The sequence below is a fragment of the Cololabis saira genome, chromosome 22 (assembly GCF_033807715.1).
Source record: "Cololabis saira isolate AMF1-May2022 chromosome 22, fColSai1.1, whole genome shotgun sequence".
Lineage (NCBI taxonomy): Eukaryota > Metazoa > Chordata > Actinopteri > Beloniformes > Belonidae > Cololabis > Cololabis saira.
In genome coordinates this window covers 27,172,705-27,313,618 of record NC_084608.1, presented here as the reverse complement: position 1 = coordinate 27,313,618, position 140,914 = coordinate 27,172,705, and the positions used below count along the sequence as shown (strand labels likewise).

The window sequence follows — 140,914 nt, the reverse complement described above, 5'->3', positions numbered from 1 at the left end:
TTTCAATTGAATTGAGCTGAATATGCTGCAGTCGGCTCAACTGGCTCCATCCTTTCCCAGAGACTGTTTCCAATAGTGTGCACTTCAGAGGATGGCGGTAGTGAGGGCACTCGCAAGCCCCGGCCATGGAGATGCAGGGGTCATTTTTCATTTTATAAAATTTTCTTCAAAAATGGAAAGCTTATAGCGTTTTCTTTCCTTTAGCTTTTAGTGCGCTCCCCTGTTCAGGCCAGAAGGCCAACGTTATCAGCTGATATAAGTTGTTTGGAACTACACAAACACAAAAGAAATGTTTATGTTTAAACTGTTTTCTAGTTTTCTGTTGTCTAGAGGACGTGTAACACGTACAGCCCTGGTTCACGTACATCTGCTAGTTTCCAGTCATCATCTCAGATTTGTTGCTGCTGGTGTCGACTTGTTTGCAGAACCAGGTAATTTCACCAGGCATCTCACCTCTTCTTAATTTGGGGCAAATTGCCATCGCCGACTCTGCCGCCGTGATTTTCACAGCCATTGTTGTCAAAATAGCACCATTAGCAGTTAGCGGGTTGAAATGGAAGATCAATAAGGTCAGAATTAGCCATTATCTTAGCCTTCTCCTCAGTGAAGGCCCAGAGGGTGGGGGGTGGGTGGGTCTGCTGTGCGCTGCTAATATTACAACTCAAAACTTTTCTTGTGGTGCCTTTTTACACTTCAGTTCATTTTTACTGGCATCCGTTGACTTCATTATACTGGCATCTCACTGACTGGTAATGGGTTTTACAGGATCTCTCTGACATATAACTTCGTCAACAAATCCTCCAAATTAAAGAGGAACAACATGTCCGTACCTTTTTAATGAGGCACAGACTTTTTTGGGGGGAGATTTAGCACTCTTATCCGAAGGATTACCATTGCAAATTGTGGCCGAGCGTTAGGGAGGGGTAGGAATTTGATTGCTGCGTGGCACTGTTTTGGGCAGAGCTTGCCAAGATCGAGCCACCGAAACAAATTAGTAATGAATTTAAGAGAAAGGGTGTATGTGGGATAAAGCAAGAACATAGTTAAGCCTGGCAGTCGCTGTCACTCAGGTGAGGAGACCTCTGTTTCTGGGTTGTAGTACAGCATCCTGTCCTGTTAGGGGTCGAACATTTTGTGGACCCATCTGTCCAGGTTTCCTTCTTCCTTTAGTAACATCCCTTTTATTTGAAATTAAACAAATCTTGCTCCATAATGCTCGCTAAAAGCCTGATTTATTTTCAATTTCTGTTCAGGACAAACTTGATATTCACAAATGTCAAAAACATTCATTTTTATCTGCTGTAACTGTAGTTCTGATTATTTCTTTCCATATAACAAGTAATTGTTTTCCTTTTTCTTTTTCAAACTGATAACCGTGAATTCAGACACAGAAGGGACGGTGGACGTTTGCGCAGGCTCTTGGGAACACGTATCTGCTTACCTTTCACAAGCATCTCAGCCCAATGTTTGGCTCTCTCCCTCTATCTTTCTTTGCAGAATCCCTTCAGATCGAGAAACTAAATTCATTGCACGTTTTTTTGCAGATGTCATGTCTTTTTAAGAATACCAGGGCCATAAGATTCAAGTGATAATTTTTTTACCAATTGTCACACCTTGCTGCCTCACTTTTGTCTTTTTTTTTTCTTTCTTTCAATCCCAATTTAATCATAACACTTTGCTGCTACCAACCTCTGACTGCTGTTTGACTTAAACGCAGGACTTTAAATCCCCTTATTTCACATTCAGAAACAAGCCAAACTCACCAAACCCAGAAATCACGCTGGCTGATCTTTTGACGGCACTTTCTGGATAAAAACACAGACTTCAAATTGGAATTGCAACTCAAGTATCCGTATTTCTATCATAGCAGTTTATTCCTGTTAAAGTTTGTTGCCGTGATTCTTGGAACAGAGTTGCATTAAGTGGATGAAAAATACACGAGGCGGCTCATCCACTCTCTGGAAGTATAATGAGATGGGTGTAAGAGTAATCGAAAACAAAAGCAGTTGTCATAAATTTGAAAGCTTTTAATAAATTCCCAGCATAAAACACAAGTACTTGAGCAGTAAGACAAATCTATTGTTGCTGTTCCTGTAACCCTTTTCTGTATATTAGATATTAAGTGTAATCTCATTTCCCCCTTCCCCAATGCAGCTCTCCTTCGGGCCCCCTGTTTCAGAAACGTAAAGGGCTAAAATATTCCCCTAAGAAAAGGGACATTCTTATATCTGTGATCAGAGGTGTCAAGTAACAAAGTACAAATACTTTAGTAGTAATTATTTTTCAGACGACTTTTTACTTTTACTCCTTACATTTTCATGCAATTATCTGTACTTTTTACTCCTTACATTTTAAAAACAGCCTTGTTACTCTATTTCATTTCGGCCTTTAAAAAAAAAACTGTGAATTTGGTTGTGGTTGTTTCAGATGTTCTTGTCCAGTTTTGTTCTTACATCCGTTCCCTCAGATTCCTGCAACTAAACTTGGATGTACATTCCAATAAAGGTTAGAATAAATGATAACATGCCTCTGAAGTTTGACTTTTTGCACCATTACAATACTTATAGGCAACTAGTCATCATATCTCCTGCTCTCTGAAACACATGTTAATGCTCAATAGTACACATATATGGTTCTTTAATATATTTGCATTATACTAAGATACATTCCTTTTCAATGGCTTTTGTCCTTAAGGGCTTTTTTCCCCCTTACATTACTTTTACTTTTATACTTTAAGTAGTTTTGAAACCAGTACTTTTATATTTTTACTTGAGTAAAAAACTTGAGTTGATACTTCAACTTCTACAGGAGTATTTTTAAACTCTAGTATCTATACTTCTACCTGAGTAATGAATGTGAATACTTTTGGCACCTCTGTCTGTGATGTCACCATCAAAAAAACCTGTGACCTTGCCCTGCTGCGTTTACCTCACCCTCACCAGTAGAGAGGGGAGATCCACGTCTCTGGTCTTGAGTGGAGCTCTGCTTTCTCTGCAGTTTGCAGTCAGATCTTCTTTTTTCCACCTCACCAACAGCGATCCGGGACACTCTTGACATCTTCAAGTGAACATGCATAATGTGAGGAAGAGAGGTTGCAGGAGGGAGATACCCGGGATCCACCCCGATGGTTGTTTTCACACCTATCAGTCTCGGGGTTGTTGCTACATTCATCTGGTTCGGGTCTGCTTTCACTTGGCGCTTTGTCAACCAAGCAAACCTTTTCCTCCCCAGCTTTGGTGCCACGGCATCAAGAATGACTAGAGAATAGGAGACAGACATCAACCAGGACACCTCGCTCAACCATTGGTTGATGCAGGAAAACTTCAGTTTGCGTTGAAGCACCGAGACGTAAGTTGTTAGGGGGAGAAGAGTTTGGTTCTTATATCTGCGTAGGAATTGAGTGGTGCATCCACACCGTCCCAAACAAACCGGAGTTTCTGTGTAACTTAACCTGCCTGTCCAATAAACAGAAGATTGCATTCCTTGGGGCTGAAAATATGGATCTAGAGCCCTATACAATATTTTTATGTGACTTAATTCTAGAGATATGGAGTTTTTTGTGCAAAAAATTACCTTGAAAATTAAATTTGACCTTCAACATGACCTTGAAATAGGAAATTTATCTCAGAATTGAATTCATGGCACCAAAAAAGTAGAGAAAGTGACAATATACAACAATCTAGACCTAAGAGAAACTGAGATATGACCTTTGGACTTTTCGGCGGGAGCAATTTTGAACTTTCTTTTGAATTTCCCAATTTGTTTGCGGTGGTTTTTGAAAAAACCTTTTGTCCATCCCTAACACCATGCCAAATATCAAAAACTTGTCACCAAGTGCACAATCTTTATGATTTTTGACATATTCCCTCCCAGCTAACTGTGCTCTTGTTAAAGTGGACCAAACAGCTCTGGCGTGGATGCACCTTGCGTCTCCCGGTCAAGCTGTCGTCTCTGCTCATGCGTCTCTGCTCATCCTGCAGGATCGAGAGCACTCTAGTTTAAAGTCCAGCTTTCATAATTACTGTATTTTCCGGACTATAAGTCGCACCAGCCATAAAATGCATAATAATGACAAAACATATATAGGTCAAACTGGCGTATAATTAGCATTTTTGGGGGAAATTTATTTTATAAAATCCAACACCAAGAACAGACATGTCATCTTGAAAGGCAATTTAAAATTAAAATAGAATAGAGGCAACAGCAGGCTGAATAATTATACGGTATGCTTACGTTACATGACACAACTGAGACGTGCCTGGTATGTTAACATAACATATTAAGAGTTATTCAGATAACTATAGCATAAATAACATGCTAAGAAGTTTACCAAACCATCCGCGTCACTCCAAATAACTAAAATCCAATGAAATCTTCATCCTCCGTGTCACTTTTAAACAACTCCGCTAACTCCGGAGGTAGAAGATGCGGCACTTCCTCTTCTATCATCGTCAGTTGCAGTTCGCCCTCTTGCAGTTTAGTGTGAAAATAACGTGAAATGATATACCGGTAATAATTTCACACATAAGGCGCACCCCCGGCCAAACTATGAAAACAAAATGCGACTTATACTCTGGAAAATACGGTAATAACATTAAACAGAAGAAAAAAGGACGCATGTCTAAAACAGTTGTGCTTTAAACCGCGTATCCTGTTCCGGCCTCATATGCAGACTTGGGAGGAGGCAGGCAATATCCTGGACACGTCTCCTTCCCTGGAATGATTGAGACGGACAGACAGACAAACATTTCCACTCACACCTCCACTCAAAATCTATATCTGCTCTGTTGTAGCAAACTGGAGCACCAGGAGAACGTGCAAACTGCACACAGAGGACCCATCTGACCGTCCACTTCAGACCCACACGCCGTTATTGCTTTTAAAGCTTCTCCTGCCTCCCTGATCGTGTTTCTGTCTTCATATTTTGTACACAGGGCGCTGCTCGCAGTCAGAACCCTCCCGCTGTGAGATGACAAAAATAACTTCTAAAAGCTTATATAGGCGTCGAATACAAATCATCCACCTCCGAGGCGTCGCTACGTCAGGGTGTGTGCATGCCAGAACATCGCTCCCATGCCAGGGCCGAGGGCGGCGTTGCTGTCGAGCATCTGACTGGACACCTGCCAGTGCCACCACTTACCTTGTTTCTTAAACTCTGCAGCATTTGTGAGGACGCCACGTCCTCCTGTCCTCTGGCAGGCTCAGCATCACAAATGTCTCACATTTGCTGGAGGATTTATTTTTTTCTTGTGACCCAATCATATTCTTTATCATATCAGATCATTTCTTTCATGTGAATTTACCATATCCTCTGCTCTCACAGTGAATAGCTCAGTTCAGCTGCAGTTTACGGTTAAATGAGATTCACTGTTCTCTACAAATGCTTAAGATCACGTCTGAATGGTGACAACTGGTTGGTACAGTTGGCTTTTTGGAGTTTATCTGCTAAAAGAAGTTCAAGGTCTGGTGGTTAGTGGATTAATCAGCAGAGCAGCCTCCCGGCTGCTCCTGTTGGAGGTAATGGCTGCAGCTGCTCCACTGATGCCGGCATTTCTGGCCAGGAAAACGTTGCGCTGACTCACCATTATTGTATTCTGCTCTTGTTAGTCTTTGAGCTCCCGAACATTGAACACTATTGAAAGTTTTCCAAACTCTTTTATCCTCCCTTTCAGTTGTATCCTTTGAATGTGAGTAGGTAGATGCTGAATACTCCAGGGAACTTTTATTCAGAAACCGAACAACAGAAATGTCAGTGTATTGGCTCTGGGCGTCACGTCCAAACAAAAATCAAAACTTTGAATCATTTTCTCTGTTTTGCCAACCTTGTGGATAAACTTTCACACCTGGGCACAGTTACACCGAGATCACAGGAATGTTCTGGCTTCGGCTGGGCTTTTCTTTTCAGCGATTTCTGCTGTTTTTCATAGCTGTGAGCAGCGGCAACGGAGAGAAACCGCTGAGAGGAGGAGAGGCTGCTGTATTGTGGGATGTATGTGTTGAGCCACGGACGACCCGCGGAGCATTTTATCTGGCTTCGCAACCTGGCCGGATGGCGTTCTCTTGGCATGCCATCCTTGTGACTGGCCACTTGGCAGTTCGCCCGGGGATATTTGGCTTGCTGTGCATAGCAGAATCGCCCCATCCCCCTAATTCCCATCTTTACTCCTCTCTCTCTCATTGGCCGCCGGCCTAAATGCAACTGCAGTGCTTTGTGTGGCCTGGCGGGTCTCTTAATACTGGCTTCATGACCGTGGCTGGTGGGGAGACACTGCCATGATACCTACAGACGCCTGCACAATTCTACAGCATAGACAGCCACCCGCTGCAAGGTGGCTTGTTGCAAATGCACGAGGCCCCATAAGCAGTGACTTATCGAGGCATCGGTGTAATTCAATTGTAGTGATGGCCTTGGGTGGTGCAGAATCAGGGGACATACAACAGCTTATTATCCACCTCTCTCACTGTCTATCAAACTGATAGCTCACTCCTGGTAGCATCTCATTGACATTGTGTTGAATGTCCTATGTCTGCCCTGCTTAATTGAACATAGAATTACCCAATTTGGACACGCTTAACAGAGTGGAGCTTAACGAACGCAGAAAATGGAAGATGAGATCAGGGCTGACCTCTGCTACACACCCTACACAACAGCCAGACGCGGCTGACAGAGATTACCTAAAGGGGGTGGAATGAACATTTTGTAATCTGTCAAATGCTGGCACTGCAAAACGCTCCAACTAGATGGCCATCTCTAATAATGTATTGTACTTCAGAGAGTCATTTTTTTTATATTATTTGTTTTTTCATAACTGTCTTTTGTTATGGAATGCTCCGAAGGATTGAATCAGAGCCCGGGCCTTTTTTATTTAGTTTAATTGTTTTATTTGGTTCAAGCGTTGGAGGACTGATCACATAAAAACTGGCCCATCTTTCATGAAAGTGTGAGCAAGTATGACACCATGACAAATCAGAAACGCTCTGTGCAGATGGTCCTGTTCATCGGCATGAACTGAAAATAAAAACGTCACGACATTGTCGTGAACACGGAGCGGTGCAGCCCCCGTAACAGACCTAATGAGAAGGGCTCAGCAGTCGCTGCAGTTATTGTCAATACGGCGCGCTGCAGCGCTTCATCATTATTTGGTAACGGGGCCATTGTGCGTTTGATCAATGCCAGTAATGAAACCCGGAGCCGTGCGCTTACCTGCATTGAAAAACCGTGTAAATATGTATAGATATACATAACACCTCGCAAAATAAAAAGCAACAAAAAACGTCACATCTTAAGTATCCGCTTCCCGCTTTCCTGCCAGCAGGTAGATAAGATAATGAACACTACCCTGCAGACTTTCCAGGAGCTGCTATAAGTAGCTGCAACCAAATGATGGATGCCGTGATTTACATAAAAACTGTAATGAAGCGAAGAAAAAAACAAGTCTATTTTTCCTAAATAATCTCTGCCTCTGAGCACATCTGTAGCTTCCACATGAACCTGCTCAATCTGGTCTCTTTCCTTGAAAACAAAGAATAATTGGAGCCATGGTGATGCAACGTATATTATAATTCTGCTAGCCTTACCGATTAAATTCAGGAAGATTCTCTCAAGTGAAATGGATCTGGTGCCCCTCCCGTTCCAGTTGGACCGGTACAAAATGCACCAGACCAGTTGTGGCGGATGTAAAAGCTTGATGTGATTACACACACAGACGGGTCCACCGGGACGTATTCACACCCACCACAATGGCAGCAGAAGTGTTAATAAGATTTAGAAAACTGTATTGATCCCGGGAGAAATTGCTTAATAACAACTTGGATCAGCAGGTTTTCTCCACGGTCATCCACCAGCGTTGTTACTCCACTTTAGAAACACCAGTCTGGTTGCAGCTCTGCCTGAGTCTCGCGTCTCTGATTGGTTGTGTAACTATCCAAAGGCCTCCAGAGGCAGAATCTCCCACATGAGCTGGTTCTGCCATCTCCAAATCAAAGCTGAAAGGAAACCTAAACTTGTTATAGGATATAAGACCATAATTCCCCACTGAAGCAGGCAGTTAGTTGAGTTATTTTATATATTGTTTAGTTTCCGTGTCCAGTTTAATGCACCTTTATGTTGTTTGTAATTTCTTATGCATCGTGACTAACTCAATAAGCTTAGCTTTCATCATTCAGTGTGTGATGTTTTCCATCTTTCAAGTTGGGCCTAGATCAGTGATGTCTGTATATATATTTTTTGCTCCCTTTATTGAATGCGTTTTTTGAACTCCCATGTGGATAACCCGATAGCAAGCACAGCAGCGTCTTAATTCCTGCACTGTGAATTTTTCTAAAGTGCTATGTGGATGAAGTGACATTCATCTTTGAAGCTGTTTGGGTGTGGGAATGTGTGTCGCAGCGGATCTCTGCTGGTTGCCCTCGACATTTTCAAAGATCTCTGCTGCCCTCTGTTGACCGCTGGGAATCCCCACCTGCCAGAAACGCCAGCCGACTGTTGACCCTTCATAGTCGCTATACTCCCATATAGAGGCCGGCTGGAAGTGACATCAGACAGTTGTCAGTCTTCAAAATCAAGAAGCAGAAACAGTTTGAGAATAGCTTTGGTCCAACACCAAATACAGTCAAGAACTCCCTCCCCAGTGAAGAGGGGAAGGAAAGTATCCACATGGGAAGAGGGTGGAAATAAATCAGTTTGAAGAAACAAAAAAAGCTCCTCCAAAGTAGCTTTGTGTTGGACTCCAGAAGGGAAAAGGAAGAGATGGACTCCCAGGACCACCTGGAAAAGAGAAAAGAAAACCCAATGTGTTGTCGAAAAAAGAAAAAGATGGAGAGAAATGCGGAAAAATAAATGTGTTGTAAACTCAAATTAGAGCGAATTCTGTATCTGGAATGAATGTATTCTTGAGTCTATAAGGTAACAATAATAGAATAATAAGATGACCTTGTTTGAATTGTAAAATGGGTTTGGCTAAATACAATCCAAAGACTAAAATGCTCAGGCTTTTAGTCGACTGAAACTTGACACGACTAAAAGGAGGATGAACGTGACTAAAACTAATAAAAACTAAAATGATAGCTTGACCCAAAGACTACACTAAAACTAAAATTGAAACACTACTCACGTGGCGACCTCTGCAGAACACATATGGAACCAAAGCAGGACCAAAATGCCTTGTATCGATGATTTTGGAAAAAATAGAGCTCAGACTTTCATTTCTGTGAAGGTTAACTCTAAACTATCACAAGGTTTGCTGTTTACTCTGTATAATTTATGCACACACACTATCAATGTTTTGTGATTACACATTTGCCTATTTAAATGCAATAAAATGTGTTTCTCTCCACTGTAGCCGCTGACCTACTTTAAAACACTAATATTTAGTGAGGGAAAGACATTCTCTCCCTTCCAACAAAAGAATCACTAGCACAAAAACTATTCCCTGGCTTTGAACTCTGCAGGAACAGACAAGACAGACCGAATTGATTATGGGTAATTTACAGAAAATGCCCTGTAAGAGACATGAGAGACTTTTTTTGCCCTTGACAGCAGGGGCCTTTTTTTTCCAAATATTGAGTGCCATACATAAAACTGAAAAAATTAAAACTTGATTCTACCTCTGAGCTAACTGGCCTCGTATACCTTTATAACTATTATTAGTAGTAATATAACAATTCTGAGTACCTTCTTCATTTCTGCAAATAAACTTTTATCATTTCATTTCAGCTTGGTTATCCTGCCATGTTCATTTAATTATGTAAAAAAAGGACATTTGGTGGTCTTTAATTATCGAAAAACCTTTTTTTTCTTGTTTGAGCATACAGGACTGTCTCAGAAAATTAGAATATTGTGATAAAGTTCTTTATTTTCTGTAATGCAATTTAAAAAAACAAAAATGTCATACATTCTGGATTAATTACAAATCAACTGAAATATTGCAAGCCTTTTATTATTTTAATATTGCTGATTATGGCTTACAGTTTAAGATTAAGATTCCCAGAATATTCAAATTTTTTGAGATAGGATATTTGAGTTTTCTTAAGCTATAAGCCATGATCAGCAATATTAAAATAATAAAAGGCTTGCAATATTTCAGTTGATTTGTAATGAATCCAGAATGTATGACATTTTTTGTTTTTGTAATTGCATTACAGAAAATCACAATATTCTAATTTTCTGAGACAGTCCTGTAATATTGATATTTGGGGGAGAAATGTCTCAGTGGAAGTACTGCAAAATTTAATTGTTATACATGTTATCATCCAGAAGATGGAGCCAAATACCAACAAAAAAATCTCCTTTCGTTCATTTTAATTGGCTTTTGTTAATTGTGCAGCAGCCTGCTGGTGTAATGACCCAAGCAGGTACTTCTTTTGTGATAAAGAAAAATAAAAGTGAAGGGAAATATTCCCTTTTTTTAAGTGCTTGTCTGCATCATCATCAGTCACCAAACTGTCGATGTAAATACTCGTCGCCAGGCTTCAATATGAACAGGTCTGACATGAAACCTGGCAGAGAAGCGCGTCGTGTGCAGCGATAAATGGGGCTTCTAGGATTTCATACGACTGCCATAAGAACAAAAACAGCCTTCTCTGTTTGTGAACGGCAATCAGAACTCCCCTAAGAAAGTAATCAAGATGGGTTTGAAATGCACAGCAATTTGTTTGGTCATTAGGAGTCCCATTCAGAATTGCTTTTGCTTGTAATTACAACCGCGTTGGCAGTCGACAATCACTGATGAATTCCACCGTGGTCAGAAGTAATTTTCTTTTCCTGAGGGACAAAAGCTGCCTCGTGTTCTTTAATGTGCAGCCCGCATCTGTAACTACGAGCCATTAGAAGTCATTCTAAGACTTGAATAGCCATCGCTACGGATCACTGCCCGTGCTCCGTAAACGGCTCATAATGTGCAGAACACGCGTCTGTAGGTGGACGAAGCGAGGAAGAAGTTACCACATCTATAAACGTCCCTCACATTCATCCAAGCTGGACCGTGCAGGGCCACAAAGTGCAACCCTGGAGGCATCTGTGCCCTGCAGGCCCTCCCAAGAATGGTGATTTGTAATAACATATTTCATTTTATGATACATTTGTAAAGTCTGCCACATGGGTATTTTAAATTTTAAAAGGTCAGGAAAAACTTTACTCTTCCCTTCCCGAGGTAGCCAAAGCTCCACGGGTGACCAGATGGACACGTTACGTAATCTGAGCATGTTAAAAATAATCACCTTTTGCTTACATTTGAGCCTCGTTCAGTTGTTATACAACGGAAACGAAACCGTGTGTCCTGCGTATTCGGCTCGTGACATATTTGAGAAAATGTTTTGCAAGAAAGGACCATTATAAAACAGCAGGCATAAAAAAAAAAAAGCCTCAGGCAGTCGGCGACTGCTGTCACATCTCGTCTGCATACCGATATTTCACCTGCATTATTGATTGCAGTACTTTGCGTCTTTTAGTCTTTTCAGGCCACAATAGACAGATAAAAGAGATCATGCATTATGAAACATGACGCAAGGCTTGTTTTTTGTGAGCCTTGCAGGGGACAGGAAAACATCTTGAACATTTAAATCTTGGAGTTTTTTGCATCCGGAGCGAGTCTGCTAATGTAAAAGAGTCGTAGATGGAGCCATTTCAAGACCTGATCTGTCAATACAATGTATTCACCGACACTGAATAGCTCTATAGTAGAGCAACACGGTAAAATAAAGCAGTCCAAAAAGTACTCCATTACAAAATAGTTTTAAATAATGCATCGTGGGTTCCATTAAGCTGTGCTGGAGCCGTCTTGAGCGTCCGCTTCGGTCCGTGACTGATGAACATGTTCCTTACACCGCGTTGCTACGTCTTCTGTGGGTTTTCTCTCCTCCCTTGCTTCACCTCTTCCACTCTACCCTGACAGTCTCAGGCTTCCTCTGCAGCCCTGCATGCACCCATGTGACATCTATTTTACAATTTGCTCCGCTACATTGGGGGAGAGTTGTGTCCGATGTGGATTCTGAGGCACATTAAGCTCCACTTGTGAAACTTTCCCAGTCCTAGCTATTCCTTTGGGTTTTCCTCATGTACAGGCTTCAGTCCACTTAAAAGCAGGGTACAGTATGTGACGGGTAATGAAGGCTCTGATGAGAAGGGAACAGAAGAGCTGGCCTTTGTGTCTTGCGCCAAAGCAATATGACCGAGACTGCCAACGTGGTCTGTAATGTTGCTTTCGTTGTCGAAAATTATGGCTAAATATCGTCGTCAACGAACCTTCATCACCTGAGGAAAACGAGACGCAACGAAAATAACGGTCATGTGATGATAACGATAAATAAATATATAAGGCAACATCGTAGACGAATAAAAACTAGACTATAATGTAGATTACAAAATAAAAGCTCTGCTAAAATGTGTCTTCATTTTCGTTGACCAAAACAAGACGAAAATGTATAACAAAGATCTTTAATGTCCATGTTTTCAGTAGTTTCCTCTGGTTTAGTTCTGCTGCTGGTGACGTTACGTCCTCAATCTACGACGGAGTATTAGGGCCAAACAAAAAAACAAAAACAAAAAATACGAGAATAAAGTCATAATGTAATGAGAATAAAGTCGTAAAATTATGAGAATAAAGTCATAATATTACGAGAATAAAGTCGTAATATTACGAGAATAAAGTTGTAATATATTATAAATATAACTTCACAAGATGCTCAATATTCTTCATTTTAACACAGGGAGAAGACTGCTCTTCCTGTTAGAGTTCTCATAAATAACCACTTTATTCATTAAGACTTTATTCTCGGAATGTCACAACTTTATTCTCGGAATTTTACGACTTTATTCTCGGAATTGTACGACTTTATTCTCGTAATATTACGACTTTATTCTCATAATATTAAGACTTTATTCTATTACGACTTTATTCTCACAACATTACGACTTTATTCTCGTAATTTTACGACTTTATTCTCGTAATTTTACGACTTTATTCTCATAATATTACGACTTTATTCTATTACGACTTTATTCTCACAACATTACGACTTTATTCTCGTAATTTTACGACTTTATTCTCATTATATTATGACTTTATTCTCGTAATTTCCAATTTTTTTTTGTCTTAGTTTGGTCCTAATACTCCGTCGTATCAATCCCAGTCTGCCCGCGGGGAATCAGATCCAGAAGATGCAGCTGCAGGTTAGAGGCTGATGCCGTTAACGCAGAGCTCTAGGTTCACGTCAACTAAAAACAAAGTTACATAGAGAAACGCGGGGATCTGCTCTGGGGCTGGAGAAGAAGAAGAAGAACCATCTTTGGATACACTTTCCTACATAGACGTGGAAAAGAAAACCCAATGTGTCGTGGAAAAGAAAAGATGGGGAGAAATGTGGAAAAATAAATATGTTGTAAACTCAAATTAGAGTCTTCTGTATCTGGAATGAAGGATTGAGTCTATAAGGTAACAATAATATAATAATAAGATAACCTTGTTTGAATTGTAAAATGGGTTTGGCTAAATACAATCTTTTACTAGAACTAGACTAAAATGGTCCTGGACAATTCTGACTAAAATGCTCAGACTTTTAGTCGACTGAAACTTGACAAGACTAAAAGGAGAATGAACGTGACTAAAACTAATAAAAAGTAAAATGATAGCTTGACCCAAAGACTAGACTAAAACTAAAATTGAAACAGGCTGATAAAAACAACACTACTCACGTGGCGACCTCTGCAGAACACATACGGAGCCAAAGCAGGACCAAAATGCCTCGTATCAATGATTTTGGAAATAATAAAGCTCAGACTTTAATTTATGTGAAGGTTAACTCTAAACTATCGCAAGGTTTACCGTTTACTCTGTATAATTTATGCACACAACCACAATCAATGTTTTGTGATTACACATTTGGCTATTTAAATGTATTTAAATGTTTCTCTCCACTGTAGCCGCTGACCTACTTTAAAACACTAATATTTAGTGAGGGAAAGACATTCTCTCCCTTCCAACAAATAGAATCACTAGCACAAAAAACCATTCCCACTCGGTAGGGCTGGGCGATATATCGAGATTTTAATATATATCGAGATATTTTCAAACGCGATATGCTACGAGACAATATCGTTTATATCGATTTAAAAAAAAAATATATATATATATATATTTATTTTTTATTTTTTTATTTTTTTATTTATGATTTTGATATAGCTTATTTTGTGACAAATTGACTTGAATGTTTTATTTGAGATTTGCACAAATGTTTTGTTATTTGCACAACTGTCAACCTCAGTGGAAAAGTCTGCCTGTTACTGTCTACATTGTATTAATTGCACAGTGTATTTTAATTTAATTGTTATGCAGGAAAGGGATATTTGTTTTATTTTATTCAAAAAGCATTTTTTATTCTATATATGCAGGCAGTTTATTTTTATTTCATTTGTTTTATACATTTTGATATTGTGGAGACCTCTGTTAATAAAGGAACCTGTGTGACATTTGGCACGAGGCTTTGTATTAAAACTGACTGTTTTTTTAAGGGTTTGCCTCAGAACAAAATGAAGCTAACAGAGATGCTATGCTATAATGCTTTGGGGGAAACCCCAATTATGGCACAGAAAAAATATCGATATATATCGAGTATCGCCATTTAGCTAGAAAATATCGAGATATGACTTTTGGTCCATATCGCCCAGCCATACCACTCGGTCAACCATATCAGGAATCAGCGTCAGAAGACTGGTATATTCCACAACACAGGACCCTCTTCCTCTGCTCTCATACCTCTTATTCCTGTGACGACACATCCGACCAACATCCGACCAGTCGGATTGAGTAGAAAGTTTAAAATGTCGTGATTTAGACCGCAGCAAACCAACTGAGGTGTGAAATCACCCATAGTCCTCTGAGAAGTTTAACTTGAGTTGGATTCTGATATGATCCCAATCACAAGAACTTGTCAGGTAACATATTCACCATTTATGACCACAATTTTGGACCAATCAGTGCTTTAAACTGGTAATTCCAGATTGGTTTAAGGGGAGACGGTAGTTAACGATAACGGCCCTCATCAACCACCTTGCTCTGCATCTCTTGGAGCACTTTGCTGATCGCAGATGATTCCTCCAATCGTATACTGAGCTGTTTTTGTTTTTTTGTTGGGTTTTTTTTGTGCCTGTCCTTTCCAAATGGCTTGTGCGGAGGGCTTCCCAGGTGGCTCTGTGCAACAAACCATCTGGTGTGTCAGGTTACTGAGTAATATCAACAGAGCTCCTGACAGCCTGTCAGCTTTGGCGTATAACCCCAAGCCCTAGCTGCTGTCACGCAACCACGACATGTCAGTCACAGACAAATTAAAAAAAAATGTTTGTTTTGCTGTAGTGGTCTCGTTTCCTTACCATCGGGAGCCGTGTATTATTGTATTATTCCTTGTGACATGAAGAGGCCGCATGTATGTTTCCCATAGGTGCTAAATGTGCTGTCATATGGGGTGGAGGGAAATGTTCTGTCTGCCTCCGAATCCACTAAACCCTGAGGAGAACAGATGTCCTCTTCCCATGTCCTGGTTTCAGTTCAGGTCACCCCGGTTAAATTAGTCGCAACTTAGGAAACATTTTTATATGGACAATTAATGAAGTAATGGAGTAAAGCCACTGCATTTTCCTGCAGTACAGAAGTATATATAGTATGTGAAAGACTGATGTTTCAGTGCTAGAATTCCAGCCGTGGCTAAAATGGTTGTCTTTTATTCGAAGGATTAGCACAAAGTGACCCTCATTTATGAGGGTTTGAGCTAAAGCATTTCACATATATGAAGAAAATGGTTCTGGAGTCCAAATTAGCACGTAAGGGCAACTCATGTAATACTTGTGGCTGCCATGTGGTGGCAGCAGGTGTCCACGATGCTGTCAAGCGCTGCCCTCTCCTCTATGATGAGAAAAAGATGGCTTATGTCACCCGGGGTCTCGTCATGAGCCTGAACCAGTGCCAGTGATGTCAGATGTTACAGCGTTCAAGCCAGCACCGTCTCATCCTCAGTGTGACATTGATTAAAAACCACTTAGCTCTCTGAAAGTAAAACTACTACCCACATGTGCCACTATAGTGCAAATACAATATCAATACAGTACAAAGGTTGGACTGATGAACAAAGCAGACCTCTTAGAACAACTCCGACAAAAGTCAAAGTATCCTTGGAGAAGACGTCAAAAGACAAGTGCTTCATATTGTGTGTGAACTATCTACATATAAATAAGACCTCTGTGTGAACGTCAATGAAACACGTTTTGTATAAAGTGATTTACCATAACATTACACCAGTTTTAGAATCGCTGCATCCCGTGTGATTCAGTATCGATTTTAAGGTTCTCTTATTAGTTTTTAAATCTCTTAACGGTCTTAGGCCTTCTTATCTGTCTGATCTGCTTTTACCCTGTAAACCCTGGCGGACCCTGAGCTCCTCCGGCAACGGCCTTTTAATCATTCCCAAAGTCAGAACTTATAACCCACGGTGAGGCATCATTTCACTACTACAGTCCACGTCTGTTATTAAGCTATTATTAAGTTTTATGTTTTATGTAAAGCACTTTGCTTTGCATTTTTTATTTTGTATGAAAAGCGCTTCACAGATAAAGTTTGATTTGATAAAATCAGCCCTTGAAACCCTAAATTGCAGTTTTGTGGTTGAACATTTTATCATGGTCTTTGTATTGGACTTGTTTTCTGTCATTTTGAGAGTTATTTTATTATTATATTCTTCTTAGGTCAAGGAAAAAGCTTAGACTGTTTAAAATAGATGCATGAATCAACTATGATACCTCCAATCAGCAGTTTGGTCAACCTCACCTGGGTCCAGTTTGATTTATATAACACTTTAACATATTGCAGAAAACCCTCTCCTGAGGATATATACATACATAATTTTATTTCCAAGAAAAAGTAGATTTGTTAATAAATAATTTGTCCATGTCTTCTATATCTGTTCATTCAGTCGTATCAGCGTGTGTGATCCGGTGTTTGTGCCTGGACTCCTGTTCAGGGCCCTGACTGTGGCTGGTAGGTCTGACTCTCCAGTTGAATGTTTTTATTCTTTACAGAATACATTTTGAGATTATTCAACTCATTTGTGCTTGTTTCATATTTGTGTTTTATCTATTTTTGTTTATATGTTTTCTTTAGAATTCTGTATTTCTTTCATGTAATTCCCCATGTTATAATCATTTCTACTATTAAATGAGTAACATTCTTTTTATTGCACATTTTAATGTTATCACATGCTGTTGATAAAAAGTTTGCGGTTTAGTCATTTTTTTCACGCATGTTTTTCCGTAATGGTAAGATCCCGTCAGTGAGAATGTATGGCTTCGGTTGATAAACTGATTGATAGTTAGTATGACTTATTCGATTTTTTGTGCCCTGATTCAACGAGGAAGACTGTTAATATTAACATCATCATTTTTATTCCAGATTAATTAATTATTATTATTAATTTTTATTCTATTATGGAAGTGGTGCCCCGAGACAATTATTAATTATTAATCATTTTAAGGATTATTAATCATTTAAACCCATAAATGTGTGTTGACGCTCCGTATGACTTTTCAATCACAGGTTAGTCTAAAGATATTTTTATCATACTTTGCTCTCATTGGAGGCACAATTCATAAAAATGACAACATGTTTTATGAAAGAAGTCATGACTCTTAACAATTAAGGCCAAAAAGTCAATTTCAAAAACATTAGCTGAAGTTGCAAGTCATTTCCTCGTAAATTTCTATGCAAAACATTTTTATGCTTGCTGTTATGACTGGACACTAAAAACTTCAGCAATTTGATTTATAGTTTGGCTTTTACACTGGATACATTAGCTTCCACAGGTGTAACTAATCACCACTTAAGTCTATAAAATGTAATTTATAGAGTTGACATTCATTTTGCAAAGTGAGTGCAAGTTTCTCTTTAAGGATGATGGATTTTTGTTTTGTTTTGTTTTGTTAAGTGAAAGAAAAAGTTGAATTAATTGTGCTTTAGTAATAGTTATTTCTTAAAGTAAGCCCTCAACACCTCATTTATACTACTCTGTTATGAGATTGAATCTTGTAATGATGCAGTTATGCTGTGAAAATACTGCAACCTGCAATGGTTTACAGTAATGAGAAGGAAAACATCGCCAGATCCCTGTAAATGCTCCCACGGACTCCAACCTGAATGACTTTTCTGAACAAAACAACAGTTGAAGCTGAAACTGAATTGTTGTCCCAAGGCAGTTACTCACTTATCCATTTTTTCACATTTATTTTACAGATAATTATAAAAAGAACCTTGAGAATGGGTCTTGACACGCTGTAAGTTTTGGAGTTTACTTGAAGTAAAGAGTTTCCCCACCTTTTCTTCGTTGCTTTGTTTGAACCAAGCCACTTTTTCTGTTTGTGCTTCCCACACCTGGAATTCAATACCAAACACAATACGTGAACTCCCGAATCTGTCCTCTTTTACCAAACATCTTAAAGCTTGGCTATTGGAAGAACAACACTGTTGCCACAACCGTGCCTAAAACATGTATATTTGTTTAATGTCAGCTAATTGTTGGGGTACCATCTGCAACTTCTACTGAGTACATACATAAACATCACTGCTCTATTATCATTACTACAACTCCCTCTTCCTCCATTAATATTTTCGCTATTTTTTATATCTTCATTGACTTTTTAAGTATTAGGGCTATGTGCAAGGCAAGACGCACTTTATATTCCTAAAATGGGTACTCTCAGTACCATAAAACTGTCATTGCTGGTATTTTTTAAATTTTTTTTAATTAATGTAATATGTACTGAGTATTGTGCATTTAAAATAGCACTTTATATTTACTGTGCAATCGGGCAATCTGCAATATAATTACGCACCTTTAACACTTCAGCACTCTGCACTTTAGTCAGCCCTTTGATACCTAATTTTAGCATTTAATATTACTGAAATTCGTATGGTCCCCTGACCCTTGGCCTGTATGTTTCATGATCCACTATACTTTTCATTGTTTTTGCTTTTCTTTTCCTTTTCTGTCCTATTGTGTTTTTAAGGACACGCTTTCTCTCTTGTAATTGCTCATCCTGCCTACTGGCCATGGAAGCTAACTGTTCTACTTGTCGTTACTGTTGTTTTATTGATTTTATTATTTTATTTTGTTGACATTAACCTGCCGAAGGGACTAAAGATGAAAATTAGCCGTTGGCTATAATCTTGCATATTTACATGTATATGTTCATTAATATGTATTGTCCCTGTTATAAATAAAATAAACTCAAACTCAAACTCAACCGGAAACTGGTTAGGTTCATATTTTTGTGTGATTAGTTGGAGTTGTGGAGTGCGAGTGAACAAAACAAACAAGATCTTTATGAGGAGGTGGTCTTGGGCCGCAAGTAAACAATTAATTGGCAGCAGGATCTGACCAGACTGCCATACTGTGTACGTGCTCAAACAGAAAAGAACTAAAGGGCTTCTTCATTTTACATCAGCGTTACAGCCATCAGAGCTACACATGATTAGTTTGGAATGGTAAGTAAAAATATCATGAGGATATAAAGAGATATTTTGTCTCAAGTACTTTGATTGGTTGAATATCTGGAAGCTTTCCATGATGGGTGGGGGTGCCTTATGAATGTGTACAGTTCTTGTTCTTGTCAGGTCAGGGACAGAACACAGAGCATCAAATCAAACTACAATAAACAAATTGTTGAGAGGGTATTTATGCTTTCAACAAAGACAAGTCCAGAAATTCAGCCCAACATCTCTGAGCCAGAACATGTTCCTTGTGTTTTCAGCGGTAAATACACATTTCTTCCAAGACTTTATGGAGACAGAAGCAAAACAGTACAAAGCAAAACCTGAATGTTTCTTCCTTGCTTCCAAAAACCTCTGGCTTTCAAACTGAACAGTATTCATAACTGGAAGTTGTCCTTTTCATGAATCCGCACAGTCCCGACCAATTAATTTAATCCCTGTTTGATGTCACAATTAGCTGAAGTCCCAAATACAGTATTGCACTGCAGAGTTACGAAACATGGATACACGTGTTAATCAAAATAAGACCTCGTACATCTCTTTTTGCGCATACAAAGATGTCTTAGGTAGGAAGTCATCATTGCAACCCTTCGGATGTCCAGAACACACAAAAGCATGCCATGTCCACTTTCATAACTTTGTAATTTTGCATGCTCGGTAGTAGCTTCGGTGTTCCTACTGAGAAGACGGCATTCGTCTTCTTGTCAAAGAGAAATGCAGCTTAGTTTGGGAATTTTGCATTTATGCAGGAATAGTTCTGACTGGTATTGTCCCCAGATAATTAACATAACCCAGAGCAAGCACCAAGGCTGTTGTTATCCAATTTAACTTGTGTAGTAATGTTTCTGTCCCAGATATATACATCAGCCCCCAGCCGGACCTTTCTCCTTTCATTACCGTCATACCGCGACAAAAACATTCAGCCAATAAGAAGTCCACATTCTTGACTTGACTTATTACTACAAATGTTTAATAGACTAAAATGAGTTCTTGTGGTCTAAGTTAGCATATCATAATCAGCCAACATGTTAATGCTAGCAAGACTCAAAAACATAAACCTTTCAACACAAAAGCACGGAATTAACTGGAAATAAGGCTGTTTCTGTTTTGTTATTTTATTAGGAAAATAAGTATAAAAATATAAATATAAAACAATATGACTCAGCATTCAAACGGCATGAAACCAGTGTATGACAGTTTCCTACAACATACACTTTCGTCACATGTTACACCTACATGATGAAATGAATTCACAGTTTGACAAATAAACTGCACCAACCATTCACATGGACATTGCTTGTCAAACAGAGATAGCAAATTGTATATAGGATATTTAAAAACATTTTGTACATTTACAGTATTTAATAGAGTTGGTCGCAAAAGCCGCCTGACTCCTTCCCCTCCCCCCCAACCGATCCCGTACCACTGAACATCGATAGTATACAGTACTACTATCTCTCAGGTCAATTACAAAACACATTGTCCACACCAGTATTCACAAGAAAATCCTAAAATTTAAAGGCATCTTTACTGATTATGACCAAAGACAGCAAAACTTTGAGATTTCTATCGTATCTCCATTCGTGAGAAAATTCAGCTCAGTTCAAGTCTCGTTTCCACTCCAGCGCATGGACTGCGGAAAGTTTGTCTGAGTGCGTTTGTTTGTGCATTTGCACGCGCACGTCTACGTGAATCGAACAGACGGTCAGTTAACTAGCGAGCTAGCTAGCAAACTAGACAAACATTTAAATTGATAGATAAGCAGACGGTCGACTAGCTGGCTAACTAGCTAACGAGACAGACAGCTGTCCAGCTAGCTAGCTAGATAAACTGACATTAAACATGAGTTTAGAAAAAAAGAGAGAGAGAGACTGATGGCTTTGTTTTAAGTCTCTCTGTCGGGGCTCCTTCCTATGTACATCTCAGCCAGCTTTTTGAACTGCGGCCCCCAGTTGCCGAGGTAATCGTAGTCCTGGTCCCCCTCCGTGGCACCGGACTCCAGTGAACTCAGGGACTCGGCCAGAGAGCCGCTGCCCTCGTACGCGTACGTGGCCAGGGAGTCATAGGGGGGCGCTGTGGGGTCTGCGTCGTTCTCCTGAAGCCTCCCGTTTATGAAGTCTCTCACATCTGTGTTATCCTTTATGGGGGATGTCCTCCGAAAGGGAAACAGCATTTCGGGTATGATGTCCCTGCGTAGCTTGTTAGCATCCATCACCTCTGGGTTGCGCAGTGTGCCGATATCAAAGGCCTGAGTGTCCTCCTCTCCTCCCCCTTCATCGTTGTAGCTGACAACGTTGTCTCTGACATCCTCTTTGGAGATGATCAGAGGCTCCTTCTTCCTCTGTCTCCTCAGGGCAGCAAACAGCACCACGATCACTGCACAAAAACAGTAGGAAAAGAGAAGCATAAGATGTATGCCTCCAAACATGTGTCACGCATTAAGGAGGGGGAGCAGAGGCTCAGAGGGGAGACACATTTGCTGCCAGTGACAAATCTGTAAATCTGCCTCGGGCGTTCACCTGCTATTACTAAAGATTCTGCGAAAAAGCTTTTCCTTCATTTCTTTTCCTCCTGAATGGCAATTTTACTTTTCAACATTCAGAGTGGTTGGGTGATCCCTTTTTATACTCAACAAACGCCCTCATATCTCATCTCAGGGGTAAAAGACAATCAGAGATTGCAGAGTGAACATGTGCTCAGAATGGTGCTGCGAGGAGGCAAGTTTTTAAATAAAGTCATAGTTCTTTAGAAAAGTGGCATAACCTGTTATTTAACTCCTCCGTCTTCCTCTCACGCAGCACTGCAGTTTTCTACTTGCCTCACCACCCGGGGGTTGATTGCTCCGCCTTCCGCGGGGGTTGGACGGGGCTGTAAATGGCTATTTAAAAGTGGTCTTTCTGAATATTTGCGACTGACCACTGCATGGTGTTAGACAGCGGAGAACCCTACAGCGAGGACGAGCAGAAATGGCGGGCCGTTACGGCTCAGCGCCTGCCCATCGGAGTCAAACAGAGGTGAATGAGAAAGTCTGTCAGGGGGGTTCAAGTGCAAAAAGCATCAGATAAAGAGCAGATGTCATGATATTTTGCTCAACAGGAGATCGAGTTTAACCTTCACTGCACTTGATATGCTGGTGGAGGTCTACCGACTACCAGACGCGGAATTACAGACAGTATTTATGCCACGTACACACCGCTTTTGAATTCACCATATTTTGAAAGGCAGAAATGCTTTTATCAGATATATGCAAGGAAACTGAGATCCTGTTGCAGGAGAAAGCCATTACTCCTTGGTATGCTCCTGATCATTAGCCCACACAGTTCTGTCTGTTGCAGCGTAAAATAAGAGGCACTGTAGAAAGAAAGGCTGAGGTGTAACATCTGTGTGTTGAAACGATACATGCAGTCCACTCTCCGAGTCGTCCATGCGCTTTTATCACGTTACCGTGGCGTATTTGCTAATCAATGGGGTCTTGCATGACTGTCATTGATTGAGTTGGACAAAATCACACGTATCTACGTGCATTTACCAGGATTCATCTAATCACAATACTTGTGCATTTAATTAATTTTATCCCACAGAAAAGGATCCTTGATGCTTGATGAACATTTTCATTGTTACGAGCGTCTGACGGTTGACTTTCTAAACCTGGTGCTAGCAGTTATGTGGAGTTGTGATGAGATATATCGTTTAGAGTCGGAGGAGGATTTATGTGGAAAACTCAGTAGATTTATTTAGTCTTTTTTTGTTATCTGTAACGATGCCATGGTCAGTTATGAAAATAAACCAACAATAATCAGCCATATACTTAAATTGTTAGTGAAATGAAATGGCTAGCCAGCGCCACACCTCATCTCGTCTCAGTAAAGACTTTTTCTGTCTCTCTCTCTTCCTTTTTTAAACCCATGTTTGAGTGCTTCCCCGATAAGTCTATCAAATAGTGATGAAAAGAAAGCAGCTTCCCTCCAAAGTCTGAGGGCATGTGCAGGGCGAGGCGTGTGCCGTGCTGCAAATGCCGTCCGTTAGGCTGCAAAATTCATCTGAAGCTGGCTCTAAAGTCAGTTCGACTCTCTGGCGATTTCCAAGGCTTTCAAATGAGTAATGGTCAAGTGATGGGCAATCCTTCACTTGTGATTTCAGTCGACACTCGTAGGCCGCTCAGTCTCGTAGAAGCAGCTGTCTTTTCAAGACTGCTGACATTTTTAAGGCGGCCGTTTTGGGCTCGCTACCGCTGCACATAACATTGCCTGACACTTTATCTTTTCCGTGCCTATAAATAGTTTGTCAACTTTGCAGCATTTATTGCCATAATGTAAAGTTGGCATCAAAAGTTCTTATTTATTTCATCACTTGCCATACTTTTGAGCCACTTTGTGCTGGACTTCACCGTCTCCCAAAACCCCAGAAACTGATCTGGCATCATGCTTAAAGTTCAAACTTATTCAAAGTAAAAAAAAAAATGTAATCCAGTCTTAAATGTTTTTGTAATAATAAAAAATGCTGGATACGCCAATCTTATTCTTTTTGTAGGAGCCATAGTTGGCACAAGTAAAATTAAAGTATTGTTTTATGGCTTAAAGAATCTATATGGAAATATGAGAGGTAAAAATAAAATCAAAGAAACATCCCGAGATCTGAAGATCTGGAACTGGCCTCGTCTGACTGTCTTGTGGTTGTTTTAAATCGCATTGCAACCCAGTCACAAAGCACCTCCCACCATTCAAAATGTAATCAGGGAGTTTATATTCTGTTATGAGTCATCTGTCAAATAGCAATATATTTAATTTTGAAAGGCCCTGTTTAGATCTGTCTTTGGTATCCGATAAGTGACATCGCAATCAATCGGTCGGTGAGCAGCTTTCAGCTTAATCAGCCGTGGCTGCTGTGCAGCGATCAGTCTCACTTATTTCTGAGTCAAACGTACAGATGAGCTTCAGGGTTGGTCCACATGCACGGGGAAAAACTATAACATCATATCCAGACATAACAGAACATGTCATCAGCGTACAAGTTCTTCAACGCGTGTAAAAGTGACACAAAGCTCACAATTTCCATTGCTAGTCTCGTAGAAGTAAAGTTGACTGCAATTTCTTTCAAGATACCAATTCCACACTTCCATTTCAATAACTCAAGTTAAAAGCATTGTTTTAGCCCAAAGAAAAACCCTGTCCACCCGTAACAAGGTGTTCAACCTTTTAAAGGAGCAATGTGTAAGATTATATCCCCCAAAAAGCCTCAGCCCCTCCAGTCTTGTAATATCAGTATCTGCCATGTGTGGCGGTAGCGAGCAACAGCGGCCTCAGTATAACATGGTGACGCGAAGACGCCCCAGGAAGAGAACTTTGCCACCACCACAACCACCCGGTCCAGGGAAAAAGCCTCGTTCAGAAGTGAAAAATAAAGCAGATCATCAAAACACGGCTGATTGATTCCTGCATCTGTTTGTGATGAAATGGACCATGACATAGGGGACCACATTCTTCCTGCGTTTGTTGTTGCCTTAATAGTTGTTACCAGCCAAAGCAGAATATCTTTTCATTAACAGTTTTTCTTTTAACTCGTGATGTGTTTTTTATCCATGCCTTTTATTTATGGACTTTTAATAACATTTCCTTTTCCATGTCCCTCCATGCTGGCCCTCATCAGCATGCACTTTTGAAAGTGAGTCATTGCAGTCCATGTTATTGACTTTTGTGCTATCAATCGGCTGTGGCATGAAGCATTTGGAAGAAAAGTTCTGCTTAGAGTTGGCAGCGGGTTGTAAGTGCAATCATTACCGTCATAGCAATAAAGGCAGTCGATGTAGATGGGACAGATATGGAAGGATGTGCACCACTGGTGTTCCCGTTTGCAAAGGCTCTCTGTTTCTGCTCATTTCAAAGGACTGGCCACTTGCTGGATCAATCCTTGAACACATATTCTCTGATCAGAGTAAAAGCTGATTTTTTTTTTTGTATACATTTAAACATTTTAGAACAAAGCTGGATTCATCCTTAATATGAAAGCAGTTGCAAAAGTAAGCGTTTCTAGCTTTTCCTCATTTACCCACGTTAGGCACAGTGGCACTTCCATGGCCACCAGCTGATCTTCCGCAGGATTTACTATTGAACAGAGTTCCAGAGTATGTCACTAAAAGCCTTTAATGGTCATCATGCTCGATCTGTGCGAGCCTGAATGCCGACGGAGACAAATTAAAGGGAAAAACGGAGCACTCAGCTTCTTCATTCAAGGAAAACGATAGATCTTTTTCAGTTTGCAGACATAGTTTGGGTGCACTTGTTTCCCTTACAGCTAAGAATCGCTGTCCTGAAAAATCATCTTTATTGCATGATAAAATATTTGCATCCTCTAGGGACAAGTCTCTTCCAGGACAACAGAAAGTTGTCAGGATACAAAAACACTGTTCTGGCAGAAGATGGTGGCATGTTACCCACAAAAGATGCTTTTGTTTGTTTTTTTTTCCTTCAATTTTTCAGGCCCTGATGTCCAGAAGAGTGTTAGAGCCACTAAAGAAAAAAAGTCAAACTTTGAGAAAAAAGTTAGAATAAAAAATCTTTTGTTTTCTTTAGTGGCCCTAATACTCCTCCGTACTGACGGGTGGCAGGGCCTGCAGCTTATAGACAAGTGCCGCTTATATATGTACAAAATCTGCTTTCTTTTTAAATTTAGTGGGTGTGGCTCATATTCAGGTACACTAAATAGTCCAGAAAGGTAACCGGCAACCAAAATAGCCATTAGCTGCACTCTTCAGACCTTAAACATCTCCCCGTCTTCAAGGTCATGGAAGGGTAAGGACTTCCTTCAGACTGGAACATGTAACTTTAGTCACATGTCCAAGCCTTAACCTTTAGTCTCAGTTTTTTATTCCATAACCCTTTGTAGGCCTGTCAATAAAATACTTGAATTGTTAAAAGGTTTATTGGCGAACATTAAAGGACCTTTTTAACTGGTTTACTTTTGTAATTTTTTAAATGTCATTGTACGTAACAGGACTATTTTCTTTGCCCTGTAAGAAGTTTATGGTCATCAGATATAATCATAATAGACATATACGATGCAATAATATACATTTGTGTTATCCAACAAAATCTGATACTTGCGTAACAATGATGGTTGGTAACTTTCTTCACCTTTTTTGTGATTTGCATAAGTTTAAAAGATTTGCAAGGCTTCTTAAAAGCAGGAAACCACCAAGCGTCATTTAAATGTGCAGAACTCATAATTTCACCAAAAATACCTGATGAGTGAACACCTAGAGACAAATTACAGGTTATTAAAAGTTCCTCCCAGACTTGGATGTTCTGTATTTTCACTGAAGTCTTAAGTACTAGGCAAATTAATTTGTAGATGTGCAGAAATAAGTCTCTGGTTTCTGCTGTCGGGGGTTTCAGGGCTCTCTACTGCACCCAGACAGTAGCAAAAAAAGCTCAGTTCACTCAAAAGCTGGCGGCGTGACACCGGCCCACAGGGCCGTGCGGGCGTTTGTGTTTGTACGTGGAAATGTGACAGCTGTGGAACAATCAGAAAGGAGCATTTTACTTCTGTGATTTACTGCTTTGTTTTCAAGGTGGCTGCTCGCCCTCCTCATCGTTCCTGCAGGTAGCTCAGCCGTGGTGTTCGGCATTGTGTTGTCTCCCCCGCTGATTGGGAGGAAAAAGTAACAACTTTATGGTGACATATTTTATATTATATGAGAGACTAGGATGGAAAAGCAAAAATAAAAGGCTCAGCTGTTTAACGCTTCAACTACCCCCTTGAAAGAATAAATAGTCTTTAAAGAAGATTCTCCTGAAGGTCCTATTCTCTGGGAGGAAAAAAAAAAAACCTTGTCATCAAAACACACATTAAGAGTAAATATAAACCCCATAAACTTCAACTGCATTTAGGATGTTCTTTTCTATGGCTGGCATTAGGAATGGGCGATATTTTACCATTCACGATATACCGTCCAAAAAATTCCTCACGATAAGAATTTGTCATCTCGCGGTAAAAATGATAAATTCCCGTTGATGACGATTGATGAGGAAGGAAGGAAGAGGAAAGAAGGAAGGAAGAAAAGGGGAGAAGGGAGAAAACAAGGAAAGGAGGAAGGAAGGGAGAAAAGAGGAAGGGAAGAGGGAAGGAGAGAGCAGGAGGAAGGAAGGAAGGAAGGAAGGAAGGAAGGAAGGAAGGAAGGAAGGAAGGAAGGAAGGAAGGAAGGAAGGAAGGAAGGAAGGAAGGAAGGAAGGAAGGAAGGAAGGAAGGAAGGAAGGAAGGAAGGAAGGAAGGAAGGAAGGAAGGAAGGAAGGAAGGAAGGAAGGAAGGAAGGAAGGAAGGAAGGCAAGAGGAAGGAAGGAAGGAGAGCAAGAGGAAAGAAGGAAGGAAGAAAACAAGGAAAGGAAGAGGGAAGGAGAGAGCAGGAGGAAAGAAGGTAGGTAGGAAGGAAGGAAGGAAGGAAATGAGCCAGAAAGAAAGAAAGAAAGAAAGAAAGAAAGAAAGAAAGAAAGAAAGAAAGAAAGAAAGAAAGAAAGAAAGAAAGAAAGAAAGAAAGAAAGAAAGAAAGAAAGAAAGAAAGAAAGAAAGAAAGAAAGAAAGAAAGAAAGAAAGAAAGAAAGAAAGAAAGAAAGAAAGAAAGAAAGAAAGAAAGAAAGAAAGAAAGAAAGAAAGAAAGAAAGAAAGAAAGAAAGAAAGAAAGAAAGAAAGAAAGAAAGAAAGAAAGAAAGATAAATTCCCGTTGATGACGATTCTGAGAGCGAGATAGATTTATAGTTGAAAAGGTGGAGTTGAATTGGTATTTTTTAATCGTTATCGGGATAAATGCCGGAAATTATCGTGATACATTTTTTAGTCCATACCGCCCATCCCTAGCTGGCATAGACAGCAGGGTTCAAACATTTGCGGTGCAGATTTGCTGGTACTCTCCGGCACTCACTGAGGAGGATGATGACACAGAGCAGGATGGCCACCAGGGCTCCAGTGGTGAGGCCGTCTGAGAAGGGCAGGACCTCGGGGCTGCATGACTGCATGTTTCCACGGCTGTCGCAGGCGCACACGCGTACGATCAGCGTACTGGTGCTGCTCTGGATGGGGTAGTCGTTGTCAGAGATCACCACGGGCAGGAAGTACACGCTCATCTCGCGCCGGCTGAATCCGCCCCTCCTCGTCAGGATGTTGGCCGTGTTATCTGCAGGAAAATGAAGATTAGCAAAGTTTTTCAATCATGAGTAGGCTTGATTTTTATGTGGAAAATACATTTTAATTTCTTTTCCTCTCTACTCAGACACATGGCCTCAAAAATCCCATAAATAATGTTTTTCATCTTCGTCAGTGTTTTTCTCTTCTAAAAATGACAACAGTCATTGATTGTTATGTTCATCGTGGTAGAGGTGCTGAAGGAACTAAAGGCTCCGGTCAGGAGAAGCGAAGACAACGCTGACTACGTTTACATGCAGTCAAAATTCGGGTTAAGGTGAATATTCCGGTTACTGAAACATTTGAAATAATCTGTTTCCATGCGTGAGCAAACAGGGTTATCCCTGTATACTTGGTAATTAATCATTTGGGATATCTGGATCAAACCAGCGACGCGCGGAGAACGTCATGATGCAATTCCCGTCATTTCCGCTTCTTCTTCCTGTATCCAAATTCAAAACAACAACAATAACAGCAGCACGGCGGATAATTGGACTCGCTGGTACCGTTTTGTTTCTTGGCCCTGTAGTTCACCTTTTTCAGCATCTTCCAGTGGTGCTTGATCTGGTCTGGTGTTCGTACAAATCCTGCTTCGCGCAACTTTTTGTTCGCCTTTTTGTAAATCTTGCTATCCTGGTACTTTCTACCGTCTACAAAAGCCAAAATGTTCATATCTTTCGTCAGGGGGCGCTCTTGGCGTAACAGCTCAATGAACAGACACACGGGATGTAGAGAGAGGCCGAACAGCTGACTGAACCACAGTGTTTACAGTCTGGTGTAACGGTAAAATATAATAAAGAAACTTCTCGTAATGTACAGCGTTGTACAGTGATATAAACATCGTATATAAATATAGTCAGATAAAAATCACATTACCGTTCCCGCTGTATGTTTAAACCATGGACGTAAACACTGTGATTCAGTCAGCTGCTCGGTCTCGGCCGAGAGCGCCCCCTGCAGGTTTGGAGCACTTCCAGTTGTAATGACTGGTTATGAAGCGTTTTTCTTTTGAAGATGGTTTCTTGTTTTATATCGTTTTGTGCTTTGCATCGTTTCTCTATTTGCAGCGCGTTTGATGATGCTGCATTTGTCTTTGTTTTTTGCAGCACGTTTTTTCATTTGCACCACGTTCCTCTTTCTGTACCTCGTTTTGAGTTTGTGAATTTGAATCGTTTCTGTAATTGAAGCCGTTTTCCTTAACTGAGACGCATTTGGCCGTTGCAGTGCGTTTGGCCCTTGTCGGCCACCGTAGATTTGTCTCCTCCTGGTCTTGCGTTTATCCATGTTTATAAGAACTTCCTGGACTCAAAAGACCAAGATTTCTTGCGAAAAGAACATGCGCAGAAAACAAATTCCTGTTCCTTTTGATGGGGATATCCCTTTAGGCGTTTACATGACCAAATATTTGGGTTATAAAAGGAGTAACCCAGGGGTTTTTAAAAACCGGAATATGAGCAAATTCCGGTTATTCAAAGGGGTTATTGGTGTTTACATGGCCGTGCGCAACCTGGTTATTGCTAATATTCCGGTTAGAAAAGGGTTATTGACTGCATGGAAACGTAGTGAATGTGACCAGCCTAGATACTAATGAAGCTTTGCTGAGAGCTTGGAGGAATGTTATAATGCCTTCTATGCCATGGGCCTGCTGGTTTTACAAGCACTTTTCAAATCACTCCAGTATGGTTTGTGCTAGCGAGAAAACTCAAACAATTTCTCAAAGCAGAGAGGATGAGCTTTACAGGGATATTTGGTGTATTATAGTACCACAAAGCATTCCCTTTTGAACGCTGTCTATTTCCAGACAGCATTCACAAGGGAAAGCTGTCTGGAAACAGACAAAAAAATGGGCTCCTCCTAGATTTTACCACCACTGCGCCACAAGCTGAGGTTATTCTGTTAAGGAGAGCAAATGCACTCATTCAAAGAATGATTTCTGACTCTGCCACAGCCAACATGACAAAATACACACTGTGGTGGACAAGGCTTAAATGGCCATATTGTGGCTGGACCTGTAAGTAATGTATTATGACTGGCTCTCTGTGTGTTACTGCAGCAGTTTCATGTACCAATCAAGTTTTCCACTCTGTAATTTATTGTGCGTCTTTTTTGTTGATTGTTTGACATCGCACCAACATGCATTTGGACTGAATCAGTGACATTGTTCTCCCGCAGCGGCCTGGAGTGAGGTGTGTTTACTGACTGCAGTGTTTTCTGTGTTGGTTGCAGTGATGCTGTGCAGGCGATAGCGTGCCCTGCAAGTTTTAGTTGGTGACGTATGGTTCAAAGGTTTTTAAAGTATATTCAGTTCAGCTAATGCATGCTAAAGCATATCACATTACATTTAGTGGACGCTTTCATTCAAACTTCCTACCAACATGGTGCAGTAAATTATTATGTAAAGAGGCTTCAAAAGCATTCTCCAAGAAACCTGTGGGTGGTTTGTCCAATTCTTTGACTACTGTCCATGGGTTTGATCAACATAAAAGATAAAAGATATTGACGTACAGTAAAAGCAGGTTTAACTTGTTAAATTAACTTAATATCATGTCTCTTCTTTAAAGAGAGGTTTGCTTTTTTTTCCCCAGAAATGGCAGACTTTAGTTTTCTTGTTGTTCCTTTGTCCTTTTCTTTTTTGGATTTTTTTTTTTATGTAGCCTGACGTTGTAATCGCTCAAACAGACCCGTTTCTGCACCTCAGCAAAACTACCACTGGATTTCTTGTTTATCAAAGCAGGATGATCAGCACCACTTTGTTCTGTGTCTAAAATGCAACGCAATCCATTGTATGTGGATGACTGCCAAAAGGCTTGCATCCACAGTGGCTGCAATACACAGCAAAAAGAAAAGTATTCACCAGCCAAACCGAAGTAATCAAGAAAGAAAAGCAGCATAACAGTCAATGTTACCTCCTCTATTTTTCCATTGTACTAAAAAACCTCGTAGCCTCTACAGCAATACCTATTCACTACGCTACATTTCTCTGTACAGTACTGATTGTAGTGAGGTTACTACTTGGCAGAGTCAGGCATTATGTAATAACTCGAACAGGATTGTTCAAATGCCAATATTCCAACCAACAAAGATGGTTGCAGAATTGCTTTTTCCTCAGAACCTCCATCAGTCATTCACCGGCGTTTCTACTTTCTACTCTACCCTGCATGTGAATGTGTTGATACAGATCTGGCTGTCACGATGCCTTCTCTGACTGGTTGTTTTCCTGTCCAATGCTGTCAAAATGCAAACCTTCTGCATCTGTTGATATCGCCTCCTGGACAAACTGAATCCAGAGGAACCGGACACCTTCTTTACATCAAATGGTAAATGATTTAGCATGGCTAGCCAGGCTAAAAGTCGTCTTCTTTTATTTAACTGCACACCCACCAAAGGGTCTCATTTGTAAATATTTGACCTGACATACATTCAGAAGAGCCGAACATACGGTAGGTATCGGAGGGTTAGAAAGGAGCTTACCTTCTCTGTCCACAATAGTGAAATTTGGGTTGGTGGCACTTATACTAAACATAAACTTGTGTCCAACAAGGGGTTCATCCGTGTCGACAGCACTTATCGTCTGAATCAGCTGCAAAGAACACAAGAAATGATCAAGACTAGGCATTCAATAGACGTTTTCATTGATCTTTATGTTCTTTCACGAGACATATATTGCACCTGGCCAGCTTTGACGTTCTCGCAGACGAATGTGTCGTAGGACATGGCGAACTCCGGGGCGTTGTCATTCACATCCAACACTTTGATGAACACGGGCACGCGAGTTTTCTGGCGAGGGTTGTCTACAAGCAAATAAATGCAGAATTAAAATTGTGAAGGGAAATTATGCATTTCAGTAAATATCTGTTATTGTCATTGGTTTTATTTCAATATCAAAGACAACAGTTTGAAAGCTCTTTAAGCCTGGATTACTTATTTCATTTGCCACCACAGAGATGTTGTGCCATTTCGACATTTCTCTGTCCAGCGCTTTCAGTGTCGTGATGGTGCCGTTGACAGAATCGATGTTAAACAGCCTCTCTAGATCTGTGTGTCTATCGATGGAATATCTGCAAGAACACAAGCCGTCATTAATACCAATACATTTATTTGGCACACTACCAGCTGCCAGCATAGACAACATTAGGTGTTTTGTTTGTGTTTAAAGGAGCTGTATGTAAGAGCAATAATAAAACGAATCATAAAATGACCCCGATATGTCAACAGACATTTAAAAATCATGTTCATTTCAAATACTTATGTCACTGACAACAGCACTCAAGCCAGGATATTCCAGTTTAAAAAGAGGAGTTGCAGCCCTCAACTGATGTTTATGTTGTCATTTTTTGTTTTGGCCTGAAGCTCCACCCTCCACCTATCTCCCAATCACCAAGTCAGTATTGTTTCTGAAGCTCCACCCTCCACCTATCTCCCAATCACCAAGTCAGTATTGTTTCTGAAGCTCCACCCTCCACCTATCTCCCAATCACCAAGTCAGTATTGTTTCTGAAGCTCCACCCTCCACCTATCTCCCAATCACCAAGTCAGTATTGTTTCTGAAGCTCCACCCTCCACCTATCTCCCAATCACCAAGTCAGTATTGTTTCGGCATCCGGGTTGCCAGCTCGGCTCTAATTATCGCAGCCATGGCAGCCTACGTTCCTGCTGCATTCTGCAGCTTACCTGGCAACCTCTGGTCGGGGGGAGGAGGGGGAGGGTACACGCCTTATTTTGAAAGTGACTGCAGTACCAGTTTTGGCCATTTCTTATAGATGGCTCCTTTAACAGTCTTGGAAATATATGCTTACAGGAAACATTTTATGCCTTTTTTCATTTTTCAAAATGACACATTTCCCCCTGGTCTTAATCCTGAAGGCCTATTGTTGGGTTTTTTCCTTTAAATTGTGGTTAGCTAATTTAAAATGAGTATATATCTGGAGGTACAAGGGGTATTTGAAGAAATTTGGTATCAAAATAAAGGTCATGCAGGTGAGACATTTTTAAATATCGTATACATATTACCAGGCCAAAAGTATCTGTATGACAAAATACTGCACTTTTAGAGTATACGTTTATAGATTCTTATAGCTATAAAAAGTCATTATTTAACATCTCACCATTTAGTTTTTTGTTTTTTTTTTGCTGTTTTTTTCATTGTTTTTCTTTGTATCTATAGGTGTGTTTTGATGCACTGTTTTGGGTTTGTATCAGATGACCTTCACATTATGTTCATGTCGTTTAAGGCCGTATCACAGGAATGACTCAGCAGATTTCAGTAATTGGCATGTCTATGGAATCGACTGGGAACCAATAGAATCGATGGGCCGTTATTTAATAACTTAAAGGAGCATGGGGCTCCTTTTAAGAAATGAGACTCTATAGCGCCACCCTTCACCACGACGGCCGTCGGGGGTACTGCAGCCAACAGCGAAGCCGGCACGGGAGAACGGGGAGAACGCGCATGCAGCGTCATGTGACGTCACATCCGCAGCCCAGCACGGGAAATTACGGCACAATTGCAGCACATTTTGCAGCACACAGCCTGTTCAAGGCAACGGAGAGATACGCTAGAGGGCTCATTCTTTTTGGTTTGGAACGCTTCATCTGACATTATTACTAGAAAACTTATATGTATATGGATTTTTTTCATAAATCCTGCCTCATGCTCCTTTAAGGTGTTATCCTCCAGTCACATATTTAGGTCAAAATACCACGGACATAAAGTACAGCTGGTTTTAGGGGCAGGGGCCCACCACCCTTCCCCTGTGGGCTGTGCCTCTTTTGTTTCTTCTTTGCACAACTGACTTCTAAGGGAAAGTATGTTTGTATGATGTAAAGTTGGGTGAGAGAGACGTGGAAGCTGCTTTCCTCCCCGCTGAGCTGGGTCTATGATGTCACAACACCCTGCAAACATATTTTTAGATTTAGCTGGCTCCAAAACAGGTGACATGGTTGTGTTATCTCAGAGCTTTGGGAGTTATTAGTCACTCCAGCAACGTAAATAAAGGATTTCATGCCTGGAGGAAGTGGAAAGAAAAACACAGGATTTTAACTGTTTGCCGATATACTAATAAGCTAAAAAAAGACTTTTTGCTCAGTGCATTTACAACATAAAATATATTTTAACCTCTAACCATTGACAAAAGATGACAGATCTTCTCTTGAGTCCGCTCATTTTTCATCGTCACTGAAATTTGAATATGCAACACAATACGCTGCGTATCACGGGCCGAGTGTGGCACATCTCAGTGTCAGGGACGGACAGGCGCCATATGTGTGCAACGGCGTCTCTGAGCCGTGTGAATCGATATGGCAAATTAGACTCTTTGACTTTGTGCTGAGCCACAGGGGGCTTACATAATTCTGGGAAATAAACAGTGTCTGTATGCACTTCACAGAGCTGCCGCCATCTTCCGCTGGGAAATCACTTTGGAGGGACCCATGAATAATATTCTTCCCTTGTCTCTTGCACACGTGGCTGGCTGATGGCTTAGATTACACTTTTGTACATGATGGCACCTTTCCATTAAAGAAAGAAAAACCCACAGTGGTCTCTCAAATAACTTGTAACCTAAAAAGGTAATACATAATATTTTTGCGGAAAATTCACTTATGAAAGTACGACATTGCTATGGAGCTATGGTATAACAGGATAATTAAATACTAATAATCCTAATAATTATTATGATTATATTGATCATAATGAAACTGGCTTGGAAAAAAATGATGTTAAGGTAATGGCTACCATTTCTCTACCATGTACTCAGGTATTCTGGTCCACTGTTCCAGTTGTCTGAAGTCTCAAGGTTTTCTTTCTCCAGACTGAATGTTTTAGCTATTTCCTCAGATATTCAGTCGAATTTAACATCTAGCTCCATGATGATGGTCTTCTAGCCTTCACCTTTCACATTGTCCAGAATGTTGTCTCCTCAGACAACTCTCTCCTCCAGTTTCTCTAGTTCATGTTCAGCGTGGCGAACACCAACATAATACCAAACAGCACAGCCACTATTTTCTGCTCTTTAAATAGACAGACTGATGATGATTGGAGACACCTGTGATGATAATTACGTTTAACACGTCACTTTGGTCAAATTATTTTTGTATCTTTTATTGGGGTACCAAGTATTTCTTCAGGCTAAATTCATGAGTTTATCAGTCATTAGTCAGTGTTCAGCAAAAAAGAAAAAAGAGTACCAACAAATTGGTCTCTTTGTTATTTGTACATTTATTGTATGATTTTTTTTTTTTGTAACTAAAGTGCTGAGTTTTAAAATGGTCAAATTGTTAGAATAAAGAGGGACACCCACTTTGTTCTTGAAGAAGTACATTTATTGTGTGATTTTTTTATTTTTTTTTGCAACTAAAGCAGTGAGTTTTAAAATTGTCAAATTGTTACAATAAAGAGGATTACCCTTTTTTTTTTGGTAACTAAAGCGGTGAGTTTTAAAATGGTCAAATTGTTAGAATAAAGGAGGACACCCACTTTGTACATTGGTTTTAATTTTTTCGTCAAATTCACGAGTTGTTCTTTTTTGTTATTCTCTTGGACCACAATTTTAAAGAGACGACTGATGTTCGTTAGTCAATGTTCAGCAAAGAAAAAAAGAGTACCAACAAATTGGTCTCTTATTTGTACATTTATTGTATGATTTTTTTATTTTTTGTAACTAAAGCAGTCAGAATAAAGAGGGACACACACTTTGTTCTTGAAGAACTTGTGACCTACTTGACTGGCTTGGAGTCGGCGTCGGGATCCCTGGCCGAAACCACTCCGACAAAGCTGCCAGCGGCCGTGTCTTCATGCACCTCGATTATATAAGGGTTCCAGGTGAAAATGGGGGGCTCATCCACATCCTCTACCGTCACCTTGACCGTGGCGTGGTCCTTGAACTGAATACCGTGGATGAACCTTGCGTCCAGGTAGGTGTTTTTCACCTCCACTTTGAACTCGTAGTCCCTCTTACTCTCAAAATCCAGTGCCTAGAGATGAAAGAGCATCAGAGGGAAAGCTGAGGAAGACTTTTCTATAAAAACAGTAGGCCTGCAGTGTTTTGATAGCCAATTCATTGGTTTTAATTTCTTTGTCTGCCCTTATCTTGGTCATTCTAAAAATTCAAAGTTACAAATCCAAGTCATGAATGGTGGAAGATCTTAGGAGGACCCTGCAAAGCGATCCTGGCGAAAGACTTTTCTATTATTCATTTTACAGGCTTATGCTATCTGATTTTACACAGCAGTTCAAAAATAAAGTCTGTGATATCTTTCTCGCATGAAAAAAAAGAAATGTTTTCAGGGGGAATTTTCTTATCTGAAACCATGCTTTTCTGTATTTCTCAGAGTTAAATGTTCTGTGCTGCAGTTGGGAGGGAGAGATTTTTATACATCAAGATCAAATACGGATCAAAAGAGGGCAATAGTTTGATTTAAATTGGAACATGTAATAAGCTTAGCCTTGATTTCAACCTTAAACCGAGTGCCAACTTGAAACCTGAAATACACCACATGAGGTCAAATGATGAAACAACTTCTTAAAGTCGGTAAAGGAACCGAAGGAGAACCTTGAGATTTTGACATTTATTCCAAGTATTACTGAAAATGCTTTTTTTGTTTAAAGGATCTTGTTAAAAAGCTCTTGAGTCTTGCTGCATATAACTTGAAACCTATCACTCACCATCAGTCGACTTGTAGATACTTTAATGCAGGAATTTGGCTGGTACTTAGTGCTGGTTATAGATGACAAAGTATTCTACATAAAAGGGAATGCGGTAAAGCATTTCAAAGGCTAAAAGAAAAATGGTATAACATGTAAGAAGAGCGAACCTTTTTAATTATGACAATTCCCTCCTGGGTAGTTTGGTCAGTGACGATGTTGAAAGTGTCGTGACCCCCGACGACACTGTACTGCATCTCAGCGTTACGGCCCACGTCAGGATCGTCAGCCTTAATCCGTCCGATGGCACCGCCGATCTCTGTGGACTCCACAGCAGCCATGCGGAAGGAATCTAAACATGACATTGATTGGGGGGGAAATTTATTCCAGACATGTCTGACATTGGGCTTGATATACTAAGTGAATGTCAGAGATTTGTCTTTAGAAGAGTGAAGAGAAGAGTGTTTTTGTTGAAGGCCTATTGTAAACGTGTACACGTCTGTTGAGAGATGGTCTCTTACGGGTAGCGAAGCGTGGTGGACTGTCATTGACATCGGAGAGGGTGATGTTGATTGTTGTGGTCCCCGAAAGCCCTCCCATCTGTCCAGCCATGTCTTTAGCCTGGATCACAACCTGGTAGTTTTCTTTAACTTCTCTATCCATGCCAGGTAGGGCGGTTTTAATGGTGCCTGGAAGGAAAAAACAACCTTTTTCACCAGTTTTACTGGCTTAAGAAAAGCTTTATGTGCATTTTATTTCTTGTCTCAGTGAAAATGAGAGAAGATTAGGATCAATTCTGTCTCCATGCCCAACCATGTCTCCAAGAAAATGACATTTATATGCTTCAAATTGAGTTTGCCAGTTGTGTTTTGAAGGGAAATCTAATTGTTGATCGGATTAAATTCCATAGCAATGTCGCTCTGCTATCAGTAGTGCTAGATTTTGGCCCTACATGCAAGACGTAGTACTTCCTCAGTCCTGCATGTGGTGAGTTTTAAGAAATATTCAAGTCAAGTTTGGGGCAATAAACTCATGTTTTAGGATGCATTTGACCTTTTTGGGTATGTAAGATATTTTGTGCAGAAGACGAGATATCCGAGGTGGACATGTCTTTCTGGACTCATCTGAATTGTTACTATATGTCCTCTTAAGCTCAAATAGGGTTGTATGAGGTGTTGTATTTTATTCTAAATGAACACAGTGTATTCAAGTTTCACAAAAACTTTATTTCATGACTCCATCAGGTGGACATTGTTTCGATTCATCAAAAATGTACTGCTATAGACTAAAGTGACTATATCACCCTAAAAATGGTGACATAGCCGGTATAGTGGAAAGGTATATTGTATATGGACACCGTTCATTTTAAAATATTTCAACAGTGTAGAGAGGAAAGAGTGATCAGCCTCTGCTTCTTCCAAACCGTTCTGTTTTTGTTGCCATAATATCTTGGAAGAAATGTGAATTTGGTCGTGAGAACACAACAAACATGATCTTCTCAAGTAATCTCTCTTGTAATGGTTCCAAATTACATACTTCAGATCCAATTTTGGCCAAAATACTGCATGTTCTGGGTTCACTGTTTTTAAACGTTGCATTTCTCCTTTTCAACATCATTGAAGAATAGTCTCATAAAACAGTTTGCGGTTGGCTTTTTTTTTAACCTTGAAGTGAAATGAGAGGGTTCTCGCCTGGTTAAAGATTAAAGCCTAACAAACACATGTAATCAGCGGGAAAGCTTAGAGAAGAAATTAGAATTGATCACACAGTCTATTGGTAAGAAAGCCAATCAGCCCAGTACCAGTAATGTCAGAGCGATCCAGTTGTAGACAGTCTGAGGCTAAATGATGGGAGTAATAGCTTTGAAATGGCTTGTTGTTTCAGGCTTAAATGAGTCACAGACAAAATAAGTGAGCCTTAAGTGTCTTCTCATCAGTAAAAAATACTATTTATAAGTGCTGTGCAGGCATCAAACCCTCCTTGAACAGACAGCACCCTCTCTTAAGCTTAAAAATGTATGATATATATATATATAGATTTCTTCTTTCACCCAAATAAAAAACAAAAAAATTGGATTGTGTCTCATGGATGTTTTCCATTTTGGGCGGTGAGGATAAAACACACAGAGAATCAGATAAATTCCTCTTCTGCGGGGAACATGAGATGTGTTTGGATGACTCAGAACCCAACTCCTGCTGAGTTTGGCTCACCGTTCTCAGAATCCACGGAGAAATAAGGTTGTCCCTGTAGAATGCTATACACAAGCTTGGCACTGTTCCCGTATGTTTGATCATCGGCGTCGGAGGCAGTTACCGTGATGACAGACGTACCTGCAAAAAAGAGAAACCATGAAAAGTCACATTTAATTGACTGTGATCCAGAGTCCAAGTCGGGATGAAGAAAGTGAGTCAACATATTTTCGTTTACTTCCAATTTACATGGGTAGGCTGAGAGCCTGAGAGCCGTTTTCATCCATGCAATTGCTCACTCCGGCAGCTTTTAATAGCAGCAGTGCTCTTATGTTACTCATGTTTTTAACCGTTAGCCAGTCAGTAATCTCTAACTTTCATGTCAAACCTAAGGCTTCTGAAGAAAATCAAATTTACTGGCAGTAAATTCAAGCTCCTGCTGCATGAGACTACAGAATGAAACAAAATTATACACTTGCAGAACAAGGTTCAATCTTTCCTTTGGTCATTTATTACTGGACTGTTACTGTTGAAGCAACACCACCGGACATGTGGACACGTGGGGACATGTGCCACTGGAGATACTTTGCTAATGAGCAGGGATGGTTTGGCACATCTTGTAACACCACGTTACCCCACTAGAGTTGCACTTTGTAGTATCTTACATTTTTTTGTCATATGCTGCCCCCCTTGTGGTCAGAAGCAATATTGCTAGTAAGGGGCTACATTCGATTCATCCATTACATCAATGAATCGATTTATTTTTCTATTGTCAAATTGGTTTGATTCAGCGCACGAATCGGCACAGATTACTTTTGTAAAACTGTATTTGACCCAGTCTTTGTACGTTTTGACCGTATAGAAACGTAATTCTTGTCATTGTAAGAATGAGATGTGTACCTGCTGTACTCTACTGCCCTTACTTTTTAACAACTTGTGGTTTTTATTATTTTACCTCTTTTCTTATCATTTTATTTCATTTTATTTGTTATTTATTGTTTAATTGTGTCTTGCCGCTTTTAATGTTGATGTAAAGCACTTTGAAATACCTTGTGTTGAATTGTGCTATACAAATAAACTTGCCTTGCCTACAATGATCTGTGCTCGACAAATTGGCCTTCCGGACGACATACATCAAACTAATATCGTTTTAAATCAATTGCTTCTATCAATACTGAGAAATAACGCATTGCATTTGAGCATGTCAGACTTTATATTGATGTGCGTCCTTACAGCACTTTTAATGCTAAAGGCGTTTAATGTTGAAAAATCAGAACATAGCATTATGGTCCAGTGTGTGGAAACACTTTGGATTTTGCAAGGACAGAGATATCCTACATACAGTAAGTAGCCCACTGTATGTAAACTATGTGAAGCTTAAGTTAAGTCGCACGGCAACACCATGACTCTTTCCAACCACCTACCAGGGCGCCATGGGATTTCACCGGCTAACACAGACAGTCCGGGCAACTCTTGCAGCAAGGTGCAAGCTCTACGGAAGCCCCGGGCATCGCCAGCATGTTTACTCAGAAACTAGGTCAAAACTCAGCTTGGGCGAAAAACATCACTCAGTATTGTAATATTATTGCGTTGGAAAAACAAAAGTAGAAGTTTTAGAAGTTTTATTATTTTTTCTACCTAAAGTGTTGGTTGCACTCAAATAAAAAGTCGATCAATTTCCCTCTAATTGTTGTTTACTTGTTTGTTTATAACCATAATTATAGGCTACCTGATTCTCACAATAGGAATCTAGAAAGCTTCCCCTGCACTGTCCAATATCCAGGTATATATTTCTGTCCCACTGGTTTAGTTTTTGGCAAAAAAGTTACTCAATCGATTTCAAGTCACTGAATCCGATTCAGTGAATCGTTTTGAATCGTATCGTTCTACATGAACCAAAATCATCCTTGAATTGTATCGGCAACCACAAATCATGATACGAATTGAATCGTTGTTAAAATGAATCGTTACGACCATATTTGACACCGGCAAGGAAATGAACAAAGTCTCCACTGACCGATGTGCTTTACTGTCCAACTTTGCTACAAAAATAATTAACTAACAGCCTGGTTCAAAAAATGGTTTTGTCCTCCACAGTCGGATAATAGATAATCGTAGTCGATGATAACTTTATGGGGGATGAATTATTGTGTACTTTATCCGGTAAATGTAAACTTAGCAGAAAAAGTAAGTCATTTATGTTTGGTAGATTATTTATTTGCTGTAACAATGTTTCTTGCCAATAAATCTTATACCGTTGGAAAGCCTGTTTATTTCTCTTTTTAAATGGTGCCAAATCTGTCAGGAACATGCATTTGTGCGATGAGCAGCAGAGCCGAGTGTGTGGGTTGCACCCGTGAAAAATTTGCCAAATCTCTTCTGCCAATGCCAAACAACTTTGACTGTTGTTTGGTGTTTTGTTGATTGAAGTTTGAAGAAGCAAAAACCTATTGGCAATTCAACAATGTATCTATTTAAGAAGCAGGAGCCTTAGTGGTGTGGAGGAACCATACACAGCCACAACAGCTTGGCACCTCCTCCTCATGCTGGTCACCAGCCTGGTCTCACACTGCTGTGGGATGGCATCCCATTCTTCAACCAGGATTTCTCACAAGTCAGCCAACGTGGTTGTGTTGGTCACTCTGGCACAGACAACACGCCCAAGCTGATCCACAAGTGTTCAGTGGGTTGAGGTCAGGACTGCTGGCAGTCCCGCCATCCTCTCCACTCCCAAATTCTGGAGGTAGTCCCTGATAAACCCTGCTCTATGGGGGCGAGCGCTGCCATCTTGTAGGGTAGAGTTTGGTCCCAGACTGTGGAGATATGGGATTTCCACTGATTGAGGAATCCCGTCTCCATATCTCTCTACATAACGTTCCTCCACATGTTCAGGTTCCAGTACCTGTGTTTGCAGACACCAGCGTAAACGGGTCTGACAGTGAAAGGCAGTCATGGCATGATTCCTGGCAATCTCTTTGAAACATTTGGCAAATTTCTCATGGGGACAACCTACTTTCTTTACTCTGCTGCTCATCAAGCAAATGCATGTTTCTTATGAATGTGGCACCATTTATAAGGGAAATAAACAGGCTTTCCAACAGTAGAAGATTTACTGCCAAAAAGTATTGTTACAACACAGAAATATTCTACTAAGCAAAAATGACCTTACTGTTTGTGCTAGTAACCAACCCAGCCTCACGGCCAAGCAGCTAACCATCCTAAGCCTGCAGTTGGTCAGCCAAGTGAGCGAGCAGCTGTCTATGACTTATACATAGTGACTTTAATATTCATGCTACCTTTAATTCTGCCCTAGCAACTTCAACAAAGGTTACATTTGAAACTAAAATTTTTAATTATATACTTTTAGTCTCTGATTAAAAAAAACTTTAAGATGTTCAACATTGTAGTGTTTGACATTGTAGTGTCAGACAAAACCACCACCTTTCTCATTAAGGCCTTTCAGCCAGCAGGTGTATTTTTTATTTCTTTCTATTGAGGGAGAATGAAATAGCTTCACCTTTCCCCAGACACCTTATGCAGTACATAAGATCTGATAAACATTGAAGTTTACAGAGGCTTCAGTTAAAGATCTAAAGTCACTTTCGTATGAAGTACTGCTTTATCCGCTCAGACGTTTCAATAACTCCACATTTCAAATACTGTCCTTGGCATTCAGGAGACCTCTGTTGTGTCCTGTTAGGGGTTCGACTGTCCCCGTGCATACTAATGAACCTTTGAACATCTGTCCCACTTAGTCCCGGCATCGATAGCATAAAGAGGGGGCTGCTGATTTTTCACGGCTGGCTGGCTTGATAAAGCAATGTGTTCAGCTTGAACATGTGAGGCAGTTTATTAGTCCAGAAATGAGAGGCGATGACCCTGACCCACCTCTTCACGGAGCCCATGAAGCTGAGGAATCTAAGGACACCGCTTTATGAATTCCAAATTGAGTATTGTTATTTTGTCTTAGAGGCAATTGGGTTTTGATTTACCCTTGATTGCTCCTGTGTATTAATTTGCGGTTGTGTAATTGAGGATTGATTTCAACTTGCATGCATTATTTTCATAAGCTTTGTTTATATTCATGCCAACCCATTTATTCACATTACTTGAATGGGATGGAGTGCAATGAAGCAAATACTTAATTGGCAAGACTGTGACAATCTGAACTTTCAATAATTCCACTGCCTATTAAAAACGGCAAATGGCATTACATGTTATGAATGCCCAATGAGCCTGACCAAACAAATAACAAACACAAAATAGAAAATGACTGAATGCAATTGTCGCATTGGGTCGGTCGGCGACGCCGGTAGAGTGGCTCGTATTTTCCATATTCTAAATGTGAAAACCATCTGCCATGTTGTTTAATATCAAATTACACCAACTAATACATGAACGATTTTCTGTATAGATATATGTGCTATTCATTCGCTCAAATTATTTTTCAGTCAAGTTATTGGATGGAATGATGATGACCACAGAAAATAATTGCTCATGCATAATTTTCTAGTGGACTAAATGTGGTGCTTGGAGTCTGATCGGGATGGGTATTTGTGTTTTGCAAATCATGCAATGAGGTTTTAAAAAAATGTAAACATTTCACACCTCTACTTTGCTAAAAAACACAAAGTGGCACACAATTTTAGGGTAGAAATAAAAGTACACATTTTTAGATATGAAACAATTCCACAACACACAAAAATGAAAAAGAAGAAATAATACAATGCTACAAAACGATTTGGTTTAATTGTATTTTCATATTTAGGTTTTTGTGTTATTACTAATGTCAAACAGGTTTTCTTTTAGGGATTTGAGTCTTTTCGGATCAGTCACTACTTCCCAGTGCTCTCTGAGAAAATTAATTCGATGAACTTTCCCCCCCGAACCCGGTGTTGACTGGTTGGATCAGTGCTGCCATCACTTCCTGTGTTTACGGTTTATTGAGCCAAAATCTCTATGACGACCTATTTTTATTATCATAATTATTTTTTTAACAGTTAAAAAGCACCATTCTTTTTTTTTAATCATGTCTCGGGTTGACCCACATATGTGGGTGATACAGTAACTGGATCTGCAAGGATTCAACCAACTGATTTGTGGATTCACATTAGACCTTGTTTTGTTTTTGTTGTGGATCCATTTCATGACTCCTCAATAAACCATATGCTAAAACCAGCACTTTCTTGCTTGAGATCAATAAAAAATGTTACTGATGGAATAACAACTATTACTCACCAACTTCAGACATTTCAGGAACACTGGCAAAGTAGATTTCCTTGGAAAACTTGGGGGCATTATCATTGATGTCATGGATTTTTATGTTGAATTCCGTGTCGGGCTCCAGGTCTTCGTTGGTGTTCCTGTCCACAACTTTGGCGTGCAGGGTGTACATGTTCTTTTCCTCTCGGTCCAGCCTCTTGGTGGCGTGGATGTCACCGGACTTCTCATCAATCAGAAACAGGCTCCCTGCCCCGTCTCCGGTCAGGACGTATTTCACACTGCCATCGCCTTTGTCCATGTTGGAGTGTAGCTGAAAATTAGAGAGACTCGTCAGACGTGGGGAAATCAAATGTGGAGGCAGATCTGTGCAGATCCTGCTGTATTTTATTGGGTTTCTGCCATGCACTGACAAGAAAACAAACAACTCCAGCTCTCAGTCAAACAGTAATTCAGTGTAACCAATGGCAATGCTACACAGGAATTTGTAATACAATTATGTTGGAAAAAATCAAATTATCCAGAATGTTTACAGGTAGAAATTGCCCTTGAACAGAGAAAAATGTTTGTTTTCCTTCTGCTAATGTCAAATCAGTGTTTTTGCACTGAAGAATTATTGGCTCCCCAATTGTAACTTTGTGTCAAATATGCCCATTTACTTTCTTTTTGAGTATTTTTTGCTTCTTGTAATGGATTCAGAGCTATTAAGTTGACTATTATTAGAAACAGTTTTGATAATTCCTCTTTCCCAAGCCTTTTGTTGATGAGTGGTGCTTTTTTCTAACTCAGACTTTGTCCATATTTGCACTAAAATGTCTACGTGTACAGAGAATCTCACATGTACGATGGAATAAAACAGCAAAGCTACTGATGTATCTGTTCCAGTCCGAGTCTCGGTGCAGAACAGTATGTCTGCACTCGCAGTGTACGACATTATGAGTGACACGGTCCATTACTACAAGTCAAATTAGTCTCAGATTTATCTTCCAGATTGTGCCGTTGTAAAATGATAAAAACCTGACCTACAGCAACAATTGCTAAAATTAGCCACCTCTGACCTATCCATCACCTTGAAGAGCCTCGAAGTGTCACGGAGGAGTAATGGCGGGGTACTGTGACAGACGCTTGATTCAAGCTCATTACAGCGCTGGATATGTCAGCAGATATATTTGGAGCACTATCTCATGGGTTCGCCTTTTTAAATGACAAGAAGTTAGGGACGCAGACTGTACCGCACTAACTTGTTAATAATATTGCATGCGTGTTGTCAAGGAAGTAATTATTTTCTTCCTGCAGCTGGAAGAGCAATGTCAACAGTCCAACTCTGGATGGAAATCAGAAATGGATTTCCCAGAGAGCAGCAGCAGCTACTCTCGGGAAGAATTAAAAATTGGGGACGCATGTAACAACCAGACGCTGTCAAGTTCAAACAGGCAATATGCGCAGTTTGCCACTGCGTTTGAAAATACTTTCATGCAGATGAACTCAATTATCTGAAGCCTATTGAAGAGGGATAGTCAGCTTGAATGTTCACGATTCATTGTTTGTGAATTTTAATTCTGTCCTGAGCTGAACCATGGATTTAAGACGTGTTATGGATGTAAAAGCTCTTACTACTGTTGACTAAGAATGAGGGGATCATTTTGACAAGCAGGAGAGCGACTGTATGAGTTCCTGCATCCAAATGCAGAAGCTGACATTAATAGTTGCAGGTTTATGTGACTCTTACACTTGTGTTTTTGTGCAAAACAAACATTTTGACTTTTATCTTTACTCTTTGAAAAACATGTTGTTGGGGTTTCTTTTGCTGTTTTTTTTTTTCTTTTTCACATTTTAACTGTTTACCATTCATCAATGACCCTTACAGTATAACTGAGTTTGACTACCAATCACAGTCTGTTTCTCTGAAGGCTTGATGGTTACAAACTCAAACATTCAGTGCATCACAATAAAGCGCAACTGGCTGGATTTGGGTTTAAAATATGTGAAACTTCAATCATTTTCACCAATTTTGTCTAGAAAAATGGCAATAAAATATAACTGAAATGAACAGGTGATGAAAAAGCAGCACCACCAAACATGGCAACAAAGAGAATCCCTAAATATTTGTTTGTTGCTACAATCTGAAGGATGACGCATTACATTTTGAGAGCACTTAAAGAAAGCAGACATTCAAGTCTAAATCAAATTCAGGTCCTAAATCACTTTGAAATTCATTCATTGGAGTTTTCAGATTGTCACGCTGTGGCGTAGCAGAAATGAAAAAGATAATTTGTGTGCTTGATTGAAAAACTCAAACCTTAAGGTGCTAGCCCACAATTGCAACACAATATCTGAAATGATCAAGACTCGAAAATAAGTTGTACGCCAATTCCAAACAAACATCCGCTTGTATGTGCTGAATTGATATTTATTTTTTTTCCCAGCAGCCCTTGAAATACATTGACGACAGCCCCTTCACTTTCCATAAAATTAAAGTTTCAGTGCATTACAATGGATTTGTGACTTGTGGTGGCCTTGACCTTAAGTTCAGGTAACAAAAAATTGAAAATAATATATGGATGCATCAATTCACTCTTGATCTCCAACCTGATTCCAATGCATACTGTACCTCCTGAAAACCAATCCTGATGCTAATAGAAAGAGGGAATATTATTGTTTTCAATGTCAATATTTGAAATGAAAAGTTTAAAACGGCATGCTTTGTCTGAACTGAGTAAATGAAATACAGATATTCAACAGTAAAAACTTTTGTCTTGTCATTCTCATCATGTCATATCTTATCAGTGACGGTTCCCAATAGCAGTATTGGATTGATTCAGTCCGGTCCCTACCACCCTTTCAGGGTCTGAACAAGCTTTAGGTGAAGTATTAAAATGAAGTTTACATCTACGATATGAGCATTTTCTCCCTTATAAATGAAAGAATAAAAAGTCTCATCCCTCCATGCTCACCCAGTTGTACTTTGAAACACATTGTTTATTAATGTAAATCATCGTAGGAGGTCAGCTTACTATGCAGCCCAGAACTTTCCAATGACCTAAAAAGAATGCATTTCATCACTGCTGTTCAGAACTTTTCAAAGTCACTTGGTGCTGCAACTGTAATCATTAAGCCAGGACAATTTCAGACTGCAGCGATTGCATTTATGTAAAGCTTTTGATTATATTCTCCTCTAGTTTTTATCTAATCATTACCATATTTCCCAGTCTTCGTTATTAGTCCTTAAAAAGAATCTCAGGAGAAAAAAACAAACAAACAAGGAGCCATCGGAGGAGCCTGTACCTTATGCAGCCAAGATGCCTGCAAGATAATAAGAATTTTTACAGTTAACTTTGCAGTTTATGCCTCAGTCTTGTTGGAAGCCTCCAGACCTGTACCTCATGCACCAATTACTGGGTCTGCATGTTGTTGCCTTCTTAATCATATGGGTAAAACATTTCTCCCCCAGCGATATAGGTTTTTCACTGAGTGGTGCTGCAAATGAGGAACGATTGTGCACAAGCAAACAATGTTGGTATGAAATAACATGATGTCTAAAAATAATAGAGCTCCTATTCATCTTAATCAGTGAGTCACTGTGCCAGCATAAAGGTCCCCCCAGGAATACTCTACAGGGATATCTCACAAAAAAAAAACATACAAGTTCAATTCATTTGGTGTAATGTGCTTATTTAAAATGTAGAAACAAAGCTGAAGGATTTCCGTTAACACGTGCCAGGAGCAATTGTTCCATGAGTCAAAGTATGTAAAACTCTCCAACTAAGATGTGGGATAAACCTAGATCAGCTTGTACAATTTGGAACAAAAAGATGGCTTCATACTTTTGACCGAGTACGCACTAAGTCTTTCCACGCAGCCTTTACAAAACCAAATGTAAGCAGCACCACGATATATTTGAAGAGATTTAGTGGCTCTCCTGTCTAGGCCTTGCAGCACAAACACAGCCTTTTCAAGGCCTTACAACAGAAGCACAGAAGAGAGCCTTGATGAGTTAAATCGCCTTGCACAAACACTGAGGAATTGTCAGTAAAGCAGCAAAATCATTGGCAATTCTTGTCAGGTCTCTGGTAAGCATTGCTTGCTGCTGCAAAAAGGAGATAGCAAAATAGCGTGCCGAACGGATACTGAATAATCAGTCTTTCTTCTCTCTCCCTGCGTTTTTTAAGACCTAGGCTACATTTCTTTACTACCGGAGCCCTGTGTTATAATGTGCAATATGCAGGCTAAAGTTATAGCCTACAGTATCTCTAATGTTCTTCATATTTTCCGTTCCTTGCAGGAAATTTATGCAGACATCTACTGAACAAGGCCTTCCAAATTCCCAAGGCTCCTTATTGTCCAAATATTAACACAACAAAGTAAGCTACCTTGAATATTTTAATTTAGGCCAGCACACTTTGTTTACATGGCTCGGCACAACGCAGTGTACCGAGAATTTAACAGGATTTAGTTTACTTCAAACACAGCAATCGAATGCTCCCGGATCCAAAGTTTGCCGTTGTGTTGCTCAGCATTGCAAGTGTTCACACTTCACAGCCCTGATTAAGAAGTAGGGCACCACAGCTGCAGACAGTGAGTGCTCACACTCGTTAATGGCCCCCGTGAAAGTCAGTTAAAATGAGATTTGCACTCAAATTATATGAACTTGCATGGGGAATGAGAATGCTATAAGATGTGTTTTTTATACAGAGGAAATGACTGAACTCGGGGTAAGTACTAAAACTCTAAATGACTGAATGACTAATTATTTGTCTCACTCCTCCTGTGAGGTGTCAGTATTATTTAGAGTTATTTTAAACAATGTGATATGCAGTCGTCACTTATTGTTACAAAACAGTACAGCACTGTTTTCTTTCCCCGTTAAGCTAAAGCACTTGCAAGGGTGGGACCGTTCTTTACATCAAATTTCATTGCCATAATCAAGAACTCAACCACTAGTGACAGCCAGCGAGCGTGTGTGGGCTGATTGGAGAGCTTTGATTGAATGTGAAATAAACAAGATTTCCCACAGTGCACTGCAAAGGGCTATTAAGTGATCTTTATTTGGAAGACCATCAAGGCTTTGATGGCTGTGTGCTGGGCATGAGAGTCCTCCCCGCATCTTTCTTGCTCACTTGTTTTATTTCTCTCCTTTTTGCTCTCTCCCTTCCTTCTCTCTTCATCTTTTTCTTTTCCTCCTTCAGACTTGTTCATGATTACATAATTATATACAAATTACATAATCATTGTATAATTCTGGGCCTAGGGAACACTTGGCAGAGTTGCTTTAAGTACAACTAGAACAAATCCTCCAAACTCCTACCAATCAATTATCTCACAATGAGTTTATTGATTGGTTGGCTTTTTATTTATATAATTAAAACAACCAACGGGAAAACAGGAGCTAGTAAGGCCCTGTTCCATTTGATTTGTCACTCTAAACGGACCCACCGATATTTTGCATGCATGATCACAGCAACCTGGTACACAGTTTGTTATTCAAAACCATCTGGGAAGTCCTCCGTTGAAAGAATCAATCATGAAATAGTCGGCAGGTGATTGGGGCAAGCAAGAAAATGCCCTTCACTTGTTAAAAAAAGAAATAAATAGATGTTTAGCGCTCAGATTGGTAGCCTAAAACATGGAAAGATGGATTATTTGATAGTAATCTCAAATGTTAAAGACTTCAGCTGGCCTATAGGGTACGGTCATTGGACTGGGAGGAGAAAATCATGGAAAACCTCACATACTGCATTTAATGTGGATTTTCTGTACTTGGCGTATCGTACGGAAGTGGAGGGTGGAGTGAAGTTTAGTTACTAGCTCCACCCCCTAAAACACCCTGTTATGAACAGAGCAGGAAACATGCTTGTAAATGGAGCTATAGGATCATATTCCTTTGCTTAGAGACATTTGACTAAAACCTCAGGAAATTGTATCAACTTGAAACAAAAATGCATAAAATGTCTCCTTGAAGATATTTACAAGAAGCGAGAAACTCTAAAATACCATTTAGATAAATGAAATGCTGCACATCTTCTGCTGTTGAAAGACTCCTTATATGAAAACATTTATACTCTGAATCTCATTGTATAAAGACTTTAACATGCTTTTTATTCATAAAGTTGCTCTATCGGTCTCCGTCTCCATCTCTGTTGCTAAAACTCCAAAAATTAATCTGATGGATTTCGTGATGCGCATCGCCACAGCTTCTTTTCCAAACAAAATAGCTCTCCTGCCCTCCCCCACCCTTATTTTATTACAGCCTCATGTTTTTCTGACAGTTTAATAGTAAATGGTATTGGACACCAGAAGCGTGTGGAGCTGATGAATCTGATTGCTGTAGTGCCACAGAGGTTGGGTGCCAAAAGGCATCAAAGAGTGGAGAATAAAGCCACGTCTCACCAGTTACAGACGTGCCGGCGGATGGCCCCATTTATACTTAGCATTTGCTTTGCTGCATTATCACGGATCAGCTCAAGGTGAATTTCATTGGCCTTTGTGATTGATATGTTTTCTTCCTTCTCTCTATTTTCCATTTATTGCTTGGTGTTCCTTTCTCCTCATCCACATCAGGATGATGGTGTCTGCGAAAGAAGTTGTCACATCCCCCTACTCAACCTCTCACAAGACACTTGTTTACTCCAGAGAATGAGGTGTGTGATGAAAGCGAGCTTCCTCTGAGAAAATTGGCTGTCGACAGTCACCTCATTTCCCTCCGAGTTGATAACCGAAGCGTTGCCATCACACCTGTCTTCGTGGCGTTGGCACAAGCGAGCTGACAGGAGCCTCTCTGATCTGCGTGAATGGGGACATGCGGCATTGTTCTGGAACTCTCTAGTAGAAGTGTATCTTAAGGGAGTTGTTGTTTTTAAATTTGATATCAAAAGCACTCCTCTGTTCTGGCTTTGACCCGTTATCGATCATTCCGTCTGTGCCTATCCGTGTGTTTGTTTGTGCATGCAGTAGTGTGTGTCATACTTGTACACAGAATTGATGTCTCCTTTGGTGTCCGGCTCAGACACCAAAGGGTTAGTTGTTTTAGTCTGCCATAGCTCATGCTAACTTATGACACTAACTCATGTTAGGACACTTTCGATCAAATGTACCCATCCATCTTCATTTCAAATGTCACTACAGAATCAACATCCAAGTGCTCTTGGAGCTGAAACAAGGACTAGCAGAGCTCCTCCAAGCCTGCAGTCACCACTGGCTCAGTGGAGAAAGTAGAAATGGTGGACAAAGCATTAGGTCACGCAGCCCACTGGTTTCTGAGGGGGGATTTGAGGCATCTATTTCTTCATACTACTCTGGGACGGGAGCATCATCGGGAGCCCATCATTGGTCAATGAAAATGATCTGTTGGTACTAGCTCTTTCAGCCGGTCCCCATCAAAATACCTCCAGAGCTGCCAGCAGACGTTTACCGGACGATATTCTGTTTCACATGTTGATTCGATGGGGAAATCTTCATGACTGGTGCCTTAAGCCGACGAGGGATTAATAGCTGATTGCTTCGCTAAGCGCAGTAGCATGACAATTGCGTATGAGGAAGTGATAACGGCTAGGCCGTTGGCCGAGCCGACTGCCAATCAATCATTAGAAAATAAATGTACTGCTGTCTTTAAATTCTCTTGGTGTGTTACAAAGAAATTCACCCTTCTGAGTTATCATGGATGTGCAATCAAACAATTGAGACCGAAAGGTTTTTTTTCAACTAGGCTAATTACTGTATCTGTGGTGTAAATTTGGACATTTTAACGTGAGGCTCGGTGGAAATTGACTCGCTTTTGTGGCCAGTTGAGGAACTGCAAAAAATCTTACTTTTGCATGGGACTCAACCCAGAAGTAAGATGGTTGTCTCTTGGCAGATCCCAGCAGCCGAGGCAACAGTCTGATGACCTGGTTAGTGAATCTGAAAGGGTCCGATTCATTTGGCGGAAGGACCGGCGGCCTGAGTTGCTACAGGATTTAGACAGTGAGCTAGACACAGTCCCACTTGCCACCTTCTGGTTAGGAATCTTCAAACAGTGGCAGATAGATGTTTCAGGCTACTTTGCGAAGGACACGACCCAACCCTGCAAATATGTTAGGTAAGTGAGATTCCAGTTACTGACCAGCAGGTGGGATGTTGTGGTCGTTTTTTGACTCTACCTTAGCATTTGTATTGTCTTGTGATGCCTTGCCCATGAACATCCTCAAAGAGTTTTTTGGAGTTTTTTCTGCCAAGTTTGATGTTATTTTTAAGATTCCTGCCCACAGTTGCTCATGGCATTTTCTTTTTTTCTCTTTTTTGATGTTGAATGGCAGCTGTCCACTGTTCAACAGTGAAACTCACTTTAGATTTAGTAGTAGATGTTCTTTGTGGATTACTTTGTGGAGTAGAGGAAGAGAGCATTTGTTTGCAGTCATGTGTATCTGATGGCTCCCGTTAACTGAGCCTCTTCCAGCCAGATTTCTGGCAGCCCATCCATCTCCAACCAATTACATCAAACACCAGCTCACCAGGCTGAACCGTTCTATAATTAGTCTACAGATAATGTGTTTGGAAACCTTACCTTCCCGACGTATTGATGGTCACTTCCCGTGTACTCCTCCAACAGGAAGAATTGATTCCACATCCATCCACGTTTGGAACGCTGAAGAATCTTCCCATCACTATCTGGCATCCCAAACAGATTCCCAATATTCCCAGTTGTAAAAGGAAGGGCAGAACTGGGCCAAAGGATGGAGAGCATCAGGAGTAGCAGAGCCTGATTCGGTTTCATGGTATCCAAGCTGGGAAACGTCCAGACTGAATTCAGATTTATGGAGATAAACGTCTGAGAGGATGAACACTGGAAGGTCGTGTCATCAGAACAGACATTGTATTCCTTTGCTGATGTCCTCCAAGCCCCTGTGAAGAAAGGAAACTGCAGTTAAGAGGGACATAATCACACTTATTGCATCTTAATATCCTAGCATGGTAGAGGAACCGGTGAAGTAGCAGATTACACCGCAGGAATGCTTGTGTACACAGACGCTCCAGGCAAATTTACTCAGTGCTGTGTCATTTTTCAGTTTGTGCTTCATGGAGGCAGCAGCGAAAAAGAAATATGAATCACCCAGTAGGAAAGGCTTCCATGTGCTTTCTTCATGCAACAGTGAGCTTAAAAAACTTTAATTTGCCGGTGAGAGCTTGTCTAAGACCAGCAAACCCAATGTTAAATTTAAATGTAGCCACGATGAAACAAAAATTAATGAAGTAACAACTATTTGAACGCTATTTAGAAGCCTACGTAGGTATATATTTTTCATGAACTAAAAATTACCCAGTAATAAGAAAGGTTGTAAAGCAAATGCAGCAGAACTCATTAGACCAACTTCTAAGGAAGTGATAAACGATTGAGGGGGGAAAAGCATTGCATATAAAGAATTTCAAGCTATTGCAGTATAAATGTATCATCAAACAACTGCAACACTCTGGGTACATTACCGCCGGAGTGAATGTCAAATTCCAATTAAGTTTAAACACTCACGGTCCTCGTCGTGTATTAAAATGCTGTTATGGTTCTGTGTCTGGGCCTTGTGACGAACACTTCTACTGTTGGTACATAACAAATTTCTTACACACTTTTTTCTCTCTTGCACTGATCTTTCACTTTCATTACAACATCTTACGGAAATCATCTCAGTTCATCGTGACTTATTCATCAGAAGCTGCCTGTAGTCTTGAGATTGCAGTAAAGAGGGTCCGTTGCCCTCAGAGGGTTGCCTGATCGAGCCCCAGCTTGCTCAAGGGTCCCTGGGCAGGACGTCGACCCCGCGCCGCTGCCATCGCCTCAGCTGCTCAAAGTGCGGCTCCCAAGCTCGGATAAAATCAGGGGGGTTGTGTCTGAAAGGGCCTAAAAAACCTCTGCTGAATCAATATGCAGAAGACAGTGAACTGCAGTATAAAGGTAAAAGTGCTTAAAGAAAAAAAAAGCATATTTAATAAGGATGAGTAGCACCTCTAATAAGTTGCATTAGTAAGTGCTTCAAAGCCACTGAGCATGTTTAAATAGCCTCGCGGACGCGTGTCTCAGGGCAAAGTGCTTCTGACGTGAGGAAGAGACACCACCTCAACACGCTGTTAACAAAGTCAAATTTTAGTTTTGGGTTCTTCACTCTCATCCAGCCCCAGTACCCACCTACGTTAGAACCTGTAACGCGGGCAAATAGTTTGCCTTGCTAAATGGAAGTGTCTTTTTTTTCCTCTTCTTCTTTCCTCCCCATCTCATCCATCACCCCCACACTACCTCAATTTTTAACTCCACTTCATTTTTTTGTTCTTTTGGGTCCATTACTGATGGGTAATTTCATTGATTTATTTATTTTTTCTTCCCAAAAGATGTTACAATGTTCTCTAAAAGAAGAAAATCCATTTCAGCATGTAGTGAATTGCCAAAAGCACCCTGGGTATCCGTGGAGCTTTGTGCCTGAGATAAGCTGTTTTATGATATTGGCAGTCTTCTTCCAATACCTCACACAGGCCGTGTCCCCAGCAGGACTGACCCTGATAGATAATTTGGGTGTGCATGCATATTTTATGGTCTTTTGAAAGTTAATCTCAATAAATCTCTCCTTTCTTTCTAATAGAACCCATTTCGCCGGGTTCCTGCGTGAAGGCTGGAGTACGAGAATTATCCTGACAAGCATTCAGCGTGTACCTCAGGGAATGCTTCTGAACGCACAAAACAGCCAGCTCCTCTGCTTTTGTTCAGAGCTTTTAAACACCACACTCGTGTCAGTGGAGTAAGTCGCATGAACAAAGGATCTGCTACTGTCTATGAACAAATTAGTATCATAGTTCCATTGATTGAAGAAAAGTGCCAAGTCGAAGAAAATGTAATCCTTTGAATAGAAAAACAAAGCGTGAAGCTAATCGCAATTAAAAACAAGTCATTGTGTGTATCCTTTGCAAGTCACGCAATTTGTCTTAATTTAATCTGTTAGAATAATATCAGAGACATCTTCCAGAATATGAAGAGGTATTTTTCAAATGGCACCAATGATCAGAGCAGTCGCAGACTGTGGTGTTAAATTACTGTTCCTTAAACATCGCTGTCGCCTGAACCCGAACTGGGGAAAACTAGATGTAAATGTTGCCGGACCGCCGAGTTATTTAAAAGAGATGAAATGGAGATTTTGATTTAAATTGTAGATCTGTGCTGTTTTTCTATGTGAGGCTGTTTTCTGGTATGAAATGTGGCGTAAGAGTGGCACGTTCAAAATCAGGACGCACCGCCATGCAATTAATCTGGTCTAATGCCTGTGATTGCATTTTCTAATTATCATTCCAGCCTGTCCTTGAGTTTTAATAGCATTCTTGATATTAATCTTTGATGTGGCGCGCCTATTAAGCATTAGGCCACTGTTTCTTTTCAGAATACTTCCAAACACTCCATTAAAGGATGAATGAGCACCCCCAAATCCGTGCCAGTTCCTATAGACGCCAGCTGAAATATCTCAACTCATCCCTGGTAAATACTAGGGTGCAATGAAAAAAAGAATAAAAAAGTTGTTTAGAATTAAAATAACTTCCCAGGTTATATGGCTTGGCATTAAAACACATGGACGGGAGCTGAAAGAATTATTAAACGTGCTTTTAAGTGTTGTCTGTGGCTGTTATTCTTAATCTTGGCAAAGAGACACTGGCTGGCAACTGCTCTGCCGTGCTCCATTTCTCTAATCTGCAAATTATACATTCTTGTTTTGCTGAATAAGAATATCTTTGATCAGATATAAACGAGCTGTTCATCAGGCTGCGCTTCCTCGAAAAGCACAGCCTTGCACATTGGTCCGCATGAATTTTCATGCACAATCATCCCAAAATTGAATGTATAAGCCCCCCCTCCCTTTTAAAAACAACACACTGAGCTCTGCAACTAAGCAGTTTTGTGGATTCTCAGGGAAACAATAATTATACGCGTGGTACGCTGTAGCAGTCGGGTTGGTAAACCTCCTTTAGGGGTCTCACAGGCATGATAAATTGATAATCCTCCACACATCGGAGACTATTAACCTGAAAATTGACTTTTGCTACTATAAGTAGCTGAATTTTTTTTCTCTCTTTTTCTTTTTAAATGTTATCAACGGCATGGCCCGTGTCACGTTGATATCAAAGCAATTAAATACAAAGAAATGTCATCCAGAGAGCCAAAGTAGAAGCATATGAGCAATGATAGGAGTCTCATGAAGAGTGCAGCTCACTATGACCATCACACATTTATTATCATAAAACTCATATAAAAACATGAATTCAGTGGACAACATAATTAAACATCAGCTGTTCAAAACCTTAGCCCCCCCCCCCGTGTTTAATCAGCTCTCTTTTGAAACTGCTTCTTTTCAAATGTTGTTAATTTTAGCCTTATGTCCTGGCATTTCAAATTCCAACAAGTTCATAAATTAAGCGTCATTGATAAAGCAGGGCAGAGGTGAGGTTCTTTTTTTTTGGGGTGGGGGGGGTTGCACAGGAAGTTGACAAGGTCATCAAGCGTGATGTCTTGGTCATCTCTGCACACTGTTTTTTGTTTTCCAATCCCACAATCATGACTGGCGGCTGCATTACTTATGCAGGGGGGGAAAAACAGACCATAATGCCCCGAACTGTGTTCTGGAAGCCGGCGTTGTTTTTGACTGGCACTTTGAGTGGCTGCGGTGATTACTCGCTGGTACGGACAGACCTGCACGGACGCAGGGGGGTGTAAATCTGGCATGATGGGCGTTGATGCAGCGCATGCAGCACCTGTCCGAGGCTCCACTTGGTGGAGCCCTAGACCTTCCCAAGTCAGCCGGAGCGGCTGCAGTCCTCGCCAGACCTCAGCAGCCTTTACTCATGTTTTCAAATCCTCAAAGCAATTTTGTGATACGGTGCACACTTTCTTTTCTCTCTTTGTGGAGAAGCAACTGTGGGTTCAGTGCTGGAGGGGTGGGGGTGGGGGGGGGTATTTTTGAAAAGGGTATGTTGAGTGAAAGGGTAACAAAATCCAACATATGTAGTATTTAGGGAAAAGCCCTGCATGGTTTGTGTTTGCTTGCCTGCAGGAGGGTGTATGCATTTTAACAGGGCTGTAATGAAGTCTGTCCAACTACTGGGGCCAAACCTCGAGAGATGACACGCTCCCTGAAGAACTGACAAATTTAACTCAAACACACTGACATGTCCTCACTAACTTTTCATGCACTTTATTTCCCTTCTCCCTGCGTACCACTTCCTCACATTTATATATGGTGTTTTTCAATAAATATTCATGTCTAATCCTGTGAAAGCCGCCGTGTGGATGCTTGTGAGAGCCTCTTAGCCTGTGTGGGAGAATGGATTTCCACCTCTTTTCATTTTAATGCTGAGAGGTCAATCTACATATGACAAGGAGCGTGTTAGTAGCTAATTTGCACTAAACAATAATGGTGTTACATGGGAGACCTGGAGCGTGCCACTAAATGCACGCATATATCACTTTGCCGCCTGTAGAGTCATCTGCAAGCAAGGCAGCACACGGAGTACTCAGCAGCCTGGCTGAAAGGGAAAAAAAAAGAAGAAACCCCCAAAAAAATCAAGTCAGGGCTGGATTAAGTTTGTGCTGTGAAGCCCGTGGAGATAGGTTATAACAGTGCTGCCCGGTCTTCCAACACAACGATAAACACCTTGAAGCGTTTTCAGAGATAGGAACGGTACAGCGCCTCTCCATCAAACGTGTCCAAAGCACATCAGAAGTGCGATTCTCCCTCTCTGCCTCTCAGCAGACGCACAAACACACGCACGAGCTCGGCTCAGACGCTTGAAAATGTTGCTCAGACGTGCACAGAGAGTCATCTGTGCTGCACATGTGCACGGTGATGGGCGAGAGAGGAGCCGCACGTAGCAGGATGGCTGGCAAAGTTGATGCTCGCCTGTCTCCCCGGCAGAAACCTTTAAAGTTGCATGTCCGCTGCGGTACAGGTGTCTCAGAAATGAATGAAACGAGGCTGACGGATGCTGAAAATGGCAGAAAGTTCAGTGATTAATGAGTGTTGATTTTTAATTTGTTTTCAGAAGATGGTGATTGAGAAAACTGCTCGGAGTTCCTGGCATCATGAGACACAGTCAAGTCAGTTTTAAAGCACTCGTTTTAATCATTTCCGACTTCAGTGGCTGTTTTCAGCCTCTTTGAACTTCCAGCACTTCTTTTTTCACGAGATGTCCTCGCAGCTGCCTTTGGCCGGCTTTGTCACAGTGCAAGGAGCAGATCATCCCTGGGAGTCTGGAGGCGGACAAAATATGAATTTGCCCTGAAACATTAATCAGAAAAAGCCCTTACCTTTGGTTTTCAAAGCTTAGCATCCATCTGTGTCGCTGAGTGCACAGTCCTGTGTTCCTGCTCCTCAGCAGTGCTTAGCGGTGGAGGATCGGACTCCTCACGGCAGTGCTTACATTCCAGGACTGACAACAGCACAGCTGGTGCGAGTGTGTGTGTGTGAGCCAGTGAGTGTGCGCTCGTTTCCCTCCCTCACTCCACACTTTTCTCTCCCTTCCCTCGCTCCATTTCTCCTCCTCGCTCTCTGCTTCCTTTCCCCTTTCCTCCTCTACACTTTCTTTCTCTCATCTCCCTCTCTCTCGCGCTGTGTCTCTCTGTGTGTGTCTCTCTCTTTCTCCTCCCCCTCCTCCTCCCTCTCTGTCCCCTCCTCTCTCCTTTTCAAGCAGTGCATCACTTCTGGCGGTGGATGTCACTGAGGCTGAAGCTGAGGCGACTCTGCTGCTGATTGGCTGCCATTCACAAGTTACCGATAAAGAAAAAGGAAAGGGGGAGGGAGAGGAAGAGAAAAAAAAATGAGAAAAGGGCCAAAAAAGAAGAAGCGGGAGGGGGGGGAGGGAGAAAATAGTGCCCTTGCATCCCAGTGAGCATCAGTTGAGTGTGGAAGAGAGAAACTGGGAGGTTAGAGGCTGAGGAAGAGGATGGACTCCCTGAATTCATCCAGAAAGCCGTTCACGTAAGAGGCGACTGCTCTGACGGATCGACTGTATGGTTTCTGATGTCTGAAGCAATCTGGCCCCGTCTAATCTTCTTTCAATGACAGCAGAATGAAGGAGAAAAGGGCCATAACTTGTAAATCAGCCACCCAGTGAGGAGCCAGCGTGGGGAGGGAGGTCTCATTTTGTCCTGTTCATCTTCATCTTTCGTCCCGCTGACTTGGCCAGCAGTTTGTGGCAGGTGCAGCCGCAGTCCAGCCACTCCGTCATTCCTTCTCATTACAGCGCCACATGTTGGATGCATATCAATCTGTCTCCATACAATGTGTGCTATCAAGAGTGGTGTAACGTTTCAATTCAGCTGAGGGGAACAGAAAGGGGGATGATGTATCATGGAGGTATTTGATGCTCGAGCAGGAGACGGTGGGAGCGGTGATTCATCCTCTGATGCCGATATCCATCTCTAACATATACAATTAGTTCCACAAGTATTTAGACAATACCAGGAGATTTTTGTCTTTATAACCACCACAATGGATTTGAATGTAAAAGTGAAAACATTTTGCTCTTTTTTTCTTTTGCTCCCAAATAATATTCATCATTTAGGGATTTCTGCCCGTTGTAATCCAAGTGCTTTTATTTTCATGGCTCAGAATTATTTGTTCATATAAAAGGTAAAGTAGATCATTTGGGTGTGGCCCAGTTTCTCATCACTTACAGGAAAATGCAGCAGACTGGAGGTCTGGAGTTGATATCGGGTGGTGAGTTGGCATTGGGCAGCTGTTTGACTGGAAGTGTCCACATGAAGTCCGAGGAGGTCTAAACAGAAGTGTGGGAGGCCGTCATTCTGCTGGAAATACAGCAAATCCATATATTGGCCAGCTTGTTCTGGAGATGTCTCGTGTATTATTGACAAAATTGGCCGTCAAGAGATGCCTTTCAGAAAAGGTGCAAAGCACTGGAAACCTTGGAGGGATTAAAGAGAAATCTAAAAAAGTCTCCCGTGTTCTGAACTCAGCTTCCTTTGATAGGCTTGTGTCAGAAAGACTGGAAGAGAAATGTCTGCAGAGGGAAATTGAAAGCTCATGATCCAAAGCATGTGCCAAACATGGAGGAGTCAGTGTTATGGTATGGGCCTTTGTGGCTACTAGTTAGAAGGGCCCACTGGTGGGAGCTGATGATGTGACTGCTGAAAGAAGTAAGATGGGTTCTGAGGTGTGCAGGGTTATACCCTCTAACATTCATCCAAACACAAAACTGAAGACAGAACGGCCTACAGACACATAGCAAAAGAGGGAATGCGCATGACATCACAGATGCGACTTCACAGCGGGTTATGCTCACTGAGTGGCAGAAAGACTGAGTGGCAGCGTAAACTTTCAGTTTGAGCAACTGGAAAGTTATACGGAGTTATATTTTTCCAGACTGCCAAAAAATACGCTTAAGAAAGACAAATGGATTGCTGCAATTCGCAGAAACAACTGGATTCCAGGCACCGAAACGTGGATTTGTGGTTCCCATTTTGTATCAGGTAATGTTGGATTTTTGGGTAGCTAACGTTAAACGGTCAAATCATAAAGTTCGGTGTCCTCATCACTTTAATTTCTACAACGAATCCTGCCTTGAAGTCGGACCAAGCGTCAAGACTTTTGTATGCCTTCAAGCTTTGCTTCGTGTATTTACCCGGCTTAGAAATTAAGTACATACAAATATCAGGAAACGATTTGTGGCCAAATATTAATGTCCATGGACCACTTGTTCAGTTATGCGGTTGATGTACCGGACCGTCGTGGTGAAGAAGGAGCTGAGTCGAAAGGCGAAGCTCTCGATTTACCGGTCAATCTACGCACCTACCCTCACCTATGTTCATGAACTTTGGGTAGTGACCGTGACAAGATCGTGGATACAAGCTTCCTCCGCAGGGTGGCTGGACGCTCCCTTAAAGATAGGGTGAGGAGTTCGGTCACCCGGGAGGAGCTCGGAGTCGAGCCGCTGCTCCTTCACATTGAGAGGAGTCAGCTGAGGTGGCTTGGGCATCTGTACCGGATCCTCCTGGACGCCTCCCTAGGGAGGTGTTCCAGGCATGTCCCACCGGGAGGAGACCCCGGGGAAGACCCAGGACACGCTGGAGAGACTGTGTCTCTCGGCTGGCCTGTGAACGCCTCGGACTCCCCTCGGAAGAGCTGGAGGAAGTGTCTGGGGTGTAGGAAGTCTGGGCATCTCTGCTGAGACTGCTGCCCCCGCGACCCGGGAACGGATAAGCGGCGGACAATGGATGGATGGATGGATTGACCACTGGTTCTTCAGGGTAACTGTACGAGTCACTGTCAGGTCCAACTGCCTTTAATTTAAGCCGATAATCTGCTGTTATCCCCTCTCCTCCCCTAGTTGCAGCCATTTTTGCTGATGTTTTGCCACTCAGTGCGAGTAAGGGGGCTGGTCCAGTGGGGAAGTGACGTCAATGCAGACCCTCTATTGAAGGGTCTGCAGTGAAGGTCTGTCAAAGCATCTCCAGCGATGGTTCGATGATGTCCATTGGCTCCAGTCGTTGACTGCAAAGGTTTTTCATCCAAGTATTAAAATCTATGGATAAAATAGCTGCAATAATGAAATGGTAAAAACCATATTTTTGTGAAACCTCAAAGAATACACTTTGACTACATGTTGATTGTTTTATTTAAAATCCATGTTGTTTATGAAGGCAAAGATCATAAAAACTCTGTATTTGTCCACCTAATTTCCTTTTAACCAGATAAATACTCTGATGAAGTGACTCTGAGATGCATTGGGATGCCACTCATGGCTGCACCGCTGATGAATAATTTAGAAAAAGCAGCAGTTTCACAGTCCAATCTCATCTGAACTCCAGTTTTCTCTCCTGGTATCAATGTGAATATGATTATCAGCTCCAACTCTTTACACCAGGAAAAATAAAAATGCAAACACGCCAAACTAATTAACATCCAAATGAGCGGCGAGGTACCCTCTCTCTGATACCCAGCCAAGTCCTCACACTTCATAATTCACCCCCTTGTTGGGTTCATGGCGCGGGGAGATTAAGGAGTACGCGTGTGTTTGTATTTGTTCACACATGTGCACATGTGTTGGTTTTTGTCCCGCACTTGAATGAATGACCGGGGGGGAGGAGAGGTGCCGCTTCCAAGTGTCTAGCGGATGGATGTGCACACGTTTAGTCTGTGCGGTGTTCGTTGCTAACAAGCCACTAAGACGGAAGCAATTTTGTACGTCTCTGCACAGAATTAGTATTAATTTACTTGCTATTTAAACTCCCAGGACGTTAATTACTGTGTTGTTGAACAGTCCAAACAATTGAACAATCATCAGAGAACAAGAGTTAGCACTGCACCAAACTGCTTTAGGAAGTATAGGCGTATATGTTTCCTGCAATGTTATGAACACAGCAAGACATATCTTCTCTTCACCTCACAAGCCTCCCAAGGCTAAAAAAGATTTCCAAATTCACATTGTTCTTTTTTGTTCTTTATTCTTATCCTTTTGATGAAGAGTCCGTTACATTCAATCAGAGCCTTCCAGGCTGTAAAACAGCTTCCTTAAGTAAAGAGTGTCTCCTGATCCTCTTCCAATTCCCAGTGTCGGCTCCCGTCAGCGTCACCGGGGCGTCGCGGTTGCATTCACCTCCACAGTCCTGGCTCCCGCTGATTAGCTCTGCGATTCCCTCGGCGTCCCAGAGGGACGCTCAGATTCGGATGTCTACCCACTGTTTGCTGTGCTTCCTGAACAACCGCAGACTCCGATAGGTTATTGATACGGCTCTCTGTGTGGCAATGACACGTCAAGTGGGCACTGCCAGCTCACATCGCCGCTGTTTTTGCTTGCTTGAGCAATTCTACGAAGCTCTTTTACCACCTAGAAAGGGAAGATCTGAGTGTGAAGATGATCTTTCTTTTCACAAATCTCTGCATATTCAATGTTTTAAATTTAAATCAACATTATGCTTTAATGAGAAAATTATTAGCTTATTCCCAAAATGTACACAGTCAGGAATGACAAATTTATTTAATATCCAAAGTAAAATATTGTATTTATCTGTATAATTTATATCCTACAAATTATCATGGAGTAAGTAATGTATTCTCATGTTTTGGAAGTAGCTACAAGGGATCTATAACCTCCACGAGGACCCAGCCAGTTAACTTTTAGAACGCTTTAGCATTTTAATGTGTTTGTTCTGGTCCAGATCAATTGATAAGTTTGTAAACTTGCAGAATTTTCCACCTTGCTCACTTGTTTTTCTTGCTTGCTGCCTTAATGCATCATTTCAAGCAATGCCTTCACCGCTTATTGGTCAGATGCCTCTCCTGCCAGTAGAAAATACCTTCCTCTGGCTTTTCCCTCCAGTGGTTCCCACCCAGCCTGCCTGCTGAGTCTTTCAACCAAGTGCAACTTCAGCTTTGTGTGTGATTTGGCACAGATTTTATGTTGTCATGTTGGTCACAGCCCCACGCGCTCCGGTTACCATTGACACTGGGGTTGCCTTCACTTTCAGCATCTTTTGTACTTCTACTTTCAGTCTTCAGTACTTTTACATATGTTGAGACCTTTTTTTTTTTTTAATAAATGTTTGATGACCTTGTTCATTTTTACGACGGAGTATTAGGGCCAAACTAAGACAAAAAAAAATCGAAATTACGTGAATAAAGTCATAATGTTACGAAAATAAAGTCGTAAAAGAATAAAGTCGTAATCTTACGAGAATAAAGTCGTAATATTACGAGAATAAAGTCGTAACATTACGAGAATAAAGTCGTAATAGAATAAAGTTGTAATATTATGAGAATAAAGTTGTAATATTACGAGAATGAAGTTGTAATATTACGAGAATAAAGTTGTAACATAACGAGAATAAAGTCGTAGCATTACGAGAATAAAGTCGTAATATTACAAGAATAAAGTGTTAATTTATGAGAATAAAGTCGTAATATTACGAGAATAAAGTGGTAATTTAAGAGAACAGGAAGAGCATCTTCTCCCTGTGTTAAAATGAGGAATATCTTGTGAAGTTATATTTATATATTGTATTATATATTACGACTTTATTCTCGTAATATTACGACTTTATTCTCACAATATTATGACTTTATTCTGGTAATTCTACGACTTTATTTTCGTAATTTCCATTTTTTTTTGTCTTTGTTTGGCCCTAATACTCCGTCGTACATTTTTTGGTCACCTTATTAATATATACAGTATATATATATATATATATATATATATATATATATATATATATATATATATATATATATATATATATACACACATAATATACAGTGGTCAACGGCTAGATAAAAAATCTACACAAATGAGAAAAAACAAACAAAAAAACAAGACATGAACACAATTATTCCAACAGCAAAAATCTGTGTTTTCTGTGACATTTCTCAGAACAGAGCACAGATTTAGCTATTTTTAAGCTGATTGCCCCACAGACTATTGAAATTATATTAATTAACACCGCAGTCTATTTAGGTGTAAGAGGGCCTGGATCTCCTGTCTGGATCTTAAAGAGCCTGGAAATTAAATCTGGACATCATTAAACCTCTGATTAAACAATAAAACAAGCGGTCTCTAATATGTTGTCACCCTACTATATATCGAGACATGTGAAATAAATATGTAACACTCAGTTGAAACTGAGTTAAATAAGATCTAATAAACCTTTTATTTCTTATACATGTATAGCAAGATTTTTCAAATAGTTTAAAACCAGAACAAGCAGTACTGTGTCTTCTAATGCTTAATTAATAAGAAGATATTTGAGGTATCAGTTTGTGTTCATTTGTGGAAACCGTGTTACCAAGAAGTCTAGAAATAAGTGTCAGCACATCTCAAATATTAATGAGTGTTTTAAGCAACTGGCTGCCTGGTGATGGGGGTATTTTAGGCTTATTGAGAAGACAGAACTTGGTTCAGTAATTCTGATAAAACGGAGAACATTAAGAACTTACCAGACATTATTCTTCAGGATCAGTGCCCTTCTGGGAACTACAACTGGTGACTTTGCTGTTTGAGTCTGCTTTGTCCTTAACAGAATTATTTAGCGAACACAATATTCATGGTATATCTGTCAGCAAGAATTTTACTTACAGCAGAAAGAAGAAAGAAATAAAGCCCAACTTTCTAAATCTAAATTACATGTACCATAGATATAGCATTTGGCAGGGAGCGCATCAGGTGTCAAACTCTTCCTGTTCAATAGCTGAATGACGAGAATATTTAGAGAAAATTGTTGCTTCAGTCGAGAGAAGAGCGGTAAATTAACAATCATGTCACACATTTGCTAGAGATCCCTATTTTATGAAAGTTTGGTGGTCGTCGCAGTTGTTACTTTCCAGATGTCAGATCCTTTCTGTCTGATTGCAGAACAGTTGATTAAGTGTTAACTCGCAAAATTTGTTCACAGCTGCTCAAGAAAAATATGTGATCCCAAATCAGTAAAGGCCTGATATTCACAGCGACTAAACATTCAGATTACATGATTAGTTGGTTCCTGTGGCACAATCAATAAATAAGAGATTAAACTGTACCAAAACTGCCACTTGGTTATGGTATTAGGATACTCAAGTATTTACCTCTATGGATCATCTGATATAAACTGACTCCCGATTTTTTGCAAATAAGTTGTCAAAAAAAACAAACGAACTAATTGGCATTAGAGTTTTACTGGAAATATGGCTTTAATGTGCAATGGAAATTGGAACATGATGGTGGTTTCCAAAGGATGTTGATGTAATAAAAAAATGTGCAAACCTTATTAAGCATTTAAGAAGCAATCACATGAAAAAGCACAAGTTAATGAAGTCAAGGAGGACAGAAAGCTGTGCTGCAGCCGAAAGACTTCTCCAAAGGAAACGATAGACCCAAACGTCATATTCTTAGGTGGGCAGGCCCTGTTGGTCATTGGAAATGTTGGATTTCAGGTCTAAATAGAATCTCTGGAACCACGGACAGTTTCCCAAGGCAGAAATACATCTGTGAAAGTGCCCTTTTCAAACAGTTTAAGACTGGCTGAACATATTTCATGACAGTTAAAAGAAAAGTGCAGGAAGTCAGCTTTACGATTCATCTTTGGATCTCAATTGTGTTTGAATGGCAAAAGTATAAATCCATTTTTATATGACGTATTTCTGTCTGCACTTTATGTTTTGTTCTTTATTTACTACTATTTATTTGATGTTAATTAAAAAATTAATTGTCTTTTCATAAAACAAATACATAAACATAACTATCGTATCAGATTTGTACTTGGTAACGGAGATCCCCAAAGCCCAGGAATTAAAATCGGTATTGGAATGTCTCTTATTTTATTAAACACAGCCTTTTTTTTAAAAACATTTTAAATTTTTCTTTTGATTTTTTTTTTTTTAATGACTTGTCATATTCTTCTTCAAGGCCATATTTTGTAATTTGGAATGTGACACATAAACGGTTCTGCCTAACATTCCTCTGCCTTTATATACAAATCAAATGCAAGTTCATTCATTACTATGTGTTCAAATGAAACATCCAAAAGCTGTTCAAAGCTTAGGTTTTTGTAGTTGAGTACTTTTTTTTTTTTTTTTTTTGGTCACCGGATTTCTCCCTTGTCACATCATGTACCAAATAGGACAAAACTGTAGGGAAATGCACATAAGGGAACAAACTTTGCAAATGTTTCAGCAAGTTGCACAGTAAAACCTGGTATAAACTGACAAACTGCAAATAGACAATAACCCATGCAGGGTTTCCGTTGTCCCGTAATTGCCGGACTTTGTCCGGTAAAATATGCCGAAGTCCGGTATTTTATAATCTCTCCGGTCAAAATGTCCGGTGAAAATACTCACTGGTGCTGCGGGACTAGAGTCCCCGTGAGTACCGCGGAGGGACACGCCGAGCCTCGGTGCCGGGAGCCGGGAGAAAGCGGAGCTGCGGCGCCGACATCCACGTGTGCGTTGATTTATGGTTCCGCGTCGCACCGACGCAGAGCCTACGGCGTAGAGTACGCGCAAGCTTCTGCAATATTTATTTATTTTTTGAAGTTACGCTCTCGAGTCAATTGACGGGACTTATTTTATTTTAAATACCCTGTTTTTCAATAAAAATACTATTAAATGACTTGCATTGATATCGTACTACTGCATATGATTTATTTTTAACCTCAATATATTCATATAGGCTATGTGACCGGAATTTCAAACATTTGTCCGGTAAATTGAAACCCTGCCGGTCACATTGTCCGGTGACAATTTTTTCTAGCGGAAACACTGAACCCATGTAATGGACATTCATGTAAGGCCAAGACATAAAAAAACCTAAAAAAAACAGCTTAGCTCAGAAATACATAAATTAAATTTTATCAAATCCTTACTTTGGTGCAATCCTCCTTCCTGATCAAGCATGAGGCGACAGTGGGGAGAAAAAAAACCTGGTTAGCATGGCCAGAAAAACCTCATTCTGAGAATTTTAGAAAAGACAATGGTGAGTAGATCAAGTGATGGTAGCCAGTCTTTAACTGTAGCCAGCTAGCAGTCAACAGACAACGCTCACGGTTATCCATTAAATTGTACTGTAGCTTTATAAAATTAACCTGATGCATACACATTTGTTACAGTTCTCATGGTTGTGAAATTTAGTCATGTACATGTTTGTAAATCAGGTTGTAAATGTGTTGTACATTTTAACATGGGTGTCATTGGAGACTGATTTGCTTTTGGAGCCCAGTAGTCAAAATGTTCACAGATTGTCTTCATCAATAACGCTATAGATTAACAACAAAGGTTCAAGTCCTTGTCAAAGGAGAGTTCCTCCACTTGCAGTCATTATTATTAAAAATATTGTCTCAGTCTAGTCTTCCTGTGGCTCACAGCAGTCGCTGCTGTTCACACTGACTTATGGACAAACTTTGAAGTTGCACTGAATAGTCTTCCTCATATTTGCATTTGTTTGGACTTTGATTGCAGTTGAAAGAGCCAGTGGGACCCAGAGTTTGTCCTTAATGCACCCGCTACCAGACTTGGTTCGTTTTAACAAAATTATTTATGTTGCCTGGGAGGAGGCACTGATTTTAAAAGCTTCTCAAAGGAAATATGTCAGCCACATATGCACAGTGATCACTGATTACATGAGAGACAAACATCAGGTGACATATTCTGGGAAATCTGTAGGCTACTGTCCAACTGTTGTGTTAAGACAGCGTTCCACTGCATCACACACATGCAATATACATTAGCAAGTATATACATTTACATTCCTACAGATTAATTTAAAGCAACAGAAATATAGAATGATGTTCCACCACTGGTGGGTAATAGTCCCCTCTGAACATTCGTGTGAGTTTGTGTGCAGGAACAAGTGTTGGATTCACAAGAAAAGCCCTGGGGACGCTTCTGTCAGAGCCAAAGTGATGACAGTTTTTTCAGGCTGTGAACACTTGCTATGGAGGTGCTCAGCAGACAAAATGTCTGCTTTTATTAACAACGTTGGCACCATAGCGGAATGTTTTTTTGTACAGCTGCAGACATTGATTTTTGAATTTTACTTAAAATATTTATTTTATCATGAAATTACTGAAAATAGCATCATGAAACAGAACAATATGTGCTAAGGTGTTTGGAATTAGCTTCACTTCCAGATCTCCGTCTCCCAGGCACCTCCTCCAGTCGCTCTGGGTGGATACTGAGGTGTTCCTTGGCCAGCCGAGATACAACCTCTCCAGCTCGTCCTGGATCCGCCTCGGGCACTTCTCTCAATTGGACATGCCTGAAACACCTCCCCAGGGAGGTTTCCAAAAGACATCCTCCCCGATTTCCAAACCGCCTCAGCTCCTCTTGACGTAAAAGGAGCAGTACTCTGACCTCCTGGATTACTGAATTTCTCTGCAGGAGAGTCGCTCCACCCTGTGGAGGAAACTCATTTCAGCCGCTTCTGTTCGGATTATTGTTACCCTCAAATAGTGACCATACTGTAGAAGGGGGTAGAAACATAGGACAACCAGCATTGCCATTTGGCCCAAATCTCTCTTAGCAGTCCACAGTACTGCAGTTGTTGCACCTGTCGATTTCCCGCTTCAACCTTTCCCCACTCATGTCCAAGACTCTGCGATATCTGGAAATGAATGTTCAGCAGGCCAAGGGGCCACGCCCTCGGCTCGTCTCCCAAAGAGTCTGACGGTAAAAATCTAACCTTTCTGTGCAAACGATGTCCAACCTGCGCTGAGAAAACTCGTCAACTTCACATTTGAAACGTCATGTGGAGTTAAAGCTGCACCTTCAGGGGTTTGATTTCCCAGCAACAGGTAGACAAACTGATAATGGACTACATTGTTGGAGATTTACAGGCTCTGAGTAAATTTGAAAAGCCACTAGGACAATACATGATTGTATACAGTGAACAGTTTTAGGATAGGGTGGCGTTTCATTCGTACTTCTCACCTAAAAATATTGAAATGAACTGAATTTTAACTAGTTCAAAATGAAAATGGTGAACTATGAACGTGAACTATTCATTTTTAAACTATGTGAAATGAACGTTGAACTAGTTCATGAGAAGCATGAACTTGTGGCAACACTGTCGGCTCCTAAATCCCAGTTTTACCGACTCACATGGGCTGTCCTGCCGGTGTTGAGTCCACAGGAGGACGAAACCATGTTGCTCGTTGATGCTGAGCCCCGCTGGATCCCAAGAGCAAAAGCCCGGCGCTCACAACCAAGACCCTCCCCATGGTAGGGCTCGGGTAACCTTTCTCTAGGTGAAATACTTAAAAAAAAGTGCATTTAGTCTGCTTTTTTTCAGCCCCAAGGACAAAAGGAAGCTCTACATGTGTCAGGGGCGTAGCCTTTTGCATCACACAGGCATGCAAACACCTTCACTACAATAAGGTGACATTCCAAATCCCCTCTTTCTGATCCTGCTCCAAACATCAGCTGGTTGTCTTAATCCTGTCAACATGCCCGAATGCATTGAGCTGCTCCCATGTAGATTTTTGAGTTTAAGGAGAGTTTAAGAGATCTACCTGAGAAAAAAACAACCCAAGACATGCGTTGGTCTATGCATTTTTCAGCAGAGATGCACAGCAGTAGAGTTGGTCTTTGATGCTTTGTTTCAGTTCAAATCATTCAAGTTACTAAGTTGATTTGGGTTGTAGAAGGAAACAAAAAAATGTTTTGTTTTAAAGACAAGAAACGGTTAAATTATTCTACTAGTTTTGATATCAAATAATATTTGGGATGAAAAGGACTCGGAGGAAAACTAGGTTCATCCTTTGTAATGGAGGAGCCAGCTGGTATGGCTGATCAGGATTCTCCCCCTATAGAGGTGTCCAAATGGAAAGGAAAGCTGGAAAAAGCCCAGAACACACTGCATGGATTATAGCGCTTATCCCATGTAGCCTCGGAGGATGGCCAGGTAGGCCTGGAGGATGCGTCTGGAGAAAAGGCGTTGGCCCAGCACTCGATGAGGACTGAAGAGTGGTAGGATCAGTCGCTCTGTGATACATTTCAAAACCATGAGTGTTTTATGCTTTAGGGTGATCATACATGTGTTTTACTCTTTTATTCCATCTCAGAGCACATTGTGATTGTACTGTAAAGGCTCTCCAATGCCCTATGAATATATCTACTTTTCAAAAAGCTGTGCTAATCGAAGGTTTTCTATACCTCACACATCCATGAACTGCCATCGCATGAAGGGAGGTATTGACGCTTTAACACATTTTTCTCTCCTTTTTTTCCCGAACTGTCACTAAAGACTTGAATATTTTTCTAAATAGCTTATATATATACATGTGTGTATAGCTTTGTGCACACTACTCAAAGCTCGACAGCTAAGGAAAAAGCATAAACGACCTCAAATGACTCAGGAAACTGCTGGATAGACTGACATGTTTCAGTTCGGCCACCTTTTATATTTGTGTGCCGGTTTTATTTTGAAAACATGTCCGTTTATGAATAGATGATATGAAGGACACTGCTGATCTCGGCTTTTTCTCATTTCCACACCGGGGCGACCCACATATCGTTTTATTTGTAGTTATTATTCCTGTAGTGGATTTTTTTTTTGGTTATGTAACTTCTTTTTGTGGAAAACTGCTGCATGCGCGTGGACAAGCAGCAGGCGGCATATGAAGTGGGAGGCTATTATAAATAAAGCCATTCCTGCTTTTTTTAAAACATTTTTGTTATTTCTATTTCATAGAACATGTATCCTTCACCCTGATGACTTGGAAACACTCACTGATGATGTATTTCTCTGTAACAATACATTTACTACCTGGACCATAACACGAGCATGCAAGAGCCATTTATCCTTCTACTAGTTCTTTGTTTTCACTAATTAGTTATGCTCTCCAGCCTGTATGCTGATTAACCACAGGTCTGTGGTGATAACGGGGTGGGGGGGTGCATTCAGTTACTGTAAATCCAAAACAACATTATGAGCAGAGCATCTGGACCGGCATTGTAGTCTATCAAAGCCGCTGCATTTGTTTTAATGCCTGCTCTCCCCTTGAGGATTGCATGGCGACCGCGTTGCCATGGCATGTTTTGGATGGCTGTCAGGACATGAAATATAATCATTATGGAGGCCATATTCAGGTGACATTTTGTGGAAATGAAACAAATGAAAAGGGTTTCAGCACTGACTTTGAAACAGATTTTTTTTTTCTTTAAATGTCTACATGTTTTGACCGTATACAATCACATAGCCTCATATACCTTTCTCCACAAACTGCTTTATGTGTCATGTACGGTTTGTTGCCCTTTCCACATCTTTCTTCATACTGTAAGCAGTTATTTACAAGATGAACCCCATGAGCACATGTTAACATGAGACATTAGTGTTGTAACAAAAGAAAAAAGCTCAATAGCCTATTATCACTCAGCTGTAATAGCTCCAGGCATTTAACTGCAGATGACCTTAAATCCAACTGCTCAATATTTCCTTTTTTCTTCCATGGCAACCTTGCCCCCATCACCATAATCACTGATTAATGACTAGAGTAAGGCACAGTAATGGAAGCTGAGTTCTTAAAAAGAAAAAAAGAAAAATCACTGGATACAAGACCTCTCATTAAAACCACTAATCCAGCTGTCTTTGAGAAGCTGACATTTCCGCATCTGAACTGCTTTTCCTAAAAGGTTTGCAAACATTGAAAGATGGTTATAAATACCAAGAAACTGTCTTCTGACTGGCTGCACTTTGTATTTGTTCCCCTCGACAACTCATCTTTGAGATGGAAAGACCTGTTACACTATCCTCAGATAGCACACTGGTTGGATACATGCTGGGGTTTGTATTTGTATTTATTTATTTGCTGGAAGAGGTGCAGTGTGCCCTGTGATGGACATACTTCATTTTGGCAAAATCAGGACCTGGTAATAGTGTTGTATGTGGGTTCAAAATGAGAGTGTGTGTTTTTGAAACCTGTTTCAAAAACACACAGACGGCACGCATTCATCTCTTGTACTCTCATTCAAGTTTTGGTGCTAAAGGCTTCAGGTTGCAAGACTATTGATCTCTGTAGCACCACTGCTACAGGCAAAGAAAAAATACAAAGTTAACATCGAGCCCTCCGCTAGCCTGGGCAGACATCCTATTTCTTTTCTACCGATACATAAAATGACTGTTTCCCTTGGATTCATCTTTGATTTTCTAGGGGACGGTAACAACAGATGCAGAAGAAACGACCTGTGGATGCCAGTGGATAGACGTAAGACAGAGAAACAAGCACACTAGTGTCAACACAAGTCTGGCATGTAGTGAGGTAGCAGCGCTGGCTAATGAGCGTTGCCAGTTTTTAATCCAAGGTGTTATTAGCTGCAGCCGTCTAGCTGGTTTTGAATAGAGGCTCCTTTATGAGTCATGTCATGAAACCCGCCCCCGTCCAGCTGCGACTGATGCGATAAATCCTGTATCACTGGGAACCATCTCATGAGAGAGAACTCTTAGAAAGGGAGTGGGAAGTTCTATGCTAGCCCTTTGCTGTAATGGAACAGGATGAATGGGTGAATAGATGACAGAGAGCCTCGTTTCTTAGATTAAAACCGACACAATGATCAAATATTGCATCCAGAACCTTTTACCTGGATTGGTGGTGGAGGATCCCGTCCCACTGGCACCCCCACTGTTTTTATTTACTGTGTAGCAGTATTCTTTACTGTCAGTGTCATTATGTTCAGTTGTTTGTTTAATTACTTTGTTACAATTTGCAACTTTGCTATCAATACATTTTGCAATGTTACTCCCCGTTAAAAACCTGCCCATTACGCCCAGAGGCGACTTTACAGTCTCTTGGGGCCCCGGGCAAAAATTAACAGGGGGCCTCTCCAACTAAATACAGTAATCAACCTTATATAGTGAATAATCTGACACTAACAAAAAATGTGGGAAAAAAAGTTAAATAGTGCACATTTTTATTGTTCTACCATAAAAAATAAACACCACTTGCAGATAACGCACAAATATTTCCTTCCATCCACTTTAGCAGCAAACTTTCTAAATGTTTTGCCAATGATTTCTGTAATTTAGCATTTTTAGCTGGACAGTTAAGTTTAATTGGACCCAACTTTGTTTTGATAGCTGAAAAAATAGTTTTTTTCGAAGATATTTTCAGCCTGCTGGCTGAGTAAACAAGTTGATTGCCGGCGTCTTTACTGTGACACTCAACATTAGCAGGATAGACTGAGCTAAATTAGCTTATGCATTATCTACACTACTTACCACTTTCTTGATGCTCTTTTTCATGCTCCTTTTTTTTCCTTTCCTTTCTTCCTGCCAGATTGATAGCGTCTGTTCATTTCAGGTTTGTTTATGGAAGATGCAGCAAGAGCTAGAGGCAGAGAGAGTTCTCTGCCGGACGACTAACTGTCTTTGAACTCTCCTTTGAATCGCAAATTGTTGCATTTGGAAGTTGGTTGGCCCCTCGGGGGCCCCCTTCCGGCTCAGGACCCCTAGCATTTTCCTGGTAGTCCAGTTGGCAAGCAGGGCCTCTGATTATGCTAGCAGTGTCCAAGGATTCATGCAAACTGCTCCCCCCTCCCGTAATGACTCTGCACCCCCCACTTTTGGAACCACTGGGTAACACAAACCACTCACTTAAGTGACTCACTTTATTCTATGAAGCAACACTCTTATTATGTGCTGCTGTACCATGTAGCCAGCGAGCGAGAGCCACCCGCTCACTTTTTAGGACAATGTGACAAAGTTAATTAGCTTGGCTCCCTAATTGGATACAGCACATACACATGGTTCATGTATAATTGTGACAAAAGTTCCCAGATAAAACACTGAATTTCAGCTTTGAGCCTGGTCCAGCATGCTCTCTAAGTTCAAAAAGATATAATTAATACTGGCCTGATACCCTGCTGCAGCTGAGTTTTCTCACTTTTTAAGTTCCTGTGGCCAACAGTCTACATCCTTTATTGAACTCTTTCTTACCCCAAGTGTTGCTCTGACAGCCAGCAGAAGGTGCCATGTAAAACTACTTTGAGAACAACTCGTGCTCTGCAATATACCTCCACTCCTCCTCCTGACAAGTGGTGACACAGTAACTGTCGATCTTTCCTCCCCCATTATGGAGGAGGTTTCACACTTCTCTACTTGAGGCTGCCAGCTATCTTCTCTTTGAAACTTCCCCGGTTCTGTAAAATCAAATCACAACGTATCGAACAGCACCGTTCTCCACAAGTGGCTGCTTTGACAACTCTGGAGACAACGTTGGATGTCTGCTGGTGCATTGTTCCTCATGGTAGACGACTGTGTAGCGGAGTGTGGGGGGGTTGGAGGGTCAATCCTGACTCCTCAGGTGTAAAAATGCACTGCTCTTCGACCTCGACTTGTGTGCAAAAGCTATTATCTTTCCTTTTTTTGTATAAAGGCATACTAGTATTTAGTATTGGCAGATTAAACCTCACATAATCAATAACATAAAATATATTTCACCATGCAATAATTAATTTATGAAAGATCAAGTCAAAGGAAAAAAGAAAGAAATTGGGCAATACTAAGTACCCACTTATTGCCTATTTTCTGAATGAACCACACGTTTTTTCAGAAAATGTTTCATAGACAGATGAAAGCAAAGTTTAGTTGTTTGTCTTAACTGCTCAGCTACGGAGGACCAAAACTGACATGATTTAAAAAGCTGAAATGTTTATATTTCGTTTTTCCTTTTCCTTATACGTGCATTTCTTGTTTTTACATTCCCTCGTCTCCTCTTTTTACTTTACCTTATGCATTTCTGCCTCATTACGCAAATGAGGAGGGCTGCCCTTCTTGGTGCAGCTCCTCTACGATTGGTCAATAAACAGGAAGAAGCAGGATCCTCCCCGATCCTTCCAGTTCAGCAGCATCCAAAAGAACAAGTTTGTTCACAACTTCTCATCTCAAATTCATAACATGAATCAGGCAGATACAAGACAGTTGTAGCGCCGCCTAGATGCACCGGCTTTTAATGGGGTTTCTACCATTTCATCTTAAACTGTGAGGTCTAAGACAGAACAACAGAACAACATGTAGCCAAAGATTTTGGTGACTAAATTAAACTAAGTATTCCACCTTTTTTAAATAATTTTTAAATCTTTTTTTACATCAAAAGTGACTTTCATGTACTTTTATACACTAATAAAACCACAAACCTGGATAATTATTAGTAGTTACTTGAAATTAAAAAATTAAATGACAGACTGTCCCCTGTTTAAACAAGAAGGTCCACCTTCATGTATCCGTATGCTCAACGGCTCTCATCAAATATCAGAAATGAAATAAACTCATTTTTTTCAAGTTAAATATTTCAATAATGGACACGTGCATCTTTGTCTCCTTTTCTCTCCCCATATGTCACCTCCTACTAAGGCTAGATGTGTCATTCACTGTCTCTGAATTATCACAGATAACACCACATTTTTTTACACACAAAACATTCTAACAAAATTCTTAATTTAGTCTGAAACAAAAAAAAATATTTTAAATGAAATCGTGCTAAAAGAACGTAATTGGCTGTGGGCTTTAATTTGCTTAATTTATTCATCTTAATTGCACAAACACACAGTCTTGGCGCTTATTAAAGGTGTTTTATCTTTAAGGATCAGTTGAATTAAGAGAACTGAATGAATTAGTATGTGACAGATTAATATGACAGAACATGTTCTTACAGGTCATAGCTTTCATAAGTACGGAGTAACAGCTGGAATCTACCGTTCATAGTTTCACAAGCTTAATACGGTTGGTTGGATTGTTTTTTTTCAGTTTTGTCTCAAAATGAACAAAAAAAATAAAGGAAGGAATAGTGTTGCGGTGAATTTATGATGAAGGTGCAGGAGAGCCCAGGTGTTTTAAAGGAGGATGTCCATCACGGGTTTCTACACGGCCCAACGGGACCTGCACTGACAGTAGCTGCTGGATGGATTTAACTCCTGTTCCAGATGCTTTCCCGGCTCAAAGGGAGAGAATCTCAGGAGAAAATGGTTATAACCCTGTGTTACAGCCCTCGTTTTTTTTCTTGTCCTTTTTTCTTCCTTTTAAGATATATTACAGAAAAGCTAATTCTCAAGGGCATTTTGGTGGTGATATTGTGCCTGCTCTGCTAGCACAGTTCATCATAATGATACACGGGGCCAGGAAAGTTATTTTTCCAAAATGTATTCATTTCACTGTAGCGTGGTGTTACAAAAAAGAAAACCCTTGAGAACTTTGTGATTATAAAGGAAGATTGCATAAGAAAAAAAAGAAATAAAGAACAAAGAAAGATTACAGCTATTTACTTGTGGTTTGAAAGTGATGAAAATAGACAAACATACAAAATATATCATTCCACAGCATTACTGAGAAGTAGCACATGTAACTGGTATATCAATATTCACTCAGTCAAAATCAACCATTTATATTTTTATCATCATCATTTGAGATAATTGTGATCATCGTCAGTATATCCGTTTTTATTCTCTTCATTTGTCATTCACAGCTCTTTTTCTATTATTTATTTTAAATTTATTTTAAAATACTCCATGATTAATCCAAAGGAGCTGTTCTACAACCATCATCTTCCACTTATATGCACTGGGTCGCAGGGGCAGCAACCTCGGCTGTAATGACACAACAGCAGATTGTAGGAATATATTGATGAAATGCAAAAAAGAAATGGTTTTAAACCTAACCCTCCTCCTAATTATATGAGAGTCATTCACAGGGTTGGCTTCAGAGAACCATCAAACAGATTATTTATTTTGGCAGGTTTATTGAAAATAGTGGATATAGTTGAACTCCAAACCTTAAAAATAATGTTTAAAGCAAAAAAAAGATCATTACCAGAACAGTTACAAAATTTGTTTAGATTGGAGGATGAGGATAACAGACATAAATTTGATTTCAAACATACAAGGCTAAACATAAAACAAATGTGTATTTCTGTTACAGGTGTAAAAATATGGCATAGACAAAGCAAGGAACTGAAAAGCTGCACAAGTTTGGGTCAGCTTAAGAAAATGTTTAAAAAGGAAAAGATAAGTGCCTACAAAAAAGAAGAAGGAGAAAGAGGAAAAAATAGATAGAAGAGTGGTATTTTTGTTTGTTTTCTTGTTTATATATGTATAGATAGATAGGTGTTCAGCAAGTAAATGTAATTGTATTTACAGAGAGGGGCAGGTAACATAAGTTTTCTTCTTCCTGCTCCTTTTCGTCATGGTGATAATGTGTACTTCTTGGAATTATGTACAACATTGTAAGAAGATATACCATGAACGGAATAAATGAAATGAAATGAAATTAAACTTTTTAAACTTTTTTTCAAGCTACTAACAGTGGATCACCCAACGTCTTCATGAGTGAGTTGCGTCAGTTTTATGACTTTTGTTTTGATTATTGTTGCTGTGGTAACTGCTTTGTAAAATACTTTAAATAAATCAGATCACAAGAATATTGGCATTCCACTGAGCATGTGCACTTACGGCACTTGTCTTTTTTGTGTGACGTGCACAACTGGTTTTTATATTTTAGACATTCATAATATAATTTCTATCTTACCATAAATAGTAATATGGCGTTTCTTGTTCTGTATCTTCCAACAACACCACAAGAAACAGACAGAAATGGCATTAACACTGAATCATCACAAAGGAGGCAGGTGTATTGTTGTTTCAGTGCTAGTTTTGAACCACTAACTTTCCGGAGTGATATTTGTGGCGGGATGGGAGGTTATTCAGTCACTCAGAGAGATTATATTTCAGAGGACCCTCCCATTATAATGAAAAAGATCAAAGCAATCAGATATGCAGAGAAAAAGTAGTGCCCCGTAGAGAATTAGATGTGAGTCACCTTTTTTCCCTTGTCTGCATTATTTTTAACTGCCTCTCACTCCATGACTGCTGTGATCGGCTCCAGCCCCAACTGTGACTCTGAACAGGATAGAGGGGGAAAAGAGCACAGGTAGTGTTTTTAAATCTTTGTGTCTTAAAGAAGAGGAATTGTTCTGGGGTGGGTTCTTGCAACGCATCAGTTTCTGATAAATTATCTGTAACATTTCTGATTGAAAAAGTGCTAAGAAATAACAGACATGTAATAGTTAAAAAGGATTTTGAACAAATGCTACGCAGATTAAAAATGCATAGTAATCAGTGAAATAGAGCAGGTCAAGCTAGTGATTATAATCACGGTCGGTGCAGTTTATCAGCTGTTGAGTGGGAATCAATAGGATTATGTTAAAAACGAGACAAATCTCCTTTCTGGAGTGAAGATATACATTTTATATTGTTGTAAGGGACCACCGAGGTCATGGAAACATTTACATGTATGCAAGCTCTAGTTTAGTGTTCAGGCTGCTTTTAAACCATTGCTTTTGATTGCCTTCAAAATGCAAACATGTATATTACTTTCTTAAAATAGTACAGCCCAGTTTTACTTTTACTCCAGAGAATATAAAATAAATTTGCTCAGTGCAGAGAAATGTCTTATTGTTGCAATGAAGCATTTTAATTTAACTCCTAGAACAAAAGAACAGGATAAACCCTGTATGGGGATACCGGTGGGCTTTCTGAAACGTGCTTTTGAAGCTTTGTTGTTTTGGGGCTCTGGGTGATTGTATATTTACTGAAGCGGCCTCTGTCTGTCCCCGGCTCTTGGGTTCCAGCCATAGACTGTATTAAACAATGGACGAAGCACTTGCTCACATGACCCACTGGTTTCTGAGGAGGGGTTTTGAAGCCTCTTTTTCTTTGTACGGGGCGCAGCCATGTTGCTCGGAGGGCCAGTGGGGACACGTCCACATCAGTCAAAGTTAGCTTTGCTCCCAGCTCCTTCAGCACAATCCCACCGAAATATCTCCAGAGCTGCTGGCAGACATTTACAGCAGTACAACATAATTAACATATGGACTTGATGGCCAAATCCAAAATGTTTAGCCAACGCTGGCTTGATACAAACTCCTGGTCGCCTCACTAATGGCGCTTTCACACTAGCACCTACTCAGCCCGACTCGCCTCGGTTTTGCACTTTTCCACTAACCCCTCGTTCACACTGAAAGAGTCACGGGCGTCCCGACGCCAGCATCTCGCCGCTTGGTGCATTCACACTGAAAGCATCAGTGCCTGCAGCGGGGCGGCGGTGGGCGTGGTTTCAAGCTGCGCTGCAGAACTGAAGGGAACAGTGGGAACAGCCTACACATAACTACACATCTTAATTTTCATATTTCACCATAGATCTCACTTTGGGACGCCTTCTTTATATTTTAGCGTTATTTCCGCGTAGATAAGAGTGAGTTTGATGCTCCTTTAACAAGTTTGGTCCGCGGATCAACATCAACCCAGCGAGCACTTGCGCCCGGTGGCTGATTTATGGTTCCGCGTCACACCAACGCAGAACCTACGGCGTAGGATACGCGGCGACGCACACCTCACCGCGTCCCTACGCCGTCGATTTAACGCAGAACCATAATTCAGGCGAAGCTGCAGTCTGTCTGCGCTGATCACTACACACCGGGTCGGAGCAGATTTAGTCATGATGTTTAACCTGAGTTTTGTGATTAATAAGCACGGGTTTTAATTATTTTTCGTTGGATCAATGTAGCAAATAAAATCGTTGGGACCATCCAGCTCCTCAACCATCAGATATGTGTTTCACGTGATCAGTTCAGGTAAAAACGGCAGTCAAACCAGCAAAATGTCATTTTGCTGGATGAAATATATTAATTCCTGATAGAATAAGTTTATTAGTGCACAGCTCTGCTCCTGTACGCATGTGAATGAGTGTACGTTTGTGTGTACATGAAAGTACAATCTGCATTGAGAGTTCTCGCTTCGGGAATCCCGGTGTATGATTGGACGACGCCTCGGCGTCGCCGCTGCTCATTTGCATAAAGTTCAGATTTTTCAACTTTCAAATTGACGCGCCGCGCCCGCCGCCCGACGCTCCTGCCGCTCCCGCCGCTCCCGCCGCCTCTCGACGCCCGTTTTTCATAGACAATGAATGGCAGCCAGACGCCTATGACTCCCGTGACGCTTTCAGTGTGAACGCAGGGTAAGGGTCTAACGTGCCGAGTAGATACTTTTTCTGTATCTACTCTGCCAAGGTTCTAAGCGGCTGAGTCAGCTGTATCTGACGTCATCACACTACAGGCCACCGATTGGTCGGGGGGTTGGAGTCAGACGTCTGAGTCAGGATGTGACATCAGTGAAAGAGCGACTCGCAGCTTCTTGTTCATTTTATTCAACAGGCAATGGCAGTGCAAACGTCTGTTTGGTGATCCAACTCTGAGGTGCAGATGTTCATAAACCTGGTGGCTGAAGAGAGAATTAAAAAGGGATGTAGACGGGCGATAAGGAACGACCAAATCCACCAGGAGCTCTGTCACTTCATAGCTGCTCGCGGCTCCAGCTGACTTTTCAGCAGCGCCGAGACAAACAAACAAAAAAAAAAGCGTTGCTGCTTAAAGCTTCTTTCACTCTCATTTTTTAACTTGATATGGAACACAAGCCACAGACAGCAGCACATATACTGTATCATCTCCTCCAGGTTCTACATCTTTAGTGTCGTTGTCTTCTTCGTTTAGATCACACAATCAAATACGTCCCAGCAGCTTCACTCCAACCTCCTACTTCTCATCTGGGTATTGAAAATAAACGAGGGCAAGGCGAGTTGAGTCGAGTCGGGCTGAGTAGGTACTAGTGTCAAAGTGCCATAAGTGCAGTATTGACGATTACAAATGAGGAAGTGATAACAGCTACGCATTGGCTGAGCTGACTATCAATCAATCATATAAAAAATACATTTAAAGGAGCATGAGGCTCCTTTTAAGAAATGAGACTCTCTAGTGCCACCCTTCACCACGACGGCCGTTGGGGGTACTGCAGCCAACAGCGAAGCCGGCACGGGAGAACGGGGAGAACGCACATGCAGCGTCATGTGACGTCACATCCGCAGGACAGCGCGGGAAATTCCGGCACAATTGCAGCACATTTTGCAGCACACAGCCTGTTCAAGGCAAAGGAGAGATACGCTAGAGGGCTCATTCTTTTGGGTTTCGAACGCTTCATCTGACATTATTACTAGAAAACTTAAAACGTATACAAATTTTTTTCATAAATCCTGCCTCAATCCGGCCTCAAGCTCCTTTAATGTTTGATATAAACATTCTTAGTGTGGTAAAAAAGGAAATTCACCCCCTCACAATTGTCATGGGTTTGAAATCAAACGCTTGATCGTTTTTGGGTTGTTGCATTTTTTTAACCAGGCTGTAAATATGTTTATTTCTGCTCTAAATGTGGACCTTTTAACATGGGAGTCACTGGAGACTGACTCGCATTTGCAGTCGGCCTCAAGCGGCCAGTCGAGCAACGGATCTCAACCAGGAAGGTAGATGGTTGGGGCTTGTGTCCAGGAACAGGGCAGGGCTGGAGGAGTTTTGACCTCTGGTACGTGCAATAAATTTAGATTTGTGGTTCCTTTTAAAATGAAGTAATTTAAAACATTATTTAGCATTTATTTTGACATGACATACAGCATTTTGGACAAGGGCCACAGATAAGAGCATGGTAAGACTGCTGGCAATTTCCCCTCTAAAGAACCATTACTAACTTATCTTAAAGTTGTGAAAGATTAACGATTGCCTTGAACATACTCTACATCCTTCCGTATGAATAAGAAATGTGAATAGAGCCAAGCTTTCAGGTTGGCTGACTGATGGTGAGATAACAAGCTCTGATGGCTCTTTAGCACTATGACTCCATTTCCAAGAAATAAAATCTGAGGCCATGTATATAAAATTTTAATAAAAAACATGATGCGGTGATTTAAAAAATAATGTAAAAGCTTTATTCAATTTAAAATACAGATCAAACTGAGAATGTTCAAAAAGGACCAGATACGGACATGTTTACGCCTGTTATGACGTCTTCTTCATTTTACCTGCTGTGAATGCTGAATAAAACCCACCCATTGCACCATGAAGCAAGTCTTTTATTAAATCAGTTCAGTAATATATTTATTTTTAAAGCCTGTATTGTAGGACAGATGCAGAAAGATTCAAAAATAAAAATCTTTGTGATCTTTTTTTCCAGATTTTTCACATGACAGTATTCTGTCAGTTGTCTTTGAGGTGATTTTTGTATTTTCTGTGAGCTCAGCCCACAGTTCATGCTGTGCTTAGGTTTGGGTGATATGTGCTTCATTGTGTACTCTAAAATTGCAGACCAAAGTGAAATGAATGAAGACAAAAAGCTCTCAAGAGTACTAGAGGCAATTTGTACTCTTGTGGAGCTTCTTTTTTCTTCCCCAGCCTTTCTATTTATCCCTTTTGTCTGTTTGCAGTTCAGATTTGTGTCATCAAAATGACAGAATTTTGCAGAATGCGCGGTAGAAATTCACAACAGTGCTAGAGAGCTGCATATGTCAGTTTTTGATTTAGTAGTCACTTCAGACACTCAAATATATGCTCTCAAGCAAAGAAAATTGGATTTTTTTTTCATAATGTGTCTCCTTCAGGGTCTGTTAAGTTGGGTAAATTCACGAACACTCCCACACTAACCAAAATGCAAAACACAGAAGCAAAGTGACTGCAAGGGTCAGTTAACTTCCCATCACTAACAGATGTGGTGATGACTTTGTTTTAAAATCCAGCATTGTACAGCATATGATTATATTTATATTTCAAATCCAGAGCATTTTAAAATTCCTTTTTTTGCAACTTTGATCCATATTCATGGTGTTACTCAAAAACTCTGGGTTTAACACCGACTCCCCCTTTTCCTGCTCCCCGCTCACTCTGCTGTTATTGGTTACCAAACAGATACATTACTCCCAAACACATGCTATGACAACAATTGGAGGATGTTTATTTTTGAACTAAATCTAAGAGGAGCAGGGCTGACCCCACATGAGGAAAGTTCAGGTTAAAATTAACAACCTTGCAACAGAAATGAACATATTAAATGCATGGTTCAAAAACTGGTTTTGGATTGTTAGATTTTTTTCTTTCTTTTTTTTGTACTATATATAAAAGTCATATAAAGCAATAAATGTATGCGTAATTAGGCTTTGGATTTTCAATTGGTAGCCAAGGCCAAGCTGTCATCACTTTAGCAACTTAGCATTCACACTGGCCTATACGTGTGAATAAACACAAAACAAGTCTTTGTCATTCATGTTTAAGAGGACGCATGCTGTTGTGATGTTAATGATCATCATGTGGGTTGGCTGGGAAAGGTCCTAAGATTAACCATAGCTAAGGGCCAATCCCAATACACCCCCTATTTTCTACCACTAGCCCTCACTCACTACCACTAGCCTAAAAATGAAGCCACAAGGGGTAGGGCTTTGTAATCTTCCCTAGGGATTGGGACACCACTTGCTACGTCACTGCGTGGTTTACGTTCGGGTACGTAAGTGACTGCGTAGTTACGTTTGTACATACGTCACACAATATCAGGAAGCCGTGAGTAAGCAGGCTAGAAGCTGTTTTAATTTCCGCTGTAGCGCTGTTAATATGTCACTTTAATATTTTTTCAGGCGTAAAAGTAATCGTTAAGATCCCCAACCTGGGCTCAGTTTATCCAAATAACGCCTGTTAAGAAATTTGCTCCGATGTTTTCGGGGGATGAGAAGAGCCGCCGGCTCGGGAACTGATTTATGGTTCCGCGTTAAATCGACGCAGAGCCTACGGCGTAACCTACGCCGTAGGCTCCGCGTATGTGTAACGCGGAACCATAAATCAGCCTTTATTCTGGCGAGGTCTGAAAAGACTTCGCAACAACGGGCAAGCGAGTGACGTATGCAAGTGAGTATGTACATTCACTGAGTGAATATTATGAAAGTAAAATATATATTTCTCGCTAGAAATGTAATCAAAACACATTTTTATGCAGAAACTAACTCAAAATATTGATTTTATTCACTTAAAAATAAAAAATGTCCGCCATGTTTTTTTGTTTGATTCAGTCTGTAAATGATGACGTAAAGCCTTCTGGGAAATTTCTCTAGCCTTCTCAATTTGTCTAGGGCTAGATTCATACCTCCTTCCCCTCGTTATGCTCACTAGCCCTACATGCAAAGAGGAATTGGGACACCACTTCCCACACGGGAACGTGCAAAATTTAGGGGTAGGGCTGAAAAGTAGGGCTGGGGGGGGGTTGGGACTGGCCCTAAGAGCAGGCAGCTTATGCTAACCAAGCGTTGGATAAATACAGTGGCCACTTCTCATTTGACCACTGAAGGAGGAAGCAACTTCGCAGGTCTTCTGGTATGGACAGACTGAAGGAGCTGGGAGACATGGCGGCTCATTTTAAGAATGTACAAATCCGAGTTCGACTGGGACCTCCAGGCAGTTTGCCCATGTCGCCTGTAGCGACAGGTCATGTGACCCGGGTCCCAGCTGCGCTCTGCGCGTCTGCATTCCAGCTATGGCAGCACTGGTTTTGGATGTCGTTTTGGTAACTGCACTTGAAATGAGAATGTTTGAACAGATTTGATGTAAATAAAAGTTCCATTGTAGGTTAACATAGGCTAAATCAGCCAAGCTAAATGGCTAACCATGAGTGACAAAAGGTGTGTGTGTTCTGTTTAACTCCCCAGGCCCGTTAGTTCCTCTCATTTGCAATAACACTGCTCAGAATAAGCAAAAAGATCCTACAAAAGCACTCCTCAGCAAATCTATTGGTGATGTCACAGGGGGTTAATCAGTCTGCAGATGTAATTAATGCTTGTGCAAGCAGAACATTAGTTTAGGAAAAAAAATCCTGGAAACTCCTGGTATAACTGCTCTTTTAAAGCTTTTACTTGTTGCTCAATAATGGACTTCTTAAATAACATTCGCACAGTCTGAAAACTGGGTACATGACGGTTTAAAACAATTTCTAACCTTTGAAAGTCAGGATAAGCATAATATATGCATTTCAACTAATGTGGGCCTTAATCTCCACATGCAGGTTATACAGACCATGCATAATATTTTGAGCACTTTAAACCAAATAATTTCATAATAAATTATCCATCAGAATTACAGGTGTAAAAAGATTATGTGAATTAATAACTATAACGTTAACAGGACACCAAGATCAGGGGACACCACTTTTCTATGTTGAGTGCTACTCACTCAGGACCCCCCCAGTGTCTAGTAAATCTGTGTTTAAGCTTAAATTATATTGTAATGAGCTCCATCAAGACTCAAAGTACAAGAGGGCTCTTTTGAATAATTCAGTAAGAACTCTAGGGACATAGAGCAAAGACAAGTCTCCTCCCGTTGACAATCATTCTCACTTATTTTAAAAGGAGTGCAAAGAATTGTAAGGAAACAGAAAAATAAATTAAGTATCTGTCAATACGTGCGTGTGTCTAATATACCCCCAGGGAATCATAGCTTACATATTTTAATCAGATCCACATTGACGGCCTGAAAAGTCAATAGAAATTCAATAAGGTTCCACTGAGGCCTGTAAACACAAAAATGTCAGATGATTCAAGAATTTCAATCACAAAGGCTCAATTAATTGAACTCTGCTCCTCTGTCTGTCAAAAGGAGGATTCAAATTTCAATTAGATAAAAACTATAATAATTATGTTTTATACGAAATACAACATGACCATCTGTCATCGGTCATCAATTGAGTCCACATTTAGTATCTTTAGCATGCAGAAGCTGTTCACACGAGCAGAGTCTCCTGAGTTTTAAGTGCTCATCTATGTCTAATCTAAAATTCGGAAAAGGAGACCTCATACTTTTCTAAATCCAAATAAGTAATGTTATTCAGGATGAAAACTGTTTGAACAAGCAAAAAGAACATTTACATTCATTTTCAGATCAATTCACTTCATTCTTCTGGGAATATGTTATTCTAAATTCTTTCCCGAACAAGCCACCAAATATATGTTTCAGATGTTTAGGTGCTTTTATTGAAGAGAGAATGTTTTTTTTCCCTCCAGTTTCTTTTTTAAGCTAAATGCCAAGGTTCTATGAAATAATTGACAGAGAGCAGCATATCAGGCTCAGGTAGATCAGTCTTGTTACTGATGTAGTGAGAACAGCATCAGCACAGTCATGGGGAGGCTGAAGCCTTGGCCCTGTACCTGGTATTAAAATGTGTCCTGAGTGATCTGATCACACCAGGCTCAAGTACAGGTGGGGAAGCACCTCAGGGACACTTTGAGATCTGATCATTCAAACAACATTAGCAGGGGGTCAAAGCTGGCCTGACCAGCCCTACCCTTTCGCTTGGCAAAAGTTCTCTTGAGAAATGCATCTAGTAACCCTCCCATTCAGATTCCTCCAGTACAGAACATACCGGTCCAACCACAACAGGGTTGCTCTTTTGGCAAAGCTTGCAGTATGTCACAGCGAAACTAACCAACAAAATTCAGTCAACAGTGTCCATGCACCATTTTGGATGTCTTAAGTTCATACTATTGTGATTATTGCTCTCCTCTGTTGCACTGATTCATCTGTTAAACAATTCACAACTGACAGGAAGGGTGTTCTTTGTGTTTCTTAGGGTGGCTAGGGATAATTTAGTTTTTCGACTGCCCCCCGGGTAAGAAAAAAAAAACAGTTGGTCATTTGGAGATGTACGGAAGAGTATTAGGGCCACTTAAAAAAAAAAAAAAAAGAATTCTGAGAAAAAAGTCAGAATTCTGACTTTAATCTCAGAATTCTGAGAAAAAAGTCAGATTCTGGGCCACTTAAAAAAAAAATAAAAATAATTCTGAGAAAAAAGTCAGAATTCTGAGAAAAAAGTCAGAATTCTGACTTTAATCTCAGAATTCTGAGAAAAAAGTCAGAATTCTGAGAAAAAAGTCAGAAATCTGACTTTAATCTCAGAATTCTGAGATTCTAAGACAAAAAAAAATTGAAAATTAAGAGAATTAAGTCATAATATTATGAGAATAATCTCGTAACATTATGAGAATAAAGTCATAATGTTGCGAAAATAAAGTCGTAATATTACGAGAATAAAGTCGTAATATTTTGAGAATAAAGTCGTAATATTACAAGAATAAAGTCCTAATTTATGAGAAGTCCAACTGAAGTGACAGCTTGTTCTGAAGGAATGTATTAACTGTATTTAAGTGTGAAGTGTACGTTTTTGAACCTCATAAGTACTGTGAAAACTTTAAAGTTGTAAACCTCCAGCTCATGTATTTTGTTAAATTGACATTGTCACTAGTAGTAATGTATTAGTTTACTTTTCATTTGATTTTGCACTATTTCAGCGAGTGAGATTTAAAATAAGGGAATCTGTACCTAGAAATGCTACATTTAAGACTAGAGTGGGATGGTGTGGACATAAAACGAAGGGCCGGTGAATACACTAGAACCATCATGCCAGGTAGGAGAAAAAGGAAAAGACCAAAGAGGAGATGTCTGGATGTGGTGAAAGAGCATATGCATTTGTTTTGTTGGTCAAAAACAGCGTTTTGGAAGTGGCCTTGATGTCTCAATATGAACTTCCTTACACAACCACTAAATATTGGTAACTTTTTAAACTGCAACATTGGTTGATAGAACTAATAGCTCACGGTCTTGTTCTTCTGAGAGGGGACACTGGAAATTGTTGTAACCGAAGTTCCTACTGATGAGATAGAGCAGTTGTCCGCCAACCTAAAAGTCAGTTTGATTCCTGGCTGTGCAGTTTATATCCTGAAGTTACTCTTGTCAAGACTTAATTAAACACTGCCTAGACTTGGCATCTATGTAGATCTCTGTTGACTAAGACCACATTTACACTGCAGGATGTCAAGTGATCCCGTACCGATTTTTTTTTTTCTTGCCTTCTATGTGACACAGATGAGCATGGCTGGTTGGACATGTAAGGACTAAAAATAGCTCATGATTCTGATCTTTTCATATCGGTTTTAGACCTTGGTCATATATATATATATATATATATATATATATATATATATATATATATATATATATATAATGTTTTTTTTATTGAACCGACAGCAAAGTTCATACTGTGGAACTTTGACGCGGCATGTCAGTGCACTAACGGCAATAGATCTATGTGCTTAATCTTCTGGTTCACCTGCGTTCATTGAAAGCAGCACCTGGTTTTCTACTTGACTACCCAGCTTTTTCTTGCAAGGTGTTTTTCCCCGTAGTTAACCAGTGCACATGCAGATAACTGATATGGGTTGCTTTGAAAAGATGATATAATGACGCCTAAGAGAGGGCTGTATGAAAGTGTGTGTAAATGGGTGAATGAAGTAAAGCACTTTGTGTGGTTAGTAAGACTTAAAAAAGCACTACATTAATATAGTCCATTTTATTATGCCTTGGACAGATTCAGTTCTTTTCATTCCCGGAAAGCTGCACAAGAAATCCACACCAGATAAATCTACAACCACTGAGTAGGTTAGAATATCTTAATGTGAATTCATTTTATTTTCCTTCCTAAATGGGTTAACATCTTAAAATCACCGCCCCGCCAGCAGCTGCTGTGTTTTTTTTTTCTTCATCGGTTCCTCAGAGACGAAGGGGTTAAAGGAAGTCACATTTGAAGACTGTGACACTAATTAAATCTTAATTCCATTTTCACTTTTAAATAAATCAAACACCCTCAGATCTTCTGTCAGTTTGATCACATGGAAATCAGTTTAAAAGAAAAAAAAAACAAAGCATAAGAAGTCATTGTCTCCTAAATCAAAACCAACTTAATACTTAATCCACATTTGTAGTGGCAGTTCCCAACAACATTTCTAAGTGGCGTGGTGACAAATTAAAAGTATCTATTGGTTGTTTTTGATTAGCAGCCGCTGAACCTTGACTATAATCCCATAAGCTCAGCCTGAATGCATACAGACTCCGGTCAAAACTACTGATGGGAGAAATTTGTGGAGTTGTTGTTCTCCTGACTAGTTTCTAATCCATCTTACAAGGCTTATCGCACATAACCATGGGTGGAAGAATTCTTGGGTGTCCTATTTGTCCAGATGACCGTGACAGAACCAAAACGTGACAGCATCATTCCCTACAAACATAAAAAATGCCCATCAACTGTTTAGTCTGCAGTAATCCGCCCAGACTTAGTGGGGTTTGGTGCTTCTTTCCTACACTGTGCACGCAAAAATTGCACAAGTAAAATGATCAATTCTGAGTGTTGTGTGACTCATCAACTGCACGCAGCGAGGGAAAACTGCCAAATGGAGTCTGCTCAAAGAGTAAAGCCTCTTAAATTATATGTAAATCTCATCATTTTGCTGACATTGAACTTTGTAATTTAAAGTAGCTATGATGTATCAACATGCATAGAAAACATGATGCTGTACTAACATTAGCACAAGTATGGAATCCATTAGTTAACACTGGTGGCTGATGTAAATTACCTTTTTGCCTCATTAATATGTATTTTACTCTGTGCTGCAGTCGTGCTGCAGATCTAACTGTAGAAGTTAATGCAGATATCCAGGCTTTATGTCTGAGAAGAAGGACGGGAAAGGCTAACAAAACCTCCAGCACACTGTTTACTGACCTGCAGTAAGCTTTATTTGAAATCCAACATACTTATCAGACTCTTGCCTCGTGTTAAGATGTTCTGAATTAAAGCTCATCCTCATAATTAAATCATTGGATAACCGAGGCGACTGCGAGGGTGTATCTGTGTGTTTTGTGTCAACACATGGTGGTGTTCAAGTGCTTCTCCTGTTAAAAATAATTGAGGTTGGATAAGATTCAAGCACAGAAATAATGATTTCATTATTAAGCAAAACAATGTTCAGGAGTTGCTTTAGTTTTTGAAGAGGTTTGTGGACAACTTTTCAAAAGATGTTGGAAAACCTACTGATGATGCAAAATATTCAGGTGGAATAAAAGCATTTAAACATGTGATTTATTTCTCTGGCACGTGTTCCAGTCACTCATGTGAAATGCAACAAAGTGCACCTCTCGCGGGACAGACGATGGTACAAGATGTGCCGAACAGTCCCAACTCCTTAGCCCAACATTATTAGTGGCTTTTCTGTCCATACAGCAGAGCGATGTGCCCCCAAATGGTCAGAAGTGGTATTTCTACATAGAGTAACTTTAATTTTATGATACTTATTTTGGAGCCATGCAAGTTTCCCGTGCTGCGTGTTAGCAGACAGTCATTCAGTGGGTATTTAGTTGGTTGCACTTAGCAACTTTACAACTCGATAGTTGGATTGCACAACATTCTGCAGGCAGAAATAACATAAGACCAGAGTAAAGGCTGCAACAGAAAACATCGTCATGTTTTGACTCTCTCCAAGTCGTCCCTCCCCCTAGAATGACCACACCCCCTTGTGGTTAAAAGCAAAATGCAGAAAAACTATACCTACACTACTACACTCGTACCTAAAATGTTGATGTGTTGTTTTTTGACAATCAAATGGTTTAAAGAAAGAAAAAAGGCACCATTCATTAGCTATAGATGTTTGGTCACCACTTCATCCCAAGTAAGTCAAAGAGGTAATCAGTCCAGTGTGATGCTTCATTAAAAGCACAGTCAGAAATACATCACCTGCAGACTCAGTAATGGTTCTAGGCTTTGAAGAAGGCAAACTGAATGATCATTCCTCCTCCCACATATCTGAAAGTTTCTCTACAGAACACTTAATTATAATTTTTTTCCTTTCTTTTAGGTGATTTGGGCACCAAGTAACAACAAAGGCAGAGTTCGTGGACGGATTTTTCAGCAATTGGAATGCATCTTCTGAAAGCCACTTCTAAGCAGCAGCAAATGCAGCACTGAAATGAAGGTGGGTGAAGATAAAGAAGAGGGAGCTGGGTAATTCTAGTCTGATCTGGGGCTGATGTCCCAGAACCCTGCGGATCTGAACCGGAAAGTGCTTCAGTGGCATGTTTACATGTTAAATGTTTTCCCACAATCGCTCTTATAGAAATTGGTAAATTCAAAAATGGTTGCAGAGTCAAAGATGATGATGATGATGGAGTTAGGATATCACTGTAACTATATTCTAAAGTGGTCAGATAATTGTTCCTTTGTATACGTGCTATTTATTTTCAGATAATTTACTGTAATCTTTGCTAGAAATATTAACAGGATCTCTGTTGTCAAATAAATCTAAACGTCTGTATTTCCATGTTGTACGGTAAGAGCACCGTTATGGATGGTGGACATCTCTGACCCTGAAGCAGCAATGACTTATTATTACTCTCAGGTAAACTCGCATGTCTGGAAAGGAACCAGGAGTCATCAATCTTTCTTAGTCAGTCTGGGATGACTGGCATATCTATCCTAATTCAAACTGTCTGCATCCATCAGTAAGCCAAATTATATGAGGGCCTTAATTTGTTTATAGAGGATTATTCTGTTTTTTCTAGCTCTAAAGCTGCTTAGGGGTTAAATTTATTTAGTTTTTATAAACTGTTAATGTAGCTTAACAACAAAGGTCATTAAGTGTTACACGCTGAATGCAAGACCAATTAATTAAAGGAGCAGTTTTCTGAGGTTAATCTCCATATGTCAGCCCTCTAATGTTCACTGAAGAATAGCACCGTTTCTTAATTTCTGTCTCTGAGGTGGCCTGTAAATACCTCTTAAACTCGCCTGCTAGTGATATCATCAGCAAGGATTTTAAACTAATGGAAAACATAACACTTGTTTTTCCCGAGTTTTTCTCCGTGGCCTCCAGGGGCGGCTGAGAGAGAGCCGAGGGAGGGGATGCTGCTCCAACGTACCAGCAATTTCAGCAGTCAAGTCCAAGTGAGCATTTTGATTTGTTAATAGATCATCCCATATTGCTCCATCGCCTCATACATGGCATGTACAAGACATGTGCAGTGCACAGCAGTGTGGCACTTTAACATCAGCTGTGTTAGTTTTAACAGTTTCAATCGAAATTGCAACATGTAAAGAATAACTGTGAGTGTATTGTTGAAAAGACATTAATCAAAGGCAGAAAAGGTAAGAAAACTGAAAAATATATATTTTAAAGATTTCACAAGGGCCATTAAAGGTATAGTCAGTAATGTTGGAGAGCTAGCAAGATTTGAAAGTGGCACCTCCTCTAAGCCCCGCCCCCTCCTCCCCCTCCCGTCAGCGCTCCGTCCAAAGCCACGCCCCCACAAACTTTGAGGAACGCGCATTTGCAGGAGTTGAGGTTTCCAGGACATTTTGGACAGCACGTCTTCTGCGCCATTCTTCAGCAAACGTGACTCGAGTGTGTGAAGTTTTCCGGCAAGATTTTCGACGTGACGAGTGCGCGCATGGGACAGAGGGGGGCGTGGGCGGGACTTAAAATGAAGGCATCTGATTGGTTCTTTCCCCCCTGCCAATCCTCTGGTCCTCTGACCAATCCGTGCCATTCGGTGCGCAAAAAACAGATTGGTCAGAGTTTTTACAGGATTAAAGCTGTCAGAGAGGTCGGATTTTTTTCTTTCCTTTTTCTGAACACATTATTCACTGGCTACTCTCAGGATGGAAGGACCATTTCACCCAGTATAAGAATAAATGTTTTTGAATACGATTGCAGACTATACCTTTAAGGGTCACAACAAAATGAAAAGTTAAAGTGGCCACAGTATGTTAATTTTTATCCATTTTATATTAACTTTGTACCTCCTATGGGGGTAGTCTATGGCAGCTCTGCACTCAGCATAACACGAAAGGTTCCTGATTATTAATTATTATTTATTAAGAATGACAAAAACCCATAATTACAAAACCTAACACTTCTAGAAAACTAGATGATTCTGTCTTATTTGGCAGACTGAGCTCACCAGTTGTGGTGATCCTCAAAGGCTTGAATCATGGCAGCTGGAGTGTCCAGAGTTTGGACCGGTCACTAGTCCATCATGGTCTTCAAGAATCAAGAAAAAGAAGTCCAGTTGCCTTGATTCAAGTCTTTGAGGATCGTCTTCTTGGCTGAATTTATGTCGGCCTCTGCTTGAAGGGGGTAGCCACTGTTCATGGTACCTATAACAGTGCAGAAGAAACTACAACTTTAGACCCAGATAAATGGGGAGGGTTGTGTCAGGAAAGGCATCTTGTGTTAAACTCAGACCAAACAGCATCATGATCCACCGTGACGATCCCCAACGAGCAAGAACCCCAAGAAGCAGCAGCAGCTTTATATGCACAAATAATTCCCGGGGAGAGTTTACCTGCTCTTTACAAGCTGGATCATCTCTGATCACTCCACAAGTCAGTCCTTTGGAAGTTCTTCCACTGTGACAACAGAAAACCCCAAGATCACAATTAATACATTCTGCAAGGTAAACACAACCAAAGGAATAAAAACAACCAGGTTTTTGACAAGAAACTAAATCCAACATTCAAAACAGTATCGCCGTTCTGAAGACGGTATACTGTTAAAGCAAACACAGAGGTTATGAGATAGTTGTAATCTACATCCCTGTAATTGACAGAAATGTGGGCAGAAGTCATTTTTAATAAAAAACAAAACATTTCCTCTTCTCACCTTTGTGCCTCTTTACCGGCATAATTACAGGAACTGCAGGAGATATAATGATCTTATGTAATGCCATTAGTCCATATCCACCACATATAGCCTAATTATATGGTATTTTTGCGGATAAGAATAAAGATATTAATTTAAGTCAGCATGGAGCTTCACACGGAGACCTATAAAAAGCAAGAATCCCGCTCCGGGCTCCCTGCAGAGGAACAGCGATGAGATAGATGACATCTGTAGCTGCATGCAGCAAGAAAGTTTGGAGCTTGCATCGAGCTCAAAGCTTCATGCACAGAGCCTTCAGGCGCCAACCAAAGCTCTACTCACATGTACCATTCGGTTTACCGTTACCACGACAACTTTAACGCATGGGCCTACGTCATTTTCAGGTCAAAATGTGACATGCTGTCACGAAAGTCCACCGGTAGAGTGTCTGATCAAATGCTTCCAATTGAATATTCAAAGTTTATGTTAATTAAACGGTATGTGTTTAAGAAAACCCAAAGCCTTAGGTGAAAATTGGTCTACATGAGGTCGTAGCGGAGGTGGCGCTGTATATAACTGATATCTGAGTGGCATTATATTCTAACCTTTTTTATAGCCATGCTGCCACTCTCAAACACAATGACTTTTTAATCGCCAGTCTTTGACCTGAGGGTGATTGCTTTCTGATGGGTGCTCATTATCATGATTTCAGGTTTTCCGCCGTGAAAGGCGTAAGGTCAGCAGAGACAGAGGTTCAGAGCTTTTCATTAGTTAGATGATGACTTACTTTTGAAATATTTTCATTGAAAATGTTTTGGGCTTGCCTTAAAACTGGGATTGCATTTTATATTCGAGGGGCATAAGTGCAAGAATACGGAGGTATGTGGTGTAATTATTCAATCCGTTTAACTATTGCAAGAGTTGGACTTCCGGTTATGGCGTGGAGCTGGTGAGACGCACTCTGACGAGGCTCCGAAGCTAACTTGCTGAAATAATTGTTAAAGAGACCCTAAACAGCTTGAACTTCACACAACTTGAAATAATATAACACTGGACAGTCTAATGGTGAGGAAATCCCGAAGAATAGCGGGGCAAAGTTCAAAACCACCAAATTCATCAGCAACCTCGGAAGCTGCGGCTAGCGCACCTGCTGCTGGCAGGGAGATGATGGAGGCCGCGCCGGCAGAGCAGCTCGACTCTGAGGTCCTCAGCGCAATACGCTCCATGAAAAAGGACTTCACGGAGAAATTCGAAGATGTGCTGGCCGGGATAAGTGGACTCAAGAACGAAATACAAAGCCAAGCAAACAGGATAACAGAAACTGAAGACAGAATTGGGAAGGCTGAGGACGATTTACATGCCATGCACAGCACTATAAAAAAGCTGAAAGAGAAATGCGCCACGCTGGAAACGAGAGTGGAAGAGCAGGAAAATAGAGGCCGCCGCAACAACTTAAGAATCATTGGTATCCCTGAGAAGGCTGAGGGCCAAGATATGTGTGCTTTTTTGGAAGGATGGCTACCAAAAGCTCTCGGCGCCGACACCTTTCCCACTCCTCCCGTTATTGAGAGAGCGCACCGGATAGGACGTCTCATCGCTGGCCAGGATTCAAGGCCAAGAGCGGTAATTATGAGATTCCTCAACTATAAAGAAAAAGAAAAAGTTGTGCGAGCAGCCCGAAGAATGGGAGATGTGCGGTTTGAAAACCACAGCATCAGGTTCTACCCGGACTTCTCAGCGGAAACTCACCGGCAGCAGCGGCTCTTTGACGCGGTGAAAAGGCAGCTCCAGTCCCTGGGGCTCCGTTACGGCATGTTCTACCCGGCCACCCTGGTTATCACACACAACGGGCAGCGACACTCCTTCACGTCGGCCCCCGACGCAGAAGCGTTTGTCCAGAACATAAAGGGAAATACTGCCTCCACACCCGCGCCTAATGATGGGAGCCTGAACTGAATATGCTGCGCCGTGGCTGCGCCGTGGCTGCGCCGACACCTGCTGCTTCCGCGCGGCCAAAGGTAAACAAAGGACACGTGCTGCTCCCTTGTGGCCAGAGGTAAACAACCTCATGACGTACTGTTAAGAAAGTGAAGCTGTTCTACCATGTTATTGTTTTACTTAATTATCTATTATCTCCTTATTTGATAACAGTCTGCATATGCCAAAGGCGAAACTCATATGTTCTCAGAAATGTTCAAATGGTCTGACTATTTAATAGTTTGCTGGAGCCCTCGAGGAATGGGGCTTATAAGGCTCTCACGTCACACTGCTCCTCATTATGAGGATCAGATGTTCAAAATAACCGAAGTCTGTAGTTACCTAAGGGGTTACAAATATGTATTTCAGTTGGGGAAATGCATAGGGGGTCTCAGGGTGCTTTTCTTTACTTTATACATGTGGGGGATTTTTTCTTTTTTTCTTTTTTATTTATTTGTTTATTTATGTTATATGTTTTCATTTGCGAACTATTGCAAGAGTTTGAAATAAATCTCTGAAGTTACTTGCGGGTTCCAAATGTTAATGGCATCAATCAGACTTTGTTTTTGATCTTTTGATTCAAGTGAATTTGGGGGGAAAAAATGAAGGCATCCGTAACTTAATATTTTGTAGAACAACCTGTAGCAGCAATTGCTGCCAACAAACAGTCTTTGCAGCTCTCAGTGGGACTTCTGCATCTGCCAACAGGTATCTTTGCCCACTCTTCCTAAGCAAACATATCTAGCTGTCTCAGGCTTGAAGCTCCCTCCTCCACACTGACATTTCCCTCATCTTTCCAAAGACCTTCGACAGGGTTGAGCTCAAAGAAAGTAGAATATAGTTGCTCTGTGGCATGTTATGTATGTATTCATTTATTCATTATCAGCCATTCTTGTGCGCTCTTAGCTATATGTTTGGGTCATTAAACCCATGACACAGGACTGAGACTGAGCCTCATCACAGTAGTCCCAGTATTCTCCCAGAAACTTTGCAGCATTTCTGCTTACATTGAAATCTTTATTGGTCGGACCTTGACCTGAATTTCACCTTGAATATCCTTGGGGCTTTTTTTGATTTTGTGATTTTAGGCTGACCAGTTCTTATCTGTATTGGTGAATATGTGTTGCTGGAGTCAGTAAATATTTTTCAAAACCTTTATATACAGTAGAACATGCACACGATGCTTGCCATTTAAATTTGAATCATTTATTCATTATGAGGAGGAAAGGCGTCTGTAAATGCATCAGCTTGGAGTACTTAAATGTTTTTCCCCCATCAGTAAGCACATCATGGTACCAGTCAAAGGGGGCCATGTTGTGGAGCGTCTTCTGCGAGTATGGAATTGCAGCAAAAGTCATTTAAACTAAAAACAAAGACATCTGAAATAACAAACGCAGTCATTATTTAAAACAGCATCTCCCTACTGAGCACGCTCAATGTTCTGAAGCTAATAAACGCTATTGTTCCAGTTTTAGCTCAGTGGGTCCCTCTACAGGTTTGGAAGTTAAATGACTTTTATCGTGCTGTCCCTGCTTGGTCTCTTGCTCCGTCAGTCTCTCATTTCCTCTTCCATCATTACTTTCTTGGCTATCGTAATGGCCTCTGCAGTTACAGTATATCCACTGCTCTATGAGCTGAAGTCATGATTGTTGTCGTGCAACAGCGTTGTCAGCGATGCACAGTTGTCAGACTAGACAACCAGGACAGGAGTCAAACGTTACTTTGGCTGTTTTTTTTACCAAACCTCGGCAGCGACACAAAAGTAAGCAAATAGGCCTTTAAATGAAACTGAAAACTGACATTTCAATATGAAAGAGAATCTTTTGTGCTGCTTTAAGAGCATTTAAATAAACCCAGTAGAGCTCACACCCTGCAGCCTCTGCTATCTTTGATTGTTGATTAATTTAATGTATGCAGTTGGCTCCACCGCTACATATTGCACAGCGCTGCTGCGAGTTGGACTTAAAGCCTTTATCTTCAACACGCTTATCTATAATTTCCTTTGAGCTCCTCAGACAACTGACTCCTTTGCTTACTCTGGTCCATGTTCAGAATGATATCGAACTACACAGTGGCAAGGTTTTGTCCCTGTAAGTGGGCCGAAAGGCTGATAAAAATGTTGAAGACACCTGTGGTACTAATTAAGGTTCTACAAAGAGTTTGAAACATGACTGTAATGCAGTGATTTATGCCGGTTATAGCAGCTGCCAACAAACCTCTCCAGGCTTTTTTACAACATCCTTGTTTAATACACAACAAATCCTTTCACTTCATACTTTTATTGGTTTTCTGTATCACATATTAAAGGCATGCAGGTAAACACGAGACACTTGATTTTAATTTAATCCCTTTTAGGTGGAAAGGAAGCATTGTTCCAGTGGGCTGCAAGAGTATCAACAAATTCCTTCACGCCTGTAGCTGAGGAAAATGAAATGAATACACACAATAAGAAGAGAAATACACCACCTGACAGGGATTTGTTTTGGTTACAAACATGCAACCAAAAAACTGATGTGAAGACATCCCTGGATTTAATAAGACGGTGCAGTTGTGATACATTAGAACGACCCGCGCCAATTAATGCATTGTGCTTTATAAGCCTTGCTGTCCCGACCATAAAAATTAAGTATGTAATAAATATTGCACTGTTTGCTTGGTGCCACAGAAAAAGGTCGTGCATTGTGGATTTCAGCACTATCTAAAAATAAAACGTCTTATCAAGGCGTATACATAATTAATGATTGGTCATTTTACATAAGGAGCCAGATCTTTCCTGCTCATTGTCCTTGTCAATCATTTTGTGTGACTGCTCAGGGTTTGGGTTCATGTTTATCTGTTCATACAAATTATTTTGAGGGTCTTCATACCATCTCCATATTATTCACAAAGCATTCTTGACTTTTGTTTTTCTGTTTTCCCATCAGTTGTTAATTGAAACTGGCATATTTTATCGACAACATTTTAGGAATAAAGTTGCTGCAAGCTTGGCTAAATTTCTTTTTTTTGTTTTTAAATCATTAAAATATATTGTTTTAAAAGTCGTTCATTGAACACTTTGAACTGCAGCAGGAGAGAGAAAGAGAGACTTTGATTGCCCAGACAAACCTTTAAATACCGTCCAATTAATGCTGGCGAACCTCCAGACCCGTGTGCTGAGCGGGATGTTTAAGAACCGCCAGCCTCGTCTCCATGGTGAGGCTGACTGACGGTTCCTGTCACATGCTTCTTCATTCTTAATTTGATATCCAAAATGTTCCCAGAGCTGCAGGACAGCCAGCATCGGGGATCAGGAGCTGGTTAACAAGTCCAAACATCAAAGTATTTCAAAATATTTCCAGTTCTGTCTCCCTCTTTCACTTGTGATTTACTTCTGTAGATGGCTCTTCTGTGGTGCATTTCAACTATTTTCTAGTGAGTGATTGCGTGAGTTTCATTAATATGCAGAGAACTTTTGTCCTTGACAGGGTTTTGTTGTCTTTCCAGGTTCCTGTCATCTCTTTTCCAAATTTACATTTCAGAATGAGTGCTTTGAAATGTGGTAACTTGTTCTTGATACGTTGTAAATTTTGGATCTTTTGGAAATGCAGATTTTTGTGGGGGATTTTCAACCAACTGACCAACTTTTTCCTGTTTTGAGGCTCAGCCACAAAAAAAAACAAAAACAAGAAGCAATCTGGTACTGAAGAGAGTTACATCCTGAGTGACAGGATAGATTTTCCTTCGTTTTGATGAAAAATTGAGGCTTGTCCCACAGTTTTTGCTCCGGGAACACAGATGTCCCATTGGGTGCTTTCACAGTGGCAAAGAAATTTCCTTTGGACTTGTGGTTTATCTTAAAATAGCAACTGTTATAGACTAATGTCAAGTGCATTTTCAGTCTGATTCAGCTGGGACATTTAACTAGAGACGCTGTTAACATCAGAAAGAGCTCCTTCATTGAAACTCAGAACTCATCACCGTGGAAAGATCTGACTGCACTGCAGCTCCCACCAAAAATAGGCTAGGTGGATATTTAGATGAGTCTGTGACTTTCTTTTCATCATTTTTATTGATATATTAATGCATAACTGACTTGGTCATTGCGTTCCTCTCACTTAGCATGTATCTACATACTGTCATACTTAATTTAAAAAGAAAATTGTTGAAAAAAGAATTTGATAGCGACATTAACCACACCCTCTCTTGTCATTAAAAACTTAAATAACTGAAAGAGCATCCGTCAGAAAAAAGGAAAAGAAAAAAGAATGCCATCAGCAGGAGCTGTCTTTATTCATCTGTGAGCAATATAATGCTGCTACCAGGAAGCATGCAAGAAATAATGATTCAAATTTTTTGATTTGAATCTGAATGTATTAATATTTAAGAGCTACTTTGAGTCTGTCAGCCATATTAATTGCGACATACTTTCATGGAAACTGCAGTCAGTGGCTGGTTTGAAATCTGAAGTGCTACACCTTGATCTGCATGTCAGTAGAAAAAGTATTAATAAAGCTGAATAAATGAGTCTAATCCAGTTCTCACTTAATTGGGTTATCTCATTATCTGAATTGTCCATTTTCAGTTTCGTATGTATGGATGGTTGCGGTCTGATGCTGATTGTACCCTTATCAAAGCACCTTTTTATTTTTAAGCTCCCATATCTAATAATTGGTTTCAGTCTGAGACAAGGTATCACAATAAAGTTATCTTTAATGAGTAATTCAACGTTGACATATTCATTTTTTGTTAAATTTGGCCCAATTTGCCATATTTTCTCTTTCACAGTATTAAATATTTATAGGAAGATGTCCAGTTTGAGAACATTCAATACAATAGAGAAAGTTTCCAATCGTGTAAGGCAAATTATCCATTACAGATTAATTAAACTTGCCTACCCTTTTTAAATCTAAATTTAATTGACTCTTTACAAAGTAAATTGCATAAATTAATGGTCTGAAGAGTGGACAGAAAAAAGAGACCGTTTTATGCTGTGTGGCTTTGAGTGAATAATCATTTTTTTCATTATTTTCTTTCTTTTACAACACATTTTTAACAAAGTTTTTTTGCCAAAGTTTCTAAACAAATATCGATAAGTTGTATTCCTGTACCAAATTCATCCGAACACATCCATTTTCTTTTTCCTCAATTAAAACTTCATTTCACTGACAAGAGCCGAGAATCTTTCAGCCGGCCGTCACAGTCGGACTGGTATCGGCCATGTATGATTAAAATAGAAGTGATTGATTTGTTTAACCGCCCCTTCTAATGAAAGCCAGCAGAATAATTGACAGTGTGCTCTCAGCATCACAGCATCTTGCACTCATGTTTCCTATTCTGTAAAGACATTCAATACTTAAATAAACATAAACGCGGGAGTGCAAGCAGGAAATCGAAGGCGCGTATCTTAAAATACGGTGATGTATTAAACTACTTACCGAAATGAATGGTCACACTGTTGGAAGCCATTATGTGCCCACCATTAACTGTGAATCATTTAGAAATAAAGCTGATCAGCACTTTAGAATGTAGCTGCCATTTCTGGAGGAGATGGACGACTTTTTGTTTTCATTAAGATCAGAATAGTGGATCAATAACACATTACAGCAAAATGAAGCCCAAATGTGAACACACAAGCTTTTGAAAACTTGACAACAATAGCTTTAATATGCTCACATTCAGTAATACGGTCCAGTGGAACAGCTAGAATATGTAGCAGCCTGATTGCAGTTGCACAGCGCTCTAGGCAGGATTTTGCTTTGATACGTTATCATACTCACAATATATCACATTTACACGTATATTACTGTGCTAAATTTTCCTTCCCAGACAGATTAAAGCTTGAACGGTTTTTATTTTTCCTCATTAGACGTTTTATTACAAAGTTTCAAGGTTTAAATATGTACATTATCCCTTTGCCATAAATGGGAAAACCCACATTGCTGTACAATCTCTGGTTTGGGTGTAAATGTATAACTCAAAGTTTTATTAGTGTGTTGAAAATAGTGATGTGGCTGGTGTCGCCTGCTGCCTATTAAACAGCTCCGGCTGAGTTTGCATCTTCATTCATTCTGTGGGCTAGACCAATGGACATCATCCAGGTTTCCCTTTTGAAGTTAACAAGGAATTGCACTTCTTTGAATGACTCACTAGTAGAGACTGGTTCCAAAAGTGAGTCGTTCTCCATTAATGGCCAATAGTAAAATGTCTCACTTTACAGAAATTAATATATTTACAGACGGGTAAAATGATATGTAACCACAAACCAGGGCATACTAAGGGATGTGGACTTTTAAATGACAGTTTATATTGCTGAAAGATCAGCTGTCACTTACACCTTTAGTGGAACTCTGAACTGTGAAGAATGAACTAAGAATTATTCTTATTTTAAACTAAATGTTGCTTGCTGTGGCCCTGTGGTTGACTGAAGACCTGTCCAGGGTGTCCCCTGCTTTCGGCTGTAATGAGCTGGGATAGGCTCCAGCAGACCCCAGTTACCCTGTATAGGATTAAGCAGGTATAGAAAATGAATGAATGGCTTGTTGTGCTGCTAGCTGTACCGAGAGACTGCTGCGACCAGTTACAGGTTGGCCTGGAAGTGTTGAGAAGGGAAGCCTACTCCAGCAGCCTGAGGCTGCCATCCTCATCCCTGGTTTAAAGCTGCTAGTCAGGGTTAACTGGAGGGCTTCTACCCTTTGGAGCAGCCAGGTACTGCCGTTGAGGGACTATGCTTCAGACATTTTTGCCTCAAATCAGACCAATAGTTAACAGGTAGCCAACTGCAGTCTGCTCTGCTTCTTACCCATTGCTCGATCTCTTATGGCACTTTTCCACTAGTACCTACTCGGCTCTACTCAACTCGGCCTGGTTTCTTTTCCACTATAATTCAGCACCTGGAGTAGGAGGTTGGAGCGAAGCTGCTGTAACGTATTTGATTGTGTTATCTAGACGAAGAAGACAACAACACTAAAGATGTAGAACCTGGAGGAGATGATATATGTGCTGCTGGGTCTGTGGCTTGTGTTCGATATCAAGTTAGTGAGTGAGAGAAGCTTCTGGTAGATCTTGTCGTTCCTTATTGCCCGTCTAGATCCCTTTTTAATTCTCTCCTCAGCCACCAGGTTTATGAACATCTGCACCTCAGAGTTGGATCATGAAACAGACTTTTGCTGCCGTTGCTGGTCAAATAAAATGAACAAGAAGCCGCCGTCAGAGTCGCTCTTTCGCTGATGTCTGACTCCAACCCCCTGATCAATCGGTGACCTGTAGTGTGATGACGTCAGATACAGCTGACTCAGCCGCTAAGAACCTCGGCAGAGTAGATACAGAAAAAGTATCTACTCGGCACGTTAGACCCCTAGTGGGAAAGAACCAAACCGAGTGGAGGCGAGCCGGGCTGAGTAGGTACTAGTGGAAAAGTGCCATTAGACCAACCCCATCCAGGACCATTGGATGATCTAACCCCACCTAAAAAAGCTAACTTGTGGTAACTGATCTAAAGTCCATGTGTTCCAGTTGTTACGGCCCTGAGTCTGCAGTTCCGTAGTGACTTTGGCAATCAAGAAGGAAAAGGTTGTTCTGTGGTTCCCCAATCCTGATTCCCACCTTCATGCCGGGACCTGAAGACACCATTGCAGGGGCTCCGTTCCATCTATCAATCCTACAATGATCGGGACTTTAAAGGGGACCTATTATGAAAAACAAGTTTTTTTCTTGCTTTAACATATATAAAGTGGTCTCCCCTCAGACTGCCAACTCAGGGAAGGAGGAAACCAAACAAATTCTGCAGTGTCTGTACAGCCGCCCGGATGAGCCGTCCAGTCTGTTGTGGCTTCTACAAGCCGTTCAGATTCTGCTCCCTTTCGTTACGTAACCAAAATGCAAACCACGCCCACAACTAAACACCTAACTGCATGTGAGAGTCCGACTATCGCATCGCACTGCGTGACATCGGACGCTCTCTGTCCATCTCCCTCCAGCAGCTGCCACTTTATTGAGGTTTTTGTAGTGAAATGAGGAGGTAACTGGATCAGCCGTTCCTCATCCATGACTGTTTCCTACAGCGCTTTCAACTGGCTTCCAACGCGAGTGACAGGAAGAAAATAGAAGCAGGGCGTCCGACAAATGTTCAGCTCAAAACGCCACGCCGCATCGCGCTGCGCAGCGCTGCGTCACTGCGGCCAGTTAGGACAGTCCAATAGAAAATAAAGCAATGGAATTGATTTTGTCGCTGACGCTCGCTCGCATTGCATGCAGTTAGGACACGGTAACTCCGCCAGCCGGAGCTTCCGCCATTTTTCCGTAGCGGTGTATCGCGTCATTCAGGCAGCCAATCAGCACAGAGCCTCATTATCATAGCCCCGCCCACTCAGAATCCTTTTTTTTTTTTTTTTTATTGATCTTTTTATAAGAAACAACATACACTTAAAACAAGGAAACGTGTAGTCAAACAGACGCATTATACATTGTCTCCTTTTTTTTTTTTTTTTTTTTTTTTTTTTTTTTAAACACACAAAACCTAACAAAGGAACAGAGTCTCTGTAGCGTTAAAAAATAAATAAACAGATGAGCAAGAAATGAAACTGGAAATAAATAAAACATAAAAAAAAACAAATTAAGGAGATGAAAAGAAAATTAAGGGAGGGGGGGGGTCAGTCGGTGGGTAGAGTCTTCAACGCGGTAAAGTGGTCTATGAACGATTGCCATTTGCGAATGAATTTAGCTGAGTTGCCTTTTACCGAGTATCTCACCTTCTCCAATTTAAGAAAAAACATAACATCACTAAGCCAAATAGAAATAGACGGGGACCTGGGGGATTTCCATAAAAGTAAGATACGACGTCTTGCTAAAAGGGATGTGAAAGCCAATACTTCTGACTGTGTGTGGCTGATATGTGAGGAGTCAACAGAGAGTCCGAATATTGCTAAGAGAGGGGCCATAACAACTTTTTTACCCAGAACTTTAGACATGATCACAGAATAATCACTCCAAAATTTCTGTAACCTAGGACAGGAGAAAAACATATGACTTAAATTGCAGGGAGAACCCTGGCATCTGTCGCATAAGTCTGCAACATTCGGATATATTTCCGATAATCGGGATTTTGATAGGTGGGCTCTATGCAGCACCTTAAATTGAATAAGTTCTAGTCTAGCGCAAGGCGTGCTAGATCGTATGCTACGGATAGCTTTATCCCACAGCTCCCCTGTGAAGTCAAGGCCCAACTCTCGTCCCCAACCCTCCCGAGCTTTATCTACAGAATGATCATCAAATGTCATACACAGTGCATATATCTTAGATATCAGAGACTTTTGACTGAGTTTCATAGTTAGAAGATCATCCCACGGTTGGTTCGCAGGAAGGGAAGGGAAGCATGGAAACAAAGCAGAGGCGCAGTGTCGAAGCTGGAAGTAGCGAAACAAATGGGAGGCAGGCAAATTGAACTTTGACCTCAGATCTGAGAATGTGGAAAAGATACCATCCTTATATAGATCCCTGAAGTGCTTAATGCCCCGGTTGTACCAAATCATAAAAGTGGTGTCTATTAGTGATGGAGGGAACAGATGATTCTTAGTAACAGGTGTATAGATGGATGGAGAAGCAAATTTAAAGTGGCGCCTAAACTGTGACCAAATCTTAAGGGAGGAAAGCACCACAGGGCTATTTGTAAACTTAGAGGGATTCAATGGTAAAGAGGAGGAGAGTAGGGCCGTTACAGAGGATGAAGAGAGTGACTGAGCCTCCAATCTGCACCATAGTAACTCAGGAGACTGAAGCCAATAAATTAGTTTGTGAATATGCGCTGACCAATAGTAAAGCATAAAGTTTGGTAGTGCTAGACCCCCATTAAATTTAAATTTTTGGAGAAGCGAATACCTCACTCTGGGTGTCTTACCGGCCCATAAAAAGTTGGAAACAATTTGGTCAAGTGATTTAAAAAAATATTTTGGTAGAAATAAAGGAGTGCATTGGAACAAAAAAAGAAATTTAGGCAATACAGTCATTTTCACTGTGTTAATTCTTCCTATCAGCGACAGTGGTAGGGAGTTCCACCTCTGTAAGTCCGCCTTCACTTGAGTTACCAGTGAGGAAAAATTAGCGGTGAAAAGAGAGGGCAGAGTGCGGGTCACATTAATCCCTAAGTATCTAAAGCCCGACGGGCTGAGTTTAAAGGGGATATCAGATTGTTTGAGTTGTAAAGCAGAGGAGTTTATGGGGAAGCATTCACACTTGTTAAGATTGACCTTATAGCCGGAGAAGGATCCATAATTCTTCAACAGAGATAATATTGGTGCAATGCTGGTTAAAGGGTCAGATACATATAAAAGGAGGTCGTCTGCATAAAGTGACAATTTGAGTTCCACATTGGACCTAGAGACTCCGCGAAATAGAGGAAGAGTTCTTAGAGCAATTGAAAGTGGTTCGACGGATAGAGCGAATAGCAAAGGGGAGAGAGGGCAGCCCTGTCTCGTGCCACGTGATAATGTAAAATAAGTGGAGTAGTTGTCATTGGTGTGAATGCTGGCCTGAGGGGAAGTGTAAAGAAGTCTAATCCACGATATAAACCTGTGTCCAAATCCGAATTTATGAAGTGTTGCAAAAAGATAGTTAAATTCGACACGATCAAACGCTTTTTCAGCATCAATTGCGATAACAACTTCAGGGAGTGGAGAAGAATCTTTAGAGAGAATCACATTAAGAAGTGTACGAACATTATAAAAGAGCTGGCGTCCCTTGATGAAACCATTCTGCTCCTCAGATATGATGCTAGGAAGGATCTTATCAAGACGAATTGCTAGTGCTTTGGCTAAAATTTTGACATCCACATTCAGTAAAGACAAGGGCCTGTAAGAAGTGCATGATTCAGGGTCCTTGTCCTTCTTCAAAAGGAGGGCAATGGACGCCTGCATTAAAGAGGGAGGCAATGAGCCATGATCAAGGGACTCATTGTACATTGAAAGTAAAAGGGGGGCTAATTTGTCTTTGAATTTTTTGAAAAACTCAGCTCCGAACCCATCGGGACCAGGGGCCTTGTTGCTTTGCGTAGCTTCAATGGCGGCAGCAATTTCTTGCAAGCTGAAAGGAGCATCGAGGCCATTAGCCACATCCAAATTAATAGTAGGGACAGTGATATTATCAAGAAAGGAGGTCATTTCTGCTGTGTCAAGTGGAGATTCTGACTCATAGAGAGAGGAGTAGTATGACTTAAAAATTGTGTTGATGGCGATTGGATCGGTGGTAAGTGTGCCATTAGAATCTCTAATGCTGGGAATCAGTCTCGACGTTGCTTGCCTTTTTAATTGGTGAGCCAATAACCTGCTTGGTTTATCGCCGTGTTCATAATAGTTGGCATGAGCGCGTAATAGGAGCCGTTCAGAATCGGCTGTTGCTATAAGATCGAATTTTGACTGCAAATCAAGCCGTTGTTTCAGTAAACTCGGACTTGGGTTGACTGAGTTTAGTCTGTCTGTGTCCTGAATTTTAGATGTGAGCTCCTGTAATTTAGCCCTGCGGATTTTACTGGCGTATGCTGAATAGGAGATAATCTGTCCTCGCAAATATGCTTTGAGTGATTCCCATACTAGCGAAAAACTGGTAGAGTCTGTTTTGTTTAATGCAATGAAATCATCTATTGAAGCAGATATAGAAACATTAAATGCATCGTCGGTTAAAAGCAATGGATTAAACCTCCAGGGAGAAGAAAAACGGGGGCGCTCAGACCATGTTATATTCAAAGTTAGAGGGGCGTGATCCGAAATAACAATTGGGTGGTATACGACAGAAGTAACTTTGGGGAGAAGAGAGCCATCAACAAAAAAATAGTCAATACGTGAATATGACTGATGTACTTGAGAAAAAAAAGAGAATTCCTTATCTCCAGGATGTGAGAACCTCCACGGATCAACAAGCCCGTTCTTGACTGTAAAATCGGTAATAGATTTTGACATAGAGGATTGAGTCAAAGTACGAGGATTCGAACGGTCCAAAGAAGGATTAATAACACAATTCAGATCACCGCCCAGTATTGTAATATGCGTATTTAAGAAAGGGAGGTTGCCAAACAGCCTATCCGTAAAATTGGGGTCATCAAAATTAGGGGCATATATATTCACCAACAATACAGGGTTACAGTATAGAGTGCCCGCAACAATAAGATATCTACCATTCTTATCAGATATTGTCCTGGAGACGGAGAAATTGACTCTTTTGTTGATCAAAATTGCTACTCCTCTAGACCTAGAATCAAAATTTGAATGAAAAATATCACCCACCCAAGCTCGTTTGAGTCTGAAATGATCTTTATTTCGCAAATGAGTTTCCTGAAGGAAAGCTATGTCAGTGTCCAAGCGTTTCAAATGTGAAAAAATCTTTGATCGCTTAATTGGATTATTCACACCTTTAACATTCCAGCTAGTGAATGTAATGTTTGATCCAGTATCAGGCTTGTGCAGATTACGATCGCTCATAGGCATTCTCTGAGAGAAAATAAGACCGACTCATCCACCACCAGAGGAGATATAAGGAAAAAAGGTAAAAGGGAAAACCAAAACAAACAAAACTCAGGAGTATATACATACCTACAGAGACAAAAAGCCAACATCCCATAACCCCCGCCCACCCACCCAACGCACATTAGATGATCCCATCCCCAAACGATGGAAACAGCCGTGCTGGCTTCAAAGGAAGCCATTCTCGAAAGGAGATGCTTTCGACTGTAAAGCTAGATACAAAAACGAAAACAAAATGAGCTCCTGCAGAGTTAAAACCTTAAAAAAAATAAATAAAATAAAATATGATGCATATGAAACCAACAATCTGAGCCATTCTGACGAACGCTGTCTTGTCAGGGTAACAACAAACGTTAATTAAATTAAGGAGATCTTTGGCCTATAGAACAATGATATATACATATATGTACTCGCACACCCACACAGACACGCACACACATGCACACAATTTAAGCAAAGACAGGGGTGTGTGCATATTTTCTAATCAAGTCATCATACCAGAGAAATGATTAGGCCTTCAATTTTAAACGGTGTTGTTCCCATTGATAGTTAGAAGAGAGAAAAAAAAAATTAAAAAAAAAAAAAAAAAAAAAAAAAAAAAAAAAATTACGACATAAAGTCCCATTTTCTGAATTGACTCAGTCACTCAACCCGGGCCAGAGTCCCGCATGGAGGCATATGAAACCAACAATCTGAGCCATTCTGACAATCGTTGTCTTCTCAGGGTAACAACAAACGTTAATTAAAATTAAGGAGATCTTTGGCCTATAGAACAATGATATATACATATATGCACTCGCACACCCACACAGACACGCACACACATGCACACAATTTAAGCAAAGACAGGGGTGTGTGCATATTTTCTAATCAAGGCATCATACCAGAGAAATGATTAGGCCTTCAATTTTAAACGGTGTTGTTCCCATTGATAGTTAGAAGAGAAAAAAAAAAAAAAAAAAAAAAAAAAAAAAATTAAAAATTTAAAAAATAAAAAAAATAAATAAATAAAAATAAAAAAAAATTACGACATAAAGTCCCATTTTCTGAATTGACTCAGTCACTCACCCCGGGCCAGAGTCCCGCATGGACAGCAAGCTGGATAAATCGTCCCAGAAAATTAGCTGGTAGTCACTTTTTTTATTTTCCTGATGAATGCCAGGGCTTCCTCTGGCGACGTGAAGTCACGCTGCTGGCCATCATGGGTTACACGCAGCCGGGCTGGATACAGCAATCCATACCGGACTCCTTCAATCTCCCGCAGCTGACGGCGCACGTCATTAAAGGCAGCGCGCGCCCGCGCTGTCTTGGCTGTGTGATCCGGGAACACGGAGATGCTCATACCCCGGACTTTTATCCGCTGCCGCTCTCTCGCCTTTCTCAGGATGTCAGCGCAGTCGGTGTAATAATGGAGCCTTGCCACTATTGCGCGGGGCCGCTCCCCGGTCTTCGGTCTCGGCATGAGGGTGCGGTGGGATCTGTCCACCACCGGCTCTGCATCGAGGGAGAAGGCTTCCGCCAGGAGCCTGGAAACGCCGGCTGCAGATGAAGAGTCAGGATCCTCCTCCGGGACGCCAATAATCCGTACGTTCTGCCGACGAGACCTTGACTCCAAATCCTCGCATCTGTCCTCCAGCCTCACATATTCTTTCGACAAGTGATCAACTTTTTTCTGGAGAGCAACGATGTCATCTGAGCAGCTTGAGAGCGAGAGCTCGATCCCAGCGACCGTGGCTGCGAGAGCCGCGACGTCCGCCTTCATGGAGGAAATACTGCCAGAAAGATCAGCTTTAAGGGAAAGCAGCTCGGACTTAATGGACGTTAAATTCTCGTTCAGTGCTTGCTGAAGCTCTGACCTAAATACAGCCGCAACATCATTGCGAAGAGCGGAGAGAAGTTCGGTTTTAAGCCGGCTGAACTCCGCAGCTGGAACCTGCGCAGCGCAGGTGCTCTCCGGAGGAGGGGAATCACCGCGGGGCGAGGAGACGGCATGAGCAGCAGGCCGCGGGTTAGCTGGAGGGTTATTCCCCGCTTTGACGGACTTTGGAGGCATTTCCGTGGTAAGTCGTCGAAGTAACCGCGTTGAAAATAGGTTGGTTAAAACCAAAGCCGTGGGAGTGATACAAAAAGTGCCAATAAATGCTGAATTAAAATTAACTCTGCAGGAGCTCCGCTAATTACGTCTCACCCCATGTAAAGCTAAGCCGGAAGCCCCGCCCACTCAGAATCCTGCATAGATAATGAGGTTAGAGAATGGGAAGATAAAGACATGGCTCAGAGGCTGAATTTCTAATTTATTTAGCAAAAACAATCAAAAGCTTGTTTTTAAGACATTCAAGACCCATTTAAAATAGGTATTAGATGGCATAATTGGTCCCCTTTAAACTCCATGAACGCATCCTACCCTTCAGTCAATGCAGCGGAATTTCTTTCAGCTCAGCATGTGCTGCTTTTGTAGGTGAATTTGTAGTAGGATATTGTCCCCTTGTGTTTTACATGCTGTACTCGTTGTAACTTATTTGTATTGTGCACTTGTGTGTCTGTGCAGCACTCACTTAGTATGGTTAGATAATGTATTTGGAAAGGCTTTTGCAGCAAGGTGCTTTGTGAGTAGAGTATACTATTTTGACTACAAATTTTGATTTGATTAAATCTGGTTCTTAACATTCCTTCAAATGAAATGAAAACTTTTGGTGTTTTTTAAACATCTACAAACTCCTTAGTATAGTTTTAAGTTATTGATAAATTATTGGGTATATATTTTTAGCTCTATTTTTGGTTTTTCATAACACATTCATAGACAAATTAAAGAGGTATCAAAATATTTAATCCATGATAAATTAATCTGAGTAGTTTTAATGGGACTGTTTCCATGAGCAGGTAATCATCCAACGGTTATTGAGTGGACTTCAGTAGCTGTTGTGTAATTTCCAGCAGAGCTCGGTCTCCTGACGCCTGATCTTCAGCAGCAACCCTGCATCCTGCAGCTGATTACGACGCGCCTGGCAGACACCTGCACAGTGATTCATGCAATCTTCCCCATCACTTACACAGGATTGCCTCCATTATACCTTTATGATTTTAACCATGATATGCAACGCAAATGAGCAGTGGGAAAACGGGACGAAAGCGATATGTTTGTTTTGTATATATCCCAAATTTAAAAAAAGATGCAACAATGAGCAGACGCTAATTGGATCTGTGTTTTAACTGATAAGAGCTTTATCAAAAATACTGGGTTCAAAATGAAAACTGTCCTTCGTTTCCAAACAATGTGGCTCGCTAGAGGTTTGATATTTAGATGAAGTACTTGTATCAAACTAACATTCATTTTTTGTTTGCATTAATGAATCTACATTAGAAATGTAGATTAATTAATGAAAGAAAGAATGAATTATTGAAGCAAAGTATAAAAGTTGTATTGAAAACAATGAACACACGATGTGTAAGATTAACTGAGCGTTCAGTTCAGCTGTGGAAAATAATTAATCTTTATTAGTTCTTGCATAAAACTTTGGTCGCGGCTATAATGATGTGATTTAACAAAGCATGTGATCGCTGCAAAACATAATGCACTGATACAGCTTAAGCAGTGTTTAAAAATAAAACAAAAGAAGAAATACAATCCGACATCCCAGCTGCACTGTGCTGAACAAGCCTTGGAGATATAAATCACGTTTTCAGACAAAGTCAGAGGTCATCTTCTTTACCTGAACCTGTTTCTCAGTTGCTGAGGAAGAAATCAGGCATCAGAATGTGGGACCGGTTTTTCGTGGAGACACAGAGGCCCCGGAAATCTGAAGCATGATCAAAAATGCTGATATGGTTGCCAAACTAAAAATAAAAAAAGCAGGAAAAAATAGCCTCCTTGTGCTTTTTTCCTTTCCTCAAACTCCCAGAGTATATCGCAAGCATCTTCCCTGCTGTTCTATCGCTACCAAATCAGATTGAAAGTCATAGATCACCAGAGACTCCACAATCATTTATATGCAAATCGGATGCCATCTATTAGCCTTTTACAGAATCAGTTTAGATTGTGGGAGAAAAGACAGAAACTCCTTCATCTGATCTGCTTTTACAGGCACTTCCAAACTGAACATGAAACCGGCATGAAGCCCTGGATGAGAAACTCCTAGAAGGTGCTGGAAGACATGATAACTTGCTTGTATAAAGAAATGATTTTTTTATGTCTTTTTTTTCAGATTCCCTTTTAAGAATCAAAGAGGGTATAAAATTATCCCCTTAATAGTGTTGCAATAAAATGTACCCATTGCATGCACTGACATCACTAATACCCCTGGATATTAATGACACATAGTGTATAGCCATTGTTTTTCTTTGCCTACACTGATATATTCGCTCCATATTTTGTGCACTGCAATAATATTTTTCCTCTCGATACAAATAATGGCTACTTTGCATGATGGCAGGAGAGTAATGGGTTAGGGTGGTGCATCTTTGCTAATTAAATGATGGGGAGCGAGCAGATGAGAGAAATGCTTTAATATTTCAAAGGTGACACGCAATCGGGAACATTATGTGCCAGCAATCATAATGCATAACAGGTAGAGACGCATCAGCTGACAGGTTTTCTAATGAAGGGCTGAAACGCCGTAATGTTGTCTCCTGTACATTGCAGCGCTGCAATATTTGCTGTCAGATCAGCTGCCCAAACATGTCAAAGCATTCACCTTGTTGTCAGTCTGCTGATGTTTACTTTCATTTCTGAATGTCTGTACACCGTCGTATACACCCTCGAATTAAATGTTCAGGTAAGAATACACTCAGTGTAGACAGAAACGCCTGGTAGCGTTACTGTGACGATGATGGAGTGCAGAACCAAATATGTCTTTATAACTATGCAATCAGTGCTGGATTGCTGTATAATTAATAATCATAATGAAGTAGAACAATGATAGAGAACAATTAGAACAATTATCGCTATTAACCTAATTTCCATTGAAGGTGCAACATTGTTAGCTATCTTTTCATAAAGACGTGCCCCTATATTTTTGCTATATTTTCAGAAAATGTGCAAGAAAAGATGGGAATATGTTTACACTAGCCAGTAAAGTATTTTCATTAGAAGAAAGGGAAAAATTGTCCCAAAATCTAAGAATCAAAGCACCAAATCTGTAATCCTCGAACCAGGACTCGATCATTTTTATCCGTTTGACTGTTCTGGCCATCATTTCTGAAACCATGTCCATTTCTGAACCATCTTTCTCAGTTGCGCTTCTTCTTTTCGCAGTTGGAGTTCTCAAGTGGGTCTAATCAGCACTGTGTCAATCTACTAATGACAGGGGGACATAGTTAAGATCAATACATTTGCTGTTGAATTAACGCCATAGTAGTTTGACTTAATCTACCATCAAAGGTGTTGAGCGAAAAAAAAATAATAAGTAACAATTTACTTTCCAATCTAATTGCAGCGTTGCAAGTTCCACATTGAACTTGATTTATTTGCTGTCCATGAGACTTTACTCTGGTTTTAGCCTGTTTTCATGTGCTGTTCCGCTTCTGAACGAGGCTTTTGTCTTCTACAGGGTGGATGTCGTCGTGGTGAAGTTCTCTACCCAAGAGCCTCAGCCATCATGGGTTTTTCCATTTACCTACCCTAAAATGGAAGGTTGGGGGCGGTTCCTACATGACTGAGAACAAGCTCAGGTATGTCCACAAACCGCGTGACTTCTGCTGCCATCGTGTTGTACTGAGGCCGATATGTTGCTCTCTACCACCACACATGGCAGACACTGGTATTACAAGACTGGACAGGGCAGTCTAGGTTCTTTTAAGATATTCTAACATACAATCGTTCACATTGCTCCTTTAAATGGAGACAAACGTCTCTGTTGTATATTCACTTTTCGATAACTTCAAGAATTAGTATCAGAGTTTTGGCAACCTTCCTGAGAAGGGATTTTGACCAGAATCCCATTGGAACGGCCCAGGACACTCGGGAGAGATTGGGACTGGTATGGGAATACCTTAGAGCAGTTTCTCCCAGCATGGGGTCCGGGCCCCCCCTTAGGGGCGCCATAGATCTCTGGGGGGGGTGCAAAACCTTGTCTGCTTTGAAATTATGCACTTGTAACAATTATATTTGCGAATGAGTCATTCATAAGACATTGTTAGGAATAATTTATGAATGTCTTGAATATTTTTTGTGTTTTTTATACACTGGTGACAAACACAGGAAATGATTTAATTCCTTATTATTATATCATTACTCAACATTTAATCTACTCCGACAGGTTGTTAAAGGAAAAATGTAAAAAAATGTTGGTCTCATTTTAAAAGAGACATTTTTCAGAAATATTTTTACGTCCTTTTATGTCCTTTTGTGCGTATTTTATACATTGGTGACATTGGAGAAAAACAAAGTCATATGTATACAGAGTAAAACAAAGAGAAATGTATAAAAAAAAACATAATTAATGTTCATTTTATCAATTAAAAGACTATTTTGGTGCTAGTCCGTACGTGTCGGGGGGCCTGGCTGGTCTTAAACACAAGTAGGGGGGGCTGCAAGGAAAAAAGGTTGGGAACCACTGCCTTAGAGGCTGGAAGTGGTGGATACAGAGAGGAAGGTCGGGGCGTCTTTACTCGGGCTGCAGACCTGAACTCTGAAGTTAAGGGACGGCTGGAGGGATGGATGGTTGGAGGTATAGATGGAGGGGTGGATATTTTGTGTTCAAATGTACATAGACACTGAACAAAATGTGGTTATACAAACTTTACAAAAGCAAAGCAGTCCGTGAAGCTATGCAAATACAGCCAGTACCAAGTGCTTTTATGAAGTATAGCACATCCTCTCTAATTATAACTCTGAGCACAAAGTACAGCCTGAAAGTTTACTTACTAATTAACTGCATTCAAGCCATCAGCCTAGATAACATTAGTCATTTAGCAGGGAGGGATTGATTCGAAGGAAATCTTCCTGCTGTTCGTCTGACTTTTCAGACTTACACTTATAATAAACATTGCCATTAAAACATCTTTTTGTTTCTTTTTAACACGTTGACAAATAATGGCCATAGTGCAGTGGTTCTGCATACAGCGCTCTGAAAGTCTTCTCTTTCTCTGCTTAAATTTAACCCGAACATGTGTTCACATGTGTCTTTAAACTAAACAAATCACATAATTGAGATTAGTTTTATATTTGGATGTTTGTTCATGGATGTAAATTACCCAGAATCGCCATCTGCCGCAAATATAACTTTCAAGCACCTGCTGATTCCTCCTGCAACTTGCCCTAAAGGAAATTTAATTTAATCGTCTGAATCTGTGATTCTCAACTGGTGGGTTGGAACCCAAAAGTGGGCCTTTGAGTCTTCTTGGAATCAAAAATATGAAGGAAACACCAGCTGAGTTTGCTTTGATTGTTATGTCAGCCTTGTTATTTTTAAAGCTAGATTAAGTGACTGAATAGTTTTACTAGTCCAGTGCGTGTTGTATACTAGTGGGAACCCAGTATAAACTTTATATTTATAAGTCTTATTGCAACTACTTGTCAGTTGTTCTAATTTTTTATTTTGAGTTTGTGCATGAAAGTACTGTTAGCTCTAACCAATCTGAGATTTAAACTGCACCCCCTTTTCATGAGATAAACTTGAGAACTTGAACATTTTCCTGGATTCGGGTTGTGGATTATTATTGAGGGGTGATGGGTGATTTCAAAGTCAGACCAGCTGAGAACCATTGTTAGATTTTGTCAGACTTTCCCACCTTGTCTTGAGATTGACTTGACAAATTACAATATTAATTTCAAGTCACTGACGATCGGCTACGTTGGCTCGGATGGCGGTTAAAGGAAGAAGAACTTCTATGGTTAATTTAAACTGAATACAGATCTTCCATCTGTCATAATGGACGTTTTAATGGAAATTTTACTTCAAAATAAACAGATCGCTGCTCTTTCCTCAGGATAACAGAAGGCTCATTACCGGTATTAATTGAGTCATAAATCCATTAATAATTGCAATGAATCCATCAGGGCTCACACTTTAAGTCATTCAAGGATCAAAATTACTGATTTTCATCATAACTTTAAGACTCATAGGACACAGGCAGCTGCAGTAAATATACAAGTATGAAAGGAATACAAAGTTAAAAATGTATGCAAAATAAATGCTGTAGGATCACATCAAGAGCTTCACTTTAAATCTGTGTCATTAAAGAATCGGTTTGTTGAATGTGTGCATTTGGATTTGTTTAGATTTGATCAAACAGAAGATTTTACAAGACATTTGAGGAAAATACAGTTCCGTGTCCAATTTTGTTATTTAATGCTTATGAAAAATAGATTGATTCAAATACCGGAGTAAAAAGGTGGTAACTTATTGCTTTGCCTGACATAGACTCTGGAAATCAATCCCTTACAGAAATGTAGCTTAGTGCTTGAACCCATGATGTCGGCACCCTTTTATTTTACGGTCTAACTGTAACAGCATCCATTTGGCTGACTTAACTGACCTGCAGAGTAAAATGTGGCTCACGCCAAGCTACACATGTATTGACAGCCGATGAGTGAATAAAAAATGGCCATTATGCAAAGAATGTCTCCATTCAGACTGCTGCTGCAGTAAATTTGCTGTTATTACTGTTGTATATATGAGCAGCAATTATAGTTTAGGCGTCTGCCATTTCCACTTGCTTGAGGGGCTTGTTATACAGGTATTATTATTGTGGTATGTTAATGCGCCAGCTCGTTATGAAAAGCAATATTAAACAGGCATATAAAACATGAAGTTTCCTTTGTTGGCCTTTGGGATGGATGGTTATCAGTAATCATAGTGTACTTGTGATATTTTAATGCTTTTCTGCCGGAGCTTATCCATCCTTATTGGGTCGAAAGAAAAAACAAAACAAAACAAAACACAATGGTGTTTTTCAATATGAATTATCTGTGCTCGTGGTGCATGGGCCACTTGCAATAATTCATTCTAAAAATTGAATTTTGCTGCTTAAACAGTGTCTGGTGTAATGGGGACAGGAATATTAAACACTGCCAAGTTAAAACTATCCATAACACTGATTAAAAGCACTGCCAGGAGAACACGCCGTTAGACACTCGCATGTGCACATCGACGCACAAAGGAACAGCATGATGCTGACATCTTTATTTGAACTGTAAAAAATCCACAACACACAAACCATCAGAAAGTAGAGCACCACAGGACCTGCTTATAAATACCTGATAGAGACCTGGTTTCTGTTTTTAATGACCTGTAATTCACAAAACTGTGGATCTTTATTGCTTCGTGTCCCTCTCTGTTTCTTTACCGTTGCACATTTCACTGCCTGTTGCCTGACAGTATTTCTCTTTTATTATTCACAGTGCTCGTTGTCTTTTTGCATGAACACCTTGCAGATTTACAGTTTAACATTGAGCTTTCTCCTGGATAATGCCTGGGCAGAGTCTGACACTGAAACATTGTTAAAGTCTAACAGAAAGTGCTCGGAAACATTTAGTTTCTCGGCGGTCAATAGCATATTGAACGCCATCAGTTTGGCTTTCTTTGTATTTACTATATTTTTTCTCAACGTTTTCTTCAAATATGCCAGAGCTTTTAAAAGCTGAAGTTGCTTGAAAAATGAGCAAATAAATTCCTTGAATGTTTGGCTCATTGAACAGATCCTCGGCGGTTTGAAGAGCAGTCCGTGTCCTTTCCTGTTTGCTGAGTTTGATGAATTTCTGCTACATCAGGCAGCTCAAATACAGACTGATGTCTTATTTATGTATTTTACAACTTTTCATGCCCAAGTGGGATACAAATGCCAGATGTTGAAAATAATGTAACCATATAATAGACCTAATACTGCTTTAGTCAGGCAGATATACATTATCATAGGGTTGTAATATACTGTTGTTGTAAATATCTATTTATATATGGACAACATTTTAATATTATTCATATGATTATATTGGAAATAACTAAGTAGCTCATACCTGATTTGCACTCCAAGACACTAGGGGGCAGTATTAAATCTTAAAACATAGAAGAAATGTTTAATTGTCTTTTTATTTATTTTCTTCCTCCTAAGGGGCCCTTATAGTTCAAATATGGTCCAATAATGTCAGAAATACAGGCCACATGTTTATGCCGGTCCACAAATGGCAGTAGATGAGGATTTGTTTACCACCTGAACGCCGCTGTACGCCAAAGAGAGGAAAACCCACAGGGACTAGCAAGGTGGTGAAATCCCTGCTTTCACCCCAGTAATGCTGTTTGCTGTAGAGAGGTCTACATGTGATACCTTTATGAGGAAACATGCATCCTTTGAATCATTTCTGCCATACAGTGGTTAAATTGTACAAATTCAATGCAGTGCTTCAGACTAAAATAATATAAACTGGAAAAAAGAGGCTTTGCTTTGTTTCTCTCCATGAATTTATCGTCTTTGTAAAGCACTTTGAATTACCTTGTTGAATTGTGCTATAGAAATAAACTTGCCTTGCAAGCGATTAAAAGCTAGAGGAAAATAAAGTGTGACTTTAAAGTAGCTGATATATGTTTCTTGCCCAATAGCCACATTTATTTGAAACTTTACCTGCGTTCATCCATTAATGTCCGATTCTCCTGGTTTGCGTCACAGGGGCAGGAGTTTAAACAAAGTGGCCTAGACCTCACTTTCCCCTGTGACCTCGTCCAGCTCTGCTAGGGGAGTACCATAGTTCCCAGATCGGGAAAGATAAATCGTTTCTCCAGCGTGTGCTGGCTCTGCCTTGTGGCCTTGTCCTGGTTGAGCATGCCTGAAACACCTCCCAGGGAGGTGCAATTTTGTTCTCCCGTTTCATCCTTTCATGACTGAGAATCATCTGTCATAATAAACCAGGAAAAATGTTAAAATAAGATATTTTTCTTGTGTGTTTTATTTTTTTTTAATGAATTGGCCAAAGTATTTTTCATCTGCTCCCTAGAAGAAGTGAGCTCAGGGAGAGAAAGCTCCATACGCATAATCCCCTTCACTATTTAATGAGTTGTTCAGTCCAACAGGGTTTTTCCAACTGTGAAGTAATTAATCTTGGCACTCTTATGAACTTAACAAACTAATAATGTCACTATGGTTGTGTACATCCACCTTGACCCTTACAGTACATTGAAGCAATCATTACATTTAGCAAATGAATATAAACATGTCATGCAATAAAACACATCCAATATATTTCTCTCTCACACACACAATTGCAGACAACTAGAGGCACATGTTTGAAGAGACTGACTCAGTCTTCAAAATGTTGTTTCTGCCAAACATAAATTCATACAGGCTGATGAAAATCCTATTAGACAAAGTGTCCGGAAACACAACATTCTATGGGCTGAATAAGCTGATGATATTATAGCATTCACAGCTTGGCTAGAATTGACTCCTCGTAAGGTTCATTTGGCTTTGACTGTGCATCACCGAGAATATTTTGGCTGCCTGTGTGCTTTGCATTCCCGTCCGCTGCCTTCTCTTCATTCAAATGAAGCCATTACTGTTCACATTTTTTCAGTATCCATCACATTGTTTTAAGGTGAAATAGTCCGGAGGATGAAGACCGATCAGAGTGCGTTTGATCATGCTTCCCACACTGTTTTACATGCCTGACCATGCACCTTATTAACTTCCAACCTCAGAAGCTTCTTTATCTGTATCCTCATAGTTACATGAAGTGAGCTGGAGCACACTTTCTCCCCGGAAAAGACCATAATTCTAATTGGATGAGACGGCTATTCATGACAGGGATTTATCCAAGAGACATTTTTTTCCGATATCAGATTTGCAGCCAACAGTTAGAATGTTTTTTTTTCTTATTGTAGCCATCAGCCAGCTTTTCATTCTTTGTTTTCAATATCAGAGGCATTCTTATTTCAAAAGGCTAATTACTTCATCTCCTTGGAATATTCTGTGACATACACCTACAGCAGCGTGTAGAGGCTGTATTCATCCTTGGATATGAATAAATAATGGAACCCTGTTGCTATCAAAGACTGCCTGACTGGTTGTTTGGTGACATTAATTTCATATGCTAGTCAATAATTGCACATTGATGTAATATTTGAAAAGGGCGCTTTAAAGTAAAAAATGTTTAACATTCTCTCTGTCTCTAGTTCTGTCACACTGCAGCTTTTTATCCATTTAGTTAATATGTTTTTAATGTGTACATTAGGTCCAGGGTGCAGTGTCCGTACAGATACATAATGTTCTGTAGAAAGTGCAGCCTCTTTACTGACATCTGTGAATACTTAAAAGTGAAAGCTATAAGCCAGAAGCAACTTAGTTAACCTTTGGTTTAGGGTTCAGAGGAACTGTGTGGCTGAACCATTGTACGATCAGTGGCCTTTTCAACATGATTTAACTTAAGCGCCGTTGTGTTATGTTTGAGGTCTTAATGTTAAATGACGCTTGTGTGGGCATGCGGCGTATACAGAAAATGAACAAGAGACCTCAAATTGAGGAAAATATTTTAAAAGGGATGGTGTTCATCTTTTTTGAATGAAATAAAGTGTATATCAGGAGCGAGCTATTTAACTTTAACTTTTCTTAAAGAGAAATAGCCAGACATGCAAGCTTTGCATGCTTTTCTGGTGAATCCCAGGAAAGAACTAAAAGAAATCTACACCTCCTTTTCACTTATTTCTATGAACCTTCCTGATCTCTGACACATAGTTACGACATTGTTCCTTCGTGTGTTTTTTAAAGCGTTATTTGCTGCGCTTTGCTAGTATCCGATACTAAATAGCACAGCGCTGACGTCTATCAGGCTTTTTAAAAAAATAAGTTATTTCAGTTGTTTGACTATTTGGATCCGGAGGACTTGCGATGTTCTGAAGCAACGCTTCTGGTGGGCCACGCTGGAGGAGGACACTCGCGAGTACATCAATGACTGTCCTGTCTCCAACCAAAACAAGCTCTCTCATCAGTGCCCTGCTGGGATTCTGCATCCGCTCCCGGTGCCTCGGCGTCCGTGGTCCCACATCTCCCTGGACTTTGTCACTGGTCTTCCCTCTTTTAGTGGTAACACTGTCATTCTTACAGTTGTTGACCGGTTCAGCAAGATAGCACACTTCATTCCTCTTCCCAAACTCCCCTCTGCCAAGGAGACTTCTCAGCTGGTCCTGCTCCACGTCTTCCATCTCCATTGTCTTCCCATGGATGTGGTCTCCGACCGGGGTCCACAGTTTACCTCTATCTTCTGGCAGGAGTTCTGCGCTCAGCTTGGGGCCTCCGTTAGCCTGTCCTCTGGGTTTAACCCCCAATCTTATGGCCAAACGGAGCGCATGAACCAGGAAATGGAGATAGCACTACGCTGTATGGTGTCACGGAACCACTCTTCTTGGTCCCAGCAACTCCTGTGGGTCGAGTACGCCCACAACTCCCTCACAAGCTCAGCCACCGGTCTCTCCCCCTTTCAATGCTGCTACCAACCCCCACTCTTCCCGGCACTTGAGGGAGAGATTACCTGAGAGATCACCAGGCCTTCATCCGTCGCTGTCGCCGCACCTGGACCCAAGCTCGAGCAGCTCTTCTCCGAACCTCGGACCGCTACTGCTTGTCGGCCAACCGGCGTCGCATTCAAGCGCCGACCTACCAGGTTGGCCAGAAGGTCTGGCTCTCCACCCGGGACCTCCCTCTCCGGGTGGAATCTAAGAAGTTGGCTCCCAGGTTCATCGGCCCTTTCCCCATCTTGAAGGTCATTAACCCTGCCGCAGTGATTCTTCAACTCCCCCGGACCATGCGTATCCACCCCACTTTCCATGTCTCTCGGGTCAAGCCAGTTTTGGGAAGCCCACTGGTGCCCCCCACTCCTCCTCCACCGCTTCCTCGCCTCATCGATGGAGGACCAGCATAATCTGTTCATCGCCTGCTGCGCTCCCGCCATCGTGGCCGGAGGCTCGAGGCTCCAATACCTCATTGACTGGGAAGGCTATGGTCCAGAGGAGAGGTCATGGTTCCCTGCTGGTCGCATCCTCTGCCCTCGTCTCATTGCAGACTTCCATCGAGAACACCCTGACCAACCCTCCAGGTCGACCTCCTCTGCTAGGGCTACTCGTCCTGGGCCATCGGGCCCTTCCATGCCGGTCGTCTCAGAGGTGGAGGGGGTCTCTTCCTCCTCCGAGGACTCATCCTCGGACAACGAGAGTTCTGTCCCCCTGACCCCCTCCGCCCACTCGGCTGAGGTGATGGATTGGTGTGGCTCTGAGGAGTATTAGGCCCTCCTCCTGGCCCCCTCCTCCCGCCCGGTTTGGTGTTGCTTTTTGGGACGTCAGGAGCCGTCCCTTGAGGGTTGGGTTCTGTCATGGTCAGTCCTCTGCTCTGATCTGCCTTCAGTACTTTTCCACTCACCTCTCTCGTGCTCACCCCATCTGCCAGCCACGACCACCTCATTCCACTCACCTGCTCTCCCAGCTGCAGCTCCTCAGCAATCTAGAAGCTATATAAACTCCACTCTCCTCCTTGCCCACTGCCAAATGGTTCCTTTGCCATGCAAGACTCTCCAGCGTTCTCTGCCCTGACCTCCCGTTGCCGACCCTGCCTTTTCCTGGACTCTGCCTTGTCTCCTGCTCTCCGGTGCCTGACCTTGTCTTCCGAACCTGACACTGATTCCTGCTTGATCCTAGTCCTGCATTCCTGCCTGCTCTTCGCTCCTGTTGAGAAAAAAATGTGAACCAGACTACTACCACTTTGTGCTCTGTGTGCTGCTTTTGGGTTCTCTGCCGGCCGTAACAACTGTATTTAATTCCTAACAATCCCGATGTCTTTATCAGCACTTCCAGCTTTTGCATAATATGTGTCAGTGATCGCAAATCATCTGTAACAACTTTGTGAAGAAATGGTATAAGCTGTCTCCTTTTTGCTCTTTCTTTAACTTGACACCCCTTCTTCAGCCCGTCTGGATCTGGGCATTACCTGAGCTTTGAAAAGCTCTGTTATTTATCGTAAAAGATGCCCAAGTGCCAGATTTTCCAGCAGATATCATGCAAGCAGCAGAACATCAAAACCAGTGAAGAAAAATGTCATTAAAAACTGGAACAATGATGCGCACACTCACCGGCCGCTTCCTTAGTTACCCAGGTTTGACCGTTCTATGGTAAAAGGATTATGAGGGATAAAAAAATACATTCGTTTTTCAGTATTCCCTTGTCCAAAGGTCCAGCTTGGGATATTCCCCAGAAACCTTCAGTCCGGCAGACATGGAGGCCAGTGGTGCTGAATGGCTGTGTTAACAGGATTATTGCTGGACATCAGAAGTCCACTGTAGCTGCATCATTTGAGCATTGGATTGAATCGGTGTCCCATATTGCAGGATGTGAATAAATTGCATCCAGATTTTCAGGTCAAAGGGATCAGTTTCTTGGAATATGGACTCCCTTTTTGTAGCTTTTTAGCAGATATTGACTTTTGTCTGTTCTCACACAATATGTGCCACTCGCATTGAAATATCAACACTGGTAGTCCACTGTCAATATTATGACCTAAAAGCACACATACAGGTCTGTGAGTGTGTACTTTTACACTGTTTGGTCCTGAGTAGAATCCAATGAACATGCTACGATGTATTGTTTATTTTTATCAACCATCAAGGAGACGAAGCGGTTGGTCGGGTTAGGAGGGATATCATTCATGTGAAAAATGTTCAAAAACCATCCTCTGGAAATATATTTTTGTCACTGCGGCACTTACGACTGTTTGGAAGAAAAGTATTGTTTTATTGAAACAAAAAGCCGATGTTGGAGCACAGCCCCTGCAAGAGGCTGCCACCAGTGTGGTGCCGTTCTCTTGTCAACCTGCTGTGACCTGTCTGATGGGAAGTTCTATGATTTACATTTATGTTTCCTGTCCAGTTGATCCATGTACCAACGGTGTTAATATGCCCCAATTTAACATAGTCACTGCAGGTCTCTTCACTGAAGAGTGCAGGGTAATATCCTAAAGAGTCCTGCGTTTGTTCCCGCGGACAGGTTGCGCTGGGGAGCTGCTGGCATCCATAGCGCGGGTGGGAGAGATGAGTGCCAGTGGTGGGAGGTCACTTTTTTCTGCTGCCCACCTTGGCAGGCCACTAACTTGTCTTCAGATCAGAGCTTTGCCATAAACCAGAGGCTGGCAACGAATCCAAGTGGCCGGGGGAGATAAGGCCGCCTCTGGGACATTACAGATGCAGGCATTAACTGAGCTGAGATTTGATGGAGAGCAGGGCAAGCTGAAGCCTTTGATAATGCTGCTGATGTTTACTGCCACCACTCAAGAGTTGGGCATCTGCTCGGCACTTGAGAGACTTCAGACTTTTGCAGACACAAGTTCTTGACAATCACAGCACAGACACAGTGATCAAATGTTTTGATGTTACGTATTCTTTTTGCCATGTCACTTCTCTTGGGAAAGGAAGTGCAAGAAAAAATGCTGGATTCAAAGACAGATCACTCAATTTCAAAATGTTAATATTTAATAAATATCCTCATTCTGAATCCAGCTGCCATACACACAGTTTTTCAGAGGCTCGTCGAGGATCAGCTTTTCCTCCCTCACTGACATGCAGGCAATTCCCATTGGGTTGCTAACATGCCACGATTTCAGCAGCTCTGCTTATCTGACAGTTACAGTGCCTGTCCCATCATGAATCTAACATTTACTGTACCATTTCTCTCCCTCTTTGCTGTCCTCAAGAAGCTCTGCCATTTATTATACGTGCCAAGTCTGCAATGCAAAGAGACAACCCTGACCGCAAGGGGAGGAGAGCGGTTGACAAAGTGCTTGTCACTCTCTGGTGGTGTTTCTCGGGTGAGTAATTTCATAGCCAGGATGATCATTGAATGTCTCTAACATAATACAATAACCCACGGTGTTATTTAATGTGCGACAGGTCGTCATTAATTAAAAGCCTCATGGTCAACCAACTGAGCATAATTCACCAGCAGTTTAAGTTTGCTAAATTCTGTCATGACACCTGCTAAAAACAGCAGACTTTTGAAACACAAGGACCTCTTTTAAAAGAAACAGCATGCTTTACCGTGTGTGTTGTAGGTATCTTACACAAAGAGGAAGGTTACAAGTCTTTATATATTTCACAACTACCACTTTTATGTCAACAAAAGATCTATTTATCTGTAAATTCTCCCAAAACTCCACTTGCACAGAAGGTTTATGTTAAATGGTATCAATCCTGGTGAAAATTTATTTTAATCACAAAAAAAAATGAAATCTAATCATGTGGCCTGCTTTCGTCGTTTACTGATTAGAAATGAATCAAAGAAACACAATTACACCCTCACAGCTGACTTAGAGTCCTAATTCATTTCACTGGCAGGCCAGTGGCTCCCCAAATTAAATACAGTGATGTGTCTTGGTCTCAACCTCTATGCTTCATGGTTTCAAGGTTTCATTTAATATGCTTCATCCAGAAATTAACAGGATGTAATTTGAAATTTAATATGGAAAAGGCATATGATACAGGGTCACATTTGGTGTGTGATGAAAAGCTGTATCATCCATCTTCCAGGACCCTCCGTGCGCTCCGGTCACACACGGTCAAGTGGACTGTGAACAGCATTGCTACATGGATAGATAGACTTATCTGCTTCTTTTTCAGCCCCAACACCCCACCCCTAATTTTTCCATTCTCTAATTAGGAACTCGTAAGTAAACATGTACTAATTGACAACTCTAATCAAAACACAGTTTTCTCGCTATGATGGAATTAAATGGTTTATGATTTGAAAAACCATTTCCACCCTTTTCTTCATGTATCCAGGGTACTTTTAGATGAGTCACACATCTGTCCAGAATCATATCATCAAACATATTTTGTATCTATTAAGAATGATGAAGAAACAAATCACCAACAACTTTGTTACGATGAGACGTTGTTTGAAGTCTTTTTTGATGGGCTGAAAATGATTACTCGATGTAATCAACATATTTGATTATGGAAAATTGTCAACCTAGATTTTTCAGCATCAATCCTGCGTATAAAGGCACATTAATCTCACAGACAGGTCTTTGATTACTCCTCAGAGGGGAATATTTTTGTACTGCACTACAGGAAATGCAGGGGGTATCATAGCTGTCTTAAGAAGAAGAAACGCATATGAAGGATGATGAGAGAAACGGGTGTGAACCAAGCGCCAACCAAAGACTAATTGCAGTTCCTCGATGGTTCACTAGAGGCTGGCTGCAGAAGTGAGTCGATATCCATTGACCTCCATGTTAATATGTCCAGTTTAAGAGCAGAAATAGACACTTTTACAGCCTGGTTGAAAAAATATGTTGGTCTCAATTGTTTTATTTCACATAAAATCTTGAGGGGGGTGAATATTTTTTTGTATCACGTTAAAGGTATTCCATGATTTTGGAGAGCTAGCAAGATTTGAAAGTGGCACCTCCTCTAAGCCCCGCCCCCTCCTCCCCCCTCCGTCAGCGCTCCGTCCAAAGCCACGCCCCCACAAACTTTGGGGAACGCAAATTTGCAGGAGTCGAGTTTTCCAGGACATTTTGGACAGCACATTTTCAACAAAACTACCCCATGTCTCATTCACCTGTAAGCGAGGCCGGTTTTAGTGGGGGGCAGGGCTGTGCCCACCCAAACGTGCATCCTGCCCACCGGCGTCTCCATCCCGGCGAGAGTGGAGAGCAGAGAGCGGAGAGTGGGTGGCGGTGCGCTGCAGGCTCTAGAGCCACGGCTACGGCGTAGGGTACGGCGTAGGGTATGGCGTAGGCCAGGGGTTCTTAACCTTTCTGACCTTGGGGCCCAATTCTTTCAGTACAGAGTGGCCCGGGGCCCGTTAAATATTAACACTGTATAGCAGGGGTATTCAACTTTAAGAGGTCCATGTAGAGAAAATTTACTCAAGCGAAGGTCCAGAACATCACAATATATATATATGTATATATATATATATATATATATATATATATATATATATATATATATATATATATATATATATATTCAAGTAACCTCATAGTTGTATCAACATCTGCATCTGACTGTTATATTAAAAAAGTACATATTTGCCCATTAACATGTGTAACTTCAATTACACATATTTTTTTCTCTTAAAAATAAAATTGATTTTATTTTATTTTTCAAATGCTATCTTATTTTATTTCTTTACCAGCAGTTTGAATTTCCCCTTTTCTTTGTTAATTGTCTCAACACATTTTTATAATAAATGAATATAAACACATCTTAACAATTGAACAGTTTTGCAGTTTTTCTTTCTTCCCCTTATAATCTTATATGTCCCCACTTTCTGTTGTTCAGTGAGAGAACTGAGCTCTAATTTCTCCTGCCAGGATTTTAAATCTGGGCTGGATGGTGTCAGGTTCTCATGAGAAGGTGCTCATTGATGAGCCTGGAACGATATTTAGTTTTATTTAGCTTCTCAGCTCTGTAAGAGTCAATTACTTATTAACTAATTACTTACTAAGTAATTTACTAAGTTTTATTTACATTAATAAGTTGTCAGGACTGCGCGTGTCGGATTTCATCCGAGCCTGATCGGCTGCGACGAGCACGAGCCTGCAGCTCTCTGGCCGCTGCAGCAGAGTCACTTTGCGATGCTTTTGCGAGCCCGAACAACAGTCCAGCCCACACATCTACATCTACAATCCTTCAGCAGTAACGACGGAGCCGCCCGAGCGGCACCGACCTCCCCGGCCGCGGGGACGCGTCGGGATTAATGATCACGCCGCGCTCGCTCGCTCTGGGCGCAGATCCAAGTAATCGATCCCTGATCCTGGCGGATCTAAACCTACTCTGTGCAAAATGAAGGATTTTCTCTATAAATACACACCATTTCTCTTACTATTACACGTACAGCTAGCTGAGGGTCTTCTTCTCCTCATTTGGTCGGGAGTTGCTATGCAGTCCCGCGGCCCTCGCGGCCCACATGTACAAAACTGATTTTCTTTTCGCGGCCCACTAGATGGCGCTCGCGGCCCAAGTGTGGGCCGCGGCCCTATGGTTAAGAATCACTGGCGTAGGCTACGGCGTAGCTGTGGCAACATAGCATGCACGGCAACGCAGCGCTCCGCCAGCCGCACCGGCGCTCTCCGCTCTCGCCGGGGTGGAGACGGACCCTAACTAACCCTAAATAACTACATACTGGGGGTCCGTGGCAGAGGGGAGGGAGGGGGGTTACACTGGGACACTGTGAGCCCAGGAGGACCCGTGGGAAGTGGACACGGGGGGCTGGAAGCGAGTGCGCGCATGGGAAAAGGGGGAGGGCGATTCTTTCCCCCCCTGTCTCTGGTCCTGGACCAATCCGTTTCATTCGGACCGAGTTTTTACATGATTTAAGCTGGGAGGGGGGGGAGGGGGCGGGGCTTAGAGGAGGTACCACTTTCAAATCTTGCTAGCTCTCAAACATTGCATACTATAACTTTAACAGAATGTATATAAAGCAATCAATTTATCTCTAATATGATTGATTGACAGTCCGCTTAGCCAATGAAAATCCATTATCAGTTGCTCATCTGTAATCTTCATGCTAGGAAACTTATTAAAGCAACCAGCAGGTTGTACTAACCCGGCATTGGCTAAACGCAGCAGCAGCTGAAGGAGCTGGTAGCCACAGCTAACTTTGGTTGACGTATGGCAGGGATTTTCCTATTGACTTCATAGACAACATGGCTGTGCACTGTAAAAAAAAAAATGAGGCTTGCTGTTTGGAAACCTATGGGGTCATGTGACTTAATCCTACCTCCATTGTAAATACAATCTATGGAGAAAACAAGTATCACTGCCAAACAATGGATGTCTTACTGCGACCCTTGTGACACAAGTGATGACACCGTGGGCTTGCAGTGCCTGGCTATGTTAGTCATCTTCTATCTGTGTCCTAGTGGTGAGTTGCCTGTGTGACTTGTGATAACCAGCTTTCATTTCATGTACGCCTTCTCAACTATTCTTAAAAATAATCAAGAGGTTATGACCAAAGAACTAATGACCAAACGAGTCATTAGTTTCAAAATTCTGGTTGGCTGAACACCTGTAAGATTCCTCTAGAGTGGGAAATCCTCATGACCTGATCCTGATCCTCAAATAAAAAATACTTACTAACAATCTCAGCAATCACAATTCCAGAAATCCAGCTATTCATGTTCAACCCAGAATCAGATCTTAAGTGTGAAAATTGTCAACCACAGAACCCACAAAAACAATGGGTCATGCTGACACCTCTGTTTGGGGACAGCTGAACAAGCATTTCAGCTAAACCTGTTTGTATGAAGCTGATAACACCAACCCTTGTTGCACTGCCCCGAAATTAAGCTTTTAAAATAAATGCAGTGTCCACGTTTATTTCTAAATCCATACTGGCTATCCTCCCAGAGTCTTTGGTAGATCCTGACTGATCACGGCAATCCCCAGTTAGACATAGTCAAAGCCCTGAAATGAAGACAACCACCATAGATTTAGCTTGACTAGGATACATTGTGTTTATTCAGCAGTTCTTTTTGGGCCGATGACAACATCGAAGACATCACCGCAGCAGTTTAGCGTCCAAAAGTCCCAGAACACAGAAAAGCATGTCACGTCCATTTTAGTGACTTATAGATGCTCTTGAAGATTTTACTTGCAACAGATCAAACACACTGAAAAACACACTGAAGTTTTCATGAACATATAACAATCAGCCAAAAGCCATCATAGATACACAGACCATAAACATGAGGGAAGGTCTTCAATGTTTGAGGCCTCTCCTGCTAAAGACAGAGGTCGGCATTGAACGCTTGTATCCAAGCAATCACCAATCTCTGCACTGTTCAATCAGCCAGACGTTTGCTTCTCATCAAAATAATTACTATCCTGCTTCCACAATGCTGAGTGATAAACAATGAAAGTTTTACTGTACTAAAAGTGAAATGAAAAGACAAAAGGAAAGACAGAAGTTTATGCGGTCTCTTTTATGTTACCTCATCCAATTAGTGTGGCTCTCCAAACAGCTCAGCAGTGTTTACCACCCTGGACTCGCCTGTATTCATTAATGCAATCAAGGACAAGTGCCTACAATACTGCAAGAAAATAACAGCCCAGGAATGAGTACACAAACAAATTAAATACAATCGGCTAACGACAGATTCTATAGAGATCATATTCAATTTTAAATGTCAAAAATTCATGTTACTGTGTTGTCCACATTAAACCACAATGACCTCTGTAAACACCAAAGCTTTCATGACATACACTGAATTATGTGAGACCTCAATATCTAAAAAATAACATTTTAATTCAATTTATTTGTATGGTGCCACAACAAAAGCGATTCCAGGGCACTGTGCAAAGGAGGCAGTTCAAGTCCAATTAAATACAGTCTGTTTTAATCCAATTTCATTCCATTTAATGCAGTGCATCCCATCACTATTCAGATGATGCTCCTTCAAAAGCATTCTAGCTGAGGAAACTAACATTTAGAATAAACTCTTCACTTTAACTCCTGAGCATGCATGAAGTGATCATGGAAAAGGAAAACCACACTCAGGGAGGCCATTTACCTCGATGTGTTGGGGGGTGTGAGGACAGGAAGGAGACACCGACAAGCACAGATATTAGACAAGGGATACCCGCTAAGACAAAGCAAAACAGACATTTAATATCGTACGCATACGTTGAGTAACGAGAGCAGAGTGAGGAACGTGAATCATTGCAGGTCACCAGAAGCAGCCCAATAAAGTTCATCACAAAGGTTTCAGATCAGGATTAAAGATAGGAGTTTACAATAGCGGACACACACACGTTTTCTTAAAAGATTTGTTGTTGCTCCAGTGACCTTTATTTTGAAAGTGCCTAGACAGGAAACTCAGGTAGAGAGAAGTGGGGGATTCGAACCTGTGCCACCTGCATGAGGGCGATAGCCTCGGAATAGGGAACCAATCCAGTTATCCAACGCCACATACACACACGTTTCCAAAGAAGTCAAGAAATGCAACCAGAATGGGACCTGCAGTATGAAATATGTCAACCGGATCACATGTCGATGTCTGTGTTTGTGGTGGCTGTAAAGGCAATCAAGCTACTATTGGAAAATGTTTGCAGTGTCCCCAACACCAAATACACTTTTTCTTCCCAGACATCATAGAAACACAAAACATGCACTAGTCTTTCAATCATTGGTAGAAAATGACCAATCAAGGAAATCCTCACCGTATAATGTAGCTAGTTGAGGTCATGAAATGAAGTCTTAGGTACGCAATGTTTATTTTGCTTAGAAACACATTGTATAGCGATTTCTTTAAAAGGTCTAGATTACATCTCGGTTTGAATGTATATTTGCAACACAGAAATATGTCCACTTTTAAATTATAATAAAAAGAAAAACCCACATCGTTGGTAAAGAACACATTTTTTTTTATTAGTGTTAATAAAAGTGTGAATAAAATTGTTGAATAACGTTAAAAAAATATACAGAAAGCTGGAATGATAATCATAAAAATATTATGCAGATTAGTATAAAAGCAATAAAATAAAAAAGTTTCAGTTGCTTCTGATATATATATATATATATATATATATATATATATATATATATATATATATATATATATATATATATATATATTATAGATAGATAGATATTATTAATCTAATTAGTTGCTAATTAATTGGTGATCTGTTCATCATAGTTGCTATTTTTTCCCCCTTTTTTTCCTGCCAAGTTGGAGCTGTGGCAACAAGCCACCCTGTCTCCTAACCACTCCTTCAGGCTATTGAAAAGTATTTAAAATCAATTAATGTTTCCTTTGTGCAGAGAGGATTATTGATCCAGTTAGGAGCTGCTGCCCTGTTCGGTGATGGGAAGGTATTGATTAGGTAATGACCATACTTCCCCCTATAGATTCTTTCTTTCACCATTTCTGCTCAACTGCATAATTGAGCTAATAGTTTAACGTGATGTAATTAATGTCCTCAATCACGTTTGTTTAATTACAAGTGCTAATTCAGCACATGTCTGAAGAAAACAATAGGCAATTTAATTGAATTAATGCTTAAAATGATTTAAGGTCTTTCTATTTTTCTTTACTGAGAAAGAGACATGCTTTGTTGAAATGTCGCTCATTTTTAAGTTAATTATTTGCCTTTTTTCACCACTCTAACCTCTCTGTCTCTTTTTTAAAATATGTGTCAAGTGTTGATAAACATGTAGAAGGAAGTGTAACCGCTGGCGAGACTCCTGTTAGCTGTAACTCTACCTGCAGGCCAACCAGACTTCTTTTTTGGTGGTATTACCATTTCTTTTCAGGAGCAGCTTGCCAGTGGCTCTACATGCCTGTAGCTGTTTTGCCCTGTGGGAAACATTCTCCCCAGTGACTGTTGCCAATCTCATACCTACCTCCCTCCAAAGGTCGGTGCCAATTCTTTGCTTGCAGTCAAAAAATGTGCACAGCCCCCTCCTGCATCCAGCTCACCTAATTATCCCGGCGCTATGAGGCATGTTAGAATATATTCTTTCTATTTCTGCCAAGCCGGATGCCAGCCTGTGCTCTTTAATTGGTCGATATTATAAAGGTATATGAGAAAACAAGGCTCAGGTAAAGACTCCATTTTTCTTGTTTGTATTTTGCGAGCTGAAATGCTTGATAGTGTTTGTTTACAATAATAGTACTCGTGGAATTATGCAGAGAAGCTGCTCGTAAAAGCATTTGTTTTCTTTGTGTCTCGCACGCAGTCTCAGAAAAACACACATTTAAAAGCTGAATATGGAAATTGAAGTGGCAGATGATTTGAAAAAAAGAGGAGGTATCGTCTGAATCTCTCACAGCGGGAAAAAACCGCCGGAGCTTACGTCTTAAGACAACTCAATGACATGCAGTCTACATTTTTTACGTGTTTGAGCTGTGAACCTTTGTTTCATCTGTCTGTCATGGAATGATTCCGTGGACAGGTAGTGATTTTTCTGCATTCGCAGCAGTCTGTACGATGGGAGGACTGCTCTTGTTGACTTTTATGTAAAGATGCCCTCATGAATGTCCTCATAAAAGTGCACTTGCGACTAATATGCATTATGTATTTTCAGTTATTAGGAGGCCCTTTTGAAATGCAAGGCATTTGAGATTCTAAACATATTAAAAATGCATTGAATTTAGGTCAAAATTAAAGCTAGGTGATTATTATTTTTTGTATCTCTGAGCTTCTGTGAATAAGCATGGCAACATGGATAAGCAGCACCATGTAGAACCAGCCCCAGGTCAACATTACACCGACATGCATGACATTTGGCACATATTTATCGCAAAAAAAAATGTTTTCAATACTTTTCAATAGCAATTTGAGAAACTCATTGTAGAGGATTCTGGTTTCTTTAAAATGACGTCAGTCCATTCTGAAGTCCTTGAAGATGAAGGTTATTGAAAGCTTGTTCTTCTTACATGCTTTATCAAAAGCATGTGCTCCACAATTCAGGTATTCAGGTGTCATAACCCTGCCCACTGGCAAATAGGGTTGCAACAAATGTTTAAATGGTAGCCCCCTTATGTATAAACTGTTTTTTTCTATTTTTCTTTTTTACATTTTGGTCTACTTATCTTGGAGTAGTAGTGGAGAGAAGTACAGTAGTTAGCAGTACATTTCCCCATGAAAGCTCAAAGTGATGCTAATCACACAATCAGTCAAATTTGAATAAAGCTTGTGTTTATGTTTAAGATTGAAAACTTTTTATGCCATTTTTACATGTAAACACAGTCCAGGAACATAGGAGTTCTCGTGGGAAAATTAAGTGGCAGGGGTAACTACAATCAAATAAGTACTGTTTGTTTAGAAGCCTCCTGGAAGCTAAAAATACACTTCAAGTCTACTTTTTCGCTCAACTGCTGATGAAGGCCGTCAATTTACACAGACTAGACCGATCTAACAGGAAGTCAATCATCAGAACGGCGTTGAGAATCCAGTATTAAAAAGTGCCAAGCGGCATCAGCTGACATTACGCCACAACGTGGAGGCTGCGGGTAAACAAGTCAGGGGCTTTAAGAGGAGATTTGAACCACATATGAGGAGATGTTGAGTTCAGAAGTAGAAAGGTTCATTTCACCAGTCATCATTTTTTATTCGTTAAATCCTAAAATAAAATGTTTTTAAATGAGCCGGCTACAGCGCTATTGTCATGTGATCTCAAGGCCTTGAAGTGGCAGTCCCACGAACACGGCGGAGGGGGCCGAGCTTGGAAGCACTTCGCCTTTGAAACCTTCCCTGTGGGACTTGAGCCGCCCTGCAGCCAGAACAAAACCCTGCTAAATCCAGACCACAGCGCTTCCCGCTCCCCTTTTTCTTCTATTTACAATGTGTGAGCAACAGAAACTAGAGATAGTCAATAAATAGTCAATTAATGACATTCTATTCTATTCCTGTAACAAATATCTTGTTATTAGCACGCATCCAACAGAACATGAATCTTAACCTCTGTTAGAGTCGGGCGGCTCGGTTAAGTCATGTGTTTAAATTAGTGAACATGCCAGCACTGCAACAGCAGCCTCAGGAGAAAATCATTTAACAACTTTGTTGAGGTGGGAATATGAATTATCTCATTATTGTCCCAACCGAGGTAGTTTAAAGGAAGAAAAGGTCCACATTCAGACACAGGAGGGTGCGCCGGGGCGACGCAGTAGAAACATCTTTTATCAGGAGAACGGGATTAGAATCCTGCAGGGACCATTAGTCTCTTGCCTTGTTCTGTGTTTTGAAGCTGCTTTTTCTACTTTCTTTGTCACCAGCTGTTTGGTTCCTTTTAAAACGGTCTGGTTACGTCAGGCTGAACGGAGGACGCACATAACGGTGACTGATCTGTGGCATAGTTTTGCAGAAACTAGATGCTATTGTATCAGCGTTAAAATATATACAGGACTGTCTCAGAAAATTTGAATATTGTGATAAAGTCCTTTATTTTCTGTAATGCAAAAATGTCATACATTCTGGATTCATTACAAATCAACTGAAATATTGCAAGCCTTTTATTATTTTAATATTGCTGATTATGGCTTACAGTTTAAGAAAACTCAAATATCCTATCTCAAAAATAGAATATTCTGGAAATCTTAATCTTAAACTGTAAGCCATACTCAGCAAAATTAAAATAATAAAAGGCTTGCAATATTTCAGTTAATTTGTAATGAATCCAGAATGTATGACATTTTTGTTTTTTTAATTGCATTACCGAAAAAATAAAGAAATTTATCACAATATTCTAATTTTCTGAGACAGTCCTGTACATTTGCACCACAATGTTTTCTCTTATAATAGTAAAATTATAATGTTGGATTTTGGACTATTTTGGTGGTAAAACATATATAGGGCTGGTCTTAAAGTGCAATATTTAGACCGGCCGTGAATTCCTAAGTTGAAAGCCCAAACTAATTCATCTAAAGACCGAATATCCACTGAAATATAACTTCATGTTCTTGTTTCCTGGTTCACTTCAGTTTGCCTCTCATGCTGGGAAGTAGAGTCCATGCACTTGTTTAAAATCTGTAACTTTGCTGGTAAACAACAGTAAATCCTTAAAACTGCTCCTGTAGGGCTGGATCATTGCGTATACCCAAAACTCAGCACCCTCATTCACCGGCAGCTGTGGATGTCACCTGTGGTGATGCTTCACTTCACTTTAGGCTGTTAAACGGAGCGCCACATCCCAGAGACCTCATCTGTGTGACGCCAGTTTTCACTGAGCGATGACAAGACAAAGACAGTCTGGCAAATATACAGCTACATTCTCAACCATCACTTTGGAACGACAGCCGTGAAAAATCACCCAGATGCCGTAAGTAGTTGATAGTATTTAACAGCAGTGGAGTATAAAGCATCTGTCTGCTAGCACACTTAACTGATGCTGCTGCAGCCGCCACGGTGAAGCCACTTTGATTCAGAATTAACATCCAAGTGTTATAATAATAACTTTATAATGCAGTGAATAGGCATGTCCGGATCACATCGAGGAAGTTGTGTGGCTAGTACTGCAAGTACCTGCCAGTACCTGGGCCTCTTGTTCCCCATCATTCGTTGCACGTCGCGCCTGGTCGCAGACAGTTCCCCTCTTAGGGAGCTTTCAGACCTGTGGCCCGTTTGTTTTGTTCTGATTCAGGGGCTAAATCGATAGTTGTTTCGTTTTTGTGGCGTTTGTGTTCACAAGGCAACCGTCTGTAGCGGTTCAAAGCTGTTAACAAATGCCATGCGCGAACCAACTGTTCTCTCATTGGTCACAAATGAACACGGGGAGGAGTTTCTTCTTCCGTACCCCGGGAAAAACAACAACTATGGAGCATTGTAAGCGAGTGTGGCTAGTTGGTTTCTGTCTGCTGTGTGGATTATGTTCTCACTCCAAATGCACCGCTCCAGGGGCCGGATTCACCAATATGTTCTTAAGAACGATCTTAAAAAATGTCTTAAAGCAGCGCTATGTAACTTTTCCACCTTAATCTAATATTTCCAGAGTCATTGTGATGGTACATCAACTTACAACAGGTTTAATGAGACCTCTGTCATGGTCTGAGGGGTCTGTATCGCCTTCACTGGCACTATGTAACTTTGAGGAGCATGGTAGGAACCCTTCCACACTACTGGTAAAGCACTACCACTTTTGTCCAAAGGAGCCGCCAAACTCAACAAAAGCTGAGAGTTACATTGTGCTGCTTTAAGATCTAAAATTAAGAAGTTCATAAGAAAGTTCTTAAGTGCAATTCCTCAATATTTTTTTAAGAACCGTCTTAAGAACTGTAATTTCTTACAAATTTCTTATTTTTCCTACTTAAGAACTTCTTAAAATGTCATTGCATTGCACGCGCCAACAAACAACATATATACAGGTAGTTTGCGTCTTAACCGTCAGTCACTCACTAAACACGGAGAAGGAGAAAAAGAGATGCAGGAATTTTCAAGGTTATGGTGGATGAGATTAATGTGTGAAAAAGGTGATATTAGAGGCTTACCCTTTTCACAGAAGAAATTTTAAGACAGGTCAAGGTTGTCTTAAAGTTAAGAAAACAGTCAAGAACAAATTTGAGAACTTCTATTTCAAGAATACCATTTATTCTTAAGTTTTTTCTTAAGAAGAAACTTGAGAAAGTTGAGAAAATACTTAAGAACTTTTTTGGAGAATATGACTTCTTCTCCTTTTTCTTCTTAAGACTGAACTTAAGAAAAAAATTACACCTAAGAAGATTTTTTTTTCTTAAGAATGTTTTGTGAATCCGGCCCCAGGTCTGGAATGGAAGCGAGCCGAGACCACCTCTCCTAGGAGATCTCGGCTCACTTGTTTTGTCCCGCATCCGAGCACGATTGCTGTGTTCACATATACGAAACAAACCGATCTTTAGGGGGAAACGCTCCCTGTTTTGGAACAACTGCTCCAAACCAGACAGATGTGAAAGCACCCCTACCCTGAGTTTCAGCTATCTGTCATCATAAGGGCCAAATCTGCTTATTATGAGTCACTTTGGGCTTTTCTTTTTGTGAAGTCGCTTTCAAATATCGGAAGTCACGGGTTGCTGGGATTCTGGGCTTGTTTTTTTGCGACTGATGTGTGCCTTGGACGTATCTGCTGCCTGTCCTCTGGGCTGTGTAGTGTATCTCTTACATCTCTACACCGCTCTGACCCTGCGCTCCAGCCAATCGTCACTGACCTGCGCTACATGACCGCCTTCCGAATGTAACCAAGCTTTCGGAGCAGGAAGTGAACATAAATGACTCCGGTGCACAGCAAAGCACGCGCTCTCACTCACTCCTGCCAGTGTGCACACACACACTCTCCCTGATTTGTAGCCCTGATGCATCTTTACTCTTGCAGAGATGTTTGAAACAGCACTGATCTGTACTCCGTTCATTAACAACCGCGTGATTTTCTCCACACCCGTGTTTTCATCAGTCAAATCACTGAAAGCAGCTCTTCATCAAGTCTTCACACATTTGCATAACTCCTAATTAAATGCTTTAATTACAACAATGTTTATATTCGATGTCACGTTTTAAGAGGTATTTCATACTCATTTTCAGCTTTCACTTTTATAAATTAATTCCATAATTTTATTGGTCAATGATTTGAATTCACTACGAGTAGGCTCTTTGAGTTGAAAGGGTGAGTGAAATAATATTTGAGATTATAAGTAGGCCACAGGTCTTCATGTTACGTGCCGTGCCACTTCATTAACAGTAGCGTTGAATAAATCCAGGTGAATTGCTGAATGAATATGGTTTTTTAGTCTTGTGCCGCTTGTTTTCAAAGACTAGAATATATTTTCTTTGTGAGGTCTAACTACTGGGCCCTCCATATATCTGAGTTTGACAAAAAAAAAAAAAGTTTTTTGTTGTTTTTTCCCTAATGATCACACTATGGTACATAGTTAGTAAAGTAAGTAACCAGTATTGCTTTGAAAGTTTCAGAGCGTTTTATCAACCTTGGGATACTGATAACGGGGGTTAGAACACATGATCTGTTTACAGGACTGTCTCAGAAAATTAGAATATTGTGATAAAGTTCTTTATTTTTGGTAATGCAATTGAAAAAACAAAAATGTCATACATTCTGGATTCATTACAAATCAACTTAAATATTGCAAGCCTTTTATTATTTTAATATTGCTGATTATGGCTTACAGTTTAAGATTAAGATTCCCAGAATATTCAAATTGTTTGAGATAGGATATTTGAGTTTTCTTAAGCTGTAAACCATGATCAGCAATATTAAAATAATAAAAGGCTTGCAATATTTCAGTTGATTTGTAATGAATCCAGAATGTATGACATTTATGCATTACAGAAAATAAGGGACTTTATCACAATATTCTAATTTTCTGAGACAGTCATGTAGGCCCGTGATTCCCAACCCCCGGTCCCCGGACCGGTACCGGTCCGTAGAGGCGTTACTACCGGGCCGTGGAATGGCTTGTGTTCCGATCATAATTAGGGCTGCAACGATTCGTCAACGTTGTCGACAAAAAGCGATAATCAAAATTGTCGGCAATTGTCACCAGACGTTTTTTTCCCAATGGAGTGAGGCATCTCACTTCACTTCACCTCATACAATCTCTGCCTAGAGCCGCGCTGCACGACAGGCACTCAGCGCAGCTTTTTTTTTTTTTTTGCGTCTCAGCCATGGTCTCAGCGCAGCTGCGGATAACAAAACTTGGCGCTGGCGGTTCTAGGGGTTTTCTGAAACAGGGGCCATTATGGGGCCAAATGTAACCTTCAGGGGCCAACAGTATTAAGCCCCTTTCACATAGAGGGCGCAAAGCGGGGACCGCCGCCGGCTTTCCCATTCATTGTGTATGTGCTACCGAGAGGCCACCTGCCACGGGCGTTTCACCTGCCTGCGTCTGAATTGAACATTTTTTAATTTCATCGCGCTGTGAGGGCATCTCGGTGCGACCAATAGGAGAGAAGATGGTTGTGATCCTGCTGAGGACCCACTCCCCAACAGGCTGTCAAACTGCTCCCTGTTCAATCTGAAGTAGACCTGGCCATCATGGAGCTCCAACGAGCCTGGATTCCCCCAAAATCTTCTCAAGTCTTCTCATGAGGATTTCATGGATCCTCCTTGCTGCTGCTGCTCGTTTCCTCCTCAAAAGAACTAAAGCCAGCATCCCCCCTGAAATAAAAACGGTCCAAATCACCCCCCCTGAAATAAAAACGTTCCTAATCATCCCCCCTGAAATAAAAACGGTCCAAATCATCCCCCCTGAAAAAAAAACGGTCCAAATCATCGCCCCTGAAATAAAAACGGTCCTAATCATCCCCCCTGAAATAAAAACGGTCCAAATCATCCCCCCTGAAATAAAAACGGTCCAAATCATCCCCCCTGAAATAAAAACGGTCCAAATCATCCCCCCTGAAAAAAAAACGGTCCAAATCATCGCCCCTGAAATAAAAACGGTCCTAATCATCCCCCCTGAAATAAAAACGGTCCAAATCAT

At 40.7% G+C, this 140,914-nt stretch overlaps 1 protein-coding gene across 1 annotated transcript; it reads right to left on the bottom strand.

Annotated features, from left to right (window-relative positions):
• Positions 1–19,765: 19,765 nt before the first annotated feature.
• Positions 19,766–59,194, bottom strand: LOC133423081 (cadherin-10-like). The gene is made up of 12 exons (XM_061713187.1): positions 59,050–59,194; positions 53,287–53,624; positions 44,766–45,060; positions 39,549–39,668; positions 37,860–38,027; positions 37,509–37,690; positions 36,415–36,668; positions 32,619–32,755; positions 32,367–32,488; positions 32,169–32,277; positions 28,438–28,689; positions 19,766–21,902 (listed from the first exon to the last, which is right to left on the bottom strand). Exons 2-12 carry the CDS (start codon positions 53,494–53,496, stop codon positions 21,412–21,414), a joined length of 2,340 nt encoding a protein of 779 aa, XP_061569171.1. The 5' UTR covers positions 53,497–53,624; positions 59,050–59,194; the 3' UTR covers positions 19,766–21,411.
• Positions 59,195–140,914: the final 81,720 nt, after the last annotated feature.

What these genes read in the sequence shown, in the direction of transcription:
- LOC133423081 (XM_061713187.1), bottom strand. Translation starts at nt 53,496, where the DNA reads ATGAAACCGAATCAGGCTCTGCTACTCCTGATGCTCTCCATCCTTTGG. An exon ending in TCCTGAAATGTCTGAAGTTG is followed by an intron (nt 39,669 to 44,765) that starts GTGAGTAATAGT and finishes TCTTTTTTGCAG; the next exon opens with GTACGTCTGTCATCACGGTA. An exon ending in CACTATTGTGGACAGAGAAG is followed by an intron (nt 28,690 to 32,168) that starts GTAAGCTCCTTT and finishes ATTTTCCTGCAG; the next exon opens with ATAACACGGCCAACATCCTG.